Raw genomic sequence first — 117,271 nt, forward strand, 5'->3', positions numbered from 1 at the left:
TTAATTAGCAGCAATTATATACCATAGTATTGCTAAACAAACCTAGAGCCATAGATTATTGTTTGGTGCCAGATCAATAAAGTTTTATTGACAGAAGAGACATTCAGAAAAACTCTACCTGTCAGCGACCAAATATAAAAACTTTTACTTCCTTTCTTATGAAGGATGCTAGAAAGATCCCACCCCAGTACACATATATTAGCCTTTCCCAAGTGAGATCCCACCCCCAGATCACATATTGGTCTTTCTCCAGTGATATTCCACCTCCAACACACATGCCCATTGTTCTTTCCCCTTTGATATCCTAGCTCTAGCACACATGCACATTGTTCTTTCCCTCATGATATCCTACCTCTAGCACACATACACATTGTTCTTTCTTCAATGAGATCCCACCTCCTACACATTGTTCTTTCTTCAATGAGATCCCACCTCCTACACGTTGTTCTTTCTTCAATGAGATCCCACCTCCTACACATTGTTCTTTCTTCAATGAGATCCCACCTCCTACACGTTGTTCTTTCTTCAATGAGATCCCACCTCCTACACATTGTTCTTTCTTCAATGAGATCCCACCTCCTACACGTTGTTCTTTCTTCAATGAGATCCCACCTCCAGCTCACATACACATTGTTCTTTATTCAATGAGATCCCACCTCCTACACATTGTTCTTTCTTCAATGAGATCCCACCTCCAGCACACATACACATTGTTCTTTCTTCAATGAGATCCCACCTCCTACACATTGTTCTTTCTTCAATGAGATCCCACCTCCAGCACACATACACATTGTTCTTTCTTCAATGAGATCCCACCTCCTACACATTGTTCTTTCTTCAATGAGATCCCACCTCCTACACATTGTTCTTTCTTCAATGAGATCCCACCTCCTACACGTTGTTCTTTCTTCAATGAGATCCCACCTCCTACACATTGTTCTTTCTTCAATGAGATCCCACCTCCTACACGTTGTTCTTTCTTCAATGAGATCCCACCTCCAGCACACATACACATTGTTCTTTCTTCAATGAGATCCCACCTCCTACACATTGTTCTTTCTTCAATGAGATCCCACCTCCTACACATTGTTCTTTCTTCAGTGAGATCCCACCTCCAGCACACATACACATTGTTCTTTCTTCAATGAGATCCCACCTCCTACGCATTGTTCTTTCTTCAATGAGATCCCACCTCCTACACATTGTTCTTTCTTCAATGAGATCCCACCTCCTACACATTGTTCTTTCCCCAGTGATTTCCTACCTCCAGAACACATGCACATTGGCTTTTCCTCAGTGAGATCCCACCTCCAGCACAAACGTGTATTGGTCTTTCCATTGATATTCCACCTCCAGCACACACACATTTTTCTTTTCCCAGTGATATCCTACCTCCAGCACACATACTTTGGCCTTTCCCACATAAGATCCCACCTCCAGCACACATGCACAGTGCTCTTTCCCCAGTAATATCCCACCTCCAGCAAACATCCACGTTGGTTTTTCCAGTGATATCCCAGATTGCCATTACTACTATAAACAAAAAAGAAAATTCAGTATATATACGATAGTTTGTAGACGCTATAACTTTCACACAAACCAATCAATATACACTTATATGATTTTATTTTTACCAAAGACGTAGCAGAATACATTTCGACCTAAATTTATAAAGAAATTTGATTTTTTTATTGGATATGTTATACATATATCAGAAAGTAGAAAGGTAAAAAAAAAAAAGCTCTATTTTGGGGAAAAAAAATATCAATTTTATTTGGGTACAGATTTGCATGACCGCGCAATTACCAGTTAAAGTAGCACAGTGCCTAATAGCAAAAAATGGTCTGGTCATGAAGGGAGTAAAACCTTCCAGAGTTCAAGTGGTTAAGAAAACACACATTTTATAAAGTCCGCCAAAAACATTCCATGACACGTACCAGGGTTCTCCTACCCAATTTTCCTTCCTCAGCTTCTACTGTCATTTTTATCTAATAAAATGTAATGTTTATTTTATAGCAATAACGTATGCCAAAAAATCGAAATTATATGACGCTTTCCACCTTCACAAAATTATCACAATCAACAACCTCCACACATGTGCCAGTATTCAGAATGGCAAGAAATTAACAAGCACAGTGAAAATTGTAAAGTCCTCTTACATTGTTGATCAGTGGAGAAGTGTCCACCTACATTAGTGGACCGTGGAGTTACTAGGGTTGGTGTCACCTGGTGTGGTAAAACATAGTGTCATCAAGGGCATTTTTCTCAGAGAATAGCTGCAGAAATCAACCACTCCCCACACCTTTCCTCGGAGTGGGGGCGGGGGGTTAAGCATGCCACAGTAACTGGGCGTGGGAGGGTCCTAAAGGGGCATTAAGTACCAGGAGACTGCAGGGTTCTGTAGGGTGCTAGGTACAGGGTTCAGAATTCAGGAAGATGCTACATACAGAGTGCAGAGTTCAGGTGGGTGCTATGTACAGGGTGCAGAGTTCAGGTGGGTGCTAGGTACAGGGTGCAGGGTTCAGGTGGGTGCTAGATACAGGGTGCAGAGTTCAGGAGGGGGATATGTACAGGGTGCAGAGTTCAGGTAGATGCTAGATACGAGATGCAGAGTTCAGGTGGGTGCTAGGTACAGGGTTCAGGTGGGTGCTAGGTACAGGGTGCAGAGTTCAGGTGGGTGCTAGGTACAGGGTGCAGAGTTCAGGTGGGTGTTAGGTACAGGATGCAGAGTTCAGGTGGGTGTTAGGTACAAGATGCAGAGTTCAGATGGGTGTTAGGTACAAGATGCAGAGTATAGATGGGTTCAAGGTACAAGGTGGATAATTCTGGTGGGTGTTAGGTACAGCATGCAGAGTTCAGGAGGGGGATATGTACAGGGTGCAGAGTTCCGGTGGATGCTAGGTACAAGGTGCAGGGTTCAGGTGGGTGCTAGGTACAGGGTGCAGAGTTCAGGTGGGTGTTAGGTACGGGATGCAGAGTTCAGGTGGGTGTTAGGTACGGGATTCAGAGTTCAGGTGGGTGCTAGTTACAGGGTGTATAGTTTGGGTGGGTGCAAAATACAGGGTGTAGAGTTTGGGTGGGTGCTAGGGTGCAGAGTTTGGGTGGGTGCTAGGTACAGGGTGCAGAGTTCCACCAACAAATCGCCATTCTTGATAGGACTGTCTGTCCCCTCCCAGAACAGACCCCCATCCCCCTTCCTGAACAATTAGCACACTAAATGTTTTTAATTTCTCCCCCCAAATCTCCTCTCCACAGACCTCAGATATAGCGCAGGCTCAGTGCAGTGCGGGAGATGCCCCTCTTCCCAGGCTCCTCCTCCTGATTTGTCAAAAGAAAAGTCAAAAAGCTTCCAAGGCTAGTGTGACAGGTGACAGTAAGAGATGCTGCGGTTGTCATTAATCGATACATTGGTACACCAGCTGCACCCAACAAGGATTCAGTGCAGCGGCCTGGACAGGAGCGCTGTCACCTCTAAATACAGTCTGGCTTCTGTGTTTAGAAGTGACAGTAGTGAGTGGAAGGCACATGGCCATTGCCAGAGGTGACAGAACTCAGTTGAAAAAAGCCCTGGTGTCACCCCTTTGGTGGGTGTCAACCGGGTGCGGTCCACAACTGTCGTACTCGCTTAGCAACGCCACTGTAGTGGACAGTGTATAAATGGGTAAAATAAATCATAAATTTATGACCATTGACAGGTTAAGTAAATAACATTGATTGTCTTGTTAAAATGGTATCTGAAAGTTGTTGGGATAAATTAGGCAGCAAGTAAGCATGTAGTCCCTGAAGTTAATGTGTTGAAAGCAGACAAAGTGTTCATCACAGTTTGTTGTGTATGGGGCTGTGTAGCTGCAGACCGGTTAGGGTGTCAATGCTGACCAGTGTCCATAGCCAAAAGCACCTACAAATCGGCACATGAGCATCAGAACCGGACTGCAGAGCAATGGAAGAAGTTGGCCTGGTCTGATGAATCACATTATCTTTTACATCATGTGGCTGGCCAGGTGCATGTGTGGCTTACCTGGGTAAGGGGTAGCACCAGAATGCAGCATGTGAAGAAGACAATCGACTGAGGCAGTGTGATGCTTTGGGCGATGTTCTGCTGGGAAACCTTGGTTCTGCCACTCATGTGTATGTTGCCTTGGTGCGTACTATCAACCTAAACATTGTTGGTGACCAAGTACACCCCTTAATGGAAAAATTATTCCCTCTTTCAGCAAGAAAATGCACCCTGTCACACTGCAAAAATGGTTCAAGAATGGTTTGAAGAAAACAAGTTCGAAGTGTTGACTTATGCCTCATACACGCATGATTATCGGCCGACCGATCGGCCGTCTTTTGTCCAAGTTGTGTTTTGTTGGTTGGAATGTGCCTAGACTGCACACTAATTTTCTCGTCCAACAAAAATCTACTTCAGAAGTGATGTCATGTTCTGGTTTACTTTCCGTGTGTTTTTCCTTCTCTGAGCATGCCCAGTCTTGCTCATCAGATTTTTGTCTGCCGAAATCTGTACTGACTGACCGAAAATCGGCCGTTGTGTTGACGGCCAACAAAAATTTTATAACCTGCACACCAAATTTTATTCGGCTGAAAAGTCGGAGTCAGTTATCGAAAGCATCATACTAACAAGCCGAAAATTGGCCGATCGGACGTTGGCAGAAAATTCACGGCCAACTTTCGACGCGTGTGTACGGGGCATTAGCATCCAAATTCTCTAGATCTCAATCCATTTAGCATCTGTGGGATGTGCTGGAAAAACAAGTCTGATCCATGGAGGCCGCACCTCTCAACTTACAGCACAAAATCTGCTACTGAAGGGTTGGTGCCAGGTACCACAGCATACCTTCAGAGGTCTAATGGCATCCATGCCTCGATGGGTCAGGGCTGTTTTGGCAGCAAAATGGACTGTTTTGGTTGCAAAAAGGGAATCTACTCAATCTTAGGTGGGTGGTCATAAGGTTATGGCTGATCAGTGTGTATAACTGAATTATTGATGAGCTTCAAAGATATTTCACACCATTCCCAGGTTGTATTACTGTATAAGCAGTTCCCCTACAGAAACTTTTATTTGGTGACCAAGCACACCCCTTAATGGAAATATTATTCCCTCTTTCAGCAAGAAAATGCACCCTGTCACACTGCAAAAATGGTTCAAGAATGGTGTGAAGAACACAAGTTCCAAGTGTTGACTAAAGCCTCGTACACACGCGTCGAAAATTGGCAGGGAATTTTCGTCCGACGACCGATCTGCCAATTTTCGGCTTGTTAGTATGATGCTTCCTACAACCGACTCCGACTTTTTGGCCGAAAAAAATCTGGTGTGCAGGTTATAAAACTTTTGTCCGCCGTCAAAACACGGCCGATTTTCGTGCAGTCAGTACAGATTTCGACAGGGAAAAATCTAATGAGCAAGACTGGGCATGCTCAGAGAAGAAAAAACACAAAGAAATCAAACCAACACATGACATCACTTCTGAAGTAGAATTTTGTCGGGCGAGAGAAAATTCGTGTGCAGTCTAGGCACATTCCAACCAACAAAACACCACTCTGGACAAAAGACGGACGATCGGTCGGTCGATAATCGTTGCGTGTGCACTAGGCTTTAGCATCCAAATTCTCTAGATCTCAATACATCTAGCATCTGTGAGATGTGCTTGAAAAACATGTCCGATCTATGGAGACCGCACCTCGCAACTTACAGCCCAGAATCTGCAACTGAAGGATTGGTGCCAGGTACCACAGCATACCTTCAGAGGTCTAATGGCATCCATGTTAGGGTCAGGGCTGTTTTGGCAACAAAATGGGATGTTTTGGTTGCAAAAAGGGAACATAGGCGTGCGCACGGGGTGTGCCGGGTGTGCCCAGGCACACCCTAATCACCCTCGCGCCCGCCATGTCCGCCGCCCGCCGCTGAGTCTGCTCTGCGGGCTGCGGCTCTCCTCTGCCCCTGGGCTGACTCATTTGGCGCCGCTCAGCTCCAGACTGAATCTGAGCCAGCGCCGCCCACTGTGGAGGGGGAGACAGGCGTGCCGGAGAGGGACTGTCGGGTCTGGGGCTGGGGGAGGGACTGCCTGTGCAGCGGCCGCCCAGCGCAGTCAGCGCGGGAGAGAACCAGGCAGGACTCAGGAGGAGGCAGAGCAGAGAACGAGCAAGCCGGCCGCACGGCGAGTCAGACTCAGCAAGCAATCATCCATCACCCATCAGCATTCTGCAATAAGGAGGGGGAGAGAGGCCAGAGAGAGAGCCTGAAGTGAGTTGTGTGGAATTATTATTATTTTTTTTTTTTACAGATCACTGGCACTGGTCACTCAGCATTGATGGGGGCAGCTGGTCACTCTGCATTAAAGGGGGCACCTTGGTCACTCTGCATTAAAGGGGGCACACTAGTCACTCTGCATTGAAGGGGGCACACTAGTCACTCTGCATTAAAGGGGGCACACTAGTCACTCTGCATTAAAGGGGGCACACTAGTCACTCTGCATTGATGGGGACACGCTGGTCACTCCGCATTGAAGGGTACACGCTGGTCACTCCGCATTGAAGGGGGCACGCTGGTCACTCCGCATTGAAGGGGGCACGCTGGTCACTCCGCATTAAAGGGGGGGCGCTGGTCACTCCGCATTGAAGGGTGCACGCTGGTCACTCCGCCTTGAAGGGGGCACGCTGGTCACTCCGCCTTGAAGGGGGCACGCTGGTCACTCTGCCTTGAAGGGGGCACGCTGGTCACTCTGCCTTGAAGGGGGCACGCTGGTCACTCTGCCTTGAAGGGGGCACGCTGGTCACTCTGCCTTGAAGGGGGCACGCTGGTCACTCCGCCTTGAAGGGGGCACGCTGGTCACTCCGCCTTGAAGGGGGCACACTGGTCACTCCGCCTTGAAGGGGGCACGCTGGTCACTCTGCCTTGAAGGGGGCACGCTGGTCACTCTGCATTGAAGGGGGCACGCTGGTCACTCTGCATTGAAGGGGGCACGCTGGTCACTCCGCATTGAAGGGGGCACGCTGGTCACTCCGCATTGAAGGGGGCACGCTGGTCACTCTGCCTTGAAGGGGGCACACTGGTCACTGTGCATTGATGGGGGCACACTGGTCACTGTGCATTGATGGGGGCATGCTGGTCACTCTGCATTGATGGGGGCACACTTTAATACCGCTTAAAATGTTTGTTTACATTTATTTATAAAAGTGTGTGTATATATTCATATATATATATATATATATATATACATACATACATACACACACACCCATATATACACACGCACACATATATACACACGCACATGTGTTTGAGCTTTGGTTTGAGGTGCACACCCTAATGCCATAGGCTGCGCACGCCTATGAAAGGGAATCTACTCAATCTTAGGTGGGTGGTCATAAGGTTATGGCTGATCAGTGTATATATCTGAATTTTTGATGAGCTTCAAAGATATATCACATTATTCCCAGGTTGTATTACTGTATAAGCAGTTCCCCTACAGAAACTTTTATTTGGTGATGAGGTTACTTGGTGGGTAATTCTCTGGGCACAGCACACAGCTGAGCATTAGGATTAATATCACGTTTATTAGCATGCAGCCATTTGGAGTCCTGACATTTAACTCCCGGGGGCAGCTTGAAGGTGTATTTCTGGAGCAGAGCAGAGAGGAGAAGGAAGAGCTCCATTCGGGCCAAATTCTCTCCGGCACAAACACGTTTTCCTGTAGAATAGACAAGGAAAATTTGCACATGAGGCAGAACTATAAATCTGTAGAAACAACATGGCTATTTTTAACAGCATTACTTGAAATTTTAGCAAAATCTGCAAATCAGTAGCAAAATCATCAAGGGTTTCAAGCGTCAAGCAAAAGGGTTTTGTGTATCCAGAAAGAGTGTAGTGTTTAGAAGACAGAATACTTTAATGGCAGTGGGGTCAATAAATTTGTTCAGTCGAAATCAATACACTGTATAACATGCATTTACGACTAATGATATTTGTAAGCAGTAAATGAGAACCAGGCTGGAGAGCAATGGAGGGCAAGAACTGAAGATTAAATCCCTGGATCAAATCCACCAATCTGGAAGAAAAGCTTCTGTTGATCTCATCCTCTGGTTTTCTGTACCACAGTGTCCTTCTCCTGATCAGTCCCCAGTAAGGTCACAATTAAAAAAAATTGAATACTAAGATAGCAGCAGCCAGTTTTATGAAGAACTCTATTAATCACAGTCTAGAACAGTCTTTCACAACCTTTTCAACACAGCGGAACCCTTGAAATAAATTTACGGTCTCTGAATTTTTAGCCCCTTCTAAAAATGATTACAGTATATCTACAACTCATGAAGGCCTCTTGACCCCTGTAGGGAAAGAGAGCCTTGACTGATAGGGGCATGGCCAGGAGTTGGGACCAAGCAGGAAGATATATGGGTCAAATGGATTGGACGGAGCCCTCGGTATGGGGATGGGCCTGAGCTCAGTTAAGAGGACCTTCCCAAGGAATTCTGGGTCCTTTTTGAGAAGAATCGCGGTGAAGAGCTGCCCAAGTCCCGCCCCCCCCCCACCCTGTCGTTCAGTCGGTCTGTCACAGCTTTCGTGGCGGTTTTGACCTTGCCAGCGCTAAAGTTTCGGTAATGGGTTACGCCATTGTTTGTAAATTGGGGGGTAGGCTGTTTGTCAAGCACTGATGGTAAGGACAGCCCCTTCCCCCTTCCCCCTTTTTGGAAGTTATGTTAATGACTTAAGCGTGCTCACAGTACAACTGTGACTGGCACTGGTCTAGACGTGTTCTGGTTTATTATTGGAAAATAAAAGCTGTGGCCTTGCCCTTTCCAACTTAATTGTGGTAAGCGTGGTTTTTATATGGGGAGGGGGCAAGGGGGTGTTGGGTCATTACGTTAACTTTGTTTCTGGGCCTATGCGCCTCAGCAGTCATGATACATTAGTGTGATGATCAGTGGGTTCCTTACACTTGTGGACATTGGGAAGAATTCCCCCTTACAGATAGCTAAAAAGATTAATGGTGTCATTGGGAACTTATCAGAGAGGCAGAAATTGTTCATTGCTCAAGGAACCCCTACCAACCTCTAAGAAACCCTGGACTAGAGGATTGGATTATATGGAGGCCACTATGGATAACAGACTGGAGGAATGGATTTCACAGTAGCCACTACAAATCACAGACTGGGGATAGGATTCTATGGAGGTCACGATAGATCACAGATTACGGGATTGAATTCTATGGAGGCCACTATGGATAACAGAGTGGGGGATTGGATTTCATAGCGGCCACTATAGATCACAGACTGGGTGATAGGTTTCTATAGAGGGTGCTATGGATCACAGACTGGGGTGTTGGATCCTATGGAGGCCACTATAGATCACAGGCTGCAGAGATAAGATTCTATGGAGGCTACTATGGATCAAAGACTGTGAGAATGGATTCTATGGAGGCCACTATGGATCACAAACTGGGGGTTTGGATTATATGGAGGCCACTATGAATCACAGACTGCAGGATTAGATCAGAGACTGTGGGAATGGATTTTATGGAGGCCACTATGAATCACATTTGGAGCTTGGCCCTTATGGAGGCTGCTGTTGATCACTGATATAAGGACCAGACAAATAACACCCAGTAAAGTAGGGAAAGAAGAATTATTCAATTTTCTCCATCAATAATGAAAATATTTTTTTGAGGTAATATACTGCTGGTTTTAAATATTTCTGGTTATCCAGACTTATAGGCAACCTATAATTTTGAACCAAACAAGATGCTTAAAAGAGGTTAGGTTTTGGGTAGTTATATTTTACTTAGAGCAGGGCTCTCCAAACTGCAGCCCGCATGTGACCCTTTGCCTGCTTTTATCTGGCCCTTGAGGCACTATTCCTTCCACTGATACAAGGCAATTTTCCTTCCACTGTCACCAACAATGGGGAACAAATTCTCCCTCTGACACCAATGATGGGGCACTATTCCTCCCACTGACACCAATGATGGGGCACTATTCCTCCCACTGACACCAGTGATGGGGCACTATTCCTCCCACTGACACCAGTGATGGGGCACTATTCTTTCCACTGACACCAATGATGGGGCACCATTCCTCCCACTGACACCAGTGATGGGGCACTATTCCTCCCACTGACACCAGTGATGGGGCACTATTCTTTCCACTGACACCAGTGATGGGGCACTATTCCTCCCACTGACACCAATGATGGGGCACTATTCCTCCCACTGACACCAATGATGGGACACTATTCCTCCCACTGACACCAATGATGGGGCACCATTCCTTCCACTGACACCAGTGATGGGGCACTATTCCTCCCACTGACACCAATGATGGAACACTATTCCTCCCACTGACACCAATGATGGGGCACCATTCCTCCCACTGACACCAGTGATGGGGCACTATTCCTTCCACTGACACCAGTGATGGGGCACTATTCCTTCCACTGACACCAATGATATCATTTTTTTACTCCGACTGACCACCAACGCCTATGGCATTGTTTACTCCCACTAATACCAGGGCATTTTTTTACTCCCACTGACCAACGTCCGGCCCACCTAAAGTTTGAAGGGCAGTGAACTGGCCCTTTGTTTTAAAAATTTAGAGACCCCTGACTTAGAGTAATGCTAAAGGACAGAAACAATTCCAGAGATAAAACCTGATGGAGAAAACAGAAGGCCTCTCATTACCTCTCCTTTTGAGCTCTCTTTGACACATCATGCCTTTTCCTAGAATAAAAGCCTTACTGTACATAATGGTCCTAACACCTAATTCAGCCATGGCAATGGGTCATGGAGATGAGCATGACTGGTGAAGGACTAAAGCAATTTCAAAATTTAATTTACAGACAGAACTAAGTGAACTCAAAGGTTCTTTGTCTTCTACTTTCTTTGTGGTAAAATTACTTCAATTTAGATGAAGCTTATGGGTTGTCTCCCCTTCTCCAAAAAACAGAGGTACCGTATTTTACGGCGTATAAGATGACTGGGCGTATAAGACGACCCCCCTAATTTTCAAGTTGAAACATAGGTTTTGGGCTATACTCGCCGTATAAGACTACCCCCCTTCCGAAGCAAGGCAACACCATTGAAAAACATCAGATTTCTCATAGATCTCCAAGGTACCCCAAGTACTGTAATACATGTAATCTCTCATAATATCTCCAAGGTACCCTAAGTATAAGTATTACCAGTAGATGTAATCTCAAGAAGCTGGCTGTGTGGGAATCCTTTACCGGTATACCATATGTACCGTAGCCTCGGCTACATACAGTATACCATGCAGAGCCAATCACAGTGAGCGATGTATTCTATTATTGAATGCAAAGCCTGCTCGGATTGGCAGAGTCAGAGAGGCGGGCTGATGTTACTCCGCCAATCCGAGCAGGCTTTGCATTCAATAATAGAATACATCGCTTTCCCTGATTGGCTCAGCGCAGTACACTGTATGTAGCCTGAGCTACGGTACATACAGTATACCGGTACAGGATTCCCACACAGCCAGCGTCTTGAGAGATTACATCTACCGGTAATACTTATACTTAGGTTACCTTGGAGATATTATACTCTGCGTATGACGACCCCCCATTTTTGGGGGATTTTTTTGAGGATCAAAAGTAGTCTTATACCCCAGAAAATACAATACTTTCTTTGCCTACAGCATGTGGAAAACAATTGGTGCAAGTGGCCTGATATATTTTATCATTCCCCAGATGAGAAACAGAAGGCCTGGGCTTGGTTCTAGAGCTAATTTACAGTTTTGACTGAAGAATTTATTTAAATAGACCTTGGCTCCTTTTCTATTCAGGGCAATATGACAGGGTCTCTTTAAAGATGGCCTCCCAACAATCTTACACTCACCTTCACAGTCCTCCCGTCGCTTCTTCTTCTGTCGCCACAACTACAAAGTATCAGATGCTTTCGGACATGGGGGAACATGTGACTTGCACCCAAGATGCAGTACTTGACCAGTAGGGCTGAACACTTTTACATGACAGAGGGGTGACGTCAGAGCCCCATGTAAGTTCCAACACTGGGTATTCTGCAAGAGCTATAAGGGGGGAAAAAGATTGGTGCCTCAGGCCAAAAGCGGGGGTGGGACTTTTACGGGCAAGTAAGTTTACTTAACTTACTTGCCTGTAAAAGTCCCACCCCCCCCTTTTGGCCTGAGGCACCAATCGTTTTCCCCCCTTCTAGACACACAGGGACGGAGGCAAAAAATACTATCTTGCTCTATAAGAGATCAAACAACCCCCTTCTGCAAGAGCTATGACAGAAGAAGAATAGGCAAGGGAGCGCTGTGTAATGTGAAAGTATAAAGTTGGGTGTGTCTGTTTGCCCTGAAAGGGCAAGGCAACGGGGAATCTTTAAGAACTCTCTAAGAAGCAAGACCTGCAGAGACTTGTGTGATTCATTTAAAATTATTATAGTAAAGGAATTGTTTGTGTCACCCCAGCCTGGCATGGAAAGAATAATGTTGAGTAAATTTCTCACCTGCTGAGAATGGCATGAAGGCCATCCGATTGCGGAACTGGCCCCCCTCATCCAGGAAGTGCCCAGGATTGAACTGTTCCGGAGTCTCCCATTGGGAGGGGTCATAAAGGACCGATGTAAGGAATGGAATGATGATGGTGCCCTGGTAAAGGAGACAGAGTTATTGTTAAACATGGGTACAATCTCATCATACAGGCTCAGTGCCAATAAGATCATATAAGAATTTGTGACAAGATGAATACATAAATGTAACTTATTTATCTTTATATTTGTCAGTGTCAGTAAAAAATTAGGATATTGTGGGTGGGTGCAGCGTGGTGTGGCGGCAGTAATCCAGTTGTAGGAACAGAACTGGTGTTGAAGATGTAAAGTTCAGCAAAATTCAGTAAAGTTCGGCACCCGACCGGATACACTCACCGAATATGACAGCAATGTCCAGCGGAGCAGGTCTAAGATGTACTGACGGCATCTGTCTTGAGGGTTGGAATGGGGTCTGGCCAGTCCGAACTCAAGCAGGGAGGCTTCCAGGAAGGATGGTGTGTCCCTATCCTTTCCCTTCTTATTTGGAACCTCTCCCTACTGCTATTTACTGTCATACGGCTGACCTATCCATACAGTACCCACATGTTAAATGCGCACCAATCCAAGGAGCCTTAAATAGACTCTGCTTGACCTAAGATGCCCACCAGAGTCACATGGGCTGCCAGCATCCAACTGGATCGCTGCCGCAATGACCCAGGAAACCATAGAGGAACCATGTTCCTCTCAACTTCCTCTTCCTCTGCAATGACGCTGTGGTTGATCTGCAGAGGAGAAAGTAGACTTCCCCTGCCTACAAGGGAATAGGAAGTATATATGTGATAGATGAATGGTTTCTTATTGCCTTTTCTACACAACAGATTATTACATTCTGTTAAGGTAAATATGAAAAGAAACAAACTCAGAATTAAGAGACTTCATTAAATCTCAATGGTAGCTGGCTATGTCTAGTACTACAAAAGTAAAAGGCCACTTTTCTGACTGGCAGAAATACGACATGCACCTAAACTGCTCTACCCAACAACTTTCCTTTTCCATGCACACTTTTAATGTTCGGATATTCTTATATATTTTTTTTTTAAGCTGTGTCATATCACTATTTTTTTTTTTTTTATCTGCACAGTCTGGCACAAACAGTCTGACATATATCACAGTCCAATACCTTTGGGATGGTATATCCATGGAACTGGATATCTTTGGTCACAGCATGAAAGAGTGCAGTTGGTGCCAGGTCAAGAACTCTCTGTATTTCATGGATGACGGCATTGGTGTACGGCAGTTGTGGTCTGTCTCCAATCGTAGGCGGATGCAGCGACTGCGTTACGTCATCAATTTCCTGTTGGACCTTTGCTAAAATGTGAAAGGAGTTACTTGTGACATCCTTATTTATCTATGTTGGTGATAACATCTTTGAATGAGTGTTTCTAGCATGGAGGCCAATACTAGCCAGCACTAGATGGAATCCGGAAAGAGAAGGGAAGCAGAATATTGTAATGTTGGGTGATTATGGAATATTTATAGACTGTAAGAGTATTCATCAACCGCTTTGTCCAGTACTTGGCAACACTCAGAGCTCCATCAGTTGTTTCTATTGCTGTTCTAAAGAGATGCTCAGAAGAGACATTTGGTGGTCAATAGGGGATATGACCTATGGGTTCCATTAAAAATCGAGGTATAAAAAAGTTTTGTTTGTTTGTTTTAGGTTATAGGTTTTTAGGTTATAAATAGTCTTTTCTGAGCACTTCTTTTTGTCAAACCAGCAATTTGTCAAACCTTTTTTGTTTGTGGTGTAGTGTTGGATGAAAAAGGCAAGAGTTGAAACATCTGAAAGACAAACATAAAAGGTAATTCTGCATTCTGTGAGGGTTATTATCGATCTTACCTTGGACATCAGGATAGTGAGCTAGGAAGACCAGGCAGAATTTCAGGGTGGTAGCGGTGGTCTCAGAACCTGCTGCTAACAGACCCACCACCATCGCCATCAGGCTCTCATCACAGAAATCTGGGTCCTCTTCATTCTCTACCTGAGGAGACAGAGAGGGGGAACAACATTAGGAAAAAAAAAGCAACAAGCATGAGCCAATGGCCAGAGCCAGGACAAACTGGGGGGGGGGGGGGGAGGTGGCTTGGGTGCTGGTGTCATGTGAGGTGGAGGGGAGGAATAGTAGTGACAGGAGTAGTGACAGCAGCATCATTACTCCTGTCAGAAGAGAGCCATGAGGAGGTGCTCTTTCTCCTCCAGCTCCTCCCCCTCTGCTGCTGATCGCTCCTGAATCAGAACTGTTTGATTGGGACTGTGCAGGGTAAGCCAACTCTGTAAAGTCCCAATCTAAATGCAGATGTCCTCAAGCTGCTCTCCCATACTTCTACAGCAGCCAAGCATCTCTCCCCACCAGCAGAAGTTGTTAAAGGTCCACTGGCTCTAGGCTCCTCCTCAACTTTGGTGTGCCATGATGAGGAGGAGTCTGGGGGGAAGGACATAACATGGCCAGTGCAACACTGCATCTGAGGTGTGTTTGAGGGAGGGTGGAGCAGTTCGCCCGAGCATGAGTTTGGGCTAAACGTTTGGCTGTTTGCCAAACACATGAATTTGCAGGGTGTTCGCTGCGTGGGGTCCACCCCAAAATACATACCAGACCTTTATCCAGGCATGCAGCCTGGCAGGTCAGGAAAGGAGAGGGGGAAGAGCGAGTCCCCTCCTCCTGAACCATACCAGGCCACGTGCCTTCAACATGAGGGGTGGGTGTTTTAGGGAAGGGGGGGTTCTGTCCCCCCACCCCAAAGCACCTTGTTCCTATGATAATGGACACAAGGGCCTCTTCCTGACAACCCTGGGCTGGGGTTGTCAGGGTCTGTGGGCGGGGGGCTTATCGAAATCTGGAAGATCTCTTTAACAAGGGGGCCCCCAGATCCCAGCTCCCCTCCATGTGAATGGGTATCAGGTACCCCTTCCCATTTACCAAAAAAGTGTACATAAGTAATAATCGCACGAACCATTGACACAAGTGACAAATTCTTTATTAAAAATAAAAAAATAGTGTCCCTCGATGTAAATCCATTGTCAATCATGCCGCCCGCAGACCCGAAAAATAGAAAAAATGAAATACGCCCTCGCCACCTGGAAGGAGGATACCTGCTCTGCACTTTTTTACATAGGCAAGGGGCGGGGCCACCTGGCTACGAGCAGGCATACGGTGGGAGGTCTCTCAGCGTTTTTCATTTTATCTATTTTTCGGGTCAGCGGGCGGCATGATTGATGATAGATTTACAACACTTTTTTGGTGAATGGGTAGGGGTACCCCTACCCATTCACATGGGGGGGGAGGCTGGGATCTGGGGGCCCCCTTGTAAAAAGGGGCTTCCAGATTCCGATAAGCCCCACTCATGGACCCCGACAACCACAGCCCAGGGTTGTCCAGGTACACAACTACTTATTTGATGAAACACAAAAATGAGACATCAGAGAAACTTCAAGAGTTTGTTTCCATGTCTGGCAACAAATTCCAACAGAAACCAGGATTAATAAGCACCAACAATGAGGGAGGATACATAAGTTAAGAAGTGGCCTCATACCTGAAGAGACAAGGAATAGTACACCAGACAACCACACCATACACTCCTGAACAAAACGGTGTAGCAGAAAGGAAAAATCGCACTCCTATAGAAATGGCTAGGTGCATGTTGTTGGATGTCAACCTACCTCACAAGTACTGGGGAGAAGCAGTCATGACTGCAACCTACCTACAGAACAGACTGCCCTCCAGAGCCATTAAAAGTACTCCATTTGAAATGTGGCATGGATCAAAGCCTAGCATAGGGCACATCAGAGTGCTTGGATGTAAAGCATATGCCTATATTCCAAGTGAGAAGCAATCCAAGCTGGAGAACAGAGTCATAGAGGGCCTTCCAATAGGCTACAGCAAGCAAACTAATGGTTACAGAATCCTACACCCAAAGACTGACAAAGTGACAATAAGCCATATTGTTTATTTTAATCAGAGCCCATCACCAGAAACACCGATCCCTGAAAGCTGTGAAGTGAATATGCCCATCAAACCAGAAAAAAGGGTCAACCAAAGCAAACCTCTGCAGGAGTCAGAACAAGAGGTGGACGTCACAGGAAGTGACGAAACGCGTCAGTTTGGAACGCATAGCGGCATTATGTCAGTCAGTTGGAACGCAAGCCGGAAGCGCCGCCCGCCACTCTGCAGAGAGGACGGGCAGCCCGCACCAGCCGACCACTTATCACCACTGCTTGTTTTATGTATGAAATCCTTTACTTCTTAACCCATATTATTGAGTAATAAACTTATTTGATGATACTACACTATTTGAAGCTTCTTTTACCTTCCATAATTGGCCAAACACCATGATGTGAGGAGGAGCCAGTTACCAATCCAAAACCAGCCCAGAGGAAAAAAGGGGGAGCCCACCCCAGCCCAGGGGGCACTAAAGCGCAAAAGGTCCTAGTGCTGTAAAGCACATAGGACCCACTGGTTCTGGTAAGTGATTTCATCTACCCACAAATCACGGCGAAACGGATTGATGTCACAGAATCATATGGACACTCATGCTTGAGCACTTGCACCTTTGAAATCGTTGACAAAGTCACTAAGTACTTTTTGATTATTGTGAGCACCAAAGTCACTTTATTCCTATTGGACTTTTTATATATGACCATTCACGTGTTATTATTTATATACCATTGCTTGTCATTTTGATTGAATTATTAATTTACTTATGTGTTATTAACTATTGGGGTATATATTTGATATAATTTATCGTTACTCAGCAAGCGCTGTAGTTAGCTCTTTGGCCAAGGAGCTAATCCCTTTCAAAGTGACAATAAGCCATAGTGTTTTTTTTAATCAGAGCCCATCACCAGAAACACCGATCCCTGAAAGCTGTGAAGTGAATATGCCCAGCAAACCAGAAAAAAGGGTCAACCAAAGCGAACCTCTGCAGGAGTCAGAACAAGAGGTGGAACTCACAATGCCTAAATCAAGTTCCCCACCAGATTCTGCTGAACTGCCTGAAGCCAGAAGATCAGCTTGGACTACAAAGGGGATACCACCTTTCAAGCTGTCATACACTGTCTAAACACACAGCATACTTGAACCAACATCCTGGGAAGACCTAGAAAAACTGCCAAAATGTGAAGCCAATAAATGGAGAAAGGCAACAGAAGAAAAATTAAAGTCACTTCAGGAAAATGAAACCTGGACACTCACAAAGCTCCCTTCTTTTTTTTTTTTTTTTTTCCAAAAAATTTTTATTGAAAGAATTATAACAATATAAAGAATACATACAGTCTCTTATAAGTCAACGTATAGACAGTACATACAATGTACAGCAACATAGCTTATTGAAAAATTATTACAAATAATCCAAGAGAAAACGAGTATCAACGTAAGACACGTATTGAAAGGCTTGACCTTTTAACAAACAGGAGACTCAACAGGAGTGGCCTTTTAATACTAAGGCAATAGAAAAGCTAGAGACAAAACGAGTGTCAACTCGCAGCTCAATTATATCAGATTGGAAGTACTATTCTGACCATAGTACAATAAAGTAGATAACTGTAGGCACATCTCGGTGTATGTGACTTTGAGGTAAAACAAAGGGGGTATGTTGCAAGATATCAACTGGGTTGTTAGAGAGAAGTTGATATGATAATAAATGGAAAGAAATGTCAAACATTTAAGACTATATGTAAGAGTAAGATGATTTGGTGGGAGGCGACCACTCCGGGGAGAAGAGGTCACCTACTCATCAAAATTGGGGAGGGTAGGGGGTGGGGGGAGGAAGGGAGGGAGAGGAAGGGGGAAAGGAGGGTAGGGAGTCATCGGTCTCCGCCCTGCCAGCCTGGGGGGGTTGAAAAACAATATGGTGACCGAAAATGAGAGAATGCAGTATATGGGATTGGTGTTAGGCTTACCGCATTGTGCTCTGTAAACCTCTCTCACTTACAGCCCTTGTTTAGGGGTGAGAGGGGTCTACCGGTGTGCTGTCGGTCTTGGTGTGTGTGCGAGAAGCCAAGGGTTGTCATGATGTATGAGGCAAAGTATTAGAGGGAAAGAAAGTCATGTGGTGGAAACTGAAGGATCAGTCGTAAAAGTGGGAGTGATGGTTAGCAATGCATGGTTTTGTGGGTCTCGAAATAATTTCCAGGGAGCCCAAGTGTGAGCATAGGAGATTGTTCTATCTCGAGCGATCGCAACAAGTTCTTCTAATCTAGCAATTTTGTCCATTTTGTGAAGCCATTCCCGTTTATGTGGAATTACATCTGATTTCCAGTGGATTGGTATGCATGCTTTGGCTGCATTGAGTAGGTGTGGAGAGAGAGATTTGCAGTACCTGTAAGGTGGGACAATAGTATAGTTCAGGAGGTATTGCGCAGGAGAGAAAGGGATATCAATTTTTAGGTCTTTCGTGATGGTTTCATGGATAGATAACCAGAATGGTTGTATTTTTGGACAGGACCAGTAGATATGAATGAGTGTCCCTGTATCAGAGTGGCATCTCCAGCAAGTGTCAGTGATATCTGGGTTGTATTTATGTAGGAGTGAAGGGGTCCTGTACCATCTAGTTAGCAACTTATAGCAATTTTCTTGTGTGGATACATTGAGGGAACTTTTATGGGCAATGTGACATAGATTTTGCCATTCTTTTTCAGACAAGGAGAGGTTGAGGTCTGATTCCCATCTGGGCTTAGCTTTGTTAGTGTGTTCTTGGACTTCCGAAACCAGGAGGTTGTATGTTACCGAAATAAGATGGCGTTGTGGAGTGGTGCTTGTACAAAGCTTCTCGAATGGGGTGAGGTCTCTGGAAAGGGCCCCATTATGATTCAAGGATTTGAGAAAATGTCTAATTTGAAAGTAGGTCCAATTGGGTATGGGGGAAGGCGTGGTGGGTGATTTGATCTGGAGGCGTTCTAAGAGGGATCCTTTGTCGAAAAAGCGGAAAGCTTCAATGGAGTCGTTATTCCAATAATCCCGTAGGAATGAGGAGGACATACCCGGAGGAAAGTCTGGGTTGTGTTTGATTGGGGTCAGGGGGCCTGGGGTTGAGGAAATAGATGCTAGCTTGCAGGTGTCTCTAAAGGAGGATAGGGTGGTATGCAAGAGGGGATGTTTCTTTACGGATATAGGTGTGTGTTCAGAATTGAGCCACACTAATGAATTGAGGGGAGTATTGCAGAAGGATTTCTCAAGTATCACCCAATCTTTGTTGGGTTCATGTAGAAACCAATCCAAAATTCTAGTTAGGTGACATGCCCAGTAATACTTTTGTAAATCAGGCAGGCCGATGCCTCCATCTAGTTTGGGTTTTGAAAGTAGCGCGAAAGAGAGCCTGGGTTTTTTTTGACACCAGAGGAATTTGGAGCATAAAGATTTGAAGGAGGTAAAGAAGGATTTTGGGATTTTGATGGGGATAGCTTGAAGGAGGAATAATAGACGTGGTAAAACGTTCATTTTAAGGATGGCGGCTCGTCCAAACCAAGAGAAATGTGGTCTGGACCATTTCTTAACGTCATCTTTGATTGCTTGAAGAGCTGGGAGAAAGTTAGTGGGGAATAGTTCGTTCAGATTATTCGTGAGGTGAATGCATAGGTATTTGATGGAAGATTGGGCCCATTGGAATGGAAAGTTCGATTTACATTGGTCTACTAATCTTTTGGATAGGGTAATGTTGAGGGCGTTTGACTTTGAGAAGTTTATTTTAAAGTTGGACAGTTTCTGAAAAAGTTTAAATTCTTGTAAAAGTGACGGGATGGAGAGGAGGGGGTCGCTAAGAAATAAAAAAATGTCATCAGCAAACGCTGCTATCTTATACGTACGATGGGAGATGGTTATGCCAGAAATGTTCGGGTTTAGATCAAGTGTACGTAAAAAAGGTTCCAAGGTAAGGACAAATAGAATTGGTGATAGGGGGCAACCCTGCCTAGTCCCGTTTCCTATGGAGAAGGCGTCCGATAGGCTTCCATTGACTCTGACACATGCCTTAGGTGCGGAGTACAGAGACAGAATTAGAGTGAGTAATCAGTCCGGAATGCCAATGTGTTGAAGGACCTGCCTCATGTAACTCCAATCTAGCCTATCGAACGCCTTCTCGGCGTCGAGGGATAGCATAAAGCCCTTTACTTTATGAGAGGTCATCCAGTGATGGATATTAATAGCTTTAACCGTGTTGTCACGAGCTTCGCGGCCGGGGACGAATCCCACCTGATCTTTGTCAATTAGCATCGGGACCAGGGGTAGCAGTCTATTTGCGATAATTTTGGCGAAAAGTTTGATGTCTACGTTAAGTAGAGAGATGGGTCTGTAGTTAATTACTGAGGTTGGGTCCTTGTTATCCTTTGGTATTACTGATATATGTGCGTCAAGCAATCTGTGATGGGGATAAGGGGGAGAAGCTAGCGAGTTAAAGGCTTTTAGCAACGGAGATGATAGAAGGTCTGTGAAGGTTTTGTAATATGGGGCTGTGAAGCCATCTGGGCCTGGGCTTTTTCCTGCTTTTAGCTGAGAAATAGCTAGCTTGAGCTCTTCCTCTGAAAGGGGTTGTTCCAGGTTTTGGGATTGGGAATTGTTAAGAGTTTTAGTGTGGGATTTCTGGAGGAAATCTTGTATGAGGGAGTTCTGGGTGTGAATCGGGATTGAATGACCTAGGTTATAAAGCTGGGTGTAATACTTCTCAAATTGGTTTGCGATGTCTGGGGTTTTGACAAAGGTGTGTCCTTGGGTGTCTTTGATCAAATGTATGGAGGATTTGGCTCTTTTTTCTTGGAGGGCCTTAGCGAGGAATTTACTACTCTTGTTCCCAAACTCGTAAAATAATTTTTGTTGAAGGATAAATTTACGTTTAATTTTGATGTGAAGTTCCTCTAGGAGGAGTTGTCTGTTATGTACTAGTTCAAGGTACGTGAGGTGTGCTCTGGTGCTTTTGTGATTTTTTTCTAAGGAATGGATTTTATTAATAATTGCTTGAGTACGTGCTTGATGCGCTTTCTTCTTTGAAGATTTGAGAGAAATAAGAACTCCTCTTAGTGCACATTTATGGGCTTCCCAAATCGTAATGGGGGAGATGTCATTAGTGGTATTTTCAGAGAAGTATTCTGTAATTTTATTCCTCAAATATTGGATGTCGGGTTCATGAGTGAGAAGCGTTGAGTCTAACCTCCAAAACTTGGTATAAGAGAAGTCTCCAGGGATTGAGATTGTCAGGGAAACTGGGTGGTGATCGGAGATTAGCATTGGTTCAATTGTGGCCTTTTTGATCAGGGGTAAGTCTTTTTGGGACAGGAATAGATAGTCTAACCTGGAATATCTTTGGTGAGGAGAAGAGAAAAATGTGAAGTCTTTTGTGGAGGGGTTTAGGGTACGCCAGGTATCGTGTAGGAGTAGTTCTTGGAGGGATTGACGAATTTGTTTGAGGGCTTTATATGGGAGGGATGAAGTGCCTGAGGAGGAGTCTAGGATAGGATACAACGCTACATTAAATTCCCCCCCCAGGATTGTGATTCCTTGTTGGTTTTCAGCAAGTAAGGAGGAGATCTTCCTAAAAAAAGGTACCTGAGCAGAATTCGGGGAGTAGATGTTAGCTAAGGTGATGGGTTTCTGAGCTAAGAATCCTTTCAGGATAATGTATCGTCCGTCAGGGTCAATAAGGGAGTCAGTACATTTCCAATCAAGGTTTTTAGACATAAGGATTGCTACTCCCTTTGTTTTCCCTAAAGGGTTGGTGGCTAGGTAGGCTGTGGGGTATCGGAAGTTGTTAAGTTTTGGGGTGTTGTGTGAGTGAAAGTGAGTCTCTTGCAGATAAACTATATCCGCCTTCGATTTGTGCATAATTTCAAGGACTTGGCTGCGTTTCTCGGGTAAGTTTAAACCTTTTACGTTCAGGGATACAACCTTAACTTGGAGGGGATTAGAGAGCGTCTGAGGAGGAGTCATCATGAATTTGGATCTGGAAGCTATTCTTGGAGAGAGTTGTGAGAGCGGTCACTTACAGTCAGCTTAGTGTGACCGGATGGCAGAGACCGATGGGGGAAGGGGGCGGGGGGGAGAGAGCTGAAGGGAGGAGGGTGGGACAGAAGGGAAGGGGGAGAGGTGTGGAGTATTTAGGTGGAGGGGGAAAACCGAAGTATAGAGTGTGAAAAACAATCACACCTATCTGAATATACAGATATCGGAGGTGTAGACAGATGAGGCGATCAGCTCGACTCTGTCTGTCTTGTGGGGTGAGCGGTTGGCAAATGATCGAGGTAAACAAAAAATGAAGGAATCATGAGCCGGCCGGCCCGAGAGATATGGGGGAGGGAGATTTGAATGATCTTTCGTGTTAACAAGAGTAAAGGATTTGAAAGTGAGTTTGGGGATATACAGGGAACTAGCCCTTCTGAGACATTTCTGCAGGGTGAGTGAGGGCAAGTAACCAATTCGAAGCCACATGGGTAGGAGGTACCATTATATGATTAAAGGGGAGCCTGAGATTAATGAATTGATAAGAGGTGGAGGTGGGGAGATAGTGAATTGCATATATAAAACATCATAGTCATAGTGTATATAAGACATTAAGGTCATAGTGTATATAAAACATTAAAACATTAAAGTCATAGTGATGTATTGAGATACCCTCCCCCTCCCCTCTTCCTTCCCTCCTCCCTCCATTCTCAACCCTCTTCCCATCTCATAACATTCTCCTTCTTGTCTTATTGATATACCTATAAACAATCTGTATCGTATGCGTCAAGAGGAGGTTTCGTGATGATCCCTCCCATGGTGCGGGGTGGAAGTGTGAGAGACGGGGGGAATAGTGCTGACCGCTCCAACCTGCTTGGGAGACAATAGGGCCGGTTCCCGTGGTTGTATTCAAGAATGCTAAATGCAAGGGTAATGTGGCCCAAGATATTCCCATACGTCTATTTAGGCGGGCGGACACTATAAAGTTGTTTAGGGACACCTTTCGCACAAGGGTCAAAGCAATTTTATAGGTGTCTATGTATTAAGTTTTTGATGTCAGCCTCCTCATCTTCCTGGGGGCCTTTCTGTTTGATATTACTTCCCTCTTTTTTTTTTTTTCCTTTTCCCTCCTATTTTCTTACCTTAAACCCCTTCCCCCCCTCTCTCACAGTCCACACCCCGAAAAGGGGATCCAATAGTGGGGTACGCATTAAGCAGGGTACAGTATGTGTGTGGCGAGACCGTAAAGAATGTATTCTTCTAGGGCTCAGCAGCAAAAATCCCTTAAAAGAAAAAGAAAAATGGATGGAGGTATGGCAGTCTCTGTTGTGTGGGTTTGCAAAATACGAAGATGGGTAAGTCCATTTATAAAGGTTAATCGTGTGGTGTAGAGTACATTACCCATCCTTGGTCACGATCATCAGAGGAAAGAGGGAATGTATGCGTCTGGAAGTTCATAATCTCAGGTGGTACCACTGATGTATGTTCGGACCTCCGTTCTTGAGTATCTCGAAATCTGTTGGAAAGAGCAGATGGGGGCAAATAGGGAGTGTGGGCAGGGATAGATGGAGAAAGCGGAAAAATAAGAGAAAGGGCAGGGGGAACGAGGAAAGGTACTGGAGAGTCAGACAAGTCAGGTTGAGGAGTTCTACTCTTGTCTTGGTCGACGATGCACCGGAGAAGCCGTGGGGCTCAGGAAGACTTGGCTCCGTAGGCGGTCGGGGGATTCACTGCCGTGTGATGATACTCTTGGTCGTCTAATGTGTAGATCATCCCTCTCCGGTACTGCATCCATTGAGGTCGATCTTCGTAGCCTTTGGGTGTTAAGAGGTCTGTACCAATCAGGCAGGTCAATGAGCGGTATGTTCATTGCATTGCAGAAATTAACGAGTTCTTCCGGAACCCTCAGGTTAGCTGTGCGACCGTTTGCCGAAGCTGATAGGCAGAACGGAAATTTCCATCGGTACTGGATGTTTCTGGATCTTAAGGAGTCTAGCAGAGGCCGCAGATCTCTTCTGCGTTGGAGGGTTATCGGGGAAAGATCCTGGAAGATCTTTATTTCCGTGCCATGGTATAAGAGGGAGCGTCTGTCTCTTGTTCTCCTTAGGACATCTTCCTTTAGTTTGAAATTGACTACACAACAGATGATGTCCCTTGGGGGGTCGGTATCCCTTGGTTTGGGTCGCAGAGCTCTGTGGAGACGTTCAAATTCAATGGGGGTTTCAAGAGGTCTTCCCAAGACGTCATTAAAGATGGCGGTGGTAGCTCTCATGATCTGCGTCTGCTCAATCGACTCGGGTAGGCCCCTCACCCTTAAGTTGTGACGCCGACCCCTGTTGTCGAGATCCTCCAGTTGTCTTTGCATGTCTCTGAATTGGGTATCGTGAGAGTGCATTGTGTCAGTCAGGGAATGAATGGATTCTTCCTGCGCTGCGACTTTATCTTCAACCTCTGACACCCTTAAGTTTATAGAGGATATTTCCCCTTTCAGTTCAATTACTGCCATGGCCAGGGAGGCCTTCAGTTCATCCGCAATGGAGCGGAGGTCTGGGAGGGTGACATATGGTAGCGGAGAAGGGGTAGTCGCTGGGGCTAGTGTGTCCATGGCTGAGGGTGTGATGCCTTGGGGTGCAGGTATTGCTTGCTCTCTTGTAGTGGAGCGAGTGTGGGTTCCCCGGGCCACGTCCTCATAGGCCTGACTTTGAGCCGGGGCCTCGCGTGATATCTGCGGCTGACGGAATAGGTCCGGTATGCTGCGGGTGCGACCCGGCGTCAGATCTCTCGGCGAGCGGGATCGGGAGGGAGAGGAGTGTGTGCTGGATCTACTCATCCTTCCTAGGTGTGCGGGAGATGAAAGATCGCTCTTCTTAAGGCTGATTTCTCTCGAGCTGGCCGGGAGCTAGGAGATTAGGCGGCCATCCACGATCAGCGCCAAGCCACGCCCACTCTCCCTTCTAACCGCAAAACTATAGGAAGTAAGTGGACTTTCAAAGTAAAGCCAGACACAAAAGGAAATATCCACAAATACAAAGCCAGACTAGTTGCCAAGGGTTACTTCCAGAAATTCAGTGAAGATTACAATGAAATATTCGCTCCCGTCTTAAAACACTCCACCATCAGAGCGCTTCTTAATGTTGCAGCTGGGAAGGGCATGCAAGTGAAACACCTAGATGTTAAAACTGATTTCCTATATGGAGACATTAAGGAAGACCTCTACATGGAGCAACCACCAAGGTTTGAACAAGGAGACAACCTTGGGTGTTACATAGTTACATAGTTAGTGAGGTTGAAAAAAGACACCAGTCCATCCAGTTCAACCTATGATGTGTGTGTGTGTTTGCTGTTACCCGTACATTGTATACCCCTGTATGTTGTACATTGTATACCCCTGTATGTTGTACATTGTATACCCCTGTATGTTGTACATTGTATACCCCTGTATGTTGTACATTGTATACCCCTGTATGTTGTACATTGTATACCCCTGTATGTTGTGGTCTTTAAGGTGCCCATCTAATAGTTTTTTGAAACTATCAATGCTCCCTGCTGATACCACTCTTTGCGGAAGAGAATTCCACATCCTTACTGCTCTTACAGTGAAGAGCCCCCTGCGTATTTTAAGGATAAACCGCCTTTCCTCTAGTTTTAGTGAGTGGCCACGTGTCTTATTGTATTCCCTTTCTCTGAATAGGTTTTTCCATATGCTAGGGTCGCCAGTACAGTATTCGTACATTGATATCATATCCCCCCTCAATCGTCTCTTCTCCAGAGAGAATAGGTTCAGTGCTTGTAGTCTTTCCTCATAGCTGATGCCCTCCATTCCCCTAATTATTTTTGTTGTCCTTCTCTGGACTTTCTCCAGTTCCAGCACATCCTTCCTGAGGACCGGTGCCCAGAACTGGACAGCATACTCCAGCTGTGGCCGGACCAGAGTCTTGTAGAGAGGGAGAATAATCTCTTTATTTCTGGATTGAATCCCCTTTTTTATACATCCCAGTATTTTGTTGGCTTTGCTTGCAGCGGCTTGGCATTGCATGGGTGTAATTTTCAGAAGAGCTTCTACGGTCTTAAGCAATCTGCAAGGATGTGGAATGAGAAAGTGAATGAAGTGCTTACTAGTGAGGGATTCTCAAGAAGCAAAGCAGACCCCTGTCTCTACTCCAGGAATCAAGAAGACACATGGGTATACATCCTTATCTATGTCAATGGCATTTTAACTTAAAGTGGAGTTCCACCCAAAAGTGGAACTTCCGCTTTAGGTGGTCCTAACCCCCTGACATGCCACATTTGGCATGTCATTTTTTGGGGGGGGGGGAGCGGGTACCTAGTTTTGACAGTTACCCGCTCCCACTTCCGCTCGGAGTGCCGCGGCGCCCTGAGCGGAAGTTCACCTCTCCCCCTCCCTCCCTGCAATCTTCTGGGACATGTCAGAGGTCCCAGAAGATTGCCGGCCAATCACGGCGCACAGCGCGACTCGCGCATGCGCAGTGGGTACCCGGCTGTGAAGCCGCAAACTGTCACAGCCGGGTGCCCACAGCAGTGATGCCGGCTCCGAGGGAGAGGATCGAGGCTTCGGGCGGCCGCATCGCTGGACCGTTGGACAGGTGAGTGAAATGGCTGGAACTCCGCTTTAATTTTAACAAGAAGGGGATTACAATCAGATAGTTCACAAGCTGAAAGGGCATTTTGAAAACAAAGAGCTAGGAAACATTAGCTACTATCTGGGAATCCAAATAGAGAGAGAGAGAAGATGATGAAAGTTATCTTTTCAATCAATCTCAGAAAATCTCTGAAATCTTGGAACAATTCCATATGCAAGATGCAAAGGTAGGGAAAACTCCTATGGAACCAGGCTATCAAAAGAGCAATGAAGAAGAAAACTTGCTCCCCAACAAGGACATATATCAAAGAGCAATCAGTAAGCTGCTTTATGTTGCCACTGTGACAAGACCAGACAAAGCCGCAGCAGTGGGCATACTATGCAGGAAAGTCTCAGCTCCCTGTCAGCATAACTGTAACGCAGTAAAAAGAGCGATGCAGTACCTCAAAGGAACAATTCAGATGAAGTTACGGTTACCAGCAACATCAAATCCAAAACTGGTCGCATACGTGGATGCTGATTGGGTCGGGGAATGCACAGAACGCAAATCTACAAGTGGATTCATCTTCCAGTATGGGGAAGGAAACATTGTAAGTTAATTTAGTTGAAAGCAGGTAATTGTCGCTCTATCTTCAACTGAAGCAGAGTACATTGCAGCAGCACACGCATGTCAAGAAACACTATGGATCCGTCAACTTCTTGTGAACATTGGGGTAGACATTAGTAGTTAGGTATGATATCCCACGCAACGGAAAATTATTTAAAGCTGGAAATACTATAAAATACTGCAGTTGCTGCCACCCTGTCTTCTCCCCCAAAGGGGATGTCTAGATATTGTAAGGGGTTAGCTCGGAAGCGGGTGTGGGTGACCCTTTGGGTGGGTTCGTTACACAGAGAGACAGCCGAGGAGTGGTTGAAAAAAACGGTCTATGGTTTATTCTTACAATTTGCTGGAAACAAGTGCAAGCATCCAAGCAGCATAAATCAAACAAACATAAAATAAACCCCGGCCACTTGAGGCGTCTACCTTCACAACACAGGAACCTACCTATGGAGTCTGTCCCAACCTACTGCTGGGCAGACACTGCTGGTCATAAAGCAGAAGACCAATAGTCTATTTGTTTTTTTTCACACAGAAAAAGTCAACACCACCTCACCTTCAGAAGTCTCTCAGCTCACTGCTCTCCTTAACGCACACAGCCTCAGGATGCAGCAATCAGTAGTTATCCTCTGGATAACTTATAGAGGCCTTAATTGCCTCATTCTGAATAGCTGAAGCTTTCCAACGTCCTTAAACCTTTCTGGCTATCTCTGCAGCCGACACCTGATTGTAATTGGTGAATTGTCTAAACAAGGCAGAAATGTATCTCCCGTCTGTGACAACACCCACAGATTTACCTGACTTCCTGTTACAGTATGTAGGTAAGTATGTGGGATAAGGCGCTACTCCTTAAGGTGAAACAATAAATGTGCGTTTCAATATAGAAAAATATGCATCATGTCTATTGACATAAATATCTCAAGGTGAACATAAAGTGACCAGTGCAATGTGGATATGTATCTTCCACCTAGAAGTACTAAACAATATTAAAAATGTGCTGAAAACTTCCTATGAATGATGCTGAATAAACTAATACTATATTGCACCACTAGAGGGAGTGTGCATCCTACTTATACACTTCTATAGTAATCCATGCAGTGTTGCTGAATCCAAAATCAATTATTGTGCAAACATTTAAAGTGCCAAGTGCATAAATAATTATCAAATAAATACAACTGATGAATAAATAAAAAATAACAGTGCCAAGTGTTGAATGTCCACAGTCCACAATAATATGTGTGTAATCCAATAATGTAAACGTGCCAGTGATCTTGGTCAAATACAGACACTTAAACAGATGAAAATAAGTGATCCGTGCTTTTCTGTGCTCCTTAGTGCATAGAAAGTTGTGCAGTGCTTTCCCCCAATGGTATTGCACTCACTACAAATATGTCCACATAAAGGGGTATCAGGCCTTTTTGCAGTAAGGTATCTCCGGCGTCTCCGTATGTTCCTCGCCAGGTTCACATGGAAAGATAATTCAGACAGCCCATAGTGTAGCAGTGTAATATATTTATTAAAAAATAGCAGTATCCACACACAGTTAAAACAGCGTTGTGCAGTACCGTGGCGTTCCTGCCGGATGTCCTGGTCCCGTGCGTTCCACAGCCCATAGCCAAACAACTGGAAGTGACGAAATGATGCGCAAGTCCCACCCTATGCGTTTCGTCAGTCTGACTTTATTAATAATGTCCATCAGAGGAGATGACTGCTAATGCACTCAACAAGCCTTTGTCGAAGGAATGTCATAATTATATCTAGAAGAAGCTGAATATAATTTGACAAAGCACATGCTGTTGAGAAGGATTATTGGAAGAGCAACAGCAAGTACTATGACTATGTACTGTATGCATTATACCTATCTATTCCAGCAGGTGGCGTTGAACTGTTATAGTGTAGTGTAGAGTGGATGCGATGAGGCAGACCATAGTGTACAAAGAACTTCACCAAGATCTTGGCCACAGTGGATGTTTGTTGGTCTTTTGTGGGAAATGCCTGGGCATATCTAGTGAAGAGCTCAGTCACTACCAGGATGTTTCCCTGTTCACTTAGATCAGGCTCCAAGCACAGAAAGTCGATGCACACCAGCTCCATGAGTACTAGGCTCTAAAGATGGCCCACTGGGGAAGTGTCACAAACCTGGTTGGAGGCTGAGGTGACGAGAGGGTTCCCCTTGCTGCTGAGTGCAGAGCACCCCTGGAGATGGTGACAGAGGGTGCTCTACCCAAAGGTGTGCGGGTTGCCTGCAGGTGTAGCTGTTTCAGGAATTGGATCGGTAGCAGATAAGACAGTCACTGGATCACTGGAAGTGCAGGCAGGCTAGTGCAATCAAGGTCAGTAGCCAGGCCGAGGGTCAAACACGGGTAGTCAATCAGGAACGGAGGCAAATAGAGTAGTCGGGGTCAAGCCAGGGTCAAACACAAGAAGACAATCAGGAGCAGGCAAAGGCAAGTCCGTAAGACAAGCCGGGTTCAGAGCCAGGAGATAAGCCAAAGCAGGTCAAGGATAGCTGGGTCAGTAACGGTAATCAAGCAGAAGTTTCAAGGCACAAGGAGATCAGGTACTAGGTGAAGATAATCCAGCAATTAATGATAGCCAGTGCTGAGTTTATATAGGAGGTGGATGCTGATAATTGGCACTAATTAGGATGTTTCACGAACGCCAATGCGCCATTGCGTCATTGCGTTCGCCAATGCGCCATTGCATACCTATTGCTAACGCACATACGCGCGTTAGTGCGGCCCTCTTGGGCACTGGCATATCTGCCATTTCTAATCAAGTTCTTCCCTGACAACAGGCAGCTTGGATGAGGCAGAGTCTCTCTGTATGCATCGGATGCAGGAGCGGCAGTAACCCTCAACTTCAGCCGACATGGTTGAAAGTCTTCTCAGGCCCTAGGTGGCCATGAATGTCATGTAGGGCAGTTAACACCATCACTCTATGCTTCCCGGGGAGGAATACCTGCCATTTCTCTTCTGGATCGTCAGAGGGGCCCCTTCAGTAGATCACTCCGTTGTGCAGCTGCTCTCCAAAGCCTTCAGTAATAATTTCATAACATCTCATATTCGCAGCCCCTCCACGTAATTTACAACCTATGAGTCATTCTCTACTAATTTTTATTTTTATTTTTTTATATTTTTTATATTATTATTTTTTTTTCCCTATTGTTTCCTTCAAACAAAGCTCTTTGGAAGTAAAAGCACCTTTTGTATGTTTCATTACCAAACAGAAAACAAGGTCTAAGAGAACACCGCCCGGTGGCCAAAACAAGTACTACATTTAATTTATTTTCCAAATGTAAGTTATGACCAGGTATCCTTTATATGGTACGGACATATATTAGGAACTTGATCCTTTTCTAACGGACTTTCTCTGTCCTATTAGAATAAAAAGGATCAAGATGGAGGATCACCCCACCACTGGCACTATCAAGTACTACATTGGTTGTAAGTACTTTCAAACCGGATTTCCTTCCTTTTACATTTCATAAATACAATTATGACTATTTATTTTACTTATATCCTATATCCCAGAGACCAGAGCCCACTCCCAATTTCTGTGTGGAAACATAAGGACCAGAGGCAAGGTCCAATGGCAGAATCTTTCTAAAAAATGTATGTATATTATTGGCAACCAATGAAAATTCCCCATTGGCAGCACAATATTCTACTAATCAACTAATATATTTACAGATACGGTGAAAAATTTCCTTGACAAAGGCGTAAAGCCGAAACGCGTAGGAATTTAAGGATATCTCTCCCTACAGACTTCACGCCATCCAAGCGTGAATAATAGCGAGACATACCATTTGTCACCTATCACAAATGTCACCACTTCTTTCTTATCTTCACCAATCACTAATGGGTCTATAACCCTCACCTCATGTGATTATTGTACCCATGTATTATATTTCTATCTTTGAATAAAAAACACTACTTCTCAAATCAATCTATTTTATACTAGCCCATAAAGTCCCAAACCATTGGCCTGAGATACCAAAAATACCCTCCACAAATCTCCCAGGGATGAAGGCTAAAACCTATTAATCAGGTCTTGGGAACCAAGACCTGATTAGTAGGTTTTAGCCTTCTCTGGAACCATGGGGCCTTCTTGACAAAACGTCTGCATCTCTGTTCCCGACCCCAGGAAGGTACTTCAGACTGAAGGTAGCGTAGCCAACCACCTGTGACCAGTGGCATCCATCTTGGCAGTAGTGAGGATGTATGTGAGGGGATTATTGTCTGTCTTGATCACAAAGTCTGCCCCATACAGATAATTTCTCAACTCACCCACCACTGTCCACTTCACAGCCAGAAACTCAAGTTTGTGCGTATGGTAATTCTTCTCAGCAGGTCCCAAGCTCTGGCTCACATAGTTAACAGGCCACAGGGGCCCGTCATGCTCTTGATATAGCACCCCGCCTAACCCATCTCACCTAGCATTGACGTGTAGTTCATATGGCTTGGTTGGATCTGCATAGGCCACGACTGGAGCAGTTATCAGGCACCACTTCAGCTGCCTAAAAGCCTCTCCACATTGGGCAGTCCACTGTTCCTGAATGCAAGGTGTCCTGGACCCTCCAGCTGGTCTGATAGGCTTAGTTAGATCTGGGTCATCATCTTCCTCTTCGCTCTTCAATAGCTCATTGAGTGGGTGAGCTATTTTGGCAAATCCCTCGATGAACCTTCTATATTAGGAGCAGAATCCCAAAAATCACCTAAGCTTGGTCACATTGGTAAGTCTCGATCAGGAGGTGATGGCATCCAGCTTCTGGGGATCGATGGCCACTCCTTCGGCAGAAACGACGAGGCTAACATAGTTGATTGAGGGTTGATAGAACTGGCAGGTTTCCAGAGACAGTTTTGACCCCTCGTCATGGAGTCTCTTCTGGACCTTCTCCAAACCCCCTTCGTGTTTCTCCAGTCTTGTGAAAGACGATGATGTAATCTAGGTACACCAACACCTTAATCAGGTTCATATTACCCACTGTCTTCTCCATCAGGCATTGGAAGGTGGCTGGAGCACCGGACAGGCCTTGAGACATCCGATCAAATTCAAAGAACCCCAGTGGGGTAATGAAAGCTGTCTTCTCCCGATCTTCAGGGTGCATGGGAATCTGGTAGTAGCCACTCTTCAAATCCAGGACGCTGAATCACTTTGCCCCTGGCAAGCTCTTCAGGGCATCTTCTATCCTTGGGGTGATATATTGGTTGGGAATGGTCCTTTGGTTCAGCGTTAATCGATGCAAAACCTCAGGGACCCATTTTTCTTCTGCACCACCACTATCGGGGAAGCATATGGACTCTGGAAAGCTTGAATGATACCTGCTCTCTTCAGTTCTGCTAACTGTTCATGCAGGTCTTCCAAGTCCCCCAAAAGAACCTGTCGGACTCTTTCTCTGGCTTATCCTCTTGAAGATGGATCCGGTGTTGGGTGCTTTTTGCACACCCCACATCAAACTCACTCTTGGAGAATGCAGCCTGACATCTCAGGAGCTGATTCTTGGCTCTTTCCTTCTATTCAGACGGAAGAGGATTATTCTTTGAGTAGAACTCATCAACAGGGATCCCATTAGAGGGGCGTTGTGACCGCAATTCTGAGGAGGCTCCCACAGGCCCTAGGATAATCCATCAACATCCAAGCTGATTCAAGCCCCAGAGACCTCACTCCTTCACCATTCTATGTCAGAGACCAAGCAGGATGACCCGCAGAAAGAAAGATCCGCCGATCTCCCGCAAAGTGGATGGCTTTTTTAAGCCTGCAGGCCGCAGCCTCCAACAAAATGGTGGCGGCCAGGAGACACGACCGCTGCATGCAGTGGCACCCGGCCTCCATCAGGGACTATGTCATCGCAAAGTATGGGGAGACAGGTCTGGGAGCAGTTGTAAGGCAGTAGTGTTCCGGGAGATGTTCGATCTGGCAGAAAGCTGTCATAATTTTCTTTTATGCCTGTTACAAAGGCTCTATGCAACTACAATATCGTTCACAAATGGAAACATCCTGCCAATCTCTCCATAAATCACAATGGAGTATCAATCAACATGTCCACTATGGAAGACAGCCTATCCCTACTCCATCAGTGGGGGATAATACCTGATTACATGCCACAGTCCTCTCTCCAAGCATGCCTGGAACCTTTGGATCAAGAGTGGCAAGAGGTCTTCTAAGAAATCTTCTTCTGGAGACTTGGACTACAACCTACAAGTGTCTAACTAACCTTGGGGCCTAGATGTTGCTTCCTCCCTTGTTTGTTACCTAACTTGAATCCAACACAGCTCTACTGTGCTTTTACTTGTTTACTGTGTTTTTTTTACTTGTTTACTGTGCTTTTACTTGTTTTTTGTTGTAGTCTACTGTATGTTACTATTCATTTACCGTTTTCCTCTTTGGGTTATGCAGTACAAGTATAACCAACTGTAAAGCCTCAATATCATACCCATTCAATCCACCTAAGCCCTGATGCCTTCCGTCTTGCTTTTGGCGCCATTCTGATATCACCATCTTGATGGTTTTCCCTGAAGTCCATATCCATTATAGCTTCCATCCACCGCCTCTGCCAGTATGACATTGAAATGCATCTCCCTCATTGTTAAGGGTCTAAACCAACCGGAAAAATGCTTATCACTATGAAAAGAGGCTTCCAGATCAAAAGCGGACATCGTCTGCACACAAACAAATGCATTTTCACACAGCTGCAAACCCTAAATGCTCTCACAGGGACTACCCTCACACCTTTCTGGCCAGTGCTTCAGAGAAGAAACGAGGTGTCCTTGTTGCCGTTGGAAAACCTGTCAACCTTCAGTTGAAATACTCTCATTTAAATGATGAAGGCTGCTATATCATCATTACAGGTGACTTGAATACTTCACCTTACACCCTGGTATCAGTCTACGCTCCAAACGCCCAAACGTCCACCAACTGCGATTCCTGCGGAGACTTTTCAAACTTATTTCTCAGGTTAAGTATGGGCGGCTGTTGATATGTGGGGCCTTTAACTTGACAGTTGATCCAGCTATAGACTCTAGCTCCCCAACACCAAGGCGATTACATACTTTGAGAGATGTTTTATACCGAAGAGGTATGTGATATCTGGAGGTGTCAAACTGCTAACGAGCGAGATTACACCTTCTTCTCCTCCAGACACCATACATACTCTCACGTTGATCTATTTGTGGCGGACAAATGGTTACTACACAAAATGTCCTCCTCATCTATCCAAGACATTACTTGGTCTGATCATGCCGCTATAACGGTAATGATAGAGGAACAGAAAAGGCTTGATAGACCCAATTGATAGAAAGGCTTGATAGACCCATCCCACACCAATGCTAAAATTTTACAGGAGAATGTGTCCTCTGAGGCCATCTCTCAGCATCTCAGAGATTTCTTCACCACTAATACAAATTCAGTATCTGATCCCGTTATACTATGGAATACCCACAAGGCCTTTAGAAGCATTTGCATTCAACAAGGGGCCAGGCTTAAAAAAGCTTATATTTCGAAACTTAATAACCTGTTATCAGAAATCCATACATTAGAAGCCAGGAACAAAATTGACCCATCTCCTTTTACTTCCGACTTCCTCATAAAACTGAGAGGAGAGCTGAGATCCCACCACATCGAACAGTATGACAAACACCTGAGATGCATCAAATTCAACCACTATGCAGGGGCCAATAAGACAGGGAGATATTTAACAAACAAACTAAAAACCATCCAGACTAATTTTAGAATATCCCACCTCATCCACCCCACCTTCAAACACCACATTACCAACCCAAAGGAAATAGCACACGTGTTTGCCAACTATTACGGTGCTCTATACAATCTCCAAGATGATCCTAACACCCCTAAGCCTACTTCCTCTGATATTCAAAATGTTTTAACCTCTGTCGATCTTACTACTCTTTCAGAGGCCCAGGTCAGGGAATTCAACGACCCAGTCTCTGGCCCCGAGATAGTAAATTAATCAATTCCCTACCCAACGGCAAATCACCAGGTCCCTACAGCCTGCCTAACATATACTATAAGATCTTCGGCCCCACCTTAACACACCACTTAGAGGCTGTCTTTAACACGGCAGCCAATAATTCCTCATTTCCCTCTGAGATGCTGAGAGCCCTAATGCGAAACCCGGGAAAAACACCCCGGCCTACTTTTGCCCAATCTCGTTGTTAAACTCTGATACCAAAATATATGCAAACCTTCTGGCTAAGTGCCTGATGCGGGTACTTCCTTCATGGATCAAAAATATATTAAACAGGGTTTATATCTGGAAGATAAGCATCAGATGCGACAAGGAGAGTTATTAATATTATCCATCATGCAGAAAAGACTCATACGCCTTCCCTGCTGCTAGCAATTAATGCAGAGAAGGCGTTCGATAGGGTAAACTGGTTGTATATGGAGATGGTATTGTAGAAGTTTGGCTTCCAAGGTCCAAATCTTTCAGCTATCCTGGCTCTTTACTCTAGCCCATCTGCTTAGGTTAATGCTTCAGGTGTACTATCCAAACAATTTGCAATTTCTAATTGCACTTGACAAGGATGCCCACTATCGCCTACAATCTTCAATCTAATGATTGAGCCATTAGCGGAGAAAATAAGGTTCAATTTAGCTATAACTGGCTTCCAGCTCCAGAATACCTTTTACAAAATCAATCTGTTTGCAGATGACATCATCCTCTTTCTAACTAACCCCTAGTCATCCCTCCCAATTTCCTTCAAAATCCTAACTCAGTTCGGCAATATTTCTTATTATAAGGTTAATGCCTCAAAGTTCCTAATTCTCGACTTGGTGGTTAGAAAGGACGTGAAAGCCTCCCTTTTAAAGCATCTTCCCTTTTCTTGGAGCACTGAGGGGATTAAGTACCTGGGCATAACTCTCACTGCCTCCTCACATTCACTAGCCCCAGCTAATTTTTAACCTCTTCTCTCCAGGATTATAAAGGAACTAGACCAGCTGAACCGACAAGAGATATCTTGGTACGGCAGACTTGCTGCAATTAGGATGTTCATTTTCCCTCAAATCCTGTACTTCTTCAGATTCCTGCCCATCCCCATAGTAAATTATTTTATGGCATCCTTGTCGAGAGGCCTTAAGTGATTCCTTTGGAAGGGCAAAAGAGCTAGATGCTCCCATTCCAATCTTATTAAGCATAGCTCGTTAGGTAGTGCAGGAATACCAGACTTAAAAGACTACTACTGGGAAGCACATCTGGACCAAATTAGACACTGGTTTTCCTCGGAGGAGATTCCTCTTTGGGTCAGGTTAGAAGAGGCTCTGGTCTGATTTACGACTGCTCATTTTAGCTGATATATGAAAACAACTCCCCCTCAAAGATTTTTCCCTCCCCACCCAGGAATCTATGCTAGCATGGAGACACCCCACTAAACTAAGGTCATCACAATGAACCACCTATCTGTCATCCCCAAGCTCTCGAATAGAGCCTTCCGTCTCACATGGCATTCTTCACTGAGATGACCTTTTCGATGGACATTCCCCATATACTCTAGAAGAAATGACCACCAGATACTTCTTACCCACCTTACCCACCAAAGTACAATTCCCATGCATAAGAGTATTCTTGACGAAACACCACATACCCAATTTTGAGTTACACCCTAAAGCATGGGAGTTCTACCTCTCCCCTAATACCTTTAATAGTAGACCCAAAGGTAACTCCTTGTTTTACAACCTGCAAGAAAATATAATTTAGCAAAACAGACCCTATGCTCAAGTGGGAAAAGTACCTTAAGGATTCCTTCTCTCCTGAACAATGGCGGGCAGCCTTCCACTCAGTGGTCCGGGCTTCTCATTGCTCATCAGTCATCGGGAATTGTTTATGAAAATTACCAATCGCTGGTACTATACCCCTTCCAGACTGGCAAAGATGTCCCCCTCCCAATCTCCATTTTACTGGCGCAATTGTGGAAGGGTTAGAAACCGCCTACACTCCCTATGGTCTTGCCCCAACCTTACTAGTTTCTGGAACCAGGTATTTCGCCTAATTTCAACCTGCACCAGAATCATAACCAAATCCAACCCTGCCCAACAATATTTTCCCATCCTGGCAAAGGACAGTTGTTTCTCATATATTTTAGCAGCACCCCTCTTGATTCTAAGAAATTGGAAGTCCCCCATAGCTCTAAATATCTCAGATGTGGAAAGGATGTGGAAAGGATGGTTGAGCACAATTATAACTTTGAACGTATGTTAGCACTGATAGGCATGGAAAATGAGAAAGGTAATAAAGCTTGGAGATTATGGCTTAATAGGAATAGTCCCTCACCAAGCTAGGCTAACCCTAGTCGAAAAGATCACTATTGACAGCTAGTTTCCCCTCCACGTGTGATGGGTAGGGGTGATCGAACTTTTGAAAAGTTCGGTTCGGCCAGAACATCCGAACTACCCGAAAGTTCGGCCCGGGTTTCAGAACCCCATTGAAATCAATGAGACCCGAACTTCGGTAATCAAAAAACACCATTTTAAAGCCCTAAAACCCAAAAAATGCCGCTAAAAAGTGCCTAGGGTTCTGGGTCATGCCCCATTGACTATTAATCACACAAAAAAGAGTTCTTAAAAATTGTAATTTTTGATAAAAAAAAAGCCAATTATTGAAAAAATTAAGAAAAAAAAAAAAAGAGAGATTTTTTGATTTTGGATTTAGTATCTGGGGGGTCTAAAAAGTGTACCTGTGAAGTTACAGTTCTGTAGCATGTCCAGAACCATAAAAAAAAGATCGTTTGTATTAGTGCAATTATAGATCTGGAATATGGCTTCTCGCTTTTCACACCTTGCCGGTTTAATAGCAGGCATTTTTTTGGGTTCTTTGGAGTCAGGGAAAACATCTGAACTTGTGTATAGTGGTACTGTACACAAGTTCAGATGTTTTGCCTGCCTCCAAAAACCCCCAAAAAATGCCTGCAACAACACACCTGGGCGTTTTTTGTTTGGCGCTAGCGTTTTTTTGGGCATTTTTTTGGGTTCTTTGGAGGCAGGCAAAACATCTGAACTTGTATATAGTGGTATATATACACACATACATATATTTATATACACACCTAGACATATATACCACTATACACAAGTTCAGATGTTTTTCCTGCCTCAAAAGAACCCAAAAAAACGCCTGCTATTAAACCGGCAAGGTGTGAAAAGCGAGAAGCCATATTCCAGATCTATAATTGCACTAATACAAACAATGCTTTTTTTTTTTGGTTCTGGACATGCTACAGAGCTGAAACTTCACAGGTACACCATTTAGACCCCCCAGACACAAAATCACACAAAAAAAGTTCTTAAAAATTGTCATTTTTGATAAAAAAAGTCAATTATTGAAAAAATTAAAGAAAAAAAAAAAAAAAGAGATTTTTTGTTTTTGACTTTGGATTTAGTATCTGGGGGGTCTAAAAGTGTACCTGTGAAGTTTAAGCTCTGTAGCATGTCCAGAACCATAAAAAAAAAAGATTGTTTGTATTAGTGCAATTATAGATCTGGAATATGGCTTCTCGCTTTTCACACCTTGCCGGTTTAATAGCAGGCATTTTTTTGGTTCTTTGGAGTCAGGAAAAACATCTGAACTTGTGTATAGTGGTACTGTACACAAATTCAGATGTTTTGCCTGCCTCCAAAAGCCCCCAAAAAATGCCAGCAAAAACACACCTGGGCGTTTTTTTTTTTTGGCGCTAGCGGTTTTTTGGGCATTTTTTTGGGTTCTTTTGAGGCAGGCAAAACATCTTAACTTGTGTATAGTGGTATATATACCCGTATACACAAGTTCAGATGTTTTGCCTGCCTCCAAAAACCCCCAAAAAATGCCTGCAACAACACACCCGGGCGTTTTTTTTTTTGACGCTAGCTTTTTTTTGGGCATTTTTTTGGGTTCTTTGGAGGCAGGCAAAACATCTGAACTTGTGTATAGTGGTGTATATACACACATACTTATATGTATATACACACCTAGCCATATATAGGTGTGATAGGAGCGTAACTATATTGGTGTTAATTATTTCATTAGTGCAAGTAGTTTTTTCTGCTCCTTTCACACCTATATATGTCTAGGTGTATATATACAGACATGGTTGTGTATATATACCCCCTATACACATGTTCAGATGTCATATCTGACTCCAAACATGTGCTCAAAAAATCACTAGCAACGCCTGCAGCCAAAAAGAATGCTGACGGCGGCGAAGCCATATTACAGAAGCGAAAGTGACTTGAGAGAAACTAGCTTTTCTCTATAGCGGTCACCCTGCTATGGAAGGGTTTTGTCACCCTGCCATAGCAGTCACTGTCAGGTAACCCTACACTACACTACGGTCCCCTTACACTTAACACTTTCCCTACAGAAACTGAATAAATTAAAGCTAACTAAAGTGTAAAAGAGCACTCTAACTACACTAGATATCCCTTTCCTCACACTAATAAATGCTAAATGACACTTTGTAACACTTTGTAACAGAAGTAACAGAACAGCATTCCACTCTCTTCCATGTCCCGTATAAGAATGCTAGGAATTTGGCAGGGGCTATCTTATATACTGGGGGGCGTATTCACTAATGATTGGACTATTGACCACCTAGTCACTCCAATCACATTCCTAGCATTCTCCTGCCCCCTCAATTGGCTTTTGCTAATGGTTCTGGTCCAATCACAGGCTTTTAAAGCCCATTTCCTGTTCCATTGCATTTTGGTCGGTTCTGTTTGCCGAATTCCGAACTTTTTGGGCAAAAAGTTCTAAATTCGGCCGAACCTAGAACACCCAATGTTCGGGCCGAACCGATGGTCGACCTGAACCGTTCGATCATCCCTAGTGATGGGTGTACTGTACTAGATTGTATATATTATTGTTCACGAAGGTTATACTTTGCAACTGAATCACTAATGTTATTCTTAACTTACAAATTCACTAAGTTTTTGGGGATAGGGAGTCCTTAAAGTTGGGTAGGGTGGTCCACCCCCCAGGCACAGTTTGCTCCCAGTTGGGGTGTCTGGGAAGACAGACAATCCCTCAGACCTCTACTATATACATAGTAACAGGTAAATTAAAAATGTTTATACAACCCACCCTTAATATTACCTCCCTGTGTCAGTTGTATCCACCCAAATAATTCCCTTCCTATTATTTTATATTTCTACTCATTGTTCCAACAGAATATGTTTACCCATTTTTGTTATCTTTGAAAACTCTAATAAAACTGTTAAAAACAGGGATCCCCCCACCAAATCAGAGGATGAGGCTGGGGTGGCTGGATTAACTTGCCCCAGCAACATCCGAGCTGGCATCTTTACAGGGGATGCCGTGATGTTGCGGACACTAATCTGAATCTTCCCATGACTTCTCTGCAAAGCCTTAGTCGAAACTACCTCTGGAATTATTTCCACTCCTATATCCTCTCTCTTGCTGTCCACTTCAAGGATGATGAAAGGGCCTGGTTGCTTCCAATTGAGCTTGACAGATGCGCGTAAACAAGCCTCTGTACCAGGCTGCAACACCTTCTCACACCGGTGCAGGCGCCAAATCTTCCCCACTCCTTCAGCTGGGGCCTTCTGCTTTTGCACCAGGCACTGGTAGACTTGTTTCAGCATGGGGTGTATACCCGTGGTTGGAGTGTCAGGTTCCAGGACAAGAGGGGATAACAGTCTTCTAACCAGATTGGAGTTAGTTCCCATGATTAGTAAACTCCCGCTGGCCCCTGGCGGGCGAGGACAGACCACTGCCAGTGTATCAAAAGTCACTGTCTTTCCAGCCACACAGGGATCAAAGGTTTATGTAAGTGGCAGATAGCCATCGTAGAGGAAATTTTGGGTCCCAATGCTCCATATCTCTAACTCCTCCTACTTCAACAATGGCAGGTGTTTAAGATGCTTATTGTAGAAGTCTCGGCAGAGAAGGGTCACCTGTGCCCCAGTATCCAGGAGGGCTTTGGATGGACACAACAGGAGAAGGTCCCTTAAGCTTGGCAGTGAATTTGTAGTCGAATTGGCCTGTCCTGTGGCCTGCATTCGTGCCCCCTTCTTGATGGGCTTTAGGTTGCATTTGGATTTTGGTCGAGCCGGAGGGCTGGTATGCTTCCTCTCTCCTCAACGGAGCACTTGAAGTCCCTGGGATTAGAATATCCGGCCATTCAAAAACAGCAGTGGGAGCCCTCTGAGACATTTTAGGCTTCTGCTGTGGCCTACTTGCATTCCTGTGCTTTCAGCCAATTGCTTTAGATGGGCACCTGGCTGACTCCTTCACCAGGGCCCTCTGAGGATTTCTGCTGGCTTCTCAAAGCTGGCTGGAATGCTTTAGTTGACTCGTGCAGGTGCGCCGGTAATGACCCACTCCTCCGCTGTTGAGACAGACCATTTGATCCATAGACTTCTCTGCAGAAACAACTGTAGGGGTCGAAGTCTGTGTGAATTCTGAGGCACCTTCGCCAGGCAATGTGGTGATTCTAGCTGCCAGCAGATTCATCATTTCCATCATTTGGAACATCTGCAACTCCAGAATGGTTATTTCTGAACTAGGCTCAATTACTCCCACCGACCCAACGTCGACTAGAAATGCTGATACTGACCTGGCTACAGCCTCCTTGTCCCCAAACATGGCTTTTTGCTCTCCAACTAATTTAATGAGCTCAGGATACTTTAACGACATGGCATCAGCTGAACCCAAACTGGATCAGAGAGTAGAGCACCTCCCAGGATCTCCTGCATTCTAGCTTTATATACGACAGAAGGTTGCATCCTTTTCTTTAACACAATCTGATACAGCATCTTATTCAAGTGTCTGGTTTATTCAGATAGGCGCTCACCTTGGTGTTGGAGAGTATGCTCAAATTTGTAAATTAAGTCTGCTGCTGTCTCCATCGGCCCAAATTCCTCCTGTAGCATAGGGAGGTAGTCATAGGCAGTGCAGGCCATTTTACTGAATTTTATGTAGCACTGCCCCCTAGAGGACTGCTGGATAATACACTTTAGGGATTCCCCTGGGTTACCCATAGCAACTGCTTGCAGAAACTTAACACTTGAAGGTTCTTGGCTCAGTCAATGATCAGTCCAGGGTTTGTTGATTTTGTGGTTTTATTTTAATTGGTATTGGAGGAGGGATGAGTGGGATACTCCAACTGTTAACTATTCACAATGCTGAGGACCTAACTTGGGAGGCAAGGTCGCTGCTTCATCCTGCCACTTGAACGAAGATAAGGTAAGTGTTGCTATGATACTTCTCTTCATGGTACTCCCCTAGTACTGGCTAGCTGACACCCGTCCACTGACTCTACACTCCGGAGTGGTCCCCTTCCTGGGCAGACCCCTGGGCAAGTTCCTCTGTACTCAGGGACACTATTTTTCCAGATTCACTGATACCCCAACTCCTGTAGTGAGCTTCTTCTGGACCTCTGGGTTCAGCCTCGCATACACTGGTTCACCAGGCCGACTGCCTGTGACCACCACCAACTGTTGCAGAAGAGGAAGTAGCCACCACCCTCCTTCTGGGACCTGGCTTCCCGCCCAAAGACCCCTGCCTCATGTGCTCGTGGCTTTTTAATACCCTGTCCCATAATGCACCACTGTCTGTGCCAACCCCTAGGAGAGTACCAAAAGCCTGTGTATCATTGTTCAGGTTTCCTCCAGCATCCAACGTGCCTCCCCATTGGATGTGCTGAGGACACTCCATGAGATCAAATGAGTTACACACTGGGCACACTGAGCAAACTACCAATCCTGGTCCCTGATAAGCAGAGTGCACATAGGTTTTGCCTTCTGCTCTTCTGATAAGCAGACAGAGCCAAAACTACTCTCTCTGCCTAGCACCTGACTAGGAGGGTGCTACATCTAGGTTCCTGATGGCTTCAGCCACCCCTCGCAACTCTCACTGATGCATGTCTCTTTTGCGCTTCTGGTGCATCCCACTCCTCTAGGGCCCACACGGCTTCCTCCATCTAAGTTTCATATTCTTCGTCCCCAGCTGGCACTAGTTGTTTCCTGGAGAAGGGTCTTAGCTCCTGGTACTGAATCCCAGTGCATGTGGGGGTGTTATTTAGGCATTTGATGAGGAACTCTCCCAAAGCTGTGATGAACTCTGGGTAATTCATGGCGTTAGGTGTTGATGATTGGCACACCAATGGCACTTTTCCACTGCAAGTACCGGCTCGGCTCTACTCGGCCCTGCTTGGTCCTGCTTGGCCCGGTTTGCTTTTCCACTGCTGGTACCGCATGGTACGGTGTTGAAACGGTTCAGTACGGTACAGTATGGTTTGCTTTTCCATTAAAGTAGTACTAAAGTTAAGTGGGTGGGATAACAACGGGGTGGGTGGGATTCTCTGACCAATCAGTGGCTAGTAGTGACTGCATGCAAAGGATTGTGGGATAGGGTACCGGGTATGGTACCTGTTGGAACCACAATCGAGTAGGTACTGTTTTTGAGAGCCGTACCGTTCGGTTCCATGCAGTGGAAAAGCGCCGCCGTACCGTACCGTACCGAACCGTTCCTACACTATACCATGCGGTACCAGCGGTGGAAAAGCACAAAAGCGAGCCGAACCGTTCGGTTCCATGCAGTGGAAAAGCGCCACTAGTAAACAGTGTGAATGCAAGCATGGGAGTAAATAGACACAAACTGTGGTGAACCAGAAAGTCTGTTTACTGGGGAACTTTCACCATCAACAAACAGTACAGTGTAAACCAGCATAGAAAAGAGAGATTTCTGTCTATAATTAGCCACACACATTGTCCAGTTTCCTCCATCCCTAATTACTATATGAACAAGGATAAAAACAAGAGTGTGGGACTTTAAGTGAGGAGACTGGACATAAGAGTTTATTAAATAAATAGCTGAACCGGAGTAACTCCGGGGGACGCCTGACCATCCACGCCTCAGCCCCGGGTCAGGCGTCCCCCGGAGTTACTCCGGTTCCCCTCTCCTATGCTGGAGTGCTCAGGGATCCGCGACACTACTTCAGGTAGTGTTTTTTCCATATTACCCCTTATTATATTTTTGGAATTACATAATTCATTCTTATGATGTACAATTTCATTTTAAGACACACAAGTTTATATTGAAGCTCCTGATGAGTGGACGGAGGTCCACGAAACGCGTTGAGCCGACAAATTACTCAAATATACTACTGTAGTGTGACATATTTCAATTCATAAATACAGAGATTACGATGTTTTGTCTTATTGTATCCATTGTTTCTTGAGAGATCCTGGTTGATCCTAGAAATGATGCATGTGCAGTTTTGTTGACCCAATATGTATTATTCAATTTATTGTATACGTTATCTCTGTATGTATTCATGTCATTATTATTGATATGTGTTCAGCTATTTATTTAATAAACTCTTATGTCCAGTCTCCTCACTTAAAGTCCCAAACTCTTGTTTTTATCCTTGTTCATAGTGTAAACCAGCAGTCAGAAAACAACAAGACCCTGATTTATAACAGTATAGCACAAACTACACGTGGATTTCAAATAGCACAGTTGAAACAACCTAAATAGCTCTAGTGTGGCCTATGAGTTTTAGGCATGAAGAGAAACCGGACTAGTTTGTTAACTAGCAGCTTTTCCTCCCTAAATGCTGAAATTAAAGGCCCAGGTGATAAACACATGATGCAACAGGCAATAATATAACTTTAGACTTAACATTAGAGTTCCTCCTTAATGAGTTTGACTATAACCACTGAGTCCCTGCTAGATAAGGAAGAAACAGGAGAGTCCTTGCAATGGAAATGTCGGGTATCTTCACAGGGCCCTGTGTTGGTGCACACTTGGTGTCCTGTTTGACAGGATGAGCAAAGTGTATTTACAGATATCCTGACAGACAAGAGTGATGTACCGTATGCTGGCAGTATCCTGGTGAGCAAGATGGATGCTGTGTCTGCACCACAGGGTGTAAGTAATATGCAGGTTCTACAGGTGTAGGCACCGATAAAGCAACGCTGTCTGCCTACAGCGTCTTGTGTTTGTGTCTTTAAGGTGGGCAAATGCCCGCTCATCAAATCCTGCGACCAAGGCCCAAAGGGAGATATCCTGGTAGGCAGGTTCTTCAGGTTTCCCAACTGGCTACTTCACAACCTGGAACAGCTCACGCCATCTGTACAGGTGCACCTGGAGATGCCCCTGGGATCCCCCTCTCAGGCAGGATGTCCCCGACAAGCCATGGATCTGTGGGAGGAACAGCACACCGAACGGGGAAGGCAGAACCTCTCCCCTGGGTCCGGTCTTGTCTTTTGCCCCGTGGTTTCTTCCTGCTTCCAGCCAGCCTCTCTGTGTAAAATTCCTCCTCTTGTCCCTGTGGGCTGCAGGGGTGTGTAGTTTTCCCTCCATAAATTTACAGTAGGGCTGTCTGTGTTGGGGACTACATGTCTCATGATACTTTGTTCCTCCTGTGTTGGAGTCCCATTGGTTCCCTCCCTCTGCCAAAGCAGAGGAGGGAGTAGAGTGACCTGCTCTGTCTGTGACTGTCTCTCACTCGCTGCACAATGGGGGGGGGAGAGGGAGGGGGAAAACTCCCCTGCAGCTGCTGACAAGCTGTGTGTGTGTCCCTGCCCAGGGGCAGACTGGCAACTTTCAGCTCAGGGGGCAAGTACAAACCAGAGGCCCATGGTGCAGCCACTCCGCCCCCTCCAACTCTCTCTCTTTCCGGCCTCCTCCTGACCCCCATTCCAGGCTGAAGCTCCTCTCCAGGTACTTTCTATTCACCCCCAGGCTGGATCCGGGTTCCCAACCTGGCCAGCAGGGGGCGGCGGGAGGAGCTGGGACAACTCGGTTGGGGTTGGCCAGGGGAGGAGAGTCTCCAGTGGGGCATAGAACAGGCCTCTGCTCAGACACAGTTTAAACCATCCATGCTGGGGAGGGAGGCCTGCGCTCTGTCCTTGTCTTCATCCCGCACTCAGTAGGTCAGCGGTGGGGACTTTTTACTTCTCCTCACCAGGAATTCTTTAGGCATGTCTGTGGCAGAAGCGGTGCAGCCTTTTAACAGGACATCAGAGCGGCCCAGGGGCAATTGCCCCCTGCCCCCTGGCTCAGTCCTCCCTTGTACCTGTCTGTGTATGTATCGGCACGGCCAGCGGGAGATGTGGAACACGAGCGGGCTGAGCGGCAAGGGGTACACATCGAATATTCAAAGATACTTCATATAATGAGGTTGAGTGTACATACCTCTTTCATCTTCAGCAGGAAATAATCAATGAAATCTCGAGGGGCCTCAGGCTTTAGGGTGCGTTTGTGCTCCTTGATGTAATCTAGCACAAAGTTCCGCAGGTAGGAGTTTTCCTTAAAGACAATCTTTGGTAGTAATGGCAGCTTGAGAAGGAACGGGAAGACATTGCAGAGCTGACCAGCAGAAAAACAAAGGAAAAATCAATTAAAGAGTTACAGTGTATGCCATATGCAGTACAGCTAAATAATACCTGCGCATTTCCCAGATTTCATCCCTTTAACCACCTGAAGATCAAAGTGTTTCATCCCCTTCTAGTCAAAGTCATTTTTCAGTTTTCAGCACAGTCATACTTTGTATGACAATTACTCAGGCAGTGTGCCCGCATGAATTTTATTTTGTTTTTTTGAGACAGATAAATATTTTTTTTAGGGGATATTTATTCACCACTGGGTGTTTTATTTTTTGCTAGATGAAAGAAAAAATATAAACATTTTTGAAAAAAAAAAAAAAGGTTTTCTTAACCAGTTCTGGACCAAAAGGATTTTCCTGCCATTTTTTGAGATTCGGCACTGCGTTACTTTAACGAAAAATGGCGTGGTTGTTTGACGCTGCACCAAAATAAAATGAATGTCCTTTTTTTCCCCACAAATAGAGCTTTTGTTTTGGTGGTAATTGATCACCTCTGCAATCTTTTTTTTTTGCGCTATAAACAAAAAAAGAGCCACAATTCTGAAAGAAAAACACTATTTTTCACATTCTGCTATATAACATTCCCCCCAAAAAAATGTAAAAATAACATTTTTTCATCCTTTTAAGCCAAATTGTATTCCGCTACATATTTTTGGTAAGAAGCGTATTTTGATTGGTTTGCGCAAAAGTTATCTCGTCTACAAACTAGGGGAAAGATTTATGTCATTTTTATTTATTTATTTTTTACTAGTAATGGCGGCGATCATCGATTTTTAGCGGGACTGCGACATTGCGACGGACAGATCGGACCCCTGACTGACATTTTTGACACTTTTGGGGGGACCAGTGACATTACTACAGTAATCAGTGCTAAAAATATGCACTATTACTGTAATAATGACACTGGCAGGGAAGGGGTTAACTTAGGGGTGATCAAAGGTTCAAGTGTGAGCCCAGGGGAGTGTTTCCTAACTGTATGGGGGAGGGACTTGTGAAATGATCATAGAGATCTATATAGAAGGATCACAGGTGCTCTGTGATCATTCCAGAGAGAAGAACGGTCAGCTGTGTTTACAACAGTTGACCGTCCTTCTCTCTCTCAGCGGGAAGCGATCGCTGGTGCCCAGGGGCAATCGCGGTAGCTAGTTCAATGCATCGGCATCCCCGCGACCGACGTAGTACTACGTCGTTTCGCGCAGCCGAGCCAGCCTGCCGCAGTAAAACTGCGGTGGGCAGTTGGCAAGTGATTAAGGCTCGTACACACTATAAGAAAATTGGGCGAACATTTTCGTCCAAAGAATTTTCGGCGGATTTTCGTATAGTGTGTACAGAACTTTCGACAGCCGATTCCGAATTGTGGTATGAAAATTCTCGAAGGGACAAACTCCAAAATTTTGCTCGTACGGGAAAAAAAATGAATGATTTTCGTTTAATGTGTACCGTTTTTGTCTGAAATTCGTACAGGAAAAAATCCGAAAAGAAAGACTTCTCATGATCAGAGACAATAAACAACAACAAAAAAAGTTTTTGTCGTATGAGAATTTTCGTACGAATTTTCATTCATCGGTTCCGATTTGCTGTGAAACAAAGTATTTTATAGGTTGTTGGTACCTCAGGCCAGTAAGAAGTGGGACTTTTAAGGCAAGTATGGAAAATACGAAAAAGTACAAGCAAAATCGATGATAATAGTAAAATGGTATTTAATCCTTAAAACATATGTACAGTGTAGTACAGTAGCATGAGAGGGTTATAGACCCTTGTGAAAGTGTGTAGTAGATGGAGGATTAGTGACACGTGGTAAATGGTGACTTTTAAGAGTATATCTCTGTCATTCCCTGCTGTTAAGCTTGGGTTGCCCAGATCAGAGATGTCTCCTATATCCTACGCGTTTCGGCCCCTTAGGGAGCCTTTTTCAAGGTTGATAGTCACCATTTCTGTTGGTAAAATGCAGATATGGTGTTAAATATTTATAAGTTTCACCACTTTTGTTAAATATATAAATTGTGGTGAGTTATTCAAAATAGTACATACATATTATTTTCTTTAAATCCTTGTATGTTGGAGTGGCTCCCTCTTTAGCACAGCGAGAACCTATGCGGTTTCCTGAAAAATATATAGGGTTCAACTGCATGGTTTGTAGTGATGTTTGTATGGTGATTCTACAAGTGTGCTATTTTTAGACTTACATAATTAGCCATGTTTCATATCTGGGGTAGATCATGTGAGTCTCCCCTGGTGGCTATTTTTGGTTCCGGTATGTATGAAACCGGTCCCTTTCAAGGATCTATGTGAAACAGGTATATGTAGTTAAATAAATAGATATGATACAGTATATGAGCGTTTTCTTGAGGGGTGGATGTTATTACCTTTAATCTTGATTTTGCCAGTTATTGCAACAGTGGAGTCCCTTAAGGTTTTTGTCTCCGCCAGATCGCACTTAAAAGAGGGGGAAATCTCCTTGATTAATGTGCTTCCTTTGTGAGGTTCCGCATTTAACAGATGTATTGGGTTTAAAAACTTACATTTGCTTCTTCAGGTACGCCGCTCTTGGTCCTCTCTCATCCCCGTTCAGTAGGGGAATGAGAGAGGCAGTGGTTCCCCGGCCTTTTTATCAGACTCGCGCATGCGCTGTAAGCGCCGCACGTCTGAAGCCTGATCACACACAGCTGGTGTGTGTCTCTGGTGCGCCTGCGTCTGATGGACGAGTGCGCTTCCAGTTTCCACCGCTGTTGCTCACTGGCGCGGCCGCCGACACGGAGAGGACACAGATTTCAGACTAGCAAGTCTGAAGGGCCGATGTCGCTGGCTATTGGGCTGTGCCTGTAATGTGCCCCTGGGGGGGAAAAGGATCCTCCCAGGGGCTTACCGTGCCGGGTGTGCTATAGGTTTGGGAGAATTGTCATGCAAGGATTCAGTACATGGCATAAGTACATGATAAATTTAGAAAAAAAGGGAAAGAAAAAGAAAAAACATTTCGTATAATCAATTCAAATATTAATAGCAGTATAATTTATGGTCAGGTTAAAGGGGAAGGAGGGGGATTCTTCGGTTGTATCTATATTGGAAATGGGGAGGATGGTCTGTCAGAACGGTTTTTCTGTGTATATGCTTAAAAGGCATGAAAAATCTGGGAGGCAGGGGAATTCCTCTCTCGTCAGATCCTTTTATTAGCTTATACAGTCACTGTTAGAGGGTTATTAGGTTTCAAAAGAGTTTTTTAGGAAATCATATTAATTTTTATCTCCAGCTGATGTTCTTTTCTGGGAAAGGATAGTTGGACAAGTTTTTTTGTGAATGGATTTGGTTCTGAGAGGTTGTATATGTATAATTAAGGGTGGTATGTGAGCTTAGGGTGTACTTATGATCACTTCATTATGTTCTGTCCCCTCTTGGTGGGGTATTGTTTGGGTGGTGTTTTTTTGGACGAGAGTTTTGGTGAATGGACTTTCCAAAGTATCTTGTCATTTTTTCAGTGAGTGTTTCTCTAATCATTTTTTCCTGATGAGAAACCTTCTAAGAACGGGGCATAGCTTTCTGCTTCGTTTAGGCCTGGAAAGGTGGTTGCATTGAGACGTGTGAAACAAAGTATTGGGACGCCTGCCTTTACACACACATTAACTTTAATGGCATCCCAGTCTTATGCCCCATACACATGTGCAGATTATCTGCAGACTTTTGTCTGCAGACTTACCAAAACCATATAATATGAGGTCAAACCTAAACACTTTCAATTTGTATGCAATCCGGCAGGCCCTTGCACTACATAGAAAAGGTAAGTCTGCAGACAAAAGTCTGCAGATAATCTGCACGTGTGTACGGGGCATTAGTCTTAGTCTGTAGCAGGGATTCCCAAACTATGGCTCTCCAGTTGTCCAGAATTAATTTTGAGCAGAATTAATGTGGTAGTAAACTCTGTTCTACCACTTATACCTACAGATAAGCCTATAATAGTGGTTACCTGTAGGTACTGTGACTATCTCCTAAACTTGCACTGTTTAAGAGATATTTAGAGTGCATGCGGCTAGTGACATCACCGGTGCATGCGCTCTGATAGTCCAGCATATCGTGCCGGACCTTCAGAGCCCATGCCATAAATGGCAGGAGTGACGTCATCATGCCCTCCAGCCACTTATGTAGCTGGAAGGAAGACCGGGGGAAGATGGAAGCTCTCTGAGCGGTGACAGCACAGCACTGGAGGGCTTTGTTCGAAGGTAAATATCTCATAATGTGTTAGTATGTGAGGCATACTAGCACAATATGACATTGCCTTGCAGGGGAATTTTTTTTTCTTCAACTGTGGTTTACTACCACTTCATGTTTGGCCCTTCACAACAGTCCCAATTAATCTTGTAGCCCCTTGGGAAATAATTACCCACACCTGCCTTAAGATAACACAGTGTTTTTAGCTTCTCACAGTATGCATTAGCAGCTGTAGCAAGTCAGATAGAGCCCACCTCATTTACTGGCTGGAGGACATTTTATCCTTTTCCATCCAAGCAAAACTGTCGCTGGCCCACCGCTTTCATTCATTGGATTTCAGTTCTTTTAAACAGGGAGGCTTAGCATTAGGGATCGACCGATTATCGGCAAGGCCTGTATATCGAGGGCCGATATGCACTTTACCTGATATATCGGAATCGGCACTGGAGGTTACCGATATTGCCGATATTGTCGTGACGTCATTGCGTATGTTGCATCACGCACCTCACACTGGGACAGCTTCTGCCTTCTTAGGCTGCGTCCTTCAGCCTCGTCTGGAGTCGGGAAGTCTCAGGACAGTGAGTGTACAGTGCGCACAGTGTGTTTAACACAACCGCCACATCAATACACCCACCCACAGCTGCCCGGTGCCAGCCAGGCACCCACACACCCACAGGCCTGTACCAGCCAGCCAGCCACAGGTCATGCCTGTACCAGCCAGCCACCCACCAAAGGGTGCCAACCAGCCACCCACCCACCACAGGGTGCCAGCCAGCCACCCACCAAAGGGTTCAGTAACAGATTTATGCAGAAAATTGTGTTTATTTTGCAAAACTTTAAATGTTCAAAATATTGGGCCATATCAGCCGATACCGATATGCAATGGCCAAAATATCGGTATCGGCAACGATAAACTGATATCGGTCGATCCATACTCCGCGTTATGTGCAGGTTTTACCTAGGGTGGATTGCATACAAATACAGCATGCCTAGGAACACCCACTCCTCCAGACTGACACCCACCCATCAAGGCATTTTGATATTTTTATAACTTCTCCCAAGAGCAAGCCCACTGGAAAGTTGCTTCCCTCCCACCAAGCAAAAAAAAAAAGTTGCATTGGAAGTCTTGGCAAAAAGTCAACTTCCTAACCTGTATTAGGGCATGGACGACAAAGGCTGGCGCTGCCGCTAGGCGACCTAGGCAGCTGCTTGGGGGGCAAAGGCTTGGGGGGCCAGCCGAACATTTAGGGGGCAAAATTGCGCTGTTCTGAGTGTGCTATGCTGTGGCCTCCCTCTACACCTCCTGATGAGCCATATCCTTGCGACCAGCATTCCTACACAGCACCATATTCTTCCCCCCCCCCCCTGCCTCGGCATTCCTCCGGTCCAGCCAGCCTGCCCCCTCTGGTTCGGCCTGTTGTGTAAGAGCGGCAGAGGTGGAGGGGCGGTGCATGGTGCAGATGGTCATAGGAGAGGTACAGTGGCTGTTTGTGGACCTCTCTGCCAGTAGGGGATACCGAGGGGCTGCTGGGTAGTGGGACCGCAAAAGAATACTGTCTGTCGGGTGCTAGGGAGAGTCTGATGGTGGAAGACATGGAGAGGTGAGGGAATCCACCGATGTACATTGTACTGGGGAACGGGGAGATTTGTGTGAGCAGTGCAGGGCTGTACTGAGGGCTGCAGATGTACGGGATTATCCAGCCACAGTTAACAGGAATCGGGTAGGTCAGTGTAGGTAGTGTAGGTGTCAGGTAGGTCATTGTAGTGGTCAGGTAGGTCAATGTAGTGGTCAGGTAGGTCAGTGTAGTCACAGTGCCACCCCACCTGTCACACTGCCCCCCACCTGTCACACTGTCCCCCCACCTGTCACACTGCCCCTACCTGTCACACTGTCCCCCACTTGTCATACTGCTTCCCCACCTGTCACACTCCCCCCCCACCTGTCACACTGCCCCCCACCTGTTACACTGCCCCTACCTGTCACACTGTCCCCCACTTGTCACACTGCTTCCCCACCTGTCACACTGCCCCCCACCTGTTACACTGCCCCCCCACCTGTTACACTGCCCCTACCGTCACACTGTCCCCCACTTGTCACACTGCTTCCCCACATGTCACACTCCCCCCACCTGTCACACTGCCCTCCACCTGTCACACTGCCCCCCCGTCACACTCTCCCCTACCTGTCACATTAGCCCCCACCACCTGTCACACTCCCCCCACCTGTCACACTGGGCCCCCACCTGTCCCAGTGACCTACCACCTGTCACACTGCCCCCCCAAAACCTGTCACACTGCCCGTGCCACTTGTCACACTGTCCCCCCACTTATCACACTGCCCCCACCTGTCACACTCCCCCACCTATCACACTACCCACTACCTATCACACTGCCCCCCCACCTGTCACACTGCCCCCCATCTGTCACACTGCCCTCCCCACCTGTCACACTGCCCCCCACATATCACACTGCCTCCCACCTGTCACACTCCCCCCACCTGTCACGTTCCCCCCCATCCCCAAACTATGCTATATGGGGATGCCTCTTTGCTGGATTGGGCTGTCTCTTTACTGGATTGGACTGTCTCTTTGCTGGGTTTGGATTCCTCCTTGCTAAATGAGGATGTCTTTTTGCTGGATGGGGATATCCCTTTGCTAGATTTGGCTGTCCCTTTGCTATATGAGGATGTCTCTTTGCTATGTGGGAATGTCTCTTTGCTATATGTGGTAGCTTCTTTGCTGGATTGGGCTGTTTTGTTTTTTGTTTTTTTTTCTAGATTGGGCTGTCTTATTTTGCAAATTAAAAGTTGCCTAGCAGTTTCATGTTTAGGTGTCTTTAATATGGTCTACTTTTTTTTTTAAGTTTTAACAATTTTTTTTTCGGGGGGGGGGGGGTGCAAGTAGCTGGTCTTGCCTATGATGGTGAAAAATAGTCCAGCACAGGCCCTGGGGATGACAGAATCTGAAAGGCAACTGTCCTCCTTAACAATCGCTTTAACAACCACGCCGTTAAAGCCAGTGCCTGAGAAGCAGGATGGACCTTAGTTAAAATAGTTGGAAACTACTTAGTAACAAGCAACTGTTGAGACAAGAAAAACTTTAGTCAGGAGTATGTAATTGTGACAGGAAGTCAGGTAAATCTGTGGATGTAGTCACAGACAGGAGATACATTTTCACCTGGTTTAGAAAATTCCCCAATTACTATAAGGTAGCCAGAACTGTCTAAGGAAGTTGAAAGGCCTTCAGCTGTTCGGAATGAGGAAGTTAAGGCCTCTATAATTAGTCCAAAGGAAGTCCTATTGATTGCTGCCTCCTGACGCCGTGTGGGCTGGGGAGAGGAGGACAGTCAGATGTGTGCCTCCCAACGCCCTGTGGGCATGGGAGAAGGATTGCTGCCTCCTGAAGCTGTGTGGGCATGGGGAGAGGAGGACAGTCAGATGTGTGCCCCCTGAAAGCTGTGTGAGCATGGGGAAGACCTCCTGAAGCGATGTGCGCTGAGGAGGGTAACAAGTGTGAAGACTACTCAAGGATCGTTTCTATGTGAAAAGAAACCAATGGACATTTCCTGTGTGAAGGGGAAATTAATTAAGACTGAAGACTACTCAAGGTGAGGTCTTGGACTATTTCTATGTATAAAGAAATAAATGCACTGTTTGCTATGTGAAGAGAAAAGCAAAGGGACATGTTCAATGTGAAGAGGAAAAGGGACATGTTCAATGTGAAGAGGAAAAGGGACATGATCAATGGACATTTGTTGTGTGAAGAAAAAACATGGACTATTGAGTGTCTGCTGTAGGATCAGCCAAGTCTGCCCAACAGTAGGTTGGAGACAGACTTCATTAGATAGGTTCCTGTGTGTGAGAAGGTAGCCGCCCACAGTGGCAAGGATTTATTTTGTGTTTTATTTTATTTTGGATGTTTTTGACGCTTGCAGTCTGGTGAAGAAAATTGCATGAATAAACCAAACTGTTGTTTGCAACCAATTCTCGGCTATCTCCCTGTGTAACTAACCCCCCCAAAGGGGTCATCCACACTCACCACCAAGCTAATCCCTCACAGTAATGTATAGTAGTAAGCAGCGGTCAGAAGAATATGTCATACAGCCTCTTACATTGCTGGAACAGAAGGCTGGTGACTGTGGTCAATGGGGAAAAAATGTCCAGCATTGGTGGTCGACCAGAGAACAAATAGGTCCGGTATTGATGTTCAGGGGGAGGAAAATATGCTCAACATTGGTGGCCAGGGAGAGGAAAAATACAATTTGAGTGGTCAGCAAGAGGTAAAAAGACATTAGTGGGAGCAGTGGGATAAAAAAAAATAAATACCTGATATTGGTGGTTAACAGGAGGAAAATATACCTGGAATCAGTGATTAGGGTCTGTGTCCCCCTTACATCGACAGCCAGTGTCTGTGCCTCCCTACGTTGGTGATCAGTGTCCCCATATATTGGTGGTCAGTGTCTGTATTTTCTTACATCAGTGGTCAGTGTCTGTGCCTTTTTCTATTGGTGGTCAGTGTCTGTCCCCCCTCGTGTTGGTGATCATTGAGTTCCGTCACATTGGTAGTCAGTGTACCCCACTACATTATTGGTCAGTGTCTGAACCCCATTATATTGGTGGTCAGTGTGCCCCATTACATGGCTGATCAGTGTCTGAATCCAATTACATTGGTGGTCAGTGCTTGTGCCCCATTACATTGGTAGTCAGCGTCAGTGAAACATCATATTGGTGGTCAGTATTTGTGCTCCATTACAGCACCATTACATTGGTGGTCAGTAGTATCTGTGCTCCTTTTCATTGGCGGTCAGTGTCTGTGAAACATCATATTGGTGGTTAGTATTTGTGCTCCATTACAGCACCATTACATTGTTGGTCAGTATCTGTGTTCCTTTTCATTGGTCGTCAGAGTCTATGAAACATCATATTGGTGGTTAGTATTTGTGCTCCATTACAGCACCATTACATTGGTGGTCAGTGTCTGTGAAACATCATATTGGTGGTTAGTATTTGTGCTCCATTACAGCACCATTACATTGGTGGTCAGTGTATGTGCCCCATTACATTGGTGGTCAGTATCTGTGCTCCTTTACATTGGTGGTCAGTATCTGTGCTCCTTTACATTGGTAGTGTCAGTGAAACATCATGTTGGTGGTCAGTATATGTGCTCCATTACAGCACCATTACATTGGTGGTCAGTGTCTGAACCCCATTCTATTGGTGGTCAGTGTGCCCCATTACATTGCTGATCAGTGTCTGAATCCAATTACATTGGTAGTTAGTGCTTGTGCCCCATTACATTGGTAGTTAGTGTCAGTGAAACATCATATTGGTTGTCAGTATCTGTGCTCCATTACAGCACCATTACATTGGTAGTGAGTGTATGTGCCCCATTACATTGGTGGTCAGAGTATGTGCCCCATTACATTGGTGGTCAGTATCTGTTCTCCTTTACATTGGTGGCCAGTGTCTGTTTCCCATTACATTGCTGGTCAGTGCCCCATTACCTTAAGGTATGGACCTAATGGAAGGAAAAAAATGCTGACATTGGTGATCAGTGGGAGAAAAAAATGCCTGGTCTTTTCTTACATCACTAATCTATTGCACACCTTAAAGCAATTTGCATACCTCTCCGGGGGTTAATCATGAGAAATCTAAGGTGCTCAATATCTCCCTCTTTGACACTGAAGTCGGACATGTACAAAACATTTTTCCTTTCCAGTGGGCTACCCATCATCTCAACTATCTGGGTATCAAACTGACAGGGCAACCCTCCGCACTCTACAAGGCTAACAACCCACCTTTGCTCACCCACCTAAATTACCTTATGTTACGCTGGGCCCCTCTTCATATTTCATAGATAGGTAGGATAACTGCTGTGAAAATTTAATTATTACCAAAAATTCTCTTTTTTTTTAGAGTATTCCTCATTTCAGTCCCAGACCATTTTTTACTAATCCTACAATGCTGTACAAACACTTATATATGGGTCTCAGTTAAATAGAAGCTCACTAAATGAATTTTAATGCATTCTAAACTCGCTGGTGGCCTATGAGTGCCAAGCTTTTTTACCATGTGGCCCAACTAGTACAAGTTACCCTCTATCATGCGACCCATGAAATCACATTGTGGGTAGAACTTGAGGCCACTGAATGTAATCCACTGGCAATTGACAATCTGCTCTGATTCCGAATGTAGGTCTGTCTCAAACCCAATTACCCTTCATTCTCTGGCCCTCTGGGGTAGGCTGATTGGCCCTTCCAAACTGCTCTCAATGCATACCCCTCTGCTTTCCTTCTTTAAACACCCTTCCTTTTACCCAGCCTATTCGACTCACTTCTCTTTCCATTCATGGGTGAGTCTAAATTTTACCAGGTTGCATCCCTTGTTTATGGCTTCATCCTTTAAATCATTCTCAACCTTACAAAAACAAAATCACCTACTCAGGTCTGAACTTTTCCACTACCTTCAAGTTACACATTTTTTCACTGGATCACTATTTGAACATATGTGCCTGAATGACCCTCATGCCCTAGGCCTAATCTCTAAGCTGCATTCCCCTTTGAACTCTGCCCCAACTGCTCCCTACCTCCTATACAACCCAATGGGCTTCTGACCTCAACATCCACTTGGATCCAGAAGATTGGAGTGAGATTTGGATGATGACCAAGTCTTCCTTACAAAATAATCTGGCACTTGAAACTAACTATAATGTCCTAACCAGATGGTATCTGGTCCCAGCAAAGATAGCTGTTTTAAGGGCTGTGGTGGATCAGTAACACACATATACTGTATATATGGTGGTCCTGCCCATTGGTTTGCAAATTATGGGCAGAAATATTTTTTAATTCTCTTCATTCTCACAAACATGCCTGTCGCCCCGGATCCTGCCCTAGCCTTACTGAAACAGCGTCCATCTGACTTGACCCAGGCTCAGCACATGCTTTTGCTGAGGGTTACTATGGCATCAAAGCAGACAATAGAGGTGATCAAATACCAAAAAACGAAACCTCTATTTGTGCGGATAAAGAGGACATCAATTGTATTTGGGTACAGTGTTGCACGACTGTGCAATTGTTAGTTAAAATAACGCAGTGCCGAATCGTAAAAAATGGCCTCATCATTAAGGGGGTAAAACCTTCAGGAGCTGAAGTGGTTAAACAGCGTGTGTTTAATATCACTTTAAATAAAAGTGAGCAAGAGAGCGCTTAAAAGAAGAATTGGTGAGTCCTTGGAAGCGCTATCTTGAGCTAAGCAACCCACACACCATTCTTGGAGAGACCAGTGTACATAATTCATTGTTCACTATTTCACGGCACAATTTGCCCCTTTTAAGCAAGATAAAATCACCCTTGATAATAACCTACCATGTGCAAGGGGGACACAACATTCCTAATGTGTCTGGAGGTGTGAGACATCAGATCATGTAACTTCAGGTCTTTGTAGTCAAAATGTTCTCCAAACAGCACCGAACTGATAATATTCCCAACAGCGCTGGCCATGATCAGTAAGGGATTGAAGGGTTTTCCTAAAATAAGGAAATAACAAAAATTGGTGAATATTATATCTAAAATAAAGATTGTTTTTACAATTTCTGGAGTTTTTATTGTACCACCCTCCTAGGTAGGTGCTAGGAAAAGTATATGGGTGGCCCTGTGTGCCTACCAGAGGGGTCTAATCATTCAGCTAGACTGTCATGTGTTTCCAGGTATGTCTGTTGAGCTTGGGGAGTCTCCCCACTGTGTCCAATGAGGGCCATTGTTGGACAGTGGAGGAAACTCGGCCAATAGTATATCAGGACTTATATTTATCTCAGTGGGCGGAACCTACCGTAATGCACCCTGGGGTGGGGTATAAGGCTGAAGGGAGCACATGACAAAGTGTCTTTGGCGGGAAGAAGAGTCCCAGGAGGAGAGTGACGGCTGTCTCTCCTCCTGTCAGCATGAGAAGAGGTCCTTGGCGGTCGGCCTAGAGGACAGAAGGTTGAGCTGAGCTGCAGAGAGGGATCCAGTGTGCTGTGGACGGAGTGGAGCTGCTGGGGCAGAAGTTTCCAGGAAAGCAGTGTTGTTAGTACCGTAAACTGGAAAAGGTTTGTAAGTATTAATTACTCACGTGATCACGCCTAGGTATTTTCAAATGTAAATTACTTTTGTGTATATACAATAAAGAAAATAAATTTGAGCAGCTAGTCTAAACAACAATAGGTTGTGTAAAATGTGGTAAATGTGAGACAGCGCTCAATATTGTGAATCAAATTTGAATATGTAAATACATTTGTGAATAAATGAAATACACAAATCATAAAAAATTCCTGATGACGTCATACCCTTGATGACGAAACGCGTCGGACCCCGTGCTACGCCCTACGTGACTTCTGGATTCTGGAACACAGCCGGAACGCAAACCGGCTGCGGCGCTGTTTTTCAGCTGATTTTGTGAAACTCAAATTGTAAGTGACTACTTTCTTTTATTAAACCGGAATTTATGCATACTACACCATGAGATTCTTTGCATCTTTTATGTCATGCTAATACTGCCCTACGCTTGAACGGGATGGAGATTGGGATCCAGAGCCAGCCCTTGTAACCAGCCGTAGGAGATCATGGATATTTTCCAGCGGCGAGATAGGAAACACTAGGAGTAAGAGATTCCATTTACCTACGTTAGACCCCAAGGGGTCGTCTGGTAAGTGAGCTGAGCATAAGGTGAAGGATTCCCCATTTGCATGAAGAAATGCAATTTTGCTGCACATGAAGCACTTTAAGAATGAACACATAATTGTTTTTGCTGCACGTTTTTGTACCTGCACTTTGGAATTACAAAGACTGCCGATATATGCACAATCACTTTAATATTTGGGCACTTTGGGGATAATATCCCCCTTTTTTTTCTTTAGTACTGTAAACTACCCAGGGGTCTGCCTAGGATAGGGGACCACTCCAGAAGGTCAGAGGGATCCAGGAGCCAGCTAACCAGTAGAGAAGGTTTAGAAAGGGGGTGCCAGAGTCTAAGCCCTGAAGAGAAGTGTGTGTAAAGAGGGTGCCGGTGCAGGCCCTGAAGTATTAAGCGTTGCAGCAAATCTACAAGTAGCTACCTCAGAGGAAAGTGCTAAGGAAGTTTTAACAAGGACTTTGTGCCAAAAGGAAGTGTCAGAAGTCAGTTCAGTAATAACAGACAGCAAGTCAGTGTTAACCAGCGCCAACCGGCGTTGACCGGCATTCAGCCAGCGTTAAGCCAGCGTCAGCAGGCATTTTTCAGTTGTCCCACTCAAATTGTGCATAGCTGAGCCAGAGGAGTATCCCACTCATCCCTTCTCCCATCCAAGTTCTCAATAAACCTAAAACCCCAAAGATACTGGACTGATTCTTGTCTGAGTGCTCACACTTGGAGAACATGCTTAAATGTGCTGTTGTTGCTAGCGGTAACCCTGGCGGACCCATATCCATCAAAATGGCTGGGAATCCTGCTACATTATTTATAGGTAATAACACCAGAGATTGTTTATCTAGGGAATATCTGATTGCCTTCAGAGAATCAGGAGGAATTTATTTTTCTCCTTTGGACAATGCTTTGAAGAGTTTTTGTTGCCTTCCTCTGGATCAACAGTGAGTTTATACAGAATATAGTAGTTATAGTTTTATATATCAACAAAAAATGGTGTAGTTTTTACCCTCTACCTGTGCACAGATAAAATTGACAAATTAACTCACAATGTGTGCAAACTCAAATAGTGTCAGATATTTGTGAAAAATTATATATGCAGAATAATAAACATACAAATGAATGTGAAGCAGCTCGTTGTAAGGCAATACAAGCCCGAAATGTAAAAATAAACAAAATGAAATACCACGTTCCCTTTGTGAATCAAAATTGATAATGATACAAATTGTCCATATTACACCAAAGTGCTCAAAATAGTGCAAAAACAGAGTTGCAGAGATCTTCTCTGGTTCCTCTACATCAGGGGTGTCAAACTCAATTTAATCGCGGGCCGCATCAGCATTATGATTGCCCTCAAAAGGGCCGGTTGTACTTGTAAGACTGGATGCCAAGAGCATCCCCTACCCTTACATAAGACGTCAAGAGCCTCTCAACCATCAAAAGTTGAGTCCCCCACCCTCCCTTACATCACAGTGCACCTCCCTTACCTTGTGGTGCTGCTGGGAAGAAGCTGGAGGCATTGCTGGAAAGCAGAAAGTATAAGGACTGGAGCTCTCCTGCAGCTACAGGAGAGGTGCGAGGGCCACATAAAATGGCCTGGAGGGCCGGATTCGGCCCGCGGGCCTTGTGTTTGACACCTGTGCTCTACATAATGATTCCTGATTCGTGCTCTCTTCCACCACCATCAGGTAAATTTCCTACTCACCAGATATAAACATGTAAAGCGCATAGGATTATTAGGAGATAGTTTCTCGTGTAGATCAAGCTACCCACTAGCGATCCACTCCAATCAGGTACTTAACTCCGATGAGAAAAGGTAAAAGGTACTGTAATAAACAAAAGACCCTTCATATTGTAGTAGTAAGACATTTTTATTACTTGCGCATAGATAAAAAACACTTACAGATGTTGCAGTTAAACAAGCTCGTCTCGTATTGCAGGGACACAGATTTGCGTTCCACCTAGGTCCCAAGATAGCGGAAGTGACATGTCACGCTGATCCCCTACGCGTTTCGTCAGTAGCATCTAATGTCATTAGGGGTGGTGATGACTGATGATCTTCTAGATGGTAAGCTCTAACGAGCAGGGCCCTCTGATTCCTCCTGTATTGAATTGTACTGTAACTGTATTGTCTTCCCCCACACTGTAAAGTGCTGCGCAAACTGTTGGCGCTATATAAATCCTGTATAATAATAATAATAATAATGACATCAGACGCTACTGACGAAACGCTTGGAGTGGGATCAGCATGATACGTCACTTCCGCCATCTTGGAACGCAGGTGGAACACAAACCGTTGTCCCTGCAGTATGAGACGAGCGTGTTTAACTGCTACATCTTTAAGTGTTTTTTTTTATCTATGCGCATTGAAAGATTAATGTGAAGAAAAGAATGCTGGCAATAGAAAAATGTAAAACAAAAATGACCCAGCATGCTTCGCTCCGTGGTGTCAGAAGAGGGAGGTGCCATTAGGTGACATAGACATTTGGCCCCGCCCCTTACCTGTAAAAGAAATGTCAAATGGAGGAGCCTGCAGAAGGCAGGTGGCCTCCGGGTCGGTGAGAGCGTACTTTTTAATTTTTCAGGGTGTGGCGGGCAGCATGACTGACAATGGATCTACAATGAGGGACACGGTTTTTTATTTTTTAATAAAAGCTTTGTCAAAAAACAGTTTTTATTACTTTTTGACACTTTTTTTGGTATTTTGGGTAGGGGTACTCATTCACATAGGGGGGGGGGCCTTATTAAAAGGAGCTTCCAGATTCCAATAAGCCCGCAGACCCCCACAACCACTGGCCCCGGTTGTGGGGAAGAGGCCCTTGTCCCCATCAACATGTGGACAACCCCCTATGTTAAGGGCATGTGGCCTGGTATGGTTCAGGGGGGGGGGGGAGGGCACTCACTTGTCCCCTCCTTTCCTGACCTGCCAGGCTGTATGCCCCGGTAAGGGTCAGGTATGGATTTGGGGGGTGGGGGACCTCACGCCGTTTTTTTTAACATTTTTCTATTGCCGAGAAATTGCCGGCTTTCTTTTCTTCACATTCATCTGCTGGTGGGGAAGCCCGCTGACAGATGATTAGTTATGGTTGTTGAGGACGCGGTCGGCCGGCTGCCCGGCCCGCTGCTTAACAACCAGCTATTCTTCACACAGAATTCAAATTGATCAACTGTTTTTTGACCAATCTGAATTCTAATCGTTCTGAAAAGATGTAATTCATTAGAAAATTATTAAATTAAACAAATTTTAATGAAAACTAAACAAAATTTTACGAAAATGAAACTAAACTAAACTAATTCTGAAACCAAACGAAAATAATTCCATAAAGAAACAAAATTGGTAACATAACGAATCTATCCAAAATGAAACAGTTTTTTCTGTTCTGCACATATCTAGTCAAAAGTACTTCAAAATTTAATTTGCTTCTAACATTTTGTTTTTGAATGAATGAGTTTCTCTAACAAAACCACGTCCACAGTTGGAAATGTGTTTGTTCAAGAGAGAGTGAGGGAGCCTCTATGTTAAGAGCCCATTCAGACTGGCGCGATCCGACTTTGGGGGGGCGACCTGTGTGCACCGCGACTTCGGCGCGACTTGCAGAGACTCATATAATTGAAGTCAATGCAAGTCGCCTCCAGGTCGCCCCAAAGTAGTACAGGACCCTTTTTCTAAGTCGGAGCGACTTGTGTCACTCCTATTAGAATGGGTCCTGTACTACTCAATGGCGAGCGAGCGACCGCGACTTGTCAGGCAACTTGGTCGCCTGACAAGTCGCGCTAGTGTGAATGGACTCTTAAAGTCTATTATACTGGTACCAACATCCATAAATAATTGGAATAATTAGGGAGAAAGGAGGAGACCAGAGGTGTAACTAGAACCTTCAGGGCCCCGGTGCAAGAAACCGTGAAGGGCCCCTCAGACCCTTGGCTGGACCCTTCCCTTCAAGCCTGGGGCTCTTCCCACTGATCCTGGGGCCCTTTCCACTGATCCTGGGGCCCTTTACTCTCTTTGCGGGGCCCTTTATTATGGTCCCGCAGCGGGACCCTTTCACAAGTTCTGCAGTGGGCCCCCTTCCTGCCATCTTGGGGCCTCCCCACAGTGGTGGAATGCCACGGCCCGGTCGCAAGTGTGACCTTTGCAATCCTGGAAGTTCACCCACTGGTGTCAGTAGTTTTTATTTTTTGGTATTTCAATTGTATTATTTTTTTATCATTTTATTTTATTTTTTTACAATGTCACTGACTATGACTCTGTCCTTTCAGAAAAGGAAGGAGCTGGTAAATTACATATTTACCGACCCCTTCCTGGTTCTCTATTGTGACACATCCCCTGCAGCAGCCGGCAGGAGAGGGGAGGGAGCTCAGTGGGGGGGGGGGGGCAGCACAGGGCCCAGAGACAGCAGAACACAAGTGAACTGGATAGGAGGAGTGTCGGGGGCAGCATACAGAGGAACCAATCTCCTCCATTTTCCTCCTGCGGCTACAGGAGGAAAAAGGAGGACAGCGATTTCTCTACATGCTGCCCCCGCTGCCCCTCCTATCCAGGTGTACAGGGGAGCCACACAGGCCCCCTGGAGCATGGGGCCCAGTTGCAATAGCAACCCCTGTAGTTACGTCCCTGGAGGAGACTATTTCCCCATACAGTAGTCTCCAAGAAACAGAAGGGAAAGGGAGATTGTGTATTAGACTTTCTAGGTACCTTGGGTGTAAAGTCATGTACAGTATAATGGGTACCTTGGGCATTGGATAGGGACATGACTTTATATCCAAAGTACCTAGAAAGTCCAATACACAATCTCCCTTTCCCTTCTGTTTCTTGGAGACTACTGTACAGGGAAATAATCTCCTCCTTTCTCCCTAATTATTCCAAGTGTTTGTTCAAGAGAAATTTCTATTCCGCTCCTTTTAATTTTTTTCATTGCTGTGATCAAAAACAAACTTCAAATTTGACCCAGTAACAATTAGAAAATCAAATTAATTTTCTTAAAACAAAAAATTTGGAACAAAATTCTGCTAGTGTATGGCCAGCTCTAGGCAATTAAGCCCACCTTTATATTTTATAAACATTTTTTTTTTCAAATTTGAAAAGAAAAATTTCAAGTAATATAGTTATTTTTTCCCACCTTCGGTCTCGGACACTGCCCGGGTGAGATAAGTCGCCTCCTCCAGCACGCGGGATTCCATGGTCTTCTTCCCCATCCCAAAGTTCCTTAGGGAGGAGATGGTGAAGCGGCGCAGAGGACGCCACCGGGGGCCATTAAAACCTGCAGTGAATAATCATCAGCAATGGGTTACAGATTGCAGCAATGATCATAAGACATGTCAGATCACCATCTACATTGGGCCGTTCTTTACAAAGCAGAGTAAAACTATAGGAGTTGTTAAATGTCAGATAGTTTTCTACTGTATGTGACCCATGCACAAAAAAATATAACCAATTAAAAATTTCACTTTTTTTCTAGTTTGTTCATTGTTCATTTTACAACCAGTATTACTGTAGATAAAAACCTATACATCTTTAATTTGTCCCATTTATAATGGCGATAAAGTCACATTAAAGCACGGCAAAATTATTTACAAATGTAATAAAGGCTTTTCTTTCCAATTTTGCATAATTTTTGGAATGCATTGCTATAAAAAAATTAAGGTTAAACAAAACAAAGAATGGCCAGCCCTTCAATCTACTATGAATGAACAATATAACAATATATTTATGTAATGAATTTATAATAGACATTGCAGACATGGGAGATCCTCCCTAATTCATACCAGGCCCTTCATGTCTGGTATGAATTTTAGGGAGACTCCACACAAAAAATAAATGTAGGGTCCCCCCTAAAATTTCACACCAGAAAGCATTCAGGCCAGGCCAGGCAAGCAAGGTGGGGGAGTGTAACGCTCCGGCGTTTGTTTAGTGAACTGGATTTGCAGCTGCAGAATTTCCACTCAGTAGTCGTGTAGAGATGTGTTGAATCACCATATCCAACTCTCCAGACTCATCATTGTGGCCCAGCCTGCCTCAGCATGCAAATATACAGACACTCAGATAAGATGTTCCTGGAGTGATAGGTTGTATACGATAGTATAGAGGTGATGTGCTGAAAGGACAGGCGTGAGTAGTGATAGCAATGATAGGCACTCAATAGTAATGTTCAGGAGTGTTAGCAGATGGTGATAGATAGTATGCAGATAGGTTAGCAATCATGTACAAATAACAGGTGGTAGGGGACAGCAGATGAAGTGTACAGGAATTGCTAACTCAGTGCAAGGATATAGATGGTAGTAGACTCAAGAGCTAGCAATCTATGTAACAGTGCAGATGATAGAAATAGTAATGCATAGATAGCAACAGTCTTTAGTATGCAAGAGTAGATAGTGTAAGTTGATAGGAAGGAATCCCCTGTGGGGTACTTATCACTAGTTGGTTTAGAGAGATGAGGGGTCCGGTAATGAGATAAGGATCAGGTAGCGAGATACAGGATCAGTAGCGAGATACAGGATCAAGTAGCGAGACTCCGGTCTATCCAGATACTGGGGAAATAGCTGGAGGCTTCGGCAGCGTCAGACAAGGCTGTATAACAAGCGGTTTGCACGAACACCTTGTGAGTGAAAGCCGGCGATTGAAATAGCCGCTCAGAGCGGCGCCTAGTTATGACGTCATGCGGCTTAAAGAGATAGGCAGGTATATGCGTTCCACCTAGCTGAAAAGGTGGGACGCAATGCGGAAGAAATGGGCTGGAAGGGTACCGAAGGTACCAGAATCTTACAGGGAGAGGGATTAATGTGTGCCCCCCCCACCCCCGAACCATACCAGGCCACATAAACCGTATCAGGTACACGCCAGGGATCTCCAGCCATGTTGTCATGTACTTGGTCGGAAGCGACTTGACAAGAAGGCTTTCCTTGCAGTTGAGTGCCTAGCACCCATGAGGGAGTGCAAGGCCCAAAGAAACATGGGTGCCTTTTAGGTAGCTTTGCTGGTAGTTCACTGGATAGTTGTCAGCTGGTCTGTCAGGACTGATTGCAAAACCTCTGTTGCACTTGGAGATGCAGCAGGACCAAGGTAGCGGCCACAAGCAAGATGGCACCCGAGAGGGTGGCATAGTGTAACTAGCAGAACTGGATGGAGGGAGTGTAGTCAGGATGGAAGCTGAGGCCATACACAGAAAGGCAAGCCAGAGAGTGAGCCGGAGCATGGTCAGGAACAATAGCCAAGGTAATACACAGGAATCCAAGGGATCAGGCAGAAGAGTAGTCAGGCAACAGGCCAGGATCATGCACGGTTGGGCAAAAGAGGCAGAGTCCTTAGAGCAAGCCAGGGTCAGACAAGGAATCGGGCAACAGGAAGGTCCAGATGCTGAGATCAGTGCTAAAACCAGGCCCTGCTCCAGTGGAAGAGATGCATTGTCATTCTGAGATTGAGTGTTGCACTGGCCTTCAGCAGAGCAATTGTTTACCTGCTGTTTAGAATTGACTCCCTTTCACCTGGTCTCCACCAAAGTTACAAGTGAGGGTGTTCCCCTGTGGGATACACATGGAGTAGAATGTGGGAGATAAATAGGGTAGAATAAATGTGCTCGGTAGGAGTGCATGCTAACCCAGGCATACACGGACCTGAGTACCTTATAAGGGCTCTATGTGGAAGTGGTACCGCTGTATACAAGCTGTGGTGTGATGTAACACCTGAACTGAGCATTGAGTGGCTGAGCTTTAGCATCACATTTGAAATGTTTACACTGAGAAGTGAAAACTTTCCAAACATCCAGACCCATTTGTCACAATACCAATCAAAGATACAGGGTGACCCTGTGTTACCTGTTCATGACGCTGGGTAGTGTACAGTTTCTCACACAACTGAGTACACCCCTCACATTTTTGTAAATATCTTATTCTATCTTTTCATGTGACAACACTGAAGAAATGACACTTTGCTACAATGTAAAGTAGTGAGTGTACAGCTTGTATAACAGTGTAAATTTACTGTCCCCTCAAAATAACTCAACACACAGCCATTAATGTCTAAACCGCTGGCAACAAAAGTGAGTACAGCCCTAAGTGAAAATGTCCAAATTGGGCCCCCTGTCAATACTTAGTGTGGCCACCATTATTTTCCAGCACTGCCTTAACCCTTTTGGGCATGGAGTTCACCAGAGCTGCACAGGTTACCACTGGAGTCCTCTTCCACTCCTCCATGGCTAAATCACGGAGTTGGTGGATGTTAGAGGCCTTGCGCTCCTCCACCTTCCGTTTGAGGATGCCCCATAGATGCTCAATAGGGTTTAGGTCTGGAGACATGCTTGGCCAGTCCATTACCTTTACTCTCAGCTTCTTTAAAAAGGCAGTGGTCTTCTTGGAGGTGTGTTTGGGGTCGTTATCATGTTGGAATACTGCCCTGCGGCCCAGTCTCCGAAAGGGAGGGGATCATGCTATGCTTCGGTATGTCACAGTACATGTTGGCATTCATGGTTCCCTCAATGAAATGTAGCTCCCCAATGCCAGCAGCACTCATGCAGCCCCAGACCATGACACTCCCACCACCATGCTTGACTGTAGGCAAGACACACTTGTCTTTGTACTCCTCACCTGGTTGCCGCCACACGCTTGACACCATCTGAACAAAATAAGTTTATCTTGGTCTCATCAGACCACAGGACATGGTTCCAGTAATCCATGTCCTTAGTCTGCTTGTCTTCAGCAAACTGTTTGCGTGCTTTCTTATGCATCATCTTTAGAAGAGGCTTCCTTCTGGGACGACAACCATGCAGACCAATTTGATGCAGTATGTGGGTATGGTCTGAGCACTGACACGCTGACCCCCCACCCCTTCAACCTCTGCAGCAATGCTGGCAGCACTCATATGTCTATTTCCCAAAGGCAACCTCTGGATATGACGCTGAGCACGTGCACTCAACTTCTTTGGTCAACCATGGCAAGGCCTGTTCTGAGTGGAGCCTGTCCTGTTAAACCACGGTATGGTCTTGGCCACCGTGCTGCAGCTCAGTTTCAGGGTCTTGGCAATCTTCTTATAGCCTAGGCCATCTTTATGTAGAGCAACCAATATTTTTTTCAGATCCTCAGAGAGTTCTTTGCCATGAGGTGCCATGTTAAACTTCCAGTGACCAGTATGAGAGAGTGAGAGCGATAACACCAAATTTAACACACCTGCTCCCTTTTCACACCTGTGACCTTGTAACACTAATGAGTCACAAGACACTGGGGAGGGAAAATGGCTAATTAGGCCCAATTTGGAGATTTTTACTTAGGGATGTACTCACTTTTGTTGCAAGCGGTTTAGACATTAATGGCTGTGTGTTGAGTTATTTTGAAGGGACAGCTAATTTACATTATTATACAAGCTGTACACTCACTACTTTACATTGTAGCAAAGTGTCATTTCTTCAATGTTGTCACATGAAAAGATATAATAAAATATTTACAAAAATGTGAGGGGTGTACTCACTTTTGTGAGATAATAAAGTTCAGGTTTCATCATGGAGTCCTCAGGGACTGGGTTCAAAAGTGATGGACCATGGCTCTGGACCTGTATAGCACCCTGTGGCTAACTCAATGCAGTGCACCATGTGCCAATGTGACCACCTCACGCACGATCCATGTACCCGAAGCAACATTGCATGCAATCTCCACAGTGTAGGGTCCAGGTGTGTTGCGCTTGATAAACAATATGATTTTTTTTATATTAATCAGACATAACATTACATGTTGTGACACACAAAAATCAGTTTGTGTTTGAAACAAATACTGTTGAATACAATGGAAACTTGTCTCTATAGCTACAGTAAACAAGTAACCTGGTAAAAAAGACCAGAGTGCCACCTTGAGGTAGAATTTGAGAACACCTCTCTAATAGGTGTTGGCTTGTTGTTAGGTAAGCTGGTTTTTCTGTTGTTTCGGTAGTTAAGGTAAACAAACCTTATATATAAAATGTTGCCAGGCAAATGAGACAGCAGGACTCCATGATGCATTGAACACCAGAGTCCCCTGCTACTAAGATGCTTTCACCTGATTCTCCAGCAACTGTTTTAAGAACCTCGTTGTCATTGGAGATCATAAACACACTGTCCCTAATAAGTTAAGTAAATTTAAGCGTATTTCTGCTGTTTACAGACCATAGGCTGTTCATTTGTTAGGCATTGTTATATCTGCCAGTCTTGTATTATGTTCTTATATTGTAATAGTTTGTATGTACAGCATGTTTTGTATAGTAAATGCACATTTATACACTGCAGAGATCTGAGCTTCCTTGATTATACCGCAAAGTAACCTTGCTAGATAGACGCAAGCAAAACACCAGGTATAGCTCCAAAGGTTTACCAAGGTTCCGTAATTAGGATATACTGCTTCCATGTACACAGTAGAAGGCAGTGAAAGTTGATTGAAGAAATGTAAGATAAAATAAGAAAGAAAAATAATAAATGAGGCTGGTTTCTCCAGGAAGATGAAGAAGCCCAACTCCTAAAGACACTAGCAAAAAAACAGAAGACTCTTGTAGTTGGGTAGGGTTATAGGGGAGGCGACTTAAGGGGGGGGGGGGTGTCATCAAAATCTTGCCAGTTGCCATTTACCTGAAGGTATGAGCCTATAGCCCATAGTGTATGAATAAGCTGTATGTGTCCTGTACTGTACAATTAAGGTCCTTCTTTGCATGATTTGTGATGTCCCAACTTTGTCCATTCTGGAATGGACATACTTTTGTTGCTTTCTATAATATACAGTAGAGCAGACTAAGTTCTGAAAAGTGTCCTGAAAATCTTACTGTATCCTTTGGTGGGGATGTACAGCGTTGGTATGAATGGGCGGGCACTAAAGTCCTCGGCGTGGTTCAGCAGGGCGTCCCTCACCATCTCATAACCACAGAGAACCACCACCGGGTCTGTCAATTTCCAGATGGTGAATATTGAGCCGTACTTTTGGCTGAGCTGTCATAGGTAAAAGAAATGAAGAGAGTCAGAGGTCAATATTGACAGGTATTCTCCTTCTGCAAAAATAGACACAGAGCAACCCCATCTCACATCTTGTTGTCATTGTCCAATAACATGTCGCAGTTAAACCCATCATTTAATGTAGATGTAGCTGATCCTGTCTGTTCTTTGGCTATCTCTGGCTTCAAGACTTTCTAAATCCCTGTCAAGCATGCAGCAAAGTCAGAACCCCTGATTTTCACCCATGTTTTTGTGTTGGTCTGGAGATGCAGAAAGCAGTGAATCCATGGGATCAGAATGTAAACAGGGTAACACGCATTTTTAAACAGGATTGATCCCCATTTAGGAATAGAAGACGGCTGGAAGGGGGATTTGAGCTATTGAGTCATTGCTGGCAGGGCCAGCACTACCGCTAGGCGAACAAGGCAGCCGCCTAGGGCACACTGCCGCCTAGGGCGCAGCCATACCTCCCACTCCCAAGCATCCCTGATTTGCTGGGATCGTCCCCGGCAAATCAGGGCTGAGTCCCGGAATGCTCGCGGCAGTGCGGCGGCTTGGTTCCCGCACGCCGCCCGCGAGTTACACACACACGGCAGCTGCTCTCTCTCCTCAGTTGCCCCTGTGTCAGTGCAGAGCAGAGACGAGCACTGAACCCGCCCCTCCCCCTTCCTGTGTGTTTCCTACACAGAGGAGAGAGGCGGGCAGAAGCTCTCCACTCTCTGCAACAGCGCCATTCTGATCTGAGGTCTGTGATGATGTTTATAACTACTACTAACTTGCAAGGGGGGAGTATATGGAGCTGGGGGGTGTATGGTGCTAGGGGGGTGGAGATGGGGGGGTGTATGGAGATGGAGGGGTGTGTGAAGCTGGGGGGGTGTATGGAGATGGAGGGGTTTGTGAAGCTGGGGGCTGGGGGGGGGGGTGTATGGAGATGGATGGGGTGTATGAAGCTGGGGGGGTGTATGAAGGTGGGGGGAGATGTATGTCATCTTCCTACGACCCCACCACCTGACATCTTCTTAATCCCCCCAATCATCTTCATCCCCCATCAGCTTCCCCCCATCCCACCCCCTGTCATCTTCCTACCATCCCACGCCCTGTCATCTTCATATCCCCTGTCATCCTTATCCCCCCTGTCATCTTCCTACCATCCCACCCCCTGTCAGCTTCATCCCCCCAGTCAGCTTCATCCCCCTGTCATCTTCCTACCATCCCACCCCCTGTCATCTTCAGGCCCCCCTGTCATCTTCCTACCATCCCACCCCCTGTCATCTTCCTACCATCCCACCCCCTGTCATCTTCCTACTATTCCACCCCCTGTCATCTTCACCCCCCCCGTCACCTTCACCCCCCATCAGCTTCCCACCATCCCACCCCTGCCATCTTCATCCCCCCTGTCATCTTCCTACCATCCCACCCCCTGTCATCTTCATCCCTCCTGTCATCCTCATCCCCCCTGTCATCTTCCTACCATCCCACACCCTGTCAGGTTCATCCCCCCTGTCATCTTCCTACCATCCCACCCCCTGTCATCTTCATCCCTACGTCATCTTCCTACTATCCCACCCCCTGTCAGCTTCACCCCCCCTGTCATCTTCCTACCATCCCACCCCCTGTCATCTTCATCCCCCTGTCATCTTCCTACCATCCCACCCCGTGTCATCTTCACCCCCCTGTCATCTTCATCCCCCCTGTCATCTTCACCCCCCATCAGCTTCCCACCATCCCACCCCCTGTCATCTTCATCCCCCATCATCTTCCTACCATCCCACCCCCTGTCATCTTCATCCCCCATCATCTTCCTACCATCCCACCCCCTGTCATCTTCATCTCCCATCAGCTTCCCACCATCCCACCCCGTCATCTTCACCCCCCCCTGTCATCTTCCTACTATCCCACCCCCTGTTATCTTCTTCCCCACTGTCATCTTCCTACCATCCCACCCCCTGTCATCTTCATCCCCCCTGTCATCTTCCTACCATCCCACCCCCTGTCATCTTCATCCTCCCTGTCAGCTTTCCACCATCCCACCCCCTGTCAGCTTCATCCCCCCTGTCATCTTCATCCCCCCTGTCAGCTTCATCCCCACTGTCAGCTTCATCCCCACTGTCAGCTTCCTACCATCCCACCCCCTGTCAGCTTCATCCCCACTGTCAGCTTCCTACCATCCCACCCCTTATCATCTTCACCCCCCTGTACCCCACTACCAGCTTCCTACCACCCAAGCCCCTTAAATTTACTGGTGCACATCATATATGATGGACGCAGGGACAATTTTTTTCTTCCAGTGAGAACACGGACACAAAGACATTTGTCCTTCCAGTGAAACCACCAATGCAAGGAATTTTTTATTTCAGTGACACCAAGGATGCAGGGACAATCTTTTTTCCAGTGACACCACAGATGCATTTCTACCCAAAACCCTGCTCACCCATAGTGTAGTGACCCTGTTTTTAAAATGTTTTAAAATGTTTTTTTTTTGGGGGGGGGGGCGCAAATAGCTGTTCTTGCCTAGGGCGCAAAATAGTCTGGCACCGGCCCTGATTGCTGGAAGAGGGAGAAGAGGAAGCAGAGATGCTAAGCCACTGCTGGAAGTGGGGGGCAGAGGGAGCAGAGCTGCTAAGTCACTGCTGGGAGGGAGGAACATAAGTAGATGAGCTATTGTGTCACTACTGGGAGAGGGGGGGGTTGACTTATTCACCACTAGGGATGATTGAACGGTTCGGGTCGACCATCGGTTCGACCCGAACATTGGCTGTATATAAGATAGCCCCCGACAAATTCCTAGCATTGTAATACAGGGACGTGGAAGAGAGTGGAAGCAGTTCTGTTACTTCTGCTTCAAAGTGTCATTTAGCAATTATTAGTGTGAGGAAAGGGATATCTAGTGTAGTTAGGGTACTATTTTCCACTATAGTTAGATTTAATAATCTAGTTTCTGTAGGGAAAGTGTTAAGTGTAAGGGGACCGTAGTGTAGTGTTAACTGACTCTGACTGCTATGGCAGGGTGATAAAACCCTTCCATGTCAGGGTGACCGCTATAGAGAAAAGATCGTTTCTCTTAGAACACTTATAGAACAGGGATATGGCTTCGCCCCTGTCACCCTGCTTTTTGCTGCAGGCGTTTATAGGGCTTTTTTGAGGACATGTTTGGAGTCAGGCATGACATCTGAACTTCTGTGTAGTGGTATATATACACACACACACATGTATGTATATATACACATACACACATATAGGTGTGAAAGTAGCAGAAACCTATGCTTGCGCTAATGAAATAATTAACACCCATATGGCTTCTCTGCTATAACACCTATATGTGTGTATGTGTATAAATACATATAAGCGTGTGTGTATATATACCCCTATACAGAAGTTCAGATGTTTTGCCTGCCTCCAAAGACCCCCAAAAAATGCACAAAAAAACGCCTGCAACAACACACCTGGGCGTTTTTTTTGGCGCAGGCATTTTTTTGGGCATTTTTTGGGGGTCTTTGGAGGCAGGCAAAACATGTGAACTTCTGTATAGGGGTATATATACACACACACTTATATGTATTTATACAAATACACACATATAGGTGTTATAGCAGAGAAGCCATATGGGTGTTAATTATTTCATTAGCGCAAGCATAGGTTTCTGCTACTTTCACACCTATATGTGTGTATGTGTATATATACATACATGTGTGTGTGTATATATACCTCTACACAGAAGTTCTGATGTTATGCCTGCCTCCAAAGACGCCCAAAAAAACGCCAGCTACAAAAACGCCCAGGTGTGTTTTTGCAGCAGGTGTTTTTTTGGGCATCTTTTTGGGGTCTTTGGAGGCAGGCAAAACATCTGAACTTCTGTATAGGGGTATATATATATATATATATACACACACACTTATATGTATTTATACACATACACACATATAGGTGTTATAGCAGAGAAGCCAAATGGGTGTTAATTATTTCATTAGCGCAAGCATAGGTTTCTGCTACTTTCACACCTATATATGTGTATATATACTTACAAGAAGGACAATTAGTATGATAAGGATAATAATAGATATGTGACAATTAAAAACAATAATAATATTTAAAAAAAAATAAAAAATAATTAATTGTCACATATTTATTATTATTATTATTATTATTATTATTATTTTTATTATTGTTTTTAATTGTCACATATCTATTATTATCCTTATCATACTAATTGTCCTTCTTATTTACAATGTTAATTGTTCATTATTTTCTATTAATCCATCCCTTATTACTGATTTACTAATTCATTATTTCCATCATTTTTATTTAAGTTTATCTTCATATTTACATTTATCTTCAATTTAATATTATTTTTATTTTATTTTAATTTTATTTTTATTTTTGATTTATTCTTATTTTTACATTTATTTTTATTTTCATTTTCATATTCTTTTTAGTTTTCACTTTCATTTCTTTAACTTTAATCTTAGTCTTATTTTTATATTATCTTCACATCCCACTGTTTATTTTGTTATACTCAAAAGAACAATCACTTCCGCATTTCCTCCCCCTCCGATTGTTATATAAGGCTAGTATTTTGTTCTGCTGTATTCCTGTCTCTGTTGCTTTGAAGAAGGAGCGCGGCTGCCTGCCTGACTGCAGCACGCACGCTCGGAAACGCGTCGCATTCCTGTGACGTCATCCACATGCTCCCGCTGACCAAGCCTCGCTTTCAATCTAAGGACGCTTCCGCTCCAGCTTCGCCGTTACTGCCGGCTGCGGTGAAGAGGAGACCGGTCCCCTAGAGTTGGCAGCACGGACTGGATGACCTCTCTCCAACCGATCCATCTTGGAATCTCCCAGGAGGGTTCTTGATAGATGTTATTTACACACGCACAAATGTGAGTGCATATTTTTATCCAATAAATGTGTTTTTTATAGTCTGCACTTAGAGGCGCCTCTCTCTTTCTTTTTTTGCATTCAGTTTGGAGAACCCTTGGCTTATTGGTTCTGGACGGCTGCCCTATTTGCTGGATTTTCCATGTCTCCCCCCCTGTCCTATTTTATTCAATTTTATCCATTTATATTTATTGGACATTATATGGACTTGTGTTTTATTGTGTGGCCAAGCGCCTGTCATATGTTTTTTTTATTCCTATGTCATTTCATGCAGGAGAGCCGCACTGCCGCAGTAGAAAAGCGGCGGGTGGTCGGGAACCAGTTAAGCCACTGTGTATGGACCCTTAAGCTTCACCCCCCCCCCCTCAAAATACATAATACCTACACCATGGAGTCCAGCTCTGTCTTGCTTGAAGCAGATGTTCTCCTTAAGTCACTCTTCTCTAGTGCTGCCATCTTTAATGGACATCCAGCACATGTACAGACTTGCTACATGTCTCTGCCAGAGATCCCCACAGAATGCCTGCACACCACATATCTCTGCCTCCTCATACGGTGACCCCCCAACGGCATTTGTGAGATCATGCATGACATTGACAGAGGATCTTGCTAGAATGGATGAAGTTCTGCTTTAATGCTTGTGTGCTTGTGAAGAGTATATAGTAGCCTGACCACTGAACAACTCTGTCCAATGTGATCAAAGTAAGGCAGGCGATAAATGATGCTTGTTTTTTTTTTTTGGTTCAACCAGTGGATTGAATGAAAAAGTGAATTGATTCCTCCATCCACACATAGGGGAATCCCTCCCCTAGAGCTAATACAGGTACATCTCATAAAATTAGAATATCATCAAAAAGTTAATTTATTTCAGTAATTAAATTCAAGAAGTGAAACTCATATATTATATACAAGTTTTACACACAGAGTGATTTATTTCAAGCATTTCTTTCTTTTAATTTTGATGATTATGGCTTACAGCACACCCCAAATTTCAGTATTTCAGAAAATTAGAATATTACATAAGACCAATAAAAGAAAGGATTTTTAATACAGAAATGTTGGCTTAGTGAGAAGTCTGTCCATGTACAGTATAGGATGCACTCAATACTTGGTTGGGGTTCCTTTTGCATGAATTACTGCATCAATGTGGCGTGGCATTGAGGCGATCAGCCTGTGGCACTGCTGAGGTGTTATGGAAGCCCAGGTTGCTTTGATAGCGGCCTTCAGCTCATCTGTATTGTTGGGTCTGGTGACTCTCATCTTCCTGTTGACAATCCTACACAAATTGTCTATGGGGTTTAGGTCGGGCGAGTTTGCTGGCCAATTAAGCACAGTAATAGCATGATCATGTGACCAGGTATTGGTAGTTTTGGCAGTGTGGGCGGTGCCAAGTCCTGCTGGAAAATGAAATCAGCATCTCCATAAAGCTGGTCAGCAGAGGGAAGCATGAAGTGCTCTAAATTTCCTACTAGAGGGCTGCACTGACTTTGGACTTGATAAAACACAGTGGGCCAACACCAGCAGATGACATGGCTCCCCAAATCATCACTGACTGTGGAAATGTCACACTGGACCTCATACAACTTGGATTCTGTGCCTCTCTACTCTTCCTCTAGACTCTGGGACCTTCATTTCCAAATGAAATGCAAACTTGACTCCACAGTCAGTGATGACTGAAATCGAATTACTGAAATAAATTAACTTTTTGATGATATTCTAATTTCATGACAGCTCCCATCTTGGAGACAGGAAGTCTAACCCAGGGGTCAGAGGCGCAATAGCCAGGAGTCAAGAGACAGTTCTGAAGCCGGCCAGCCTCTGGCAAACTTGGGCAGGCTCTGGAAGGCTCGGGCAAGGGGGCCCAGACAAGCCAGCACCCAGTAACATCATGGCACCCTCTTGATACCGTTTACAAATTGTATGAGGAGAAGCCGAGAGTGGGAGTGTGGGATGGGGGAGGACTGTTCAACTGGAGAACAGCAGCAACAGCAGCAAGGTGCATGAAGCCATGTGTCTGCTCCACTCCCCCTTCCTGCCCTCATGAGCACAGCCTAGCTGAGAGACCTGCTGCACACTGCCCACCATCCCCCCAGCACTGCCCAGGGATAAAAAAAGAGAGCTGGCCCTGGGGCCAGCGAACATGGTAGCTTTGGTGCTGCTCCACTGGACAGGGAGTGCTGCCTGAAGAACCTGAGGATACAGGGGACAAAATACCGGACTGCAACACCACCAAGGGGATAAACAGTTTCCGTAGGTAAGAGGGAGCTGTGTACACTGGGAGAAGGGCTTGGATATGGTAACACATGTTCAGATAAAACCTCTGTGTACTGCATAGACTAGTCACCACTGTCACTGAGTGCACTGCCAGGCCCTGATACATTTGATGTAAAGGGCAACGCTGTGGACAATGATGTAAGGAGGAATGCTGTAGACTTTTATGTAAAGGAGGGCTCTGGTGACCAGAGATCACCTTACATCAGAGTTCCCCTTTACACCAGAGTCCTCAGCATTCCCCCTTACATCATGGTCCACAGCATTCTACATCTGAGTTCCCACATACATCAGGGTCCACAGTGTTCTCCTATAAATCAGAGTCTCCCTTTACATCAGGGTCCATAGCATTCCCCTTTACACTCTAAGGGGGAACCCTGTGCACTCTGAGTAAAGGGAAGCTTTAATGTAAGGGAGAACTTTGCGGACTTTGATGTAAAGCTGAGCTCTGGAGTCTGATTTAAGTGGGAACTCTGTGGGCTTTGATGTAAAGGGGAGCTCTGTGGATTCTTGTGTAAGGTGGGGGCTCTGGTGACCAGAGACCCCCCTTACATCAGATTTTTGCTTTACACCAGAGTCCGCAGCATTCTCCCTTACATCAGACTCCACTGACTTCTCCTTTACATCACAGACCACAGTGTTCTATTTTACATAAGGGACCGCAAAGTTCCCCCTTACACTGTAAATGGGAACCTTGCAGACTCTGATGTAAGGGGCAACTCTGTGGACTGAGATATTACCCTGACCTTCATTTAAAAGTAGAAGGTTTTTTTTGCCTTTTGTTATACCTTAACCACTTCAGCTCTGGAAGGTTTACCCCCCTTTTATGACCAGGCCATTTTTTGCATTACGGCATTGCGATACTTTGACTGACAATTGTGAGGTCGTGCGACGCTGTACCCAAATAAATTTTTTGTCTTTTTTTTTTTCTGCAAATAGAGCTTTCTTTTGGTTGTATTTAATCACCTCTGTGCAGCCTTTATTTTTTGTGCTATGAACAAAATAAAGACAGACAATTTTGAAAAAATAAAAACAATATTTTTTACTTTTTGCTATAAAAAATTCCCAATAAAAAAATGTAAACATCTAATTTCTTCATCAGTTTAGGCCGATATGTATTCTGCTGCATATTTTTGGTAAAAAAAATTCCAAAAAGTGTATATTGATTGGTGTGCGCAATGGTTATACAAACTAAGAGTTATTTAATTCGTTTTTTAATGTATTTATGTATTTTTTTTACTAGCAATGGTGGCGATCAGCGACCGAAAGCAGGACTGCGATATTGCGACAGACAAATCGAACACCTAACTGACAACTTTGACACTTTTTGGGGGCCAGTGATACTAATACAGTGATCAGTGCTAAAAATATGCACTGTCACTGTACTAAGAGCACTGGCTGGGAAGGGGTCAACATCAGGGGCGATCAAAGGGTTAAACGTATGCCTAAGTTGTGCTTACTAACTGTGTGGGAGGTGCTTTGACTAGGGGAAGGCAACAATCCGTATCCCTGCTTAGCAGAAACACAGGATCAGTACCTTCCCCTCTGACAGAACGTCAATCTGCCTGGTTTATTTAGGCAGAATGTCATTCTGCCTCTGTACCGTCTAATCGGCAGGGACAGGTGGACATCAAGTCCGTGGTACCCGCGCTGGGCTCCGCTGTGTATAATCACAGTGGGAGCGGGTCGCGGGTGGCGCGCATGTGCCCCAGAACCTGGAAGTATCAAATTATGTATGTAAAGGAAATTTGTACATCCTGTATATTATTGTATTTTATTTTGTATGTATTGCACACGGCACTAATTGTTTTCATTACAATTGCATTCTTTCAAATCCTGATAAGATTTAGCCTGCCTATGTTACGCCCCTTGTTACTGTAAGGGATGTCGGGTATCCCATAAAAAACAACACATTTCCGTTTTATGGCATTTCTTTTAATTTTACCAGTAGATGGCAGCACAAAGCACAAAGTTCAACTGCAAGCAAGGCATGGGAGGAACTAAAAAGTTAGACCTTTTGTTCCTGGGGGACAGAATAGCAGTTGCTGTCCACCAGATAAAAAGGTCATCATACCTCACTCATGTCCTTGTAATTGCATGTAAGAAGGAGTATATTTAGGGCTATAAACAGGGCAAAATTCATTTAATTTACATCCCTGTAATCAGTAAAGGCTCCTGTCACTACTGTGTGATTGAATAACATACTGCACAAATGTTAGTGGGTCACACTGTCGCATCACATGATTACAGTGTACCAGGAATGTGGTTATTATAGTGTTTTGTTGTTATATCTTATATTAGATTGTATTATGAGACCACTGTGATGCAGAAGTAGTAACAACATTTCAGCACATGGTTAATTGGTTATTATTTTCTATGAGGATGTTATTCCTGTATATCAGAATGTTGATATTAATATATATATATAGTTATGTAATAGTATGTATGAACAGAATAGCAGTTGCTGTCCACCAGATTAAAAGGTCATCATACCTCACTCATGTCCTTGTAATTGCAGAAACTTCTCAATAAAAATAATTCTGGTTTCACCCGGTCCGATCCCTTCACACATTGGAATTATTGACCATACTTTCAGCATATGTGCAACATTACCATAAAAGTACAATTGTAATATTAATGTGATACCTATATAATCATGTTGTGTATAAAAGCCTTCAACTGCATCAAATAAAACAGAACAGTTAATATGGAAAGATGCGGAGTGTATCTATTTGTGTCTGTTCCCTACTGCAGTAGTTATTATTTGGAACCACTAATAAATATGAGGATAGGTGTTGCCTATCTATAAAATGTCCAGAACAGATGGCGAGCCTTGCCAAAGGGGGAATTTACAGGTGACCCTGAGAATCCGAAAGGAGGAGCTTGAGACGAGTTGGGAACTTCTGATAATCAGCCGGCTGAGGTAAGCCTTTTCCTTACATTGGGGTTATCAGACTTTCTTGGTTGGTAAGGCATTTTCAGGACAAAGGGTACCTATTTTACTCCCCTGAATGGAACTGTATTGATTGGTGGTTATATGTTATGTCGTCACTGTCTACTGTCTATCGGAGTGTTATAGAAAATAAAGGGAAAAATAGTGCTGGTAATAGGTTATATGAAGCAAACATCTGCTGTAATAGCAGTTTAGAGGCAAGAGGGTATAGGCACATGTAGAGAAGAGAAAAAGACCGGCCAGTCATTATGGGCATTCAATTAAGTAAGGGAATGAAAAGGGGTGGCTGGTGCTCCATGCGTCGGGGGGACAGCAGACCCCCTCCCCCCGACCACACCAGCCTGCACACCATAACCCCCCTCGTTCGCCGGCTCACTCACTCTGAACCTTTGGAGGGCAGGCAGGCATAAGCGGTGGCGGCTCCTCCTTGGTCTCCTGCGTCTTCTCCCTCCTCCTCCTCCTTGGCCAATGGCATGGCTTCTTCTTTCGGACAATCGGGAAACGGGTCTCAGGACCCGCTTCCTGATTGGCCAGGAGGAGGATCCGTGTGACAATAGTGAATATTCATTCGCTATTGTCACACAACTGGGTGGGCTCAGGGCGCAGTGCGGGCGCAGCCTATTAGAGCCTCTGGCTCTAATCATGTGCTTCAGCTAAAAAAAAAAAACCCATTGGAATCCATGCATCCGGCGCCCTGCATGTGCTTACAACAGCTGACCGTTCTTCTCTCTCAGCAGGGAGCGATTACGGGTGTCAGACGGCAATCGGAGCTGCCTGCCCCGTGCATCAGAGTCCCCGCTGCCGAGTGGGGGCTGGCGCGCGAAGCCGGGGCGCGCTCGCCCCCCTGGCTGCAGGTGCGCGACCGACGTAGGTCTAAGTTGTTTCACACAGGAGGGCCGCCCTGCCGCAGTAAATTGGCGGTGGGCGGTCCAGAACCGGTTAAAGCGCCCCTATCCCCGTGAGCTTGTGCACGAAATAAAACGCATATGTAAGTCACACCCGCAAATGAAAATGGTGTTCAAATCACACATGTGAGGTATTGCTGCGATCGTCAGAGCGAGAGAAATAATTTTAGCTAAAGACCTCCTCTGTAAGGCTCCATGTACAAGGGACGCTGGAAATGGCCGTTTAGGAGCAGTTGGGCGTTTTTTTTAGAAGCCCCTGAACCCATCTACATTTTATCTTATCTGTCCATGTACACCAGGTCGTTTGCGGTCATTTGCGGGCAGTTGCGTTCAGGGACTTTTTTTAGAACGCAATTATTTGCGTTCGAACGTGTGTTTCCCGGCGTTTCAAACGCAAAAATGCGACCGAACGCGTCTGAACGCGTTTGGCGTTCGCGGTTTACCATTTTAAAGGGGAATCATTTTTTTGACCTCTAGGAACAGTTCTAAACGGAAACGCCCGCAAACGCCCGCTAAACGCGGGTACAAACGCGACCGAACGGACGTTTCAAACGTCCTAAAAATTCCAGCATTCAAAGCGACTTTTAATAACGTCCCGTGTACATAGACCCTTACTCTAAACTGGTACCCATTAAAAAATTTTAAAGTGTCATTTATGGAGATTTTTAAGTACTGTATTTAGTCGGTATTCCATGAGTGTGCGCAATTTTAAACCGTAACATGTTAGGTATCTATTTACTCGACATTACGTCATCTTTCCCAATATACAACAAAAATTGGGCTAACTTGATCTACTCGTCACTGGTTTCCGATCCCAAAAAATTGCCTTACATGAAGGCTTGGGAATCAGACTTAGCGGAGTCATGGGAAGTGGATGAATGGGGTAGAGCATGTTCCCGATCGGAAACGTGTCTCTGATCGAAGCCGGGGTAAAGGTTATTACCCAATGGTATATAGTACCAACTAGATTACATAAAATGTACCCTTCCTCCTCACCCCTTTGTTTTAGAGGATTCCAGCTGACTGGTTCTATGCTACATGTTTGGTGGGAATGCCCAAAACTGAGAAGCACATGGAACAAGATCTTTCATATGATATACAAGGTCACGAACCACAGGATTCCTAGACAAGCAACTGTTGCCCTCTTGAATTCACATATTCCTAACATCCCAAAACATACCCAACAGTTGATTTTCTTTATACTACTAGGGACTAAGATTTCTATTGCAGGTGCCTGGAAACAGCATACGGTTTCGACGTGGAAAATAAGGAATAAGATCACGTGGATTATGACCCAAGAAAAAATGGTTAGCATACTTACAAACACGGTATCGAAATTTGAAAAAATTTGTGAATCTTGGGCTACATATGTAGGAATATCACTGATCCCTGGTCTTAACCACTTAAGCCCCGGAGGATTTGGCTGCTCAAAGACCAGGCCCTATTTTGCGATTCGGCACTGCTTGAATTTAACAGACAATTGCACGGTTGTGCGACACTGTACCCAAATCAAATTGACGTCCTTTTTTTCCCACAAATAGAGATTTCTTTTGGTGGTATTTGATCCCCTGTGCAATTTTTATTTTTTGCGCTATAAACAAAAAAAAGAGCGACAATTTTGAAAAAATAACAATATTTTTCACATTTTTTATATGAAATTCTCAAAAAAAAATGTAAAAATCAAATTTTTTTAACATTTGAGGCCAACTTGTTTTCTGGTACATATTTTTGGTAAAAAAAAAAAAATCGCAATAAGCGTATTTTGATTGGTTTGCGCAAAAGTTATTGCGTTTACTAACCACGGGAAAGATTTATGTCATTTTTATTTTTTTCTAACTAGTAATAGCAGCGATTTGCGATTTTTTTGCGGGACTGCGACATTGCGGTGGACAGATCAGACCCCTAACTGACATTTTTTACACATTTGGGGGGGTACCAGTGACATTACTACAGTAATCAGTGCTATAAATATGCACTGTTACTGTAAAAATGGCACTGGCAGGGAAGGGGTTAACTTTATTGGTGATCAAGGGTTTAAGTGTGTCCCTAGAGGCGTGATTCTAACTGTCAGGGGGCGTGGCTTGTTAGATCATCACAGAGACATATGATCCTACATAGTAGGATCGCATAGCCTCTGTGATGATCTAAGGGAAAATGACAGACGGCTGTGTTTACATCAGCCTTCTGTCTTTCTCCCTCTCCTGAGGGAGATCGCAAGTGGCCGGCGGACATCGGAGCCGCCGGTCACACGCGCGGGCTAGGCAGGGAACGAGCGGGGGCGGGAGCGCGCCGGCGGTGGCGTGTGCTCGCCCCCTACAGGCTCTTGGGTGAGCAATGTACCCATACGTCACTTTGCCTGTAGGGGGCTGACTGCCGCAGTATAAAGTCGTGCGGCGGTCGGCAAGTGTAGTTACTATTCCCCTCTGGAGACCGGCTGCCCTTTTGCGATTCCTTTCCCCCCTTCCCTTCTTTCTCTCCTTTCACCTCTCCTTTCACCTCTCCACTCTATGTCTTTCTGGCCTTCTGGCCAAGTTTTAACCTCCTTTGGGTATCACTCGGCATCAATACCTTACCACACAAAAGCAATTGTTCTCTTTTCTGGTTACCTTTAAGTTCAACATTCGAAAAATGCAGGTTATGCTAATCGTTTGTTCTAGTTCAGTTCAGTTGGCGCATTGATGCCTTCCCGGATAGTTACCCTTTGGGACAATATTATTAGCAGCTTTTTCGATCAGGGTTCTATAACCGGGTATGGTTGGGCTGATCTGTTTGCTAACGACTAAGCGAATTCTGAATTAACTCCTTTAAGTTCCATATTCATTGATAGTTTTTGTTTATTATCATTTGGTCCTACATCTCCACTAATGCTTCATTTATCACTCTACCTGGGCTGACTGAGGTACAGCTGCACACATTTTGTTACTTTCTCCTGGTATTTTGGTCTTGGGTCCGCCTATTTTACTAATACAACTTTATGGTTTCCTATCTATACAACTGGTTTGATATTTTTATACAGCCTTACTCGACTATCAAGCAGAGCCTCTCAAGACCCACTTTGGAGATCTTTACTGTTTACATGGACCTTGCGCTCTGGTCTTGCGCGGAGGTTAACGCTCTCTCAGTTCCTATTTTGGACTTATTTCTGGGTGTTTCATAGCCTCATTGACAGCTAATACCCTTGTGTAAGTTACATTCTTACCCAATATTCCAAATATACTTTTTCATTGGATGCAATATCACTTATATATATATATATGTTCTTTTAGATATCAGAAGAATGTCTGCTCCTGAGGAAGTGAAAACTCTTTTGACGAAACGGGTTGAGACTATGAGGCAATCTATATCTGCCAACTCCATCAGGCATCCGAGCCTATGAGGCAATCTATATTTACTAACTCCATCATGCATCCAATCATTGTTTATTTATTTATTTTAACCACATATTTCTTTGCATAATTCTTCTATTGCCTTTTCCATTGTATATGGTTTTATCAGACTATTCTCCGTATATACATACTTTGTATGTTTGTCTACTGTTTTTGCATTTATATGTACTGATGTTAACTACCATGGATATGTTAATAAATACGTGATGTTAATTAATTATATACTCCTTTGTGCTTACCAGCATATGTATATGATCATTTTTTTCATTATTTGTAAACTGGCCACACCTCATAATTGTTTTTGAACACTATGTGTTCTTTTGTTTCAAATCATTTGGTCTCGTATGTAATTGACAACCTTACAATTTATTGTAATAAGTGGTAACAAACCTTTTATGTGATACCCTTTATATCGCTGTAATCTTTTTACATAGTTTTGTTACATATTTTTATTCTAATAAAAATGTATTGAAGGTAAAAAATTGGGCTAACTTTACTATTAGTTTTTTTTTTAAATTCAGTGAAATGTATTTTTTCCCAAAAAATTGAATTTAAAAGACCGCTACACAAATACTGCGTGACAAAAAATATTGCAACAACGGCCATTTTATTCTCCAGAGTCTTCGCAAAAAAAAAGTATATATATATAATGTTTGGGGGCTCTAAGTCATTTCCTAGCAAAAAATACTGATTTTTATCTTGTAAACAACATGTGTCAGAAATAGGCCCGGTCCTTAAAGCGGAGTTCCGGCCTATTTTGCAACTTTAGTGATTCCTGGAGTGCTCGCTATGCTGATCAACAATTGGGCATTCTAAAATTTTTTCGGGGGTCCCTTACCTTATTTTCAGGGCATTTTTGATTGTACTTCCTCCTTCTCCCCCCTCTGTGGCCACGGCCACCGACATCACTTCCGCCTTTGCATTGTATCCTGGGAGCTGTTTGTCATCACTCCCAGGAGGCTGGAATCAGGAAGAACTCCCCGAACACTCCCTGGAATCAGGAAGAACTCCCAGAACACTCCCTGGAATCAGGAAGAAATCCCAGAACTCTCCCTGGAATCAGGAAGAACTCCCAGAACTCTCCCTGGAATCAGGAAGAACTCCCAGAACTCTCCCTGGAATCAGGAAGAACTCCCAGAACTCTCCCTGGAATCAGGAAGAACTCCCAGACCACTCCCTGGAATCAGGAGGAACTCCCAGAACTCTCCCTGGAATCAGGAAGAACTCCCAGAACTCTCCCTGGAATCAGGAAGAACTCCCAGAACTCTCCCTGGAATCAGGAGGAACTCCCAGAACTCTCCCTGGAATCAGGAAGAACTTCCAGAACTCTCCCTGGAATCAGGAAGAACTCCCAGAACTCTCCCTGGAATCAGGAAGAACTCCCAGAACTCTCCCTGGAATCAGGAGGAACTCCCAGAACACTCCCTGGAATCAGGAAGAAATCCCAGAACACTCCCTGGAATCAGGAAGAAATCCCAGAACTCTCCCTGGAATCAGGAAGAACTCCCAGAACTCTCCCTGGAATCAGGAAGAACTCCCAGAACTCTCCCTGGAATCAGGAAGAACTCCCAGAACTCTCCCTGGAATCAGGAGGAACTCCCAGAACACTCCCTGGAATCAGGAAGAAGGACACAGCAGATTACACTGTGGCTTCAGTTGCCCACATCCAAGATGGCCGCACCCAGACAGCGTTTTTAAAAGTACGTATTTGACTAAAATCCAATACTGTACACCTTGTAAGTATGAGAATAGCAGTTCTGTAAAGGGCGATGTATTAGTATTATATGGGTATTTTTAGTTAAAAAAAGGTATTTGAGGCTGGAACTCCGCTTTAAGGCCCCTTTCACACTTGTGCAACCTGTCCTGCAATTTGGGACTGCAAAGTCGCACGACAAGTCGTACTCCATGGTTTCCAATGAGTACCGTTCATATCTGTTCGACTTCAAAGTAGTGAACTACTGCACTATTTTTGGCCAATTTTAATGCGTTATGAGGTCCATAGGCATTGCTTCAAGTCCAGTCAAAATCGCATAAAAAAAAATTGCGGTAAAATCGCGCAACCTTTAGGTCGCATAAGTGTGAAAGGGGCCTAAGTGGTTAAATACATGTACAAGCTATTTGGATTTGAGCACAGGCATATCTTTTCTCTTTGTCAGGGGACTAAGTCGCCTGACAGGTCGCCCCTGTGAACCAAGACTTAGAGAGCTCAAAATTCAATTCAACTTTTCTCTTCAATGGTAAGGAATTTCAGAAATGTAAGGAGACAATGAACCAATGCGCTAACCAGTGAGAGAGTAGATAAAGATATATAATGACTGTGTAGAGCAGAATAATAGTAGCCACATTTTTTGTAGTGTCAACACATACAATAAATCATGAAGTAATTAACCACTTCTGGATCGGAAGGATTTGCCCCCTTAATGACCAGGCCATATTTTGCGATTCGGCACTGTGTTAATTTAATAGACAATTGCGCGGTCGTGCGACGCTGTACCTAAATACAATTGATGTTCTTTTTTCCCCACAAACAGAGCTTTCTTTTGGTGGTATTTGATCACCTGTGAGATTTTTATTTTTTGTGCTATTAACAAAAAAAGAGCGACAATTCTGGAAAAAAAAAAAAAAACAATAGTTTTCACATTCTGCTATTAATTTTTTTTAACATTTTAGGCCAATTTGTTTTCTGCTACATATTTTTGGTAAATAAAATCGCAATAAGCGTATTTTGATTGGTTTGCGCAAACGTTATCGCGTCTACTAACTAGGGGAAAGATTTATGTCATTTTTATTGTTTTTTTTACTAGTAATGGCGGCGATCTGCGATTTTTTTGTGGAACTGCGACATTGCGGCGGACAGATCGAACCCTAACTGACATTTCTGACACTTTTTGGGGGGACCAGTGACATTACTACAGTAATCGGTGCTAAAAATATGCACTGTTACTGTAATAATGACACTGGTAGGGAAGGGGTTAACACAGTAAGTGATCGAGGGGTTAAATGTGTACCTAGGGGCGTGTTTCTAACTGTATGGGAGTGGGGCTTGTGAAATGACCATAGAGACCTGTGATCCTATATAGAAGGATCCCAGGCGTTCTGTGATCATTCCAGGGAGAAGAACTTCTCTCTCAGCGGGGAGCGATCACGGGTATCAGGCGGCAATCAGAGCCGACCGCCCTGTGCATCGGAGTCCCAGCTGACGAGTGGGGGCGGGAGCGTGCCACCGGAGGCACGCGCTCGCCCCCTAGCTGCCTGCGTGCGACCGACGTATACCTACGCCGGTTCGTGCAGGAGGGGCTGCCTGCCGCAGTATATCTGCGACGGGTGTTCCGGAAGCGGTTAAGTATATAAAATCAGCGATAAAAGTACACAGATAAAAAACATATAAATGCCATACGAGTAGTATATAAATAAGATAGGGTTATGTGCAGGTATGTGCTGACAAATGAAACACACTTAAAAAATCAGAATAAAAAATCATCACATAACATACATAGTGCACTGAGTGTAAGAAAAAATAATCCAAACATAAATCTCACAGTGAAAAACCACAAATATATGGAAAAATCAGGAAATATAAAAAATATGAAAGTCAGTGTCTATAACATCCATATTGGTTAATGATGATCATCAAATAAAGAAACAAGTGTCTTCTGTGCAAAAATAGGAGGAAGATCCCAGGAAACCAGCAAACCATTATTATTATAGGCAGTGGTGGCTGGTGCTCAAAATTTTGGGGGGGGGGGGGGGGGGGTGCGCAAACAGAAAAATGTAATAGGCATTGCTTTGCGGCAAAAAACGCTGTAAAAAATTGCATGACTTTGAGGTTGCAAAAGTGTGAAAGGGGCCTTCAGTTATTAACCACTTGCCGACCGCCGCACGACTATCTACATCGGCGGTCAGCCCCTCACAGGCAAACTGACGTAGGTCTACGTCGCTTGCTTGTGAGGGTCTAGGGAGCGAGCGCGCGCCCCCTGAGGCGCGCTGCCGCGTGGTCACGGACCCCCCCGCGTGTGACCAGCGGACCCGATGTCCGCCGGCCACTCTGCGATCGGCGGGGGAGAGGGAGAAAGTCAGACGGCTTGTGTAAACAAGCTGCCTGTCATTCTCCCCTGTGTATGAGAGATGATCATACGGTTCTACTATGTAGAACCGTTGATCACTCTGCATACAGCTGAAGCCACAGCCAATCACAGTAGAAAGCACGCCCCTAGGGACACACACAGCCCCTCCCTCTCAAATAAAGTTAACCCCTTCACTACCAGTGTTTTTTTACAGTAACAGTGCATATATATAGCACTGATTACTGTAGAAATGTCACTGGTAACCCCAAAAGTGTCAAAAATGTCAGTCAAGGGTCCGATCTGTCCACCGCAATGTCGCAGTACCGCAAAAAAAAAATCGCAGATTGCCGCCATTACGCGTTAAAAAAAAAAAAAAACAACAAAAATGACAAAAATCTTTCCCTTTGTTAGTAAACGCGATAACTTTTGCGCAAACCAATCAAAATACGCTTATTGTAATTTTGTTTACCAAACATAGGTAGCATAAAACAAATTTGCCGAAAATGTTAAAAAATTTTGATTTTTACATTTATTTGGGGGGGAATTTCATATAAAAAAAATTGAAAAATATTGCTATTTTTGCAAAATTTACGCTCTTTTTTTGTTTATAGCGCATGATCAAAAAATCGCACAGGTGATCAAATACCACCAAAAGAAAGCTCTGTTTGTGGGAAAAAAAGGACGCCAAATTCGTTTAGGTACAGCGTCGCACGACCGCGCAATTGTCCGTTAAAATCACGCAGTGCCGAATCGCAAAATACCCCCTGGTCGTTTAGCAGCCAAATCCTCCGGGGCTTAAGTGGTTAAGGTATAGCGTGCCCCCTTTCAATGCAGAGAGACCAGCGTGCCCCCTTTCAATGCACAGTGACCAGTGTGCCCCCTTTCAAAACAGTGACACGCGTGCCCCCTTCAATGCAGTGACCAGCGTGCCCCTTCAATGCAGTGACCAGCGTACATGCCCCCTTTCAATGCAGTGACCAGCATACATGCTCCCTTTCAATGCAGTGACCAGCGTACATGCCCCCTTTCAATGCAGTGATCAGCGTACATGCCCCCTTTCAATGCAGTGACCAGCGTACATGCCCCTTTTAATGCAGTGACCAGCGTGCATGCCCCCTTTCAATGCAGTGACCAGCATACATGCCCCCTTTCAATGCAGTGACCAGCATACATGCCCCTTTCAATGCAGTGACCAGTGTACATGCCCCCTTTCAATGCAGTGACCAGCGTACATGCTCCCTTCAATGCAGAGACCAGCGTACATGCCCCCTTTCAATGCAGTGACCAGCGTACATGCCCCTTTCAATGCAGTGACCAGCGTACATTCCACCTTTCAATGCAGTGACCAGCATACATGCCCCGTTCAATGCAGTGACCAGCATACATGCCCCCTTTCAATGCAGTGACAAGCGTACATGCCCTCTTTCAATGCAGTGACCAGCGTACATGCCCCTTTCAATGCAGTGACCAGCGTACATGCCCCCTTTCAATGCAGTGACCAGCGTACATGCCCCCTTTCAATGCAGTGACCAGCGTACATGCCACTTTCAATGCAGTGACCAGCGTACATGCCCCCTTTCAATGCAGTGACCAGCATTGTACATGCCCCCTTTCAATGCAGTGACCAGCGTACATGCCCCTTTCAATGCAGTGACCAGCGTACATGCCCCCTTTCAATGCAGTGACCAGCGTACATGCCCTCTTTCAATTCAGTGACCAGCATACATGCCCCCTTTCAATGCAGTGACCAGCATTGTACATGCCCCCTTTCAATGCAGTGACCAGCGTACATGCCCCTTTCAATGCAGTGACCAGCGTACATGCCCCCTTTCAATGCAGTGACCAGCGTACATGCCCCCTTTCAATGCAGTGACCAGCGTACATGCCCCTTTCAATGCAGTGACCAGCGTACATTCCACCTTTCAATGCAGTGACCAGCATACATGCCCCGTTCAATGCAGTGACCAGCATACATGCCCCCTTTCAATGCAGTGACAAGCGTACATGCCCTCTTTCAATGCAGTGACCAGCGTACATGCCCCTTTCAATGCAGTGACCAGCGTACATGCCCCCTTTCAATGCAGTGACCAGCGTACATGCCCCCTTTCAATGCAGTGACCAGCGTACATGCCACTTTCAATGCAGTGACCAGCGTACATGCCCCCTTTCAATGCAGTGACCAGCATTGTACATGCCCCCTTTCAATGCAGTGACCAGCGTACATGCCCCTTTCAATGCAGTGACCAGCGTACATGCCCCCTTTCAATGCAGTGACCAGCGTACATGCCCTCTTTCAATTCAGTGACCAGCATACATGCCCCCATTAATGCAGTGACTAGTGTACATGCCCCCTTCAATGCAGTGTGCCCCCCCCCCCGAGACCAGTGCACTTACCTGGAGCAACCGCAGCGGCGCCTTCTCCTCAATGTCCCGGCGGCGGCTTCTCTTCAATCCCCCGGCGTCTCCTCGAGTCCTCCCGCTCCTGCCTCCCACCTCCTCCTCGGCCAATGGCATGGGGTGTGCCTTGCGGCCAATCAGGAAGCACGTATCAGACTCGCTCCCTGATTGGCCAGGAGGAGGATTCGTGGGACAATAGCAAATTTTCATTCGCTATTGTCACACAATGGGTGGGCTCGGGGCGCACTGCTCTGCGCCCCGGGTTCACCCTTTGCTGCAGCCTATTAGAGCCTCTGGCTCTAATCAGGTGATGCAAAAAAAAAAAGCCCCATTGAACTCCATGCGTCCGGCGCCCCTGCATGCAGATTAGGGGGTCGGTCGCATGGATAGGGGGGGGCGCCCCTGCGCCCCCGACGCACCGGCCGCCACTGATAGGTGCAATGGCCGCTCACCTTAATGCAGGGTAATAATTGCATTCAAATTAATCCCAGAATGAGATAGATCCACAGGGATGATGGTTAGCTCAGTACAGGGGATGGATTACTTCCAAATGATAAAGGATCCTCCACAACGGCAGCAATCAGCTCATGGAAAGCAAATAGGCAACTCCATAGTGTAGTAAATCAAAGTATACATTTATTAAAAAATATGTAGTAACTCACAGTTAAGCTCGATACAGTTTGGAGGTAAAAGGAACTCACGGGGTCCCCAGATGATGTGTGTTTATATATGCATTTCTGTGTTTTTTAGCGCTGATTTTATATACTTAGTTAATTTCACAAATGTAATGTAGCACTGCCCCCTTGAGGGCTGCCAGATTTCACACTTACGGTTTCCCCTGGGTTACCCTTACCGACTCCAGCATGTGCAGGTTAACACTTTGCTTCTCGGCTCAGTCAATGATCAGTCCAGGGGTATGAGTTTGTTTTTGGTGTTTTATTTAAGTTAGGGATGGGAGAAGGAAGCAGTGGGATACTTCAGATCAAACTATTCACAATGGTTGAGGACTCTTTACTTGCGATGCAGCCAGGCTGCTGATTCACCCTGCCACTAGGTGAATTTGGTATAAGTCTCTATAGAGATGACTTGATAGGCTAGATTATCTTCAGGATACTCTCCTAGTATCCCCTTTCACTCAATACACCGACACCCATCCTCTGAATATCCTACACCAGGGTGGTCCCCCTCAGGTCAGGCCCTTAGACACAATCCCCTGTACTCACAATACTGTTTTCGAGGGTCTCCAGTGTCACTACCCCTCCAGTAAGCTCTCCTGGACATCTGGGTTCAGTTCCGTTCTCCAGGCCGACCGCCTGCGACCACGGGCCACCACTACAGAGGAGGAGGCAGCCGTCACCTTCCCTCCGGGACTCTGCTCACCAGCCAAAGACCCCACAGCACATGTGCTCCTGGCTTTTATACAGTGGGATACTCCAGATCTAACTATTCACAATGGTTGAGGACTCCTTACATGCGATGCAGCCAGGTTGCTATTTCACCCTGCCACTAGGTGAATTTGGAATAAGTCTCTATAGAGATGATTTGATAGACTTGATTATCTTCAGTATCTCTTAGTATCCCCTTTCACTCGACACACTGTCACCTGTCCTCTGACTATCCTACACCAGGGTGGCCCCCATCAGGTCAGGCCCCTAGACATGATCCCCTTTACTCACTATACTGTTTTTTGAGGGTCTCCAGTGTCACTACCCCTCCAGTCAGCTCTCCTGGACCTCTGGGTTAAGTTCCATTCCTCTGGTCCCCAGGCCGACCGCCTGCGACCACGTGCCACCACTGCAGAGGAGGAGGAAGCTGCCACCCTCCCTCCGGGACTCTGCTACCCAGCCAAAGACCCCAGGGCACATGTGCTCCTGGCTTTTTTACAGTATCCCATAATGCACAGAGACAGCTAGTCTCTGCCAATTACCGGGACTGTATCAAAGCCTGTGTGCTCATTGGTCAGGTTTCCTCTCACTCCAATATGCCTCCCTAATGGACCAGTGTGAAACACTCTAGACTCAATAAATATCATACTGAGCACACTGAGCAGACCTCACTCACAGATCCTGCTCTCTGGTAGTGGAAGCTGGTGCTCCATGGGTCGGGGGAGGGGGGGTGGCAGACGGACCACACCATACACTCCCCCCCCCCCTGCCCGCACCAGCTCGCACACAATAACAACCCCCCCCGTCACCAGCTCACTCAACCTGGACTGACATGGAGGGCAGGCGGCGATTGGCTTCCCTTGTATCTCCTCCCTCCTCCTCCTCCTCCTTGGCCAATAGCATGGCCTCTCCTTTTGGCCAATCGGGAAACGGGTCTCAGGACCCACTTCCTTATTGTCTGGGAGGAGAATCAGTGTGATAATAGCGAATATTCATTCGCTATTGTCACACAACTGGGTGGGCTCAGGGCGCAGTGCTCTGCGCCGCGAGCCCACCTTTTTTCGAAGCCTATTAGAGCCTAATCACGTGCTTCAAAAAAAAAAAAAACCCATTGGAATCCATGCGTCCAGCGCCCTGCATGTAGACTAGGGGGGCGGACGCATTGATAGGAGGGACGGCGCCCTTGCGCCCCCAACGGACGGGTCGCCACTGCTCTCTGATAGGCAGAAAGCAATAAAGAATTTGCCTGCTGCTCATCTGATAGGCAGACAGAGCCAAAAACTATACTGTCTCACTAGCACCTACCTAGGAGGGCGCTACAGTAATAATTCTTTAGTGTTTTGTGTAGGGGGGGGGGGTACTAATGGGGGATTTTTTTGCCGATCCCGGAGTTCTGCTTTAACTGAAAGGCAGAGTGATCTGTGTCAACACTTATTGGAAATAAGCCTAAAACAATCCTCTCCGATAACTTGTCCATAGATACAGGAAGGGTTCAAAGTTCAGGGTTGCGGGTGTAAACTCTCACCCAGAAAATACAACAGTTACATAAAGGAGCAAAAACATACAAAACTTGTAACCTGACAATTCGCAACAAAGTATAGAACTGGAGAGAAGCAACTCTGTTGGAAATGATTCTCTTAAAGTGGAGCTCCAGTTTTTTTTGGGTCTAACAGAACCACTTCCGGACCGCCCACCGTGTATTTACGTCGGTACTTTGACGTTAAATACCGGGGTTATGGCAGAAGATAGCTGCCATAACCCCGGTATTTTCTTACAGGACGGGCGCTTCTCTTATACATAAAGGTGGTCCCAGCAGTGGATTCGCTGCGAGATCACTTTTATGGGCGGCTGTAGAGGTGGCCCCCCTTTCCTGCCGATTCCCGGTCGTTTTCCCCGCTTACCGGAGCCCTCGGTAGCAGGGAAAATGATCCAGTCTCTTGTAGTCCTAGGCAGGAAGTCAAGTGAGGACAAGCTGGCTCTCTATGGCCTTGGAGGACCAGAGTGACGTCATATGTCGCTTCCTCCCAAAAGCCTTAAAAGGGTCAATTTTTTTTTCTTGCAGAAAAAAAAAAATGATATAATTTTTTTTTTTAGTTTTTGTTTTTAAGTGTAGATGTGAGATGTGAGGTCTTTTTGACCCAAGATCTCACATTAAAGAGGATCTGTCCTGCTTTTAAAAAAAAAAGAATGTATCACTTTTATTCCTATTACAAGGAATGTAAAAATCCCTTGTAATAGGAATAAAAGTGATATATATACATTTTTTTTTTTTTTTTTAAGGGGACAGTGTAAAAATAAAAAGTAAAATAAATAAGAAAAAAAAATTTAAAAGCGACCCGTCCCTCCGAGCTCGCACGCAGAAGTGAACGCATATGTAAGTCGCACCCACATATGTAATCGGTGTTCAAACCACACATGTAAGGTATTACATATTACATAGTAGGTGAGGTTGAATAAAGACAATAGTCCATCCAATTCAACCTGTGTAGGTGTGTGGCTGTAATCATCTCACATACCCCTGAATGTTCTGATCCTTGAGATGTACGTCTAAGAGTCTTTTGAAAGCCACCATACTTCCCACAGAAACCACCTCTTGTGGTAGAGAATTCCACAATCCTGTAGCCCTAACAGTAAAGAACCCCCCACGTTGCCTGAGGTTAAAACGCTTCTCCTCTAATCACATTGTATGCCCCCGAGTCCTCATGCAATCCCTTCGACTGAACAGCTTTTTTTCTAAGCTGAGATCCCCATTGAGATATTTATAAATTGCTATCATGTCCCCCCTCAGGCATCTCTTCTCCAGGGAGAATAAATCGAGCGATTGCAGACGCTCTTCATAGTTAAAGAGGTTGTAAACCCACCTCACAAACTTTTATATACCTATAGGTAAGCCTATATTAAGGCTTACCTATAGGTGCTATAAATATCTCCTAAACTTGCACCGTTTAGGAGATATTTAGAGTGCCTACTGCCGATGACGTCATCGGCGCAGGCGCTCTGAAGGAACGGCCACCCGTGCCGTTCCTTCAGAGCTCAGTGCCGTAATCGTGCCTCTGGCCAATCAGATGGCCGGAGGACGCGAACCCGGAAGCAGGACGGCCGGACATGTCGCTGTCCTGTCGCTGAGGTGGCGGCACGGCGGGGGCTTCGTTTTAAGGTAAGTACTACATAATGAGCTAGTATGCGATGCATACTAGCTCATTATGCCTTTTTCTTTACAGGGCTTTTTTTTCCTCGTTTTTTTGGGGGGAGTTTACTTCCTCTTTAAGGTCCTCCAATCCCCTAATTAGTTTAGTTGCCCTTCTCTGGACTCTCTCCAGCTCCAACACATCCCTCCTGAGGACTGGCGACCAGAACTGGACAGAATACTCCAGATGCGGTCGGACCAGAGTTTTATAAAGTGGAAGGATTATAGTTTTATCTCTGGAATACATCCCTTTCTTTATGCATGCTAATATTCTGCTGGCTTTGGCAGCTGCCACTTGACATTGCATGCTATTGCCTAATCTATCATCAACCAAGACTCCCAGATCCTTCTCCATTTTTGATTCCACCAAAGTCCCACCCCCCCCCCCCCCCCAAAGTGTATTGTGCTTTTATGTTTCTAGTCCCCAAGTGCAAAACCTTACACTTCTCCACATTAAACCTCATTTGCCATGTCGTTGCCCACTCCGTTATTTTGTTCAGGTCATTCTGTAGGATATCTGCTTCATGCTGTGCAGTTATTGCCCTGGCCAATTTTGTGTCATCTGCAAAAACTGATATCATACTACTGATCCCGTCCTCAATGCTGTTTATGAATAAATTGAACAAGGTTGGTCCCAGGACTGAGCCTTGGGGAACCCCGCTTACTACCTCAGACCAGTCTGAGTATGCGCTGTTTATTACCACCCTTTGGACACGCCCTTTTAGCCAGTTCCGTATTCAAGAGCAAACCCTGCTGTCGATACCTGCAGACCTTATTTTTATAAATTAAGCGCTTATGGGGAACTGTATCAAACGCCTTAGCGAAATCTAGGTAAACCACATCCACTGGTCTGTCCCTATCCAGCTCACAGCTCACCTCCTCGTAGAATGTTAAGAGATTGGTTTGACAAGTATTGCCATGATCGTTAGAGTGAGAGCAATAATACTAGCCCTAGACCTCCTCTGTAACTCTAAACTGGTAACCTGTCGAAATTCTTAAGGCGTTGTGGAGATTTTAAAATACCAAAGTTTGTCAAAATTCCATGAGCGTGCACAATTTTAAAGCTTGACATGTTGGGTATCTATTTACTCGGCATAACATTATCTTTTACATTATAGAAAAAAATTGGGCTAACTTTACTGTTTTCTTATTTTTTTAATTCAAAAAAGTGTATTTTTTCCCAAAACAATGTAAGACTGCTGCGCAAATACGGTGTGACAAAGTATTGTAACGATTTCCATTTTATTCTCTAGGGTGTCTGCTAAAAAAATTTATATGTGTATATACAGTGCTTTGCGAAAGTATTCGGCCCCTTGAACTTTTCGACCTTTTGCCACATTTCAGGCTTCAAACATAAAGATATAAAACTGTAATTTTTTGTGAAGAATCAACAACAAGTGGGACACAATCATGAAGTGGAACGAAATTTATTGGATATTTCAAACTTTTTTAACAAATAAAAAACTGAAAACCCCTTCTAACCCCTAATAAAAATAGTAACCAATATTATTTATTAATTTTTAACCACTATTTATTAATCTTAACCTATATAAAATTAAGAAAAGAATTAGGGAAATTCACCACTAATATATGATTTATATATTTCCCTAGTACTGTATTGTGTAATTCCTCCAAATAAAAATACTAAATATGAACATATGTCCACACACAAACAAAACTATCCATGTATGAGCTAAAAAGGTTTTTTTAATAATAAAATTTAATATAATCTTAAAATATAAACATATATTGCATTTTAGCCTTTTTTAAATGTAATAACATATACAATTTTAATCTAAGGATATATATTAATAATTCATATTAAAATTAATGTATGTATTGATAAGAAATTGTTATTATATTGGGCAAAATGAGTGGTAATTTATAAATCTATATATTTGCATATGTGTACAATGTGAATTATCAAGTTCAAAGCGCCAGTATATACTTATTAGCATTATATAATTAATACAGATAAAGGTTGTCACAATTAACTTCTGTTTAAACACAGAATGGTATGTGTAGCACTACGGAAGTAATGGCGGCCAATAATGTGATGGGGACACGATCGTATGCCATACTTCCGGCCATAACAATATGGGGCGGGGTGAAGAGCGGTAACTCCGGTACTTAAAGGCTCTGTAAGACGAGTAGCTCCACCTCTGAAGACGTCTAGCCAATGACGAAACGCGTTAGGTGGAACGCACGTCGTGACGTCACTTGAGCCCGGTAGAACGCAAACCGGAAGTGCCACTTTCCACACCGTAGCTCACAATAGTGACGGCGTTTTATCAAATTTTATCCTGATTTTCTTTGGAGTTTTACAGCTTTTACTGTTTTTATTCCTATTGGGACTTTGTAAATGGCTCACCTGGATATTGTGCAATAAAACCATTTGGAAAACGGTACTACACTATCCAGACTCTCCTTTCTTTCATAAACATCCCTGACTGGAAGTTGGCGACAGGAGGAACGTTGCTATAGGAGAAAGCACCCACCTGGAGGGAACCTACCCAGACCCTGGGGGTCACAAAGCTCTGGTGGTCCTAGTATCGTAAGGCACATAGGGCCCACGCAATCTGGTGAGTTTGAAATCTCTCTATTTTTGTCACAGTGGAGCACAAGGATTGACACCAGGGATAGAGTGGAAGATTTATTACAGCAGCACCGAGCACTTTTCACTGTGCACTTTTTATTTATTTACCTGAATATTCACTATCAAGGAGTCACGTCACTTTAAAATAATGAACTTTTTTATATATGAACTTTGACACAATTTTATGAATTTTTGCACCATATATGAATTCGCAAATTAATCTATACTGTATATTTATTTATATTTAAAGTGTACCTATTTTTTATATTAATATTTATAATTGATCACTGGGTTATGTATGCACATTTATAAGTCTGATTTTACAGTGTTAAGACCACTGGTTTAAATATTTTTGGCAAGCGCTATAGGTAATCACATAACGATTGATTACTTCACCCTCATATATATATATATATATGAAATAAAATAAAAAGCATCAGTGCTTTATGAATAAAATCACACTTACATAAACAGGCAGTAGAATTTTAGAGATGACACCTCCTCGGTCAGCTCCACAAGATCCTTGGTCGGCTTGTACAGGTGGCTGTGTGGCTGTGCGGTGAAGGAGAGAAGGAATGCAGTTTTCAAATTCATTCTGCACTCCCGCGCCGTTGTGGGCGGTGCCAGCCAGATAGAGCAGAGCGGGGGGCGGAGCGGGACTCGGCGGGACTTGGGAGCAGCCGAGCTGCCGAGGGAGGCCAGAGGCCCCGCCCCGGAGCCAACGCATCGGCATCCGGGCGGGGATGTGAGATGTCTCAGAGAAAGACATTGACAAACGTCAGCGGTGTCTCTGGGGGCCGTATGGAACTAAAGGACGGGTCGCAACTGGCCCGTGGGCCGGACTTTGGACATGACTGCCTTAAAGCTTTAATAATAATAACCTTTGTTATGGAGCCTCCAAACGTAACTTCTTAGAGGGACTATTTTTTAACCGCGCACCACCACTTGTGGAAAATTCAAACTGATTTAAGCGGGAACTCTGGGCAAGATAGAAAATGACATACTGTGAATGATGCCATCTGTCAGTAACACTGAAGCGGTATCAATCCCAAAACCAAAAATGTAATACATAGCAATTTATCAATCATTAGATGTTAGAACGGCACGATTCTGGATAAAATGGGAATCATATTTTTTTTTGCTTAGAATAAAGATGACGATTCTCTCACAATTCTGAGGAACTTTTTTATTTTAAAGATTTACAACCCCTGAACATTAGGTTATCAAGATGGCAATAAAAAAAAGACATAATACTATTTGCTTCAATCATATTTAAAGAAATGTAATGAAAAATAATGCAATGCGTAAAGAAAAAAAAAAATGACCGTTAAGTTATATTAGGGTTTTTATTTTTTTTTTTTACTGCTTACTGCGGTATAAAGGCTGTGCTTATCGTGGCTGCAGGGACACGGCGTTAGTGCATGTGCTGGTGATTATCTCATTACCATATGGAGGTGTGTATATATATATATATATATATATATATATATATATATATAGAGATAGTTGCCGTGCGGTACAGCCAATCCCTGAATGGAGCTGTAATGATGAAAGAGGTCGAGACGTGGCTGTATGGCAACCAGAAGTGATGCAACACGCAGCACCGGAAGTGATGCAACACGCAGCACCAGAAGTGACGCAACATGCATCACCGGAAGTGACGCAGCATCGGAAGTGACGCAACACGCAGCACCTGAAGTGATGCAACACACAGCACCAGAAGTGAGGCAACATGCAGCACCAGAAGTGACGCAACACGCAGCATCGGCAGTAACGAAACACGAAGCACCGGAAGTGACGCAACACGCATCACCGGAAGTGACGCAACACGCAGCACCAGAAGTGACGCAACACGCAGCACCGGAAATGACGCAACACGCAGCCCCGGAAGTGACGCAACATGCAGCATCAGAAGTATCGCAACATGCAGCACCGGAAGTGATGCAACACGCAGCACCGGAAGTGATGCAACACGCAGCACCAGAAGTGACGCAACATGCATCACCGGAAGTGACGCAGCATCGGAAGTGACGCAACACGCAGCACCTGAAGTGATGCAACACACAGCACCAGAAGTGAGGCAACATGCAGCACCAGAAGTGACGCAACACGCAGCATTGGCAGTAACGAAACACGAAGCACCGGAAGTGACGCAACACGCATCACCGGAAGTGACGCAACACGCAGCACCAGAAGTGACGCAACACGCAGCACCGGAAATGACGCAACACGCAGCCCCGGAAGTGACGCAACATGCAGCATCAGAAGTATCGCAACATGCAGCACCGGAAGTGACGCAACACGCAGCACCGGAAGTGATGCAACACGCAGCACCAGAAGTGACGCAACACGCAGCACCGGAAGTGACGCAACATGCATCACCGGAAGTGACGCAGCATCGGAAGTGATGCAACACGCAGCACCTGAAGTGACGCAACACACAGCACCAGAAGTGAGGCAACATGCAGCACCAGAAGTGACGCAACACGCAGCATCGGCAGTAACGAAACACGAAGCACCGGAAGTGACGCAACACGCATCACCGGAAGTGACGCAACACGCAGCACCAGAAGTGACGCAACACGCAGCACCGGAAATGACGCAACACGCAGCCCCGGAAGTGACGCAACATGCAGCATCAGAAGTATCGCAACATGCAGCACCGGAAGTGACGCAACACGCAGCACCGGACGTGATGCAACACGCAGCACCAGAAGTGACGCAACACGCAGCACCCGAAGTGACGCAACATGCATCACCGGAAGTGATGCAACACGCAGCACCTGAAGTGACGCAACACGCATCACCGGAAGTGACGCAACACGCAGCACCAGAAGTGACGCAACACGCAGCACCGGAAATGACGCAACACGCAGGCCCGGAAGTGACGCAACATGCAGCATCAGAAGTATCGCAACATGCAGCACCGGAAGTGACGCAACATGCAGTATCGGAAGTGACGCAACACGCAGCATCGGAAGTAATGCAACACGCAGCATCGGAAGTGACGCAACACGCAGCACCAGAAGTGACGCAACACGCAGCATCGGAAGTGACGCAACACACATTGAATTGTCAAGAGGAAGACAAGAGACACCAGACCCAACAATGCAGATGAGCTGAATGCCGCTATCAAAGCAACCTGGGCTTCCATAACACCTAAGCAGTGCCACAGGCTGATCGCCTCGATGCCACGCCGCATCGATGCAGTAATTCATGCAAAAGGAGCCCCGACCAAGTATTGAGTGCATACTATACTGTACATGGACAGACTTTTTACTAAGCCAACATTTCTGTATCAAAAATCCTTTTTTTTATTGGTCTTATGGAAGATTCAAATTTTCTGAGATACTGAATTTTGGGGTGTCACTCGCTGTAAGCCATAATCATGAAAATTAAAAGAAAGAAATGTTTGAAATATATCACTCTGTGTGTAACGCATCTATATAAAATATTGGAGTTTCACTTTTTGAATTGAATTACTGAAATAAACTTTTTGATGATATTCTAATTTTATGAGATGCTCCTGTAACTGGTATCGCTGTTTCTGCATGAAGGTTTGCTACCTAAAAAGTTGCCAACTATAAATGCCTGTACTAGACACTGGAACCCAACTGGAAACCCACTGAGGAGCGGTCCATGTCTTCTGCTATAGATGGAGATTTATATTCATCAGGTGCACGAAACACATTTTTCAATAACACTGAGTACAGTATCTATAGACGCTGGTTAGATTGTAGAAGTCACTTACCAAGGCAAAGTTTTTATCGGCAATTCGCAGATCCATATACTTTGGGGTTCCTAGGAAAGGCATCGGGGCGGGTCCGGGGGGCAGTGACCTGTACCGTCTGCGCTGTTTCCACCATGATATGATAAAGTGGAGGGTGACGAGGACAGTGACCAACAGAGGGAGGATTGCAGAGAATCCCATCTTCCTGGAAGAGACAGGTAGATATTGTCTATGAGAGAGGTCAGTGCCGTGATGTTATCACTGAGTCTCTGTACTTATCAATGCAATGCAACAGATCATGGCTGGAGGGAGGGGCCGGCAAGGTGCTGTACATAGCTTCCTGAAAACATCATAGAACGACCTCCTTACTCTACCCATGAGCCCTCAGCTCTTGCAAGCAGAGGTTTGACTCTTGGGAGAGTTTTAAAAATATCAAAATGCCTTGATGGGTGGGTTTGATTTTGGAGTAGTGGGCATTCCTGGATATGTATGCAGACCACCCTAGGTAACACCCACATGTGATTCTGAGACCCCATGATTGAAAGACAGGAAATCCAATTTTCCATTACTTTCCCTTGTATCGCAACGTCCCGTTCCCCTTTCATCAATTCCTTTCCTTGGGAATTGGTTTTCTCCATAGGAAATCCAGTTATTGACACAGGTGGTTGAGGGACAGTCAGGCTGGGGAGGAAACAGCTAGATCAGTGATGGCGAACCTTGGCACCCCAGATGTTTTGGAACTACATTTCCCTTGATGCTCATGCATCTGTGGTGCCAAGGTTGGCCATCACTGGGCTAGATGATTCTGGATTTTCTCCAGCAAGGTAATGAGGAGAGCTCATTCTGACTTGCTGCAGCTTCTAATGCACATTGTGAGAAGCTAACAGTGTGCAGTGATATCAGAGGAAGCCATTTCAGTCCAAGAAAGGTGCCGGTACAACTGTGCAAGACTGAAGGGACTCTTGGTATCTTATCAATCCATCAGACCAGAAGCCAATTGTAGGGCTCTTATCTTATCGCTTCTCTAGGCTGGACACTCCCAGTGACAAAGATTGGATTTTATTTGTGATTAAAGGCAGTCAGGGTGCCATTGTGCAGCCTGTAGAGGTCTGTGCGTCCCTCCATGGATATGCCTCCCCAGACCATCACTGACCCACCACCATACCAGTCATGCTGAACGATGTTACAGGCAGCATAACGTTCTCCGTGGCTTCTCCAGACCCTTTCACGTCTGTCACATGTGCTCAGGGTGAGCCTGCTCTCATCTGTGAAAAGCACAGGGTGCCAGGGGCGGACCTTCCAATTCTGGTGTTCAGTGGCAAATGCCAATCGAGCTCCACGGTGACTGGCAGTGAGTACAGGGCACACTAGAGGACGTCAGGCCCTCAGGCCACCCTCATGAAGTCTGTTTCTGATTGTTTGGTCGGAGACATTCACACCAGTGGCCTGGAGGTCATTTTGTAGGGCTCTGGCAGTGCTCATCCTGTTCCTCCTTGTACAAAGGAGCAGATACCGGTCCTGCTGATGGGTTAAGGATCTTAGAGTAACTGCCTGTCTCCTGGAATCTCCTCCATGCTCCTGAGACTGTGCTGGGGGAGACAGAAAACCTTCTGGCAATGGTACGTATTGATGTGCCAACCTGGAGGAGTTGGGCTGCCTGTGCAACCTCTACAGGGCCCAGGTATCGCCTCATGCTACCAGTAGTGACACTGACCCTAGCTAAATGCAAAACGAATAAAAGCTAGTCAGAAAAGATGAATAGGGAAAATAATTTCAGTGACCTCTACCTGTAAAACCATTCCTGTTTTGTCATGGTTGCCTATCTAGTGCACCTGTTGTTAATTTCATTAACACCAAAGCAGCTAAAACTGATTAACAACCCCCTCTGCTACTTAACTGACCAGATCAATAACCCAGGAGTTTAATTGACTTGATGCTATACTCTGATAAAAAAATGTTCTTTTGATTTTTTTAAGCAGCATACATTGAATGAAAGGTGTGCAAAGTCTTAAGCACGCCATAGATGGAGCTGCGTTCCCCACTGTCAGAACATAATAGCACTGTGGGAGGGATTCCCCCATCAACACTGGTTGTTTCAATGGGGGAATCAAGCAAATTTCCTTCCTTCCACCAAAGGTGGAAGAAAAGAAAATTGTATAATTTATGGGCTGCTTAGGAGTTTGTTTTCTGTAGAAAGCAGCCACTTCACATGTAGAAAAGCCTATCACCTGCCAGCATGCTGCAGAGAAGGGCCATTGCTTTCCATTGGGAGGCAGTGGCCTTTATGCAGAGAACAAACACCCAACACATTTATAATTCCATTATCAAAGTGGATCCCACAGTGACAGATGCTAAGCCTTATATAGCTCACCAGCTCCCATACTTGCCAACTGTCCTCCCGTTTTTGCAGGGACAGTCCCGGCAAATAGGAGACTGTCCTGGGTAATTTACATTGTCCCGGCAACTGTCCTTTAATCAGGCTGCCTGTTAAATGCCCGTTATGGGCAGCCGGTGCCAGTAAAAAAAATGGTTGTGGACTGACATCGTAACTGGGCATGTGGCGTTCCGACGCCTGCCGGGCTTGGAAAGCTCGTACAAGCTCGGCCGGGCAGGCGCTTGCGCGGTTACGTAATGGCACCCCCTGGCACCATTAACCACTTTACCACTCCTCACTGAGCTGCTACTGTGGCAAAGTGGTTTGTTATCGTCTGGCGACGTAGACCTACGTCGCCAGACACTCCCCTTTCTCGGAGCCGCGAGAAAAGGGAGTCGGGCCAGTCACAGCGGGAGTCGGGCCAGGGGAGGAGCGGCGGTGATCACCACCGCTCTTCCCCGATCGTCGGGGAATCAAGTGTGGAGATTCGCCCGCTTGTGTGAACAAAGCGGGCGGATCTCCTAAGTGACAGGCAGGGTCAGATTGCAGAGTTCAGCATTCACCCCCCCCCCCCCCACACATCAGTAAGCACCAGGCATACATTAACCACTCCCTCTCCAATAAAATTAACCCCTTCCCTGCCAGTGTCATTTTTACAGTAACAGTGCATATGTATAGCACTGATTACTGTAGTAATGTCACTGGTACCCCCAAAAGTGTCAAAAATGTCAGTCAAGGGTTCGATCTGTCCGCCGCAATGTCGCAGTCCCGCAAAAAAAAAAAAAAAAAAAAATCGCAGATCGCCGCCATTACTCGTTAAAAAAAAACCCACCAAAAATGATATAAATCTTTCCCTTAGTTAGTAAACGCAATAACTTTTGCGCAAACCAATCAAAATACGCTTATTGCGATTTTTTTTATCAAAAATATGTAGCAGAAAACAAATTGGCCTAAAATGATTAAAAATTTAGATTTTTACATTTTTTGGGGGGGGGGGGGGGATTTCATATAAAAATGTGAAAAATATTGTTATTTTTTCAAAATTGTCGCTCTTTTTTTGTTTATAGCGCAAAAAGTAAAAATCGCACAGGTGATGAAATACCACCAAAAGAAAGCTCTGTTTGTGGAAAAATAATTTTGTTTGGGTACGGCGTTGCATGACCGCGCAATTATCAGTTAAAGTTGCACAGTGCCGAATCGGAAAAAGGTGTGATAGCAGAGAAGCCATATGGGTGTTAATTATTTCATTAGCGCAACCATAGGTTTCTGCTACTTTCACACCTATATATGTGTATGTGTATATATACATACATGGGTGTGTGTATATATACCCCTACACAGAAGTTCAGATGTTATGCCTGCCTCAAAAGACGCCCAAAAAATGCCCAAAAAAACGCCAGCTACAAAAACGCCCAGGTGTATTTTTGCAGCAGGCGTTTTTTTTGGGCATTTTTTTGGGGTCTTTGGAGGCAGGCAAAACATCTGAACTTCTGTATAGGGGTATATATACACACACTCTTATATGTATTTATACACATACACACATATAGGTGTGATAGCAGAGAAGCCATATTGGTGTTAATTATTTCATTAGCGCAACCATAGGTTTCTGCTACTTTCACACCTATATATGTGTATGTGTATATATACATACATGGGTGTGTGTATATATACCCCCTACACAGAAGTTCAGATGTTATGCCTGCCTCCAAAGACCCCCCAAAAATGCCCAAAAAAACGCTTGCTACAAAACCGGCAAGGTGTGAAAATAGCGGAGCCATATCCCTGTTCTATATTAATTCTAATACAAACGACCTTTTATTTCTGGTTCTGGACATGCTACAGAGCTGAAACTTCACAGGTACACTTTTTAGACCCCCCAGATACTAAATCCAAAGAAATCTCATTTTTTTTTTCAATAATTTTTTCAATAATTGGCTCTCTATCAAAAATGACAATTTTTAAGAACTTTTTTTTGTGTGATTAATAGTCCCTGTGGCATGACCCGGAACCCTAGGCACTTTTTAGGGGCATTTATTGGGTTTTAGGGCTTCAAAATGGTGTTTTTTGATTCCAGAAGTTCGGGTCCCATTGATTTCAATGGGGTCCTGGAATCCGAACCGAACTTTTAGGAAATTCAGGTGTTCTGGTCGAACCAAACATTTCAAAAGTTCGATCATCCCTAGTCAGCATGCTGCAGAGAAGAATCCTTTTGTCCCTATGGGGAATCGGTGGCCTCTATGCATTTCCTTCCTTTTCCTTTTGTTTGATCCCATAACACCCCAGAGCTGAAAAAAAAGTTAATTCTGACTTTGCCAAGTCAAATACTTGACTGATGTCTGAATGGGGGAGCATCTGCACTTAGGGCCACCAGCCTAAATGATTACATTTATATTTGTTGTAGGGGGACAAATGCCCTCCTGCCCTCCATCCTACATTCCCCTCCCCGGACCTACAGTAAGATATAAAGAGCAGCAAGGCACAGTTACTGGGCAGCCTACTAAGCAGAAAGCAGAGGTGGTCTATGAAATGAGCAGACATGTCCGCCTTCCATGTATAATTACAATTTGTATGGATGAAAAAGATGGGAACACATCTTCATACAATAATAGGGTTAGGTAGAGATGATCTCTTTCACATGCCTACATAAAGATAAAGTATTACAAAGACTACAATTCCTCTTCTAGGGATTCTATGGAGACCATGCACATGGCTGGATGAATAGACAATGAATGGACACACTTAAAGGGATAAACTGAGAAACATCAGGAACTCAATGTACTACTTCTATAAAGATGGAGTAGTGAGTACAGAGTGATCACTGCTCATAGAGAACCCCATTATCCTTACCTGCTCCTTAGTAGAAGAAGGACTCCTGGAGACTCTGAACGGTCAGTCCTTCCTTTGTATCTCAGTTACTGGGTATGAACAGTCCTGACTAAACTCAGATGAACTCTTCTCTGTGGGTTGGTTGTTACAAATCCTCCCTATCGATTCCTTTAATCATTAGGCCATCAGTACCTGCAAACAAGCTGTGCAAGCTACTGTATATGATCTTGAGTTGTGTAATTGCATTTACCTCTCCAACTAGAACTTCCAGATCTCAAGTTACATTCAGGCTGCATTCTCACGCTAAAGTGGTTTTAAAGCTTTAAGGTTTCTCACCCTAATGCATTCTGGACCAGAAGGATTTGCCCCCTTAATGACCAGGCCATTTTTTGCGATTCGGCACTGCGTTACTTTAACGGAAAATTGCGCTGTCGTGTGACGCTGTACCCAAATACAATCGATGTCCTTTTTTTTCCCCACAAATAGAGCTTTCTTTTGGTGGTATTTGATTACCTCTGCGTTTTTTAGATTTTGCGCTATAAACAAAAAAAGAGCGACAATTTTGAAAAAAAAATGCCATATTTTTTTTACTTTCTGCTAGCTATAAAACATTCCTAATAAAAAAATTTGAAAAATGAAATTTTTTTATCAGTTTAGGCCAATTTGTATTCTGATACATATTTTTGGTTAAAAAAAAATCCCAAAAAGCGGATTTTAATTGGTTTATAGTTGTAGCGTTTACAAACTACGGGAAAGATTTTTAGACTTTTTATTTATTTATTTATTTATTTATATTAGTAATGGGGGAATGTGCGATTTTTAGCGGGACTGCAACATTGCGGCGGACAGATTGGACCCCTAACTGACATTTTTGACACTTTTTGGGGACCAGTGACACTAATATAGTAATCAGTGCTAAATAATATGCACTGTTACTGTATAAATGACACTGGCAGAGAAGGGGTTAACACTGGGGGTGATCAAGGGGTTAAATGTATGCCTGTATGCTTATTGACTGTGTGTGTGTGTGTGTGGGGGGGGGGGGGTTCTGTGACAGGCACAGACAGATCAGGGTTGTAGCTAAGCTGAAACTGCTGATCTGTCCCTGCCTGTCTGAGAGAAGATCCGCCTGCTTTGTTTACATAAGCAGGCGGGTCTTCTCTCAGTTTCCTGGATGATTGCGGGAGAGCAGCGGCAATCGCCGGCGCTCCTCCCGCGGCCTGCCTCCAGCTGTGTCTAAACACAGCGGGGGTCGGGATATGGCAGCGCGCGCGCCACCGAAACCGCAAGCACTCCTGTCATGTAGTACTACGTGACTGGAAGCAGCCGAGCCTCCCCGGCACAGTAAAAAGGCGGCAGGCGGTCAGCAAGTGGTTAAGGTGAGAAACCTTCTGTGCTGCAGCTGCCCCCGACACCCCCCCCCCTCCCTTTTCCTTACCTGAGCCCGATCCGATCCAGCGATGTGCTGTCTGTGTCAATTGACGCAGCAGCAGGACTCGGTAGGGAGTATGCACGGGTGCCCCCAGGGAAAGCGGTTTCACCCAATGAAGAGGAGGGACCTTTCGCGAGGCACTGTATCTTATCTTCCATTATAGATCAATCTGTCCACCTCCTTTGTTTTGTATTGTAATGTGTAAAAAAAAAAATATATATATATTTTTTTATATTTATCTTATGGCCTATAACTGTAACCATGTTGCGTTGATTATGCAATGGATATGAAGAATGATAAGAGACAAAGCTGTAGAGCAATATTTGGTGACATAGAAAATAGGATGCTTTGGTCTGCCCTTTATACAGACTGTTCAGCTTTTATCTCATGTTATCACGTAGTAATATCATAGTCCACACTGCTGATAGCATTGTGCAATATTTTAGTGCCACCTTTCACTCACTTTGAGCATTCAACTTTCTTGTGCTAGCCACGCTATTTCAAATAAATTATGTAGACTGTTAACCCTTTCATGAACAGAAATTGTTGATGCCTAATTTCCTAGGCCACATTTTGTAGTGTCAGAAAGATTTCGTTAACTTGACAATAAATCTTATAATCAATTCCCTCTGCCACCCCTTCCTACTTTTTATGTAGCACCCTCCTAGATAGGTTGCTAGGTTCGTTAGGTAAATGTAGTTCTTTTGGTTACTCTGTAGTCAGTGGAGCAGTTTGTAATTGCTTTGGGCTGTTCTAGACTTCGCTGGTTGCAGCTTTTATTGTTTCCCCCCGTCTCCTGGATGATTCCAGAATGCTGTGGGCTGAAAAGGTGGATCAGAAGCCTGAATATATTTATGTTGCCAATCCCTGGGGGTGGGTGCACAGTAGGTAGTTGATGATTACATAAATAGTCTGAGGTCTGGAGCTGCCCTGTTCTTGTCCAGGAGGAGAAGAGCCCAGCCTGAAGAGCTATTGCCCTTCAGGGCAACTCAGTAGAAGTAGAAATATTATAAGAGCTTATCAAGGTCTAGCTAAGTCAGGGGGCCTGATTTTCTGAGAATATCTGGAGCTAGTCAAGGGGTCCCACTGGGGGTCGGGAGTCTGGTCTGAAGATGTCTGGCTGATATTGGAAGGATGCATTGGGTATCCAAGTATCCAGGGACATTTTAAGTAAAGACTGGAGTCTAGGATCCAAGTAACTGTTTGCTGTTACTATCCCTTGTGCACCAGCACCAGTACTTGCCTAGGACAATCTTTGTAGAGCACTAATGCTGTCCATTGCCTTTGCTTCTAGGGACTGTTCTAAGACGTAGTGACAAAGTGAACTGTCCTAGTGTTACTGGAGCATCCCACAGCTCCCTTCATCCCATCCAAGTTTATTCAGCAATAAATCTCAAATATACAGTAGTACTGATGACTGCCAACAGGAAGGCAAGATATTCCTAAGCGCAGCGAGTGTGGAGGATCGAGATTTACAGGATATTGGCTGACCACCATCCACAGGATTTTATCCCTGTTTGGGAACCCGCTGGTAACACAGGGGGTCAGAACGTGAGGTGAGCGGGCAATCTTTATGTGGTGGAGGATTTGATTTCAGAAGCTTCACTTTCAAGCACCAGCACTTTCCGGCTTTTGCAATTCACATTTTGGCATTTTTGCACAAGGCTTTTTTGGCACTGGATTCTTCATATACATATTTATTTTTCTACATGTTTGATGTATTGGGATTCTTACAAGTTTTTGAATAATTTTAATTAATTTTTTACACTATTTTCCGTGATCTTAAGAGTTTACTCATTTTTCATATACAATTTCAATCTATAGGAATGTTAATCTTGTATATTTATTTATGGCACTTTATTTGCACTTATTAATGTATATTAAAATTGTATATTTATTATACATCTGTGTTTATATATTTATTTAAGTGGCGCTGTACTTTTCTTAACTATTAATATGAGCACATCTGTTAAATTTCCAGAAGGTGGCAGTATTAATACAAAAATCTAAATACATACTACTAAATTGCACCTGGCAGATGGTACTCCAAATATGAACAAATATTAAAGCGGTAGTAAACTCAGTCATTGCATATCTGAAAATTCAATCAACACCGTTAACATGTAATGTTCAATGAAATATAATGAAAGCAATCAATTTAGCAGTTTTCCTTTCCTGTATAATTTGATTTTTTTGGGTCGGTTTTTTGGGATGTTGAGCGCTGCCATCCTTGCTGTGGTTTTTGGCTGCTCATCCGTGCGGTATTTCCGCCCACAGTATGTGAATTGTTCGTAAATCCCGCGCATGCGCAGTAGACGCCGAAACCAAGCCTCGTTTTGGTTTCATTCACCATTTGGACAGCCAATAGGAGGCTGTCCACTGTAGTCCTTATGCACAATTGCTCCCCCCCCCCTTTCCCACGATCTGATAATAGTGAAACAGTACACTTTCGTGTACTTAATGGGGGAAGGTCGGAGTCTCGCGGGTGCACGGGGCTGATGTCTAGCAGAGGAAATGACGCAGCCCCGCAATAGACCCTGCATTATTCCGGCAAGATCATTATCTTACCGGAAAATAATGTTACACTGAGCATGCGCGAGTGACGTAATTGACTGGAGCACTGTAAATAGAAGGAGAACGGCTGAAGTGACAGGCAGGGTAAAAGGTTAGTAATATAATACGGACACTGAAGATTTATATTATGCAAAGTTGTCAAAATGATGATACTACCGCTTTAAATCTAAAAAACATTTTAACAAAAAAATGTATGCCTAAACAAAATAGACACAGATTGCAATACTTTGGCCAATGTTATTCTTTAACTACTTTCCACCCGGGTCAATTCTGACTTCTTTATTTTTGCTAGAAAATTACTTAGAAGAATCCCAAAAACATTTATATACACTGCTCAAAAAATTAAAGGAACACTTTTTAATCAGAGTGCAGCATCAAGTAAATTCAACTTTGGGATATTGATGTGGTCAGTTAAGTAGCAGAGGGGGTTGTTAATCAGTTTCAGCTGCTTTGGTGCACTAGATGGGCAACAATTAGATGACCTCCAAAATAGGAATGGTTTTACAGGTAGAGGCCACTGGCATTTTTTTCCCTACTCATCTTTTATGACTGTTTTTCACTAGTTTAGCATTTGGCTAGGATCAGTGTCACTACTGGTAGCATGAGGCCATACCTGGACCCTATAGAGGTTGCACAGGCAGCCCGACTCCTCCAGGATGGCACATCAATACGTGCCATTGCCAGAAGGGTTGCTGTGTCTCCCAGCACAGTCTCAAGAGCATGGAGGAGATTCCAGGAGACTGGCAGATACTCTAGGAGAGCTGGACAGGGACGTAGATAGTCATCAGCAGGACCGGTATCTGCTCCTTTGTGCAAGGGAGAACAGGATGAGCACTGCCAGAGCCCTACAAAATGACCTCCAGCAGGCCACTGGCGTGAATGTCTCTGACCAAACAATCAGAAACAGACTTCATGAGGGTGGCCTGATGGCCCGATGTCCTCTAGTGGGCCCTGTGGCCACTGCCCAGCACTGTGGAGCTCGATTGGTATTTGCCATTGATCACCAGAATTGGAAGGTCCTCCACTGGTGCCCTGTGCGTTTCACAGATGAGAGCAGTTTCACCCTGAGCACATGTGACAGACGTGAAAGGGTCTGGAGAAGACGTGGAGAACGTTATGCTGCCTGTAACATCATTCAGCATGACCGGTTTGGTGGTGGGTCAGTGATGGTCTGGGGAGGTATATCCATAAAGGGAGGCACAGACCTCTACAGGCTGCACAATGGCACCCTGACTGCCATTAGATATCGGGATAAAATCCTTGGACTGATTGTCAGACCCTACACTGGTGCAGCGGGTCCTGGGTTCCTCCTGGTGCACAACAATGTGGCATGAGTATACAGCCAGTTCCTGAAGGATAAAGAAATTGATACCATTGAATGGCCCCACACTCGCCTGCCCTAGATCCAATATTATGTTTCGGTCCATCCAACGCCACCAGGGTCGACCTCAGTCTGTTCAGGAGCTCAGTGATGCCCTGGTCCAGATCTGGGAGGAAATACCCCAGGATACATCCATCTTCTTATTAGGAGCATGCCTCGACATTGCCAGGCATGCATACAAGCACATGGGGGCCATACATACTACTGAGTACCATTTTAAATTGCTACAATTAAATTTCAGCAAAATCAACTAGCCTGCTGCAATATTTTTTCACTTTGATTTTTTAGGGTGTCTTTGATGTCAGCCCTCTGTAGGGTGATAACTTTCATTTCCATCAAACTATGTGGCATCCTTTCCTTCCTAACACATTACCCAGTCCATATCAGTATAGATTTCCAGCAGCATGATATTTTTCCCCATTGAAATCTGATGTGTTCTCAAAGTGTTCCTTTAATTTTTTTGAGCAGTGGCTGTATATATATATATATATATATATATATATATATATATATATATATATATATATACACACACACACACAGACACAGTATCTCACAAAAGTGAGTACACCCTCACATTCTTGTAAATATTTTATTATATTTTTTTGTATCTTTTCATGTGACAACATTGAAGAAATTACACTTTGCTACTACAATGTAAAGTAGTGAGTGTACAGCTTGTATAACAGTGTAAATTTTTTTTCCCCTCAAAATAACTTAACACACAGCCATTAATGTCTAAACTGCTGGCAACAAAAGTGAGTACACCTCTAAGTGTTCAAATTGGGCCCAAAGTGTCAGTATTTTGTGTGGCCCCCATTATTTTCCAGCACTGCTTTAACCCCCTTGGGCATGCAGTTCACCAGAGCTTCACTGGAGTCCTCTTCCACTCCTCCATGATGACATCACAGAGCTGGTGGATGGTAGAGACCTTGCGCTCCTCCACCTTCTGTTTGAGGATGCCCCACAGATGCTCAATAGGCTTTAGGTCTGGAGAAATGCTTGGCCAGTCCATCACCTTTACCCTCAGCTTCTTCAGCAAGGCAGTGGTCATCTTGGAGGTGTTTGGGGTCGTTATCATATTGGAATACTGCCCTGTTGCCCAGTCTCTGAAGGGAGGGGATCATGCTCTGTTTCAGTATGTCACAGTACATGTTGGCATTCATGGTTCCATCAATGAACTGTAGCTCCCCAGTCCCGGCAGCACTCATGCAGCCCCAGACCATGACACCTCCAACACCATGCTTGACTGTAGGCAGGCCTGGATTGGCTAATCAGGAGAACCGGACTTCTCCCGGTGGGCCAGTAGGTCCGAGGGCCGTTCCACTGGGTTGTCTTAGATTTACAAATAGCGCCGCCCGGTGCCAAAATGTCACTGTTCCCAGTTGGTTTTGCTGGTCACATGCAGTATATAATTCGGAATGTATTTCTAACAGCACAACACTTTGGGTTTATTTACTAATGGCAAATCCACTCTGCACTACAAGTGCCGTGGACATGCAGTCACTGTAGATCTGAGGAGGACACGCAAGGGAAAAAAAAAAACCAGCATTTTTGCTTGCACACGATTGGATGATAGAAATCAGCAGAGCTTCTCCTCATTTCAGATCTTCCACTCAGGTCTACAGTGACTGCACTTCCAAGTGCACTTGCAGTGCACAGTGGATTTGCCTTTTGTAAATCAACCCCATTGTTTGTACTGTATATATTGAATTTAGATATTTAAGTGTTCAGATATCTGTGAGTGCTGCTGTTTTATGAATTATTCTCATCACTTTGTATTTTGCATGTTGCATGATTAGCTCACTTATTGGTTCTATTTGCATTGGATATTGGTGAACTTTGCAGATAATCCCTGATTTAAATATTCACTATATTACCAAAAGTATTGGGACACCTGCCTTTACACGCACATGAATTTTAATGGCATCCCAGTCTTCGTCCGTAGGGTTCAATATTGTGTTGGCCCACCCTTTGTAGCTATAACAAGTTCAACTCTTCTGGGAAGGCTGTCCACAAGGTTTATGAGTGTTTGACCATTTTTCCATGTGCCGCCGCCACCGCTTGGAAAAGGCCATACACGTTTGGCTATTCCCGGGAATAGCCGAAGGTATACGAGCTTTCCCGAGTGGCAGTGCATACGGAATGACGTGTTGGCGCTGGGCGGTGTCATTTTAAATCTATAGCGCCTCAAGAACAGGGGAGATTCCTCCACAGCCGCACTACCTGCCATTATGCGGGGCTGCAGGCATACTACAAGAAATGCAGTGCTGCGGGCAGCAGCATTGCATCTCCTGTAGTATGCCAGCAGCTCTGCATTCCCCTGTACCATGCCTGCAGCCCCGCTTTCCCCTGTACCATGCCCGCAGCCCCGCATTTCTCTGTACCATGCCCGCAGCCCCCTGTACCATGCCAGCAGCCCCATATTTCCCTCTACCATGCCCTCAGCCCCGCATTTTCCTGTACCATGTCCGCAGCCCTGCATTCTACTGTACCATGTCCGCAGCCCTGCATTCTCTTGTGTACCATGTCTGCAGCCATTGCAAACTTATATTCTGAGGTTTTAATTACATTATTTTAATATAGTCAGTCCTGAACTAAAGTGGGCCGGTCTAAGGCATGAAACTCCAGGGATAAAAATGAGTCCCACTCCGGCCCTGACTGTAGGCAAGACATACTTGTCTTTGTACTCCTCACCTGGTTGCTGCCACACGCATTTGACACCATCTGAACCAAATAAGTTTATCTTGGTCCCATCAGACCACAGGACATGGTTTCATCAATCCATGTCCTTAGTCTGCTTGTCTTGCGGGCTTTCTTGTGCATCATCTTTAGAAGAGGCTTCCTTCTGGGACAAAAGCCATGCAGACCAATTTGGTGCAGTTTGACAGGCTGACCCCCCCACCCCTTCAACCTCTGCAGCAATGCTGGCAGCATTCATACGTATCTTTCGAAAAGAAAACCTCTGGATATGAAGTTGAGCACGTACACTCAACTTCTTTGGTCAACCATGGCGAGGCCTGTTCTGAGTGGAACCTGTCCTGTTAAACTGCTGTATGGTCTTGGCCACCATGCTGCAGCTCAGCTGGGAGGCGCTATGAGGTTTACCTCTGTACATTTACTTTTTTGATGATACCCACTGACATTCCAGGGGGGGGGTGTATTGGTTTACACATTTGGATCGTTTGTCACTTGAGGGGGTGCATTATAATAAGGTTGGCACACGCATTTGTTTCTGTTGGGAGATAGACGTTTTCAAGGTCAATTTATTGATTTATCAAAGGGGGAAAAGCATTATAGTTTGCACATTGTTGTCTAATTTGTGCACCAATAATTGGCAGAGCCACTTTTTTTTTTTTTTTTTAACGAGACAGCGAGTCTACTGCCCATCCACCCATGTGCTGCACACAACGTTTTTTTAAAGGAACATAACATAATGGTTTTTTATCTGCATTATCTCCATTATGCATCTGTAATCATTTGCTTTGTAAATCATTTGCTTTGTATAATAAACACATTTTTATTTTTTATGCAAAAACAGAAATATTTTTCATCATTAAAGATTATTTCTCCAATTTTAAGAGATAAAAAAATCCTAACAATTTTTACCTGCTCTCTTTCTTTGTGTAGTTGCATTAATTGTATGCAAACAATGTGTTGCGCTGTTAGAAATACATTCCAAAATATATATTGTATTGGCATCCCTCAGAAGACGTTCTGAAAGACGAAACATGTAAGGGCGGAGCCAAGTAGTAACGTCATCATGCCGGCTCAGATGGGTGGTGTTTGTCAGTGTTATGCCTGGTGTATTTACCTTTATTCAATAAACCAATTGGAAAACTTCTACACTATGTGGTTTCTTCTTTCTTTCTCTGCACACGAGAGGTGGACATGCTACATGTGGTTACCATCACCATACATACAGTAGAGGGCCATCCATCCTTCTGTGATCAGTATAAAGTGATGTGAGACCTCCTGTGTGATGATATCTGATGTTCTGGTATGCAGATTTGTTTGGTGGTGGCTGGAGCACTAAAGTTGGTGAAGGTGTTAACAAGATTGTGATTCTTGGTGTTCCATTCATTAATTTGGACTTTTTGCCACTGTACCCA

General features: G+C 44.8%; 1 protein-coding gene across 1 annotated transcript; it reads right to left on the reverse strand.

Annotated features, from left to right (window-relative positions):
- Positions 1-7,472: 7,472 nt before the first annotated feature.
- Positions 7,473-102,774, reverse strand: LOC309555532 (cytochrome P450 2C20-like). The gene is made up of 9 exons (XM_082257599.1): positions 102,591-102,774; positions 70,655-70,817; positions 65,004-65,144; positions 58,590-58,750; positions 46,838-47,011; positions 14,404-14,545; positions 13,684-13,871; positions 12,483-12,624; positions 7,473-7,694 (listed from the first exon to the last, which is right to left on the reverse strand). Exons 1-9 carry the CDS (start codon positions 102,768-102,770, stop codon positions 7,498-7,500), a joined length of 1,488 nt encoding a protein of 495 aa, XP_082113725.1. The 5' UTR covers positions 102,771-102,774; the 3' UTR covers positions 7,473-7,497.
- Between the last annotated feature and the right edge of the window lie 14,497 nt (positions 102,775-117,271).

Source organism: Pelophylax lessonae (assembly GCF_965119305.1).
Source record: "Pelophylax lessonae genome assembly, chromosome: 5".
NCBI lineage: Eukaryota > Metazoa > Chordata > Amphibia > Anura > Ranidae > Pelophylax > Pelophylax lessonae.

What these genes read in the sequence shown, in the direction of transcription:
- LOC309555532 (XM_082257599.1), bottom strand. Translation starts at nt 102,770, where the DNA reads ATGGGATTCTCTGCAATCCTCCCTCTGTTGGTCACTGTCCTCGTCACC. An exon ending in TCCTGCTGAAGATGAAAGAG is followed by an intron (nt 14,546 to 46,837) that starts GTATGTACACTC and finishes CTGTCTCCTCAG; the next exon opens with GTAGAGAATGAAGAGGACCC. An exon ending in ATGGATATACCATCCCAAAG is followed by an intron (nt 12,625 to 13,683) that starts GTATTGGACTGT and finishes CTCCTTTACCAG; the next exon opens with GGCACCATCATCATTCCATT.